Below are 141,254 nucleotides of genomic sequence, written 5' to 3'. Positions count from 1 at the left end.
TGTGTGGACAGCAACACAGGGAAATTTCTGCAGCTGCTACATCATTGCCCAAGGAAGCAATGACTCTGTCCTCCATGGACGACTTTGGGTGCTGTGCTGTCACTGACCGAGGTCTTACCAGGAACAGAAATTGATTTAGACAGCGATCAGGCTAAGAGCCTCTGTTCCAGAAATAACAACTTGGACTCTACAGGGAAAGAATACTCAAGCTTTTTTTTTTTTTTAATCAAAGCAAGGCTAAGGCAGCTTAAAAACAAAGTCATTCAGTATTATGCCCAAGCAGTTAAAAGGAGGGGGAGGGGGCCAGTCAGCCTTTTTCCAAACAAACAGCCGCTAGCACACACTCTTGTCAAAACATCCTTCTGACCACCTCGGTCCGCCTGTCAGCCTCTGACCCTTCCCCAGAGCAGCTACACACTTGGCCTCACGCTCCCGAGAATTATGTAATGAACTCGTGGGTGCCCTTTGGCTTCCCACTGCGGAGCTGTAAACTATCACCTCTCTTGTAGAGATGGGTGACCGGCGTAAGTGCCCACTGCCCAGAATCATGCCATCTGCTCTGAAACCCACAAGAGTAACTCTGTTCTTAACATGTTATACCAGACCCACATTTCTGAGCAGTGAACAATCAATCTGATAATTTCTTCTAACGAGAAATGTCTTTTCCCAAGGATCTTATGAAAACAGCAGTAATCTAACAGGCCAGAACTTTGAGAAAACAGTAGAATTGTCATTATATAGATAATTCACTGGGGGAAAAAATGCCTTTACCAATGAACATATATGCTATGAACTGGTGGATCCCACTCACACTAATACTTTTTAAAAAGTTCCTAGTAATCACTTAATTTAGCAGTGTCCAGTAGAAATACATGAAACCAAGTGTAATTTAGTTTCTAGTAACCACATTAAAATGGCAAAGAGACTGAGGCAGGACGATTGCCACTAGTTTGAGGCCAGCCTGGGCTACATAGTGAGTTCAAGGCCAGTTGCAATTATAGAGCAAGACCCTGACTCCAAAAAAAATTTATCTTTTCAACATATAATTGATGCAAAGGTTGCTAACAAGATATTTTACATTCCTTTTTGTGTCCCAAGTCTTCATGCACTTAACATTCATCTCAATCCAAACTAGCCATACTTCAACTGTTCAGTAACCACATGTGACTACTTATTGGATAGCACAGACTTAGCCTTTACTTATGTAGCTTTGTCAGTCACATAAAAAAAGAAGTTTTTTTTGGGCCCGGGGATTTAGCTCAGTGGTTCCGCTGCCTGCCTCGCAAACACAAGGTCCCAAGTTCGATCCCCAGTACCAAAAAAAACCAAAAAGGAGTTTTTCTTATCATCGGTTGGTTTTCTAGTCGGTGATAATAGAGATCATCTGGGTAAAAATATTCTTTTGTAAATTAAAAATTATCTGGCCAATGAGAACAGAATTTAAATAATATTCAACACAAAATGTAGAAGTTATAAAATGGCAATATGGGGCCCCAGAGATTTAGCTCAGTGGCACCATGCCTGCCTCGCAAGTGCAAGGTCCTGAGTTCGATCCCTAGTACAAAAAAAAAAAAAAGGATAAATAAATAAATAAATAAAATAGAATAGTTTTTGTGATTGCTAACAACAAGATTCAATACTTTTCCCAACTAAATGAAAACAATAATTGTCAGTCCAATAAAAGAAAGGCACCTAATCTTTATCTTACAGGCAGAGCCAAGTTCAGGATTCCCAAGTGGGCAAAAAGTAATCTTGGATTCGGGGTGTAGTTCAACAGTTTTGAGTACTAAGTCTAGCTCTATTTGGGAGATCTGAATCCTGGCTCCCTCATCTTGGCTGTGTGAACCTAGACAAGATACTTAACTTCTCTGAGCTACAGCCTCATCATCTGTAAAATAGAAACGATAAGTATTGATTTAGGGGGTAAGCTCTTAAAAGGATTAAATGCCAAATAATGCCTGTCATGAAGAATTGATTTTTTAAAAAGCATGGCCTTTTAAATGATAACTATCAGTCATCAAAATCTGGTCTAAAATGATGCTTTCCTAGCATGCACACTGGAGGGGGAGAGACCTGAGCAACGTCGGAGATGGGTTCCTGTGTCTGTGCCCACCTAGACCACAGCACCAAACTCAGGGTTTGCAAGAGACTTTGGAAAGCTGGGTGCTCTGGAGCTGCAAGCCAGGGAGATCAGAGTCACTGAATGACATGCAAGGTTTCAAAGTATCGCAACTAAATGATTTGCTGTATCCTACCATAAAAACTGTCACATGAAAAGAGGAGCTATATAATTTTGAACAAAAACTCATAACTTTCACAATGGTAGAAAGCAATTTTATAACCTGGAGGAAAGAAAAATAACTGCCTTTTGCTCAGATCTTCCATTACCTTTTGTGCCATTTAAAGCTTTTTTTTTATGATGTGCATGTTGTAAATTTTTTTGTTTTTGTGTTTTGACACAGGGTCTCGCTATTTAGTTCAGGCTGGGCTTGAGCTTGCTACTTAGGCCGGACTGGGCCCAAACTCTTGGCAATCCTCCTACCTCTGCCTCCCGAGTGCTAGGATTATAGGTATGCACCACCTCACCTGGCCATGTTCTTAATTTTAAAACATCCTTAATGCCATGCAACATTAGAAACACAAAGAAGATTTTTTTAAAAAGTCAATGGAATTTATATTTTTAGTTTTTGAGGAATCTCCATACTGATTTCCATATTGTTTATACTAGTTTATATTCCCACCAACAATGTAGAAGGGTTCTTTTTTACCCACAGCCTCACCACCATTTTTTGTTATTTGATTTCTTGATGGTAGTCATTCTTTCTGGAGTAAAGTAGAATCTCGGTGTTGTTTTAATTTGCATTTCTCTAATGGCCAGAGATGTTAAACAATTTTTCATAAATTTATCGATCATTTGTACTTCTTCTGAGAACTATCTATTCATTCCAGTTCCCCTTTTTTTGACTGGGTCTTTTATTTTTGGGGATCTAATTTTTTTGAGTTCTTATATAGTCTAGATATTAGTTCTTTGTCCGAAGAGTAGCTGGAAAACTTTCTTTCCCACTCTCTAGATTGTCTTTTCACTCTATTAGTTGTTTCCTTTGCTGTACAGAAGCTTTTAAATTTGATATAATCCCATTTGTTGATTCTTGATGTTATTTCTTGTGCAATTGGGGTTCTGTTCAGAAATTCTTTTCCTGTGTCTGTCTTCAAGAGTCTTACCTATTTTATCTTCCAGCAGATTATGTGTTTTTGTTTCAATATTTAGGGCTTTGATTCATTTTGATTTTATTTTAGTACATGGTGAGAGATATGGGTCTGGATTCAATCTTCTGCATGCGGATAGGTGGTTTTCTTAGCATCATTTGTTAAAAAGCCTGGCTATTGGACCAGGGATTTAACTCAGTGGTTCCACCGCCTGTTCCACAGGCACAAGGAAGGACCTGAGTTCAATCCCCAGTACCAAAAAAAAAAAACAAAACGCCTGGCTATTTTTCCTCCAGTGTATGTTTTTGGCCCCTTTGTCAAAGATCAGATGGCTGAATGTGCCTGGATTGTTTCTGAACTCTGTTCTGTTCCATTGATCCACATGTCTGTGTTTGTGCTAGTACCATCTTGTTTTTATCACAGTGGCTTTGTAATACAACTTGAAATTCTGGATTGTGGTGCCTCCCTCTTTACCCTTGCTGCTCAGGTTTGCCTTTTGCTATTCTATGTCTCTTCTGGTTCAATATAAATTTTAGGATTGTTTTCTCTAGTTCTGTGAGGAATGCTACTGGAATTTTGATTGGAATTGTGATAAATTTATATATTAGTTTTGGAAGTATGACCATTTTGACAATGTTTGTTCTATCTACCCAAGAATAAGGCATATCTTTCCATTTTCTGATGTCCTCTTCCATCTCCTTTTTCAGAGTACTATAGTTCTCATTACTTCCTTTTTGGGTTAATTCCTACGAATTTTTCTTTATGCTATTGTGAATGGTATTGTTTTCCTAGTCTCTTTATTGGAGGGTTAATTATTGGTGTACATGAACACTATTGACTTTTGTGTGTTGATTTTGTATCCTGCTACATTGCTGAATTCATTTATTAGTTCTAGGAGTTTTTTGGTGGAATTTTTTTGGTTTTCTATATAAAGGATCATGTAATCTCAAATAATGAAATTTGACTTCTTCCTTCTCTATATATGTCCCTTTTATTTCTTCTTCTTGCCTGATTGCTCTGGCTAATGATTCTCAAATCACTACTGTAGTGAACAAGAGTGTCTTGTTCCCGATTCCAGAGGAAAAGCTTCCAGTTTTTTCTCCATTTAATGTGATGTTGGCATAAATGGCTTTTATCAGATTGAGATAAATTCCTTGCATACCTATTTTCTTCAGGTTTTTTTTTTTTTAAATCATAAACAGATGTTGGATTTTGCCAAAGGCTTTTTCTGAATCTATTGAAATGATCATATGATTTTTTCTTTGCTTCTATTTATGTTATGGATTATATTTATTTATTTGCATATGTTGAATCACCTTTGCATTCCTGGGATAAAACCTACTTGGTCATGACTTACTATCTAAAAGATTTGTTGCATTCTGTTTGCCAGTACTGTATCTTGTTGAAGATCTTTGGATCTATGTTCATTAGTGAAATTGGCTTGTAGTTTTCTGTTTTCAGTTGAGCCCTTCTCTGGATATGGAATCAAAGTAATGCTAGATTCTAGAAATGAGTTTTGAGTACTCTTTCCCTTTTAATTTCATTAAAAAGGTTGAGAAGTATTGGTGTTAGATCTTCCCTGAAGCTCTTGTAGAATTTGGCAGTGAATCCATCAGGACCTGGGTTTTTCTTATTTGAAAATTTAAAAAAATTAATGTCTTAATTTCATTGCCTGTTATTGGATTTTTAAGCATTTTTCTGTCTTCTTTGTTCAGCTTTGATAATTCATATGTATCTAGGAATCTATTCTTCTGGATCCTCAAATTTATTAGAGTATAGGTTTTGGAAGTAGTTACTAATAATCTGGATTTCAGTGGTGTCCACCATAATTCATCTTTTTCATTTCTAGTTGCTTGTTTTCTGGCTCCCATTCCATGAAATATTTTCTTCCATCCTTTGGTTTTCAGTCTATGAATTTCTTTTTTGATTAAATGTATTCTTTGTATACAGCATACCTTGGGTTTTGGGTTTTGATCCAGTGTGCCAATCTGCATCTTTTGACTGGGGAGATGAGACCATTCACACTGATAGTTCTTACTGAAATGTATTGACTTCTTCCTGTCATTGCATTATTATCCTATATTGCTCATTCCTTTCTTCCCCATCTGCTTAACTGCTTACCCTACCTACTGTATTCATTCCATTAGATGTTTTGACATTGTTGGCTTCATTGTCTTTTTTCTAGGATATCTTTGAGGATTTTTTTGAGAACTAGTTTAGTGGTCATGAATTTCTTTCTTTCTTTTTTTTTTTTTTTTTTTTGGTACCAGAGATCGAACTCGGGTCCTTGCGCTTGAGCAGCAGGCGGCAAAACCACTGAGCTAAATCCCCAGACCGTGGTCATGAATTTCTAAAGGTTCTCTTTTTTATGGAAAAAATTTCATCACTGATTTTTTTGTTTTTGTTTTTGTGTTTTTTGGTACCAGGGATTGAATTCTGGACCTTGCGCTTGAGAGGCAGATGGTGGAACCGCTGAGCTAAATCCCTGGGCCCTCATCATTGATTTTTTCTTTCATCATTGATTTTTAAAGATAGTTTTGCAGGATATATTAGTGGGTGTTGAAAGTTGTTCTCACTTGGGGCCTAACATGTTCCTGCTGGCTTGAACCACCAGTGATACGTGCACTGTTGTCCCATCTGGTGGCTTGTACCACTGGTGGCACAAACGGATCTAATCACTTTTATTGTTTTTTTTTTTAATAATAAAATTAAATCAGAGCTGCCCAGCAGTGAGACATATGAATTATGGCCCCATCACGAACATGTTAAAACAAATCAAACTCCCTTGGCCTTTAAGGTTTGTGTTTTGAAATTTGCTATAATTCTAATAGGTTTACCTTCATAAATGATGTTTTCCTCTAACAGCTTTTAAGATTCTGTCCTCGTGTTGGACTTCTGGAATTCTGACTATGATGTCATGGAGAAGTTATTTTCTAATCATGGCTATTTGGGGTTCTCTGTGCCTCACTTTATCTGTATGTCAAATTCTCTTCCCATACTTGGAAATTTTTCTGCTATTACTACTGTAAACAGGTTTTTTTATGCCTTTCATGCTGTCTTCTGATTTTTCATTAGTTCCAGTTAGTCTTACATTAGTCTTCCTTGAATCATCTAGCAGTTATTGGATCTATATTCCATGTTCAATTGTTTTTCAGGTATCTCTGAGTATACAGTCACTTGCATCAGCCCTGTCTTTTAGTTCTGACACTCTGTCCTCACATTGGCCACATCTACTGCCCAAATTTTCAATATAACTTTTTATCTCCTGGATTTCTTTTTGGTATTTTTTCATGGATCATAATTCTTTGCTAACCTGGTCATTCATATTTATATCATTTTGTTTAGCTTAGCTAGCTTTTTATTTGTGTCTTCTGTGAGCTCACTATCTTAGTTACTTTTCTTATTGCTGGAACAAAGTACCTCGTAAGTTAAAAGAGGAAAGGTTTATTTCAGCTCACAGTTTATAGAGGTTTCAGTCCATAGTCAGCTGGCTCCAAGGCAGGGTGGCATAGCAGAAGGGCATCACAGAGGAGAAACAGTTCATGGCATGGCAGGCAAAAGGCAGCAAGCAGTAAGCAGCCAGCCTGCCTTTCCCTTTTATCCCATCCAGGATATCAGCCTTTTGGGTGGTCCCACCCAGAACTATGCTAAACCAATCAATGGGCTAATTTAGAAGCACATATCCTTAATCCCAGTATCACATGTCCTAGATCCAACCAGCTCCAGAAAGCCCTACCTATGAGCACATGAGATTTTGGGGGTCATCTTGATACCAGCCATAACACTCACTGATCATTTAGTTTATTAATTTCATTATCTATTTAGTAATATCATTTTTGAGCTCACCAAGTTCCTTATTGATCTATTTTTTGTCTTATCTTTTATCATTTTGTATAATTCAGCTACTTGGATTTTAATTTTCTCCCCATTGATGCCCCTTGAATCAGCTTTGGGAGAGTAGGGAGTTTTTGAGGTATATTGTTGCTTTGTTTTCTCATATTTTGTGTGTGTGTGTATATGTGTGTGTGTGTGTGTGTGTGAATGCACACTGAGGGTTGCAGTTTGATTATAGTGGAAATATTTTATTGCTAGTATGGAGATCTGTTTAATTAGTGTCTGGCTTCTTGTGATACACTCTGGATGTGGCTAACTATAGACCTTTGTCTCTGTCCCAAGATCTGACTTCTTAGTTTGGGGACAGGAGGAGGAAGTATAAATAAGCCAACACCCAATTCTTCAAAAATAAACTACAACTATTATTAATGACACAAAAACAAGCCAGATACTGGCATACATTTCCATTGTATTCATAATGTTCTGTTATACATAACATTAAAATGTTCATTAAAATAAAAAAACAAAAAAACCCTAATTAATAGCAACAACTATGCCAATAGCAAGAAAATCAGCAACAATAAGTCGAAGATACACTGAATATTGACATATCATAAGAACCAATAAAAGCTACCACTCTACCACTCTAAAGAATGAAAAAGAGATCTTGTAATTATAATAGAGACACAAAGAGAAACCAAATATTGACATACAGTATTTACTAAATGCAATAACTAGATATCTAAGGATTAATAAAGCTTACTAGTAATACTAATAGAGATGGAGGTGGTGTAGAGGGGAAAAATGAAAGTAAAACTTGAAAAATAAAGAAAATGGAGATGAGAAGACGAGAAAAGTGAGATAAAAGATCTTATTAAGGTGTAAAAGAAAATGAATAGAATTAGATAAAAGTAATAGAAAAGAATGAGAAAATAAAAAATAGAGCAAAATAAAGAAAAAAGGGGAAAAACAGTGAAGAAAAAGAGAAATGAGTTTTTAAAAATTCCTCCTTTTTTTTGGTACTGGGGATTGAACTCGGGACCTTGTGCTTACAAGGCAGGTGGCAGCACTACTGAGCTAAATCCTTGGCCCTCCTCCATGTTTTTGAATGAATGGTATCTTTCTGTGGTCTGCAGTACTGAAATCCTCCAGATACGGGGGAGAGATAGTAAGTCACTACTAAGACCTATTTGGTTTCCACACTCACATTTTTTCCTGTGGGCATGGTTGGTCAATGGTTTCTGCCCTAGGGCAGCTACTTCAATTCAGCTACTTCCAGTTTCTGTGTTTCTGTATGTGCTCCAAGTACTGTAACAGCTTTCTCCACCTAGCTTTATGACCAGTGGCTTTGTGAGGTCCGTCCTGCACCAGGCTCCAGAAGTCTCCCTGTCAATACACCCCTGAGTACTGCAACCATTCAAGCTGAGGTGTATCCCTGATCACATTGGTAGATGGGGGGAAAAAACCAGACCACTGAACTCTGTGCTGGATGTAGGCAATGGGGTGTGTGTGTGAGTGTGTGTAGTAGTAGTAGTAATAGTAGTAGTAGTAGTTCACTGGACTTAATGCCAGCATTTTCAGACCCAGCCTCCCCAAAAGCCATTCACAATGGCTTGGCTTCTCAACTGAGAGGGTGAGACCCCTGTGTCCAACCCAGCCTGAGCTTAAATTTCTCAGGGGGTCTATGTCTAGCCCATACCCTCTCTACAACTCTCTTGTGGCTCTCTCCCACTCAGTCACGATGGTAGGGTGATCCCAGAAACCTTGAAATGATGTTGTTCTGTAGCTTAATCTAAAGCAATTAACCCTTTCCCCAAATGGCTTCTCATTAAACACTCTCAAGTATGGTGGGTGCGGCACTGGATTTCTTCTAGCCTGCCATGTGGATTCACTTTCAGAGCAAAACTGCTGTTTTGACCTGTGAAGTTTACAACAACTGGTGGCTTTTCTTGGGGTGAGTGCTGCCAGTCTTGTCTGTTGTTTCCCCCTGGAGCTGCCAACTCTCTCCGGGCTTTGTGTCAGCAGTGTCAGGTTCTCCTCCCCAGGAGCCAGAGTCAGCTTTCCATGCCACTTTGGTTTTTTTCTCTGCAGTGTGCTCTGTTTCTCCAGCTTCTGTAGTTTCCAGTTTTCCCGTAAGTTCCCTCCCAATTCCCAGAGATCTACTTCTTCTCGTCTTCACCTTGTTTTCCAGGTGTCTTGATCCCAGACCCTGGAGAGGCCATATTTTGCTGAGTCTTATTCTGCCGCTTTTTCTTTCTTTCTCTTTCTTTCTTTCTTTCTTTCTTTCTTTCTTTCTTTCTTTCTTTCTTTCTTTCTTTCTTTCTTTCTTTCTTTCTTTCTTTCTTCCTTCCTTCCTTCCTTCCTTCCTTCTTCCTTTCCTTCTTTCCTTCTTTCTTTCTTTCTTTCTTTCTTTCTTTCTTTCTTTCTTTCTTTCTTTCTTTCTTTCTTTCTTTCTTTCTTTTCTTTCTTTTCTTTCTACCAGGGATTGAACTCAGGTCCTTGCGCTTGCGCAGCAGGCGGTGAAAACACTGAGCTAAATCCCCAGCCCAATTCTGCTGCATTTTGCTTTTTGAGTTGGCTTCACTACATTGCCCAGGCTGGTCCAAAACTCCTAGGCTCAAACGATTCTCCCAGATAGCTGGGACTAGTTCTTTACCCTCCCAGCAACAGCTGGACACATTTTAGATTTTAATAACTTGAATTAGCCATAAATACCTGTTGGTTAAGAATTGTTAAATGAGTTAGGCATGATGGTGTAAACCTATAAATCCAGCATGGGGGAGGCTGGGACAGGAGGACCCCCGGGATTTTGAAGCCAGCTTGTGTTACATAAATGAGTTCAAGACCAGCCTAAAGTACATAGCAATCAAACAAACAAAAAAATTTATTAGATGTTAAATAGAGATGAGGTGGTGGTAGATGGAGTTTAAACTATTGTTTCAACGCAGTCAGAGAATTTTCTCACAAAAATTAGTTCTCGGATAATTTATTTTTTCTATTGAAATATTAAATAGACCCATTGGCAGTCCTGCTGGATTTTCTTTAACACAGTTGTAGAGACAATTGCGGTTGTCTGAGTGAAGTGAGAAAGAATGACACGCAGGTATTTTCAGGGAACTAAATATAAAAGTCCTGCAGGGGATCAAAAAGAAGTTTATCACAACAAGATATTCCCCACCTTGACCTGGTGAATGAACCCTGAGCTTTCACACTGAGCTACATCTCCAGGTCCTTTAAAATTTTTTTTTCTTTTGAGATAGGGTCTCACTAAGTTATTAAGTTGCCCAGGTTGGGCTCCAACTTGCAATCCTCCTGCCTCAGCCTTCCAGAATTCTGGGATTACAGGTGTGCTCCACCACATCTAGATCAGATGCCTTTTTATTGGGGGCGGGTACCGGAGATCGAAGTCAGGACCTTGTGGTTGCCAGGCAGGCATGGCACCACTAAGCTACATCCCCAACCCCTCAGATGCCATTTTGACTATTTTTCTTTTGTTGAGATAGGGTTCTTGCTATGTTGCCTGGGCTGGCCTTGAATTCAACACCCTCCTACTTCAGCTTCCCAAGTAGCTGAGATTACTGAAGTACACATGAGCCTGGCTTTGATTCTGTTTTCCCAAGAACTTTCTCTTATGGAAAATTTCAAACATACACAGAAGTATAGAGAACAGTAGAACTTCACGTACTCAACACCCAGCTCCAGCGATTGTCAGCGTTTTGCCAATCTGCTTCGGTTTTCACCAACACCTCCCTCCACCCTTTATTTTGCCACAGTATTTTAAGGAAAATCCCAAGTCAATACACCTGTAAGTACTTCCATATTATTTAAATATTTTTGTATACATTATATAAGCATCATTTATATTTTATATAATAGAATATAAAAGAATAGTTATAAATAGAATAAAATAAAAAAATTTAAAATTAATAAACCATACAGGAATGTCTAATAAATTTATTTTTAAATGTAGTAACATCAAAACTCTCTCACTTGAAGTCTTGCCAGAATACTGCCCTGTTCACTAGAGCAGCTTGAGTACAGGGAGCTGGGTGCGGGGAGGCAGATTTGCTGCAGCCAAACACGGTTGGTGGTGAAGCAGCCTAGGGTTTGATTCTAGCAGGAAGCTGCTCCTCCCAAGGTTGGAAAGACATGGAGAAGAATGTTCTCAGAGCCCATGGGCTGTGACCAGCAGTGGATTATGGAACCATGTGTACCCCAAAAGTCATGTTCAGTTTTGATCCCTGCTACCAGTGAAGGTAACCGTACTTGGAAATAGAGACTCTGTAGAGGAAATCAAGTGAAAATAAAGTCACACTGGATTAGGGTTGAGTTCTCTGCTAGATAAAATGGCCCCGGCAGCCCTGCATCCTAAAATGGCTTCTGTCTGCAGGAAATGAGTCACTGGAGGGGAGGGGGAATGAAACCTAAATTCCCCACCACTAAAACCCTCCCGCCAATAGCCTTCTCTGCTAAGAGGTTCAAACCCACCCATGAGTTTAAACCTTGGCTCCAGCTACAGCCAATCATCTACCGCCACGACGCTCTCCCAGCCCTTGTAAACCTCACCTAGCCAGCCCCTAGCTGTTTCTCTCATTATTGTTTGAGACAGCCCAGTAGGCCTTGCCTTGGCTGTTTGCGTTTTGGCTCATTTTTTCCTCTCAAGGGTTGGCCCTAATTCCAAGGAATGATGTCTTTATAAAAAAAAGGAGAGATTTGAGCTGGGTGTGGTGGTGCATGCCTGTGCTCCCTGCACTCTGGGAGGCTGAAGCAGGAGGATTGCAAGTGGGAGATCAGCCTGGGCAATGTAAAGACTTCCTGTCTCTAAATAAATAAATAAGCAAATTTTAAAAAATAAATAAAATTGGGGATGTAGCTCAATATGAAGGCATGAATGCCCAGGGTTCAGTACCCAGTATTGAGAGAGAGAGAGAGAGAGAGAGAGATCGGAGTGATCCTTCAACAAGTCAAAGAACTTCAAAGGCTGCCAGCAGGGAGCAAGGCAGGAACAGTCTCCCTTGGGTGCCCCAGAAAGAACCAACTCTGCCAACACCTTGATTTCCAACTGTGAACTGCTGGTGTTGAACAGTGGCAGAATAATTTTTGGTTGTTTTAGGCCACCCACTCTATGGTAATTCATTGCAGTGGCCCCAGGAAAACAACCCAGGGGATTCCTGATGGGACCTGTGACAACAGGAGAGGCTGGGGAGTGGGAGTGGAAACTTTGGAGGAGAGGGCCCTTCTGCAGAAACACCACATGTCTGCTTGTCCAAGTCATTGGCTGGATGTGGCCAGGAGTCAGACAGCAAGGGAGGCTGGGAAATGAGGCGTCGACAGATCCGAGATACGCAGTCAAAGAAAGTATCTGGGAACAAGCAGAGTGACTGCTACCACAACTTCCATGCCTTATCCCCAGACCACCCTTTTCATGATTTGGTTTCTCTCTTAAGCACAGTGGGAGACCTCTGGAGTGGTCAGCCATGGAGCATGGTCACATCTGTGACTCAAAGGGAGCCTGCAGACTGCCGTGCGGTGGGCAGGGTGGGTGCCCGGGAGGAGGCTGCTGCAGGAGCCAGGTGAGAAGAGAGGTGGCAGCAGAGATGAGAGAAAGCAGGATCCTCAGGCTGTTCAGAAGGAAAAATGGGCAGGAGTTGGTGATGTGGAGAGTAAGGGGTAGGGATAAAGGAAGGGGATAAAGGGAGACTTCAGGGTTGTAGCTTGTAGGAACTGGTAGGCAGTTATGTCATTCACCACAATGGGGGTGTTCCCTCCAGGACAGGTGGAGTTGGGGGCCTGTGAGAGATGCTGTGGAGAGGTTTCGGGGCAGCTGGATGTGAGAGTCTGGAGCTCGGAGGAGAGGTGTGGGGGAGATGCACATCTGCACGTGACAGTGATGTAATAACTGACACAGGGATGGAAGGGGCCACCTGAGGAGACTACAGAGTGAGATGCAAGAGGGACAAGAACCAAGCTGGGGATCTTCAGCACTCAGCAGTCAGGAAGAGGGAGCAGAAGATGAGCCCAGGAGACTGAAAAGGAGTCGCCAGAGTGGTTGGGCAAGGCTAGAGGCAACCGACTCATTGGAAGTCACTCAGAGGCCATGAAGACCTAGAAGGTTAGAGAAATGACACTAATCAGGTGAGATGGAGACCAGGGGCTCCTGGAGAGGAGCGCTCAGTGGCACACTGGGGTACAAACCTGACTGGAGCCGATGGAGGAGCAAGTAGAGGCTGTGAGGGCAGTGGCTGGAAAGGGGAGGGGTACATAGTGAGGAGGGACATCGGGGAGAGGAGAAAAATATCTGGGAATGTCTTATTCATCCAGTGAGGAGGCCAAGGTTAAAATACAAGAGAAAAAAACATACAAGGTTCCCAAGAAGACAGCAGGAGGGAGGTTCAAGGCACAGGTGAAGGACTGGCCTTGGGCTGGAGGGCAGCCCTGCAGTCAGAACGAGAGAAGGAGGGTGGTCTGGCTGCAAGAAGGCTTGGTGTTTGGAAGCTTAAGTTAAGGTAGTAATCATGACACGGTGTGAGCCATCGTGAGGTTAAAGGCAGGCACCAAATCCGATGAGAGCACGGAAGGGCGAGCAATGAACTTTCAGGTTTTCAGGAAATGTCAGTTTAAAATTAACCTGAAACATCATCCAACCATCACAGACGGAGTTAAGTATCATGCTTGTAAGCATAGTGTGGACCACATCTAAGCTCTTACTGTACATGATTTAAAAAAGAGACCAGAAAAAAGGTAAGTGCAAGACTTGGACTAAGAACTTGGGGTCCCATGTAGGGACTAGGGATTTGGGATCCTACTTTCCAATCCAGGGCTCTATTCATTCTGCACTCTCCATACTGTACAGCAGCTTACAGGTAAAAATATCCATCCTGAGACACAAAGAAGAAAGCAGGGATTGTATTTACAATGATTCTTGTGAAGTTTCTCATTAAAATGGTAGATTTTAAGTTTTAAATCCCATACAGTATCACAGTATAAAAGTAATTATTGAGTTCAGCTCTCTTCCAGTTAATGCTGAAACAATTACTGTGCATCTGAAGGAAAAATCTTTTCATTAACAGGAAGCCAGACCACTTTATGAGTCATGCCAAGAATAAATGGTGAGAAATTTAGCTTTTTGAGGTTAATTATTGTAGAAGGAGTTGCACATGCTTTAATGGAGGTAAAACAATCCCTGCTTTAAGTTTCTCGTTTCTGGGCCGGGGATTTAGCTCAGTGGTGGTGTCGCCTGCCTTGTAAGCTCAAGGTCCAGAGTTCGATCCCCGGTACCAAAAAAAAAAAGTTTCTTGTTTCTATCATACATTACGTTCATAAGTGTTGAAATTTGGGATCTATAATCTGGCATAATATAAACATCTTCCTCTCCAACAAGACACTGTTTAATGATGACTCCATACCCATAACAGAGGATATTCTTCTTAAATAAGGAGGCACAATAGGTGAGAGAGGAAAGTAATTGGTACATTTGAACAAATAGAAGATACTTCCTGGTAGTGATTCAAGTTGGAAATGAGTTATGGCAGATATGCAAAAGAAAATGAACTGTATGTACACACAGAATGAGATTTTATAATTCTATTAAATCTCTGGTCTCTGGAAAGTAAGAGATTTTATTAGAGGAGACCAAATAATACCATATTAGCGAATAAAAAGCAGAATTAATTCCATACAACTTATATTCGATTTGGGGGGCAGAGATGGGAATCACTTGGAAAAATGTCTTGTGGTTATAATGAAGAATGAAATAAGGGGATAGAGTCCAAGTTAATTTTAGTAGGACATAAAACACTTTATATTCTGGAATGGAGAAGTATTATGTATTTGTTACAAATTTCAGTAAGTTTGCTTCCAAAATTTTTTCTAATTGTTTCACGTTCAGTGGAGAATAGAAATAATAGAGAATTGAGAGAATGAAGGAATTATAAGAAAACATTAACAAATAAAGCATGTAGGTCCCAGGTAAATGTTCACCAGAGGGATAGGAGGAGGACTTAGTAAGAAAATATTTTATCTTTTTTTTTTTTTTTTGGTACCAGGGATTGAACTCAGGTCCTTGTGCTTGCACAGCAGGCGGAGAAACCACTGAACTAAATCCCCAGCCCTAAGAAAATATTTTAACCCCCAATTTAATAAACAATAATAACATTGGATATAGCAAATGTGATGGAAACAGGGGTCATAATGGAACGGTGGAGTTTTGCCATGTGCTAAACTAAAGAAAATGCAATGCCCCATCAGTTAGTGACACCTAAACACCTCATGCCTGATATGACATTACAAGTAATGACTTTGACATGCAAGAGGAAATTAGTAAAGCAGAATTAAGTACTATGTCATACCCACTAAAGCCCACATGTGACTCTTTGGCGTGCTCAACTTTTAAAAAGATCCGTTGTCCTTAATCCCCCTCAGAAGGCTGCCCTCACTTTGACCACACCGACCACACCATTCTTGCATTTTCTGCAGTAGTTCTGGGAGTCACCTTGAGTGTCTCTAGTTGCGCTGTCATGGCTGCCTTGATGTCCTGAATGGATGAAAAATGTTTACCTTCAATGGTCATTTTGACTTTGGGGAAGATTCAGAAGTTGTAATGGTGCCAAATCTGGTGAATAAGGTGGATTAGGACACACAATTATGTTTTTACAAACCTGCCTTTCCATTGGATGGCAGTAGGCAGCAATATTCACCATATTTTTGATCACATCTTGTAAAGGCATTCAGGAAAGAGGACTTCCAGAACTGCTTCAGAAAGTGGCAAGAGCTGGGCGTGATGATGCCTGTCTATAATCCCAGCATTTGGGAGGCCGAGGCCGGAGGACTGCTGTGAGTTTGAGACCAGCCTGGGCTACATAGTGAATTCAAGGCCCGGGTGAACTACACAGCGAAACCCTGTCTCAGGAAAAAAAAAATGATAGAATGATATCATGTAAGATATGTAAGAATGATAAGTGTGTTTGAAGCAAGGGTGAATATTTTGAGGAGGATTAATGGCAGTGGACTTTTACTGTAGTCAATTTTTTAATTTAAACATTCACCATATAGTTTGATCACACCTCATAAATGCCACTTAGAGCCCTAGAACTGAGTGTGGTCACTGCAGTTAAGGGCAAAGAAGTCAAGGGCTGAGCCCCAGAGTTCAAGGAGGTAAAGGTGATGGGGGGTTGAGAAAGCCAGTGGAGGGTGGATCTCCAAGCCAATAAAGGGAGAATGTGAAGGAAAAGAGAAAAATGGTGGCAAGAGCTGCTGACGGGTCAAGTCAGAACCAAAAACCCACCAAGGGATTTAACAACTTAGAGTCACTATGGAGCCAAGAAAGAGCAGTTTCAATGGAGTGGTGGACGAGAACCTTATTGGAGTCAGTGCAATAGAGAATGCAAGGAGATAAATTGGAGGCAGCTAGTGTCAGCTGCTCTTTGAAGAGCTGTATGCAAGGCTAGGACCTCTGGAGTGAGTGGCAGCCACAGGAGGGGTAAGGAGCACAGGATCGCTGGAGGCCGAGAGGTCAGGGACCTGAGAGGCCTGGAATTAGAAGCACCGAGCATGGGGGTTCACAGCAGTGGTGGAGCCAGCCCCTTCAAGGAAGGGGAGTGGCCTAGGGCCACAAGGAGACTTAGTGAGTGGTGGGGTCTAACAGCATGAGATTCAGAGCTGAGTGTATATAAGGAGGGAGAGAGAATAACAACAAAAGAAGAAGGCATCTCACACGTGGCCAAGACTGGGGGCACGAGGGGAGCAGGAACCAGAAGCCCGAGGGGAGAAAACCAGGTTTCAGTGAGGAGAAAGTGAGGGAAATTTTCAGAGAAGGATGAGGATGGTGGGCAGGTATGGAGGAAGAGTTTTAGAAGCCAGAGAGGAGATAGAGAGATGGAGGAATAAAAGGGAATGTCAGCAAGTACTTGGAATTAGATTGCAAGAATATGGGGTGACCTGGAGAACCAGGTTTTCTGGTGTTAGCTGGTCTGGCCAGGGATGAAGGGGAGGATAAGATTTCTGGACTCAGAGCAGAGGTGGCAGCCAGCCAGACCCTGAGTGTTGGGGGCCTCGCCATGCACACGCAGATCCTAGAGCTGATGGAGGGAGGACTTACGAAGGGGATGTGGGGCCCTTTCTGCCCTGGCCCATGAGGGTGGAGCTGCGGGGGCCACTTCGCCGTGAACTGGAGGATGTGGGGCAGGTGTTGAGTAGTTGGTGAGTTTGAGACTGGAGGGTAGAGACTGTAGAGAGGACTACTTGTTTTATTTTGAGTTTTTTTTTTTTTGGTACTGGGGATCAAACTCGGGTCCTTGTGCTTTCGAGGCAGGCGGTGGAACCACTGAGCTAAATCCCTGGTCCCTATTTTGAGTTTTTGAGACAAAGGCTTGCTAGGTAGTCCAGGGGAGTAAATCTCCCTTTACTTTGCATCTTCCTTATGGACCTAAAGCTGGCTGTGGGGAGGTGGGAGGAGCCAGCACTCTTCAGCTCTGGCAGGGTGTACGCACTCACTAGACCTCTGGACTGTCCATTCCATGGAAACCCAGCACCGGCGTAGGGCTGTTAAAGTCTATTTTAAGTACAAGGTATGGGAAGGACCAAGTCAGTATTTTTTTATTCTTGATAAGATCTAAGCATGTTGTTAGGTGAGAGTTTAGAGTTCAGTGAAGAATTTCAAGGCTACATTAAAATTTTGGGGTATAATTGGGGTAGCTAGCTCCAAGATTTTGTACACTTCAAACCCTGAAAAATGTTCTAGACGATATATGGCATGAATAAAAAATCTTTTCCCTAAAAAAAAAATCACTTCTTCCATTTATGTCTTCTGCATTTTGATAAACTTCTTGAGAGTGTAGTGCTTCTAAAGAACTCCAAGGAGCTTTCTCAGATTACCTCCACAGCGGATCAGAACAAGATGAGAAACACAATTATTTTGATTTGAGTGCATTCTTGAAGAGTTGAACAATAAGGTAAATGAAACACCATTCATGCATTTTCTTGTATTTTCCATTTAGTAGCAAATGTAAAAGGGTGTTAGTTACGGTCCCAATAAGAGCCATTTTTCCTTTTAGAAACAGTTCAGGTTTATTTCATATAGAGTAAAAAACAGAGCTCTTAAATGCAGTTCGATGAGTTTTGACATATATATGCACTCATGTAATCATCACTCAAATCAAAACATAAAAAATTTCCATCAAAATCTGAAAGTTTTCTTGAGCTTTTTTCACTCAATGGGGCAATCATTCTAATTTTTATCATTATAGATTTGCTTAGTCTGTTCTTGAGCTTCATATGAACAGACTCATACAATTAAGCATGATTTTAGGGCCAGGCATTGTGGTGCACCCCTGTAATCCCAGCACTTGGGAGGCTGAGGCAGGAGGATCACTGTGAGTTTGAGGCCAGCCTGGGCTACATAGCAAGACTCTGTCTCAAAAACTCAAAACAAAATGCTTTTGTGCCTGGACTATTTTGTTCCTTTCTTTTTTTTTAGCCAATGAGTAAATGTTCCATTACATGAATATGCCACTCTTTGTCTGTTGATGGACAACTGGGTTGTTTCCAGTTTGGAGCTATTATAAATATGAACTTGAAAAATAGCTTTGACTATCCTTTAATAAGTCTTTTTCATTGTTCTTGGGAAAATACCTAAGAATGGAATTGCTGATCCCAGAGTAAGTGTATATTAACTTTAAAAAATACTAGTTTACAGCCAGGCTTGGTGGCATACACCTGTAATCCCAGAACTCTGACAGGTTGAGGCAGGAGGATTGCAACTTCTAGCAGGGGCAGGCAACTTAGCTATTTGGAGAGACCCAGTCTCAAAATTAAAAAAATATTTTAAAGGTCTGGGGATGTAGTTCAGTGGAAAAACCTTGGGTTTAATTCCCAGGGCCACCAAAACAAACAAACAAACAAACAAACACCAAGAGGACACAACAAGAAAAACCTACCTATCTTCCAAAGTGGCTACTCCATGTTTCATTCCCACCTGCAGTAAATTAGAGCACCAGTTCTCTTACATCTTCTTCAAGATGTGTTACCACTCTTTTAATTTGAGCTTTTCAAGGGAGCTGTATACTGGTATTTCATCATGATTTTAATTTTTTTACATTGCTGGGGATCAAATCCAGGGCCCTGCACACACTAAGTAAGGAGAACACTGAGCTAAAACTCCATCCCTAATTTGAGTAATCTCTCTCTCTCTCTCTCTCTCTCTCTCTCTCTCTCTCTCTCTCTCCCTTTTGTATGTACTTCAGTTGGCCTTGAACTGACCACAAGGCTCAGGCCAGCCTCGAACTTCCAACAATCTTATTGCCTCAGCCTCTGAAGTGCTGCAATTACAGGGCTGTCCCACCATGCCTGGCTCTAATTTGATTTTCTGATGAGGAAGATTAGGCACCTGTCTGGTGTTAACTATCTATTTGCATGTCTTCTGTGAAGTATCTCTTCATCTCCCCCAGTATTCAGCTCTTTAAAATTACCAAGGACATGGACCCATCAGGCAGTACTCTTGTTTAATAGAGGAGCTAAATGTTGTACATACATTGTGGCAGTAATGGTAGAAGATAGCTGGGCAAGAAAAATAAATTTGGATTTTTCCAAACAGTTACTCAGGACAATTACAGAAGCAATTGTTTTATTTGTAAAAGGCTCTATATGCTATTTTAAAGTTTCAAAATACAGAGAACAGTTATTCTAGAACCTTTGCATATAATTAGAATTTGGGGAAATATGATTAATAGCCTATGTGACATCAAACTTTTTCTATATGGAATTGTATTTTGAGACATAACTTATTCAAATCAAATACTATCCAAATTTGTATCAAAATGGAGAGGTGTGCAATTTTAAAAGTCCTTTAAAAATAAAAATAAATAAAAAGTTCTTTATAAGGCAGCATATTTTCCTTTGCATCTAGAAATGGCCATGTGACATAATTCTGGCCACGTGAAGTAGACTAAAGATGCTGAGGAGACAGCTGTTCCAAGTCAAAGTCAAAGTATTGGTTAAAAAAATCCTCTTATCTTTCTCTTTACCCAAGAATGTGAATGTGATGCTTGCCTGAAAACTTTGGGACTATGAGGGGGACAGTACAAGGAAAAGCCCTCGTGCTGATGATGTCAGGAGCAAGCAGCAGAGAGCCCGGTTCCAGATGGTACCACTGACCAGATGGCCCAGCCCTGGGCTCTTCCTATCCCCGGTGTGAGACAACAAAGCCCCTATCTGTGCAAGTCAGTGTAGTCAAGTTTTCTGAGATGGGCTACTGAGTGTACTGTCAGTGTAACCACTAGTGCTTTAAAAGAAGATGCCACACTGAACGTGAAATGAACCATTTATACTGTGCACCATTATCTCTTTATTGAGCCTGGTTTAATCAAGGACATACTAGTCTCCCAAGGAACTAAGCATTGAGACACAATTATAATCCATAAGGAGAAGGGGTTAACATTTCCATCATATTATCTATTTTAGGAACCATATTTTAAAACATCTATAGGGGTTAAGGGGAGCAGCTCAGTGGTTGAGCACTTGCATAGCAAGGCTCTAGCACTGGGGGGTAGAATGGAAGGCACTGGTAAATGCTAGGGTTATCCTGCTCCAATATTGTTTTAGCATTTATGAAAAATGTACTAAAGATTTTAATATGTCAATGATATCTTCAAATTCTTATTATTTTAAAATAAATATAAACATCCTTTTCAACGAATGAGTATTCGCCTTTAGATGGATAGGACAGCTGTATCCGAGAAGACAATAAGATGGTGCTATAATAATTTGAATGTTGAATGTCATCCATAGGTCCATGTGTTAAAGGCTTTTCCCCAGGGTGATGATACTGGCAGGTGATGTGGTTTTAGGAGACGGGGCCTGTGCTCACTTCGGCAGCACGTATACTAAAATTCGGAGACAGGGCCTTCTGGGAGGTCTTGACATCCATGGGCTGACCTCTGGAAGAGGAGTGTGGGGTCCTAGCCTGTCCAGTCTCCCTTGCATCTTGTTTGCTCTGCCATGTGCTTCCCGCCCTTGTCATCTGTTGCATTCACCAGAAGCTCAAAGTTATGGCACTGCCCAATCTTGGATTGGAGCCTCCAGAACTGGAAGCTAAATAAGATTTTCTGTGTATAAGTTAATTATCTCATGTATTTTTTATAAAAATGAAAATCTAATACAAATTGCATAGACCATAATGAAATGCTTTAGCCAGTAGTTGAAAACAGAATATGTATAGCTCTAAAACACATATATAAATTAAGTTTGTATGCAGCTTTTCAGAACTAAAAATTAAAATATGTGAACAAACTTCAGAAAAGTAATTTTGGAGCAAAATATGTTCAGAGAAGGTATTCTACTAAGGTAGTATAAGCCAGGGGTAAAGAGCATGAATTCTAGAGCCAGACTGCTAGAGTTCACATCCTGCTTTCCATTTGCTAGTTTCATAACCCCAGGCAGGGATTAGTCAGCTTTCACTGCCATAAGAAATTACCATAGGGCTGGGAATTTAGCTCAGTGGTTTCGCTGCCTGCTGCACAAACGCAAGGACCGGAGTTCAATCCCCGGTACCAAAAAAAAAAAAAAAAAAAAAAAGATCCTAAAGTTTATGGGGCCGGGGATTTATCTCAGTGGTTCTGCTGCCTGCCTCGCAAGTGCAAGGACCCAAGTTCGATCCCCGGTACTAAAAAAAAAAAAAAAGAAGAAAAAGAAATTACCATAGCCTGGATGGCTTAAACAACAGAAATTTACTTTTGCAGTCTGGAGCCTGGCAAGTCTAAGATCAAAGTACTTTCAGGGTCAGCGTCAGTGAGGACTTGGTCCCTGAGTTGCAAATGGGTACCTTTTCATTGTGTCCTCTAGTGGCTTTCTCAGGAGGGAGCATGAAGAGATAGCCTCTCTCTCTGTCTCCATCCCTCTTTCATACTGGGGATGAAACCCAGGGCCTCACAAATGCTAGGCAAGTGCTCTACCACTAAGGTACATTTCCAGCCCTTCTTCCTTTTAAGGCCACCAACTATTTCCAAATATAATCACACTGAGACTAGATCTCCAGCATATGAATGGGGGACATAATTTAGCGTATAGCAGCAGGTTATCTTACTACAGTATCTACATTTCTTTAGTTACAGAGTTAATGAAAACAGGAGTGGAGTTTTGTAAAGATTAAATGAATTAATATATGTAAAGCTCTTATAAGAGAATGTGACAGTTAATACAAGTTTGATTTTGTTATTGACCATGTTTTAGCAAGTTTCTTTTCCTTTTTGCAGTACTAAAAATTAAACCCAGGGCCTCATGCCCAGTGAATTATATTCCCAGTCCTTTTTTGCTAAGTTGTCCAGGCTGGCCTTGAATTTGTAATCCTTCTACCTCATCTCGCAAGTACTTTAGCAAATTACTAGTGGGGAATTCTTGTTTCACAAAAATATTATCAAAATGTACATGAATCAACATTAATCAGAGTTTCTCAAATGCTGTTTACTTTTTGGGGTGGGACTGTCCTGACACACAGGACATTTCAAAGCATCCTGGCCTCTACCCACTCACAACCCAGATGTCTCCAGGTGTTGCCAGATGTTCCCTGTTAGCAAAATCATCCCTGGTTAAGAACCACTGCTATAAATTTATCAAAGATACAGAAGCAGCTACATTAATGTATAGTTATTTGGAATTAAAAGTATTTGGTCATTTTACAGGTATAATCAACTGGCCAACTAAAGGTTTAATAATAATAACAATAATAATATAGAATATTAATAATAATTAAAATTAATTAATACTATATAGTCTCTTTGCTAAGGATAAGATTTAATCACTAAAGGCTCATGTTCAGCATTGTAGTTTCTACAGTTTCTTTAGTTTTTTTGGCACTCAGGATTGAACCCATGGCCTTTGGACCGAGCTAAAGCCCCAGCCCTTTTTATTTTGAGACAAGATCTCACTAAGTCATTATATTGTCCAGGCTGGGTTTGAACTCGTGATCCTCCTGCTTTAGCCTCCCAGAGTGCTGGGATCACAGGCGTGCATAACCATACCCAGCTAGGGATAATCTTTTGAAGGGAAGGTTGAAGATCATTTAAAACAGACTTTCAGGTTTCCACGATTCTTAAATTGACACAATAGAACCCTTACAAAAAAAAGAATCTTGTAAATTGCACTACCCAGCAGAATTTAACTTCAACAATGGAATTGTTCTTTCAGGCTGCAAGTACAACAATCGGTGGCAGGGAGGCCGTTGCAGCTTGAGACATGTGTTGTGAGTCCAGACCAGAAGCACCTCTGAATTAAGATCCCAGATGCATCTCAAGCACTAGGACTTGAGGATGAGCGAGCTTGACCAGTTAGGGCAGGAGGCTGAGCAGCTCAAGAACCAGGTCAGAGATGCTAGGAAAGCATGTGTGGATGCAACTCTCTCACAGATCACAGACAGCAATGACCAGGTCGGGAAAATCCATATGCACACCTGGAGGATGCTGAGGGGCACCTGGCCAAGATCTAAGCCATCCACTGGGGCACAGACTCCAGGCTCCTGTCAGTGCCTCATGGGATGGGAACTCATCATCTGGGACAGCTACACCACAAACAAGGTCCACTCCATCCCCGTGTGCATCTCCTGGCTCATGATCAGTGCTTATGCCCCCTCTGGGAACTATGCAACCTGTGGTGGCCTGGACAACATTTGCTCCATCTACAATCTGAAGACTCATGAAGGAAATGTGTGTGAGAGCCGTGAGCTGGTGGGACACAGGCTACCTGTCCTGCTGCTGATTCCTGGATGACAATCAGATCATCACCAGCTCTGGAGATACCACATGTGCACTGTGAGACATTGAGCCTGGCGAGCTGTCGACCACATTCACTGGACACACGAGGGACATCAGGAGCCTGTCTTTGGCTCCCGACAGCAGACTATTTGTCTCCGGTGCTTATGAGGCCTTGGCCAAGCTCTGGGACAACTGACAAGGCACGTGCTGGCAGACCTTCACTGGCCAAGAGTCCGATATCAAGGCCATCTGCTTCTTCCCAAATGGCCATGCATTTGCCCCAGCTCAGATGATGCTACCTTCAGGCTCTTTGACCTCCGGGGAGACCAGGAGTTCGTGATCTACTCCCATGACAACATCATATACGGGATCACCTTTGTCTCCTTCTCCAGGAGCCGGTTGCCTCCTTCTGCTGGGTACGCCGACTTCAACTGCGACGTGTGGGACGCCCTCAAAGCTGACAGGGCTGGTACCTCTGCTGGATGTGACAACTGCGTCCCTGCCTGGGGGTGACTGACGATGGCATGGCTGCAGCAACAGGGTCCTGGAACAGCTTCCTCAAGATCTGGAACTAACGTTAGTAGATAACGGTTGCATACAAACACGGCATATTGGAAGAGAAAGGGTGAGAGGCAGAGTAACGAAGCACATGCTGCAACACTGAGAAAGTGGTTGGAGTCCTTTCCCTGTGCAAAGCAATGAACTCGGGCCTGGTCTCAGCCCCGCCTCACCCGCAGTTCTGTTTCTTCTCTCACCTTGGGCTCCTGTGAAGTTGGAGGGAGTCTAATCGCCCAACATTACCCACCCTGCCCACGCTGTCAGGAGCCTGTCTGAGAGATGCCTGTCCTGTGCTTGGATAGTCAGTTGGTTATTTGTGTATGAAACAATGTACAAATCAATATTTTGAAAATAATGATCTCAGACTTTCTAAGTTAAATTTTAAAAATTTGATTGTTTGCCATATTGGGTGGGCTTACTCTTAGAACCACATGCTGTAGAAATGCTCAAAGGTGCATACAGGACTCTGTCCTTAGATGTTCTTTTTCATTTGAGAAATAACCTCTTAAAGTTGTAACCGTGGCGGCTCTGTACACTTGTTGCTACTCCGTGTTGCACATGTATGAGAAACAGTGAGTGCTCTACACTCTTGAGTAGCGGGATGAGCTACTGTTTTCTTTACTTCTTTAAAAAAAACAAAAAATGAACAAACAAACAGTCCTGTTTCGAAGGATTCTGTTTCTGTTGGATTCTGAGGGAGAGGCGGGGGAGGAGGGAAGAAGCGCTCGACCTGCTGCCCAGACCTTTCTGGCCCGCCTGACCCACCAGGACAGCCTTCTGTGCCCAGGGCAGACCCGTGACCCTGCCCACAGGCCCGAAGGATCTCCCTGGTTCAGCAGCAGCATTTGGACCCCAGTGTCTCATGGGCCCTCCCTCCTCCCTGTGCCCCGCGTTCCTCAGCAGTAGTGGCTTTGCCATCCTGTTTCCTGCAACATCCTGTACAAACTGCTGTAACCGTGCAGCAGGCCTGGATCTGGCAACGAGAATACAACGAAGTCCCTTCCCTTCCCATCAGAGGACTCTGTAGAGCTTTCTGCATCTTCACCCTTTTCACCTTTTGCATTTAATTTTAACGTCAGTGTACAAGGAGCCTGGATGCATGATCGACCCTATATTAAACTGTACTGTTATTTAGGATGTAATAAAGCAGTTTGACATAAAAAAACCAAAACAATGGAATTGTTTTGTTCTACATATCGAACATGGAAGCCACTATCCACATGTAACTATTGACCACTTGAACTGCCGCTTGAATAACCAAGGGACTGAATTTTTAATTTTAATTAACTCAAATTTAATAGCCACAGGTGGCTAATGGCTACATTACTAAACAGCAGAGATCTATACCCTTTAAGATAGAAATGATTTCCCCCACCGACATCCTACATAAAGGGCTACAGCCAGATGAAAATGCAGAGTAGAGATGGAACTGAAGGAGGCAGGCGAGGGAGTGGAAGCAATGTGAACAAGTTGTTTCAACAAGTCCCCCTACCCTCCTAGAAATGCTATGGAGCACACACCACACATTGTTAAATAAAACAGAAACAGGTGTTCATAATCCACACAAAAAATAGTTCTTGTCACAACTGTGCATACTGCAAGCGAATATGGCCTCTCCTCTCTGCTTTCCAGAGCTCACCACCTCCCTGAGGTGTAGCACCTTACACTTCTCACTTCTGTGGCCATGTTAACATCTCTAACCAACCCTGCAGCCTCTGAAGATGGAAGACTTATTTTTGTTAAAATTCTTTTTATTGCTATGGCAAAGCCTGTATATGAGCATGCAATACGTAATACATTTTTATCATATACACTGAAAATGTCTTTTTTTTTTTTTTTTTGTGGTACCGGGATTGAACTCAGGACCTTGTGCTTGTGAGGCAGGCGTGGTGCCACTGAGCTAAATCTCTAGCCTGTCATTTCTGTAAGAGTAGAAAAGCAAAGCCAGAGTTAGTACAACAGATGTTAGATACAATGAAGATTTAAGAATCACTACTAGGCTGGGTGTGACGGCCCATGCCTGTAATGCCAGCATTCAGGAGGCTGAGGCAGGAAGATTTCTATGAGTTCATGGCTAGCCTGGACTACACAGTCAGCTGAAGGCCAGCCTAAACTGCACAGTGGGACTGTCTCAAAAAAAACCCCAAAACCCAAAAACAACAACAACAAAAATAGAATCACCACGAAAGAGTTTAAGTTCCAATAAATTTATGTAGCTAGTAGGCATCTCCTTAGAGGATAGGATAAGATGGCAAAGAATTTCATTTGTGTTGAAATAGTTTCAAGAGTTTTAACTGAGATCTTTACCTAGGCAGCTTTCTTCCCCTTTGGGAATCATTGTGATAGAGTCCACTGGTGCTGACAGGAATGTGTTGGGTGGTTATTTTTAAGTCTGTACTACTAATCTGTACCAATAAAGAATGATCAAACCTATGCTCCTAAAAGCTCAAAAGTTAGCAATTTTTTTATAGGTTGCAGCTGCAAAGAAATATCACTACAAGAAATATCACTGCAAAGAATATACATTTCTCTTTTTTTCAACATTCTACCTTTTTAAAGGCTATTCTATAGTTAAGGCAAGAAGTAGTGGCAGTAATGATCTTTAATAATGGCTAATATTTATTGAGTGTTTATATGTTATAGGCATTGTTCTAGCAGTTAAAATGTATTAATTTGGAGGCTGAGGCAGGAGGATCATAAGATTAAACCCAGCCTGGGCAACTTAGACCCTGTCTCAACATAAAAAAGGATGGCTGAGTATAGTGGCACATACCTGTAATCCCAGTACTCGAGAGACTGAGGCAGGAGGATCACTGTGAGTTTAAGGCCAGCCAGGGCTCCATAGTGAGTTCAAGGCTCAAGGCCAGGGTGAACTACACGGTAAGACCCTGTCTCCATAAAGAAAGAAAGAAAGAAAGAAAGAAAGAAAGAAAGAAAGAAAGAAAGAAAGGATGATGTAGCCTAGTGCAAAGGCATTGGGTTCAATCCTCAGTACAGAAAAAAAAAAATAGTGCTGGATGTAGCTCAGGGGTACAGTGCTTGCCCAGCATCTGCAAGATCCTAGGGTTGATCCTCAGTGTTACACACATAAACAAAAGTATTCATTTGATCTTCATCACAGCTCTGTGAGGTGCATGACATTGTCAATTCCTAATTCAGTGAAGGAAATGGGCACAGAGGTTAAGGATTTTCTGCAAGGTCACACAGTCAATGACAGAACAAGATTCCGAGTGGGGTTACAGTCCTACTGCTCTGCAGCTGGACCCACCCAGGGTAGTGGTTGCTTGCAGCCAATCGACTACAGTAGGTTCTGTTCTAACTGTGATCTCAGGTTTATCAAGCATAGAGCCAAAAGAAAGCAAACAGCAGACTGGTTGTAAAGCTTACTTTTTCTCTGAAGGGCTATGAAAAGGAAAGTGGGGGCCAAATATGGTAATGCACATGTGTAATTCCAACACTTGGGAGGCTGAGGCAGGAGGATCACCTTGAGTTTGAGACCAGCCTGGGTTACATAGTAAATTCAAGGCCAGTCTGAACTACATAGCGAGATCCTGCATCAAAAAACCAAAGAAACAAAACAAAATGAAATTCGAGAGTTGTCAATTTTTGTTTGTTTGTTTCTTTTTTGGTACTGGAGATTGAACTCAGGACCTTGTGCTTTTGAGGCAGGCGGCGACACCACTGAGCTAAATTCCTGGACCTTGTCAATTTAATTGAGCGAAAGCTCCAATTTCTAAACAGATATTCCAAAATCAAGTGATCAAAAAAAATGTACCCTTACATTTGTATCTATAAAATACCAGTGAAATATTTCTACAAAGATAGAAAACATAAAATTAAAATAAGAGTCCAACATCTAGAAAACCTTTTCTAATGTAAAATCTGGAAATCATGCTGATTAGAAAAACAGAATAGGTGAGATGTTAAGGCCTCCAGTAACTGACATAAATTAGCAACAATTAAGGTTGCCTTGAATTCCCAAACCTTCTGCCTTAGCCTCTGGAGTGCTGGGGTTACCAGTATGTTTCACCAGGCTTGTCTTTTTTATAAGTCTTTCATTGACAATGGTTAGGAATGCTTTCACTGTAACTTAAAACATTTTGTTCTGAAAGTATTGTACACAGCTAAGATTGTTAGAGAATATAGAGAATAGAGAACAAGGCCTGGCCCTTAGCACAGAAAACAGTTGAGACACATTTATTAAAAGGTCAAGATTTTAAAAGGAAGAACTGGGCCAGGGAATTTAGCTCAGTGGTTCTGGCCCCTGTCTCAAAAGCGCAAGGTCCCGAGTTTGATCCCCGGTACCAAAAATAAATAAATAAATAAATAAAAATAAAAAGGAAGAACTACTACACCCACATACTTCCCCTAGGGATGAATAGCAGTGATTGATATTCTATATAGACATCTATCACCTTAACTGGGGACCAAAACCTCCCTAGCCCATTCCTTCCAGGAAAATCCTTGTTTGGTCCATGTACACTGCTTGCTATGGTCCATGTATGCTTGCTATGTGACTAGCTTCCCCATTTAATCAATATTTCCTAAGTGAGCACCGGGGAGTTAGCTCAGTGGTTTCGCCGCCTGCTGCTCAAGCACAAGGACCCGAGTTCGATCCCCGGTACCAAAACCAAAACAAAACAAAACAAAAATATTTCCTAAGTGACTATACTTGTAATCATACTGATTGATCATAGTTTTGTCCTACCTCATGATTTCCCATTGGATCAATATTACCTAAGTGACGATACTTGTAATATTATTAGTTGATTATACTTTTGTCCCACCTCGTACCCACCTTACCTCATGGCTTTGCTCAATAAAACACTTTTTTTTTTTGGTACCGCGGATCGAACTTGGGACCTTGTGCTTGCGAGGCAGGCACCGGAACCACTGAGCTAAATCCCCAGCCCAATAAAACACTTTTGAGAAGTGGGGTGGGTGGGCAACCCACTTTCTGGACTCCCTTGTCTTTTTTAGACGGAAGCTACTTTTCCCTCAATAAATTCTTCCTAGTCTTACCCTCTGTTCCTAGAATTCATTCTTCGATTTTAGAGAACACAAACTTGGTGTTTTGGATATCTAGCAGGTTGGGAGTTATATTTCCCTTATTTGGATTATTTCCCTTGTTTGGATTACTTGGTGCCCTACATCATTTGGAGGTCCCACTGAGATAATTGGACAGAAGTAAGAAGAGTGCTTTTGTTTCACAGAGTCAAACTTTTTGTTTCATATATTGTTTTTTTGCCTCATAGATTCTAAATTTTTGTTTCATGGATTCCAGTTCTTGTTCTATAGATTCTTTCTGTTTCATAGATTCTGGACTTGTGTTTCATAGATTTTGTTTTTTGTTTCATAAATTCTGTCCTTTGTTTCATAGATTCTGGCTTTTGTTTCAAAATTATCTTAAATTGTATGTTGTATGTCTCAAATTTTTGTGAATTGCTTGTTTGTCTTATGATACATTGTCCTTTGTTAAAATTACATTTTATTCCTGTTTTGTATATGCTGCATTTGGATTTGGTTGCTAAAGTTGCATTCCTTGTTTTGTTAGACAACAGCACTACGGGAAAAGGTAGTGTTAGTGTGCCACCTAGCAGACTTTAACAGTAATTACAAGTAAATTTAGAAAATGCTATAAAATGGGTCTTTTTATGAAATCTAGTTTACATTTCAGAAATATATGTGACTATTAATAAAACACAGTACCCCTCCTGCCAGTTAATAAAGACAATAGGCCAGCAGCCATTCTTAAGACATGGGGGACAGATTTCACTGAGACATTCTGGCCCAATCCTTCTCTGTACTCTACAGAAAATGTTGAGCCTTTTCTGCCTGTTTCCTTTCTGGTCTGATCTTCCACTGGAGAGGGGGCAATCTTAGCTTTTGAGATTCCTCATTCTTGCCTTTCCACACTGAGAATCATAACTTATGAGCAAATTGTCTCAGTAACTCACCATGAAGATGAGAAGAAAAGATTTCCTTTTTATGGTCTTATTTCTGATCTTTCCCTGACTTGACACTTTCCTTATGGAGGCCTGTAAAATTAGAAAGAGAAAGGATCTCTAAAACTACCCTAACCTTCTCTCTCCCCTATTAGGTGCAGTCTTCATCATTTATGTGTGTAAGGGAGGAAAGTACTTTCATTAATAAGTTGTGGGCTTTGAACCTTTTAATGAATGTAAACTTGTAAAATGCTTTGTGATGATTATCTTTGGGTTTTTAGGTGGCTCAGGTTTTTAGTTAGACGTTTTCTCTCTTCTAGTAAGTTAGAAACTCCCCATTGGGAGTTAACTTTAGAATGAGAATAACCTTGTAGTTAGACGTCCTCTCCCTCCAAGAAGTCAGGATGAGGTAGCTTGCAACAACTGCTTGACTGGGCCAGGGATTTAGCTCAGTGGTTCCAGTGCCTGCCTTGCAAGCACAAGGTCCCAAGTTTGCTTCCCCGGTACCAAAAAACGCCCCCCAAAAACAACAAAAAAACCCAACTGTTTGACTTTCATGTGCCAGTGATTTACACTTGTGTTTTTTTACATGTTAAGTAGAATAAAAAGGGATTTCAGCCTTTCTCTTGCTTCATATGCACATAGGAAACTGATAAATGTGCCTTCACTAACATGTGAATTGTAGTTGCTAGGTGATAAGTATATGTTTAACCTGTGAAGCTTCAGAGACAAATTTTAGATTAAACTTTGAATGAAGCACAGCCTTATTTTGCTGTTAAGGAAGGTTGCCTAGTAGATAACACAGGTGCTTTGGAGGCTTCTTCAAGGGTGAAAATTCCTCCAAGCCATTTATTTGCTTCCAGAGGTGACCTCCTTTGCAGGAGGAAAAGTGCTGGCCTTTGATCTATCTGCCTCAATCTCTCTCTCTCTGGAAGAAATAGCAGTGGTTTAGAGCTCTCAGTTATTGGATTTGCTAGCAATGTTTCCTTCTTTAAAACATGATTAGTTACATCTAAATCAATTGTAACTTGTGTTTTAGGAGTTCCCACAGTGGGGCTGGGGATTTAGCTCAGTGGTTCTGGTGCCTGGCTCAAAAGCTCAAGGTCCTAAATTCAATCCCTGGTACCAAAAAAAAAAAAAAAAAAAAAAAAAAAATGAGTTCCCACAGGGGTAGGAACATGAGTTTCCTGGGAAGATAAGATCACATGTTGGTAAAAGGGTGGATAGTCCAGTCTGGATTTTACCTTCTGTCTTTCTCCAGAGGGCAGCTACCGGCCCTGGAGTGGAATCAATTTGGGGGATGCCTCAAGGGCATAGGAATCAAGTAGAAATTAAGGGAAGCCATTTTTCTCTTGGATTTCTTCTGGGAAAACTCAATATCAAAGTCACATGGTCTACTACCTACGCCCTAGAGCCAAAATGGAATACAGAGGGAAATATTAATTATGATGCTATTTCACAACTAGAATCATACTGTGAGAAAGAGAGAAAATGGTCAAAATTGCTTAGGTTCAGACTTTCTTTGCATTAAGCAGTAATCTTGCTTGTGTTCAAAATGTAAATGTAAGCTAAGGGAAAACTAGACACCTAGCTCTTAAAACATTCACTGCCATGAGCCTGGAGCTACTTCTAACCCTTTGGAACCTGAGGATGAGGTTTCCAAAGCAACTTTAGTCAAAGCCTTGCCCACTACTATTGAGTCTGGGGCTTCCCCTACCCGCCCTTTGGGTGCTGAGGGTGGGGCTTCTAGGCCAGCCATAATTAAAGCTTCTACAGGGCTATATGCATCCTTAGCTAATTTGTTCAGGCTCCTCAAAGACAATATCCCTTATAGGAAGTAAATGGCAAATATGGGACTATTCATGTTTAAATGTCCTCTCCTCTCAGTGACCTAACACAGATCAAATGAGACCTAGGAATGTTTTCAGACAACCCTAGTGAGTACATTGAGGTCTTTAGAGGACCTACTCAGACCTATGAATTAGATTAAAAAGATGTAATGTTACTCTTAAATCAAACATTGACTTCTAGTGAGAGACAAGTAGCATCACAAGCCATTACTACATTTGGAGATAAATATTACCTTAATTTTAGAAGCTCAAACGACAGGTGGGCTGGGGATTTAGTTTAGTGGCACCATGCCTGCCTCACAAGCACAAGGTCATGAGTTTGATCCCCAGTACCAAAAAAAAAAAAAAAGACAGGTAGCCAGGGGAACAGCTGATTCCTACTGTAGCACAAGCAGTCTCTATACAAGACCCTCACTGGCTTGCCAACCAGACATAAAATTAATATAAGTGACACTTTTCAGGCATGTATTCTTAAAGGTCTAAGAAAGATGAGAACTACGCCCTTCAGTTATTTTAAATTGTCAACTATTTATCAGGAGGAAGATGAGGACATCCCTAGCTCCTGATTTGTGATTTGATCAAAGAAAATACTATAGTTTTTCTCAAGTCATAGTCTTGCAATATGTAGATGGTATACTGTCATGTGCCTTCTCAGAAGAGCTCTCTAGCCAAGGCCGCTGCGCTCTGCTAAATTTTCCAGCAGACAGTGGTTATAAGGTTCTATATCTAAGGAACACCTTTGCAGCCTTGAGGTAAAATATTTGGGCCTTATCATATCTAACGGAACCCAAGGACTGGGGGAAGAAAGAAATCGATTCTTTCAAGACTCTAAAACAGCTAAGGGGATTCCTAGGAATTATAGCTTTTGTGTCTTTGGAGAGCAGGATATAGTGAGATTGCATGACCCCTCTATCAGCTTATAAAAGAACCCAAAAGATGGATACCCATATATTAACCTGAGAACTTGATTAACACTGTCATTTTCTCTCTCATTCTCTTTCAAGTGGCTAAAAACTAGCCATTCAGGTTCTTTGATTACTGGTTTAATTTTCTGCTTGGCAACACAGTTAAGAGCCAACCATAGGTCTTGTCTTTAGAAACATGTTTTGCTAAAGACTAGAGAGTCACTCTGGAAAAAGCTGTTGATCTTAATTGTCTTTCTGCACCTGAGATGGTTAGGATTTAGTTCTTGTCTCATATGTAGTCACTCTTCTGTCCCTTCTTCACTGCCCTGCCCCTGAGGAATAATGCAGTTTTCAATAGTGTCTGGTCCAAGGCAATTCTCTCCTCAGTGGCTACTAGATTTTGAGACCAAGCTTCCTGAATGGTGAGTTTCCTCTACCTGGGACCCTTCCAGAGTAAAGCTGAACTTCACTTATTTCTGGGCATATTAAAAAAAAAACAACACTGGTCTAGATTTAATCCTGAAACTCTCAAAGAATAAATATAATATAAAGTTTTAGTTCAAGTTTATCTGCCTTTTAGTCCTCAAGCAGATCTAGAGATTAACTTCTCTTACTTCCTTCTCCCCTCAAGAAGGATGCTGACTGATTTTTATAACACAGATAAGTTCACTGTAGAACAAAACATTCCTAGGGAACTTTATGAGTTTAACAACAGTTTTAAACAAAAACAGGTATTAAAGAATAGGCATAGCCCCAGTCACCAGAGGACTGCCTCTCATCACAATTTCTCTCCAGAACATCTTGCCAGGCCAGCTACTATTACCAGAGATATGCTAACTGAGGCTCTGAAAAAGAAAGGCCTATAGCTTAGTATAGTCCAAGGGTCACAGACAAAATGGGAAAAGCTGTCTTTGCTTTCACAGGTATAATAGATTTTTATTCCTTCCGATTCTTATTACAAGAAATCTCTGTTAATTGACCTACAAAAAGTTCTGACTAATCTGATTTATAAACTAAAAGCTATAAAAGGGTTATTATAATTCAACTTGGCCAAATACATCTGAGCGCACTCTGGTTATATAAACAAGTTGTCTTATGTGTCTTTGTCCTTCTGTCTTCCAATCTGTCCTACAGCTGTTTTATTTGAGCTCAACAATTTTTTCCTTTTTGAATTTTTTAAATTTGCCTATAACTTAAGTTGGCTTATAGATAAATGTCATTAGTGTTAAAGACATGCTTCCCTCCAGGTTGCCAGCTGATTAAAATGATATCAAGACTGGTTTTACAAATGCAATGCAAATGCATTTGTCTATGTATAATAACTTAGAAATCTTTCATTGGTCAAGAATAACATGTTACAACCTGGTTCTCATAGGTCATCTAAAAATTTATTAAGATAATTAAATGGGGACCCATAGGCTTAGGAAAACTGCTGGACAGGACTCTCCTTAGTGAATAAAGGAGTGGCTGCCTGGAAATATTTCTCCAGCCTTTGTTCACAAAGGAGAGCCCAATAATTTCCATAGCCTTATGGGAAATATACCCCAATAAGCATTGCTGAGCATATTACTGTGGTGTTTATATTGGTCATCACAAAAAGGTTAAGTTTTCTGTGGGAAAACCAGTAAAGTTTTATACCCCAATAAGCACTGCTAAGCATATTATTATAATATTTATATTGCTCATCACGAAAAGGTTAAGTTTTCTGTGGGAACAACAGTAAAGTTTTATTAGAAGATGCTCTTGAGGGCTGGGGATTTAGCTCAGTGGTTCCAGTGCCTGCCTCACAAGCGCAAGGTCCTGAGTTCAATCCCTGGTACAAAAAAAAAATTTTAAAAAAAGATGCTCTTGGTACAAAACTAAATTAAGGGATAAAGGGTTTCATATAACCATAATACTCATTATTGCTAATTTCACAATGTACTAAACGTATTCATGCCTTCCAGGTGTATAGGCCTTCTAAGATATTGTTTATGGTAATAACCTTTTTTGGACTTAGATATTTGTCTTTCTCTTGCATTCCAGCTACTTGTGATAAGAGGTACATGTCAACATGAGATAACCAGTCAAATAATAGTTTTTCTTAAGAATTTATGTGATGTGTATGTTATATGTGTCACCACACTTAGGGATGCTGAGGCACCAAACAGTCTAAATGACATCACACACTAAAATTAGAGGCTAGACATTATCAACTTCAAAGGTACATTTATAGGCTGGTATATTCTCTTTAAATGGCATCCTATTAAAGGATAACAAATTAGGTGGGAGTTTTCTTTGTGTCATTTAATGTCTTGTGATCAGATGGAGGTGCTTGACTAAAAGATTATTCTATACTAAGATGGACATTTAAGTGTTACAAATATATCATCATGATTGCCATGCTAAAATACTATGCATAGCTCTTGATCTCAAGTTTTCTCTGTAAAACTATGTAATTGTTGTCTGTTAACATTCTGCAGGGATTCAACTACTAGAACCACTATATTTGATAAAAATAAGTTCTCTAACTATACTTTATATTTCAAAGTGCTTGATATTAAGGTAAAATTATAGTAGTTGAGCTCACTGCTCCTACTGTACTACTACTAATGTCACTGATTTTCTCTTCTGGGTGTTCAACAACTAAAGTTTAGATACCAGAACTAGAAAGATAACTGGGCTAAGAGAAGAGCCAATATTTTGACCCTGACCCTCCAAGATCAATGAAGACCCAGGAGATGAGGAAACCTTTTCTACAGGATTCTAAACTTTGGAGAGTCACCCAACCTCCCCAGCAGGGAGACTCGATAGACCCCAGAGGACAAAAATCAACAAACATAGTGTGCCAAAGGAAGGTCACCAAGAAGGAAAAGTTTCCCATGCTTTTACTGGAAACAACATGGTCAAGCAAGGCCGTGACCCATCCTGATGGCTGACACTGACAGAAGAATTGAGAGGATCTATACATGGTTCCAAAGTAAGTAATGCCTGAGGAGACTTAACTGACTTTGATAATAGCAAAAGATTAATTTTGATTGACACAGGTCTCATTTTAACTTGGCCTTAAACACCCAGTAGAAAAGTATAACTAAAGATATTAAGTCAAGACCATAGTAATAAAGCTAGATATAAAAAGGGGCTCCAATTGCTGATCCTTTCTGGCAGTTTCCAGCTACACTGGTAGCTGACCACTGTCATGGGTCATTAAAAAAAACTATGGCAAAATGTGTAAGAGTTCAGCAAGAGTTTTTCAATTTCTTAGCTAAAATTTTCCTTCAAAACCCCAAAAAACTAGAGGGACTTATGACAAGATATCACTTATAGATAACCTCCATCAATAAAGGGGTCTAAGAGCCAGCAAGTTACAATCACTATTTCAGTCCCTTAAGAAGTTTCTAAACATGGCTCTTTCCCCAACTTGCTTTTCCATTCTAGTACTCATGCTTTGATTATACATGCTCTAATTTCTTTAAAAATTTGTTTATTCTTGCCCAGAGGCTGCCAAACTTCAAGCAATCACGCAGATGGAACCAATGACAAATGAGCTTGATTCCTATAACCGAGGTCCACCAGAGTGACCTTGCAAAGAAAGTTCATAACTGCTAAACTACTGACTTCTGAGGCCCATCAGATCAGCTCTCTGAAGAGGGCCCCTGACTGCAGTATCCCTTACATGGACCATTCTCAGCTTGAAGCAGTTAGACATAAACTAAGCCCCTTCTCCCCTAACTGCAGTTAGGGATACTTCTTCAGAGAGGGGGATATTGTATACAGCTAAGCTAGTTGGAGGATATTATAAGGCAGTTAGGCAAGGCCTGGCTCTCAGCACAGAAAACAATCGAGACACATTTACTAAAAGGCCAGGATTTAAAAAGGAAGAACTGCTACTTCCCCTAGAGATGAATAGCAGTGATTGATATTCTATATAGACATCTATCACCTTAACTGGGGACCAAAACCTCCCTAGCCATTTCTTCCAAGGAAATCCTTGTTCAGTCCATGTACACTGCTTGCTATGGTCCATGTACGCTTGCTATGTGACTAGCTTCCCCATTTAATCAGTATTTCCTAAGTGAGGGCCGGGGAGTTAGCTCAGTGGTTTCACCGCCTGCTGCGCAAGTGCAAGGACCCGAGTTCGATCCCGGGTACCAAAAACAAAACAAAACAAAAATATTTCCTAAGTGACTACACTTGTAATCATACTGATTGATCATAGTTTTGTCCTACCTCATGATTTCCCATTGGATCAATAAGTGACGATACTTGTAATATTATTAGTTGATTATACTTTTGCCCCACCTCATACCCACCTTACCTCATGGCTTTGCTCAATAAAACACTTTTGGGAAGTGGGGTGGGTGGGCAACCCACTTTCTGGACCCCTTTGTCTTTTTTAGACAGAAGCTACTTTTTGCTCAATAAATTCTTCCTAGTCTTATCCTCTCTTGTTCCTAGAATTCATTCTTCGATTTTAGAGAACACAAACTTGGTGTTTCAGATATCTAGCAGGTTGGGAGTTATAGTTCCTTTATTTGGATTATTTCCTTTTTTGGATTACTTGGTGCCCTACATCAAAAGGACCTTCCAGGGCTGGGGAATTAGCTCAGTGGTTCCACCGCTTGCCTCACAAGCACAAGGTCCTGAGTTCAATCCCCAGTACCAAAAAAAAAAAAGTAAAAGGACCTTCCAGGAGTGACTAAAATAAAAAAATAACACTAGCACTTACCATGTGCTAAATATAATTCTGAGTTTATTCATTTATTCCTCAATCCTCAAAATAATCCAGTGAGGTACGAATTATTTACACCATACACAAGGAGGCTGAGTTATGGAGCAGGGAAGTAACTCACCCAAATTCACACTGGGCTACTGAGTCTCAGCTCTTAATTACTAAGCAGCAAAGCACAAAGAACCCCGGTACCAAAAAAAAAAACATGCAAAGAAAATACTTTCCCTGTCAGTTATATTTTGTTGAGCAAAAGCTAACCATGGCACAAAGGGAATACGAACATGGTAAAAGAGGAACTTCCATGCAGACATTTTCATGTATTTTGCTTTCATTTAAATGTTTATAAAATAGCTTAAAATTTAAAATGTTACACTATAATTCATTTTCCTTATATCCAAACCTCTAGTGTTTTCTCTAATATAAAATATTTACTAAACTTTGAAAGAACACATTTTTCTGAGTGTAAAGCTTTTTACACTAGCTTCAATTAAACAAAAAATTTTGAATTTACTTGTTAGGCCTAGGAGGCTTTGGCAAGTGAATCTTACAACTTCATTTGTGTAATACATTGTACCTCTAATTTAAGAGTTGTTCACCCTCTAGAGTACATACAGATCAGCAAGGTTTGGGTCTATAGACTTTTTTACAAGAACAGTCATTCAAAATTGCAATCCTGGGCTAGAGGTATGGCTCCAGTAGAACTCACGCTTAACATGCATGAGGGCCTGGGTTTAATCCCCTGGACGAAAAAAACAAACAAAAAATAATAACTGATGCTCTGATACCTTATAAAAGGGTAATTTCATGCTTGGTCTAGTGGTAGTTACCAGTTATCTGAGCTTCTCAGGAGACTGAGGCAGAAGGACTCAAGTTCAAAGCTAGCCTGGGCATCTTAGTCCCTGTCTCAAAATAAAAAAGCACTGGGGATGTAGCTGAGGGCTGCCTAGTTCAATCCCCACAAAAGTTATTTCATGCCTGTGCCATTTTGGGGTGCTTCTGGGAGACTGACAAGTTTGTAATATATATGTTTGAGCACTTAAGACTACCCCACCCTCCACCCTACAAAGCCAAGAGTGCCCTGCAGATGTTTTGGAAATGTGAGGGGTTTTTGAGATGGTACAAATACAAATGGTACTACTCTTAGTGGCTGGAGGCCAGGGAAGTGTGGTGTCTCATGATCACAGTACCACATAACGAAACACTGATCAACATCCTCTTTAGAACCTAACTCTTTCATTCATATATACATATATTTTAAAATTGAAATTTACAAATACACAATAACCTTCAACCTCATTTAATCAAATAGAAAAAAAAAAACCTGTTCAATGCTTAATGTTTGTTAGAACCCACAAATAAATGTCACAGCATATCTTTTCAGATGGAACAGTATGTACCAGACTTTCAGATGGCTTTGCAGATGACTTGGGATCATCACGGGATGGGGTCAGTGATGCTCAGTCCCGTCCCTCCTCCTCTTCCACCCTCAGTTGCTGATGCAGAATATAAACAGGGCTTTGTTAGGTAGTGGGACTGGTTTTGCCCTGTGGAAAATCAACTTACTGCAACCATCCCCCAGATTTCATTTAAATACTGTCATACTGACCTGAGTAACCCGACACTCAGACTACTTCCCGCCTCACTGCAAAACCAAATATTTGTCTCATTTTATGGATGCAATCTTTCAAAAAGGTCAAACAGAAAGCTAGTAAGAGTTCATTGCACAATAATAAACACATACAAAGAACCAGACATAATTGTGCATTTTAACTTTTTTAGTAGCTAGAAAATTTTGAAAAAATTTCTTTCAGATACTGAATGGAGCCCATATAAAAAAACGCAGAATCTAATTTTTATTCAAATTATTAAAAATATCTTTACACATCTACAACCCTTAGATTTAAAAAGATTCAGAAAGCCAAGCTCTGAATCTGCAGATATGAAGATTTTAAGGTTTCTGTCTTTTAAATGTCTATCAGTAACCTCTATTACAATAGAATTCAAAATGATCCCATGGTCTGTAAATTGTAAGAAAATGACCTCTCTTGAATATGAATGAATTTGATAGAATTAAGTATTTTCTTTCACTTAATATACTGCCAGGCAATAAATGTTTTAAGTTTTACTGCCAAATGAAAGAGTGTATGAATTTACTTGATAAATTATTTATTAAGTTTAAAGTTGTACATACAATTATAACTGAAACAGAGTAAATCATTTATTATAGCACTGCATGATAAAACTTTTTGATCCAATATTACACATGAACATTTCCTTCATTAATATTTTACCAAAAATATACACTACAACATAATTTTTCCAGAACTAGAAAATACCTATCCTTTAATACTCAACGATTTAACAGTGAGATGAATACAGATCTACATTTTCTTGATGAGACAAAGATAGAGAATAATTTAAAAAACAATCAAAATCCTATATGCCTGAAAGTTAAATTCTATTTACACCTGTTCACTGGTCCAAAATTAAAATTCTCAATATATCAAATAAAAATGTCAAGGAATCTCTGCTCTTCCCACCAAAAATAAATATTAGGAACAAACTGAGGATTAAGAGTTGGGTTTGAAATTGCACTTTATTTGTTACTATAACACTCTTTTTATCTGATCAACTGTAAGCATGCAAAAAGTTCTCCTATGAACAGAACTTATTCTACAGCCCCTTGTATAGTGATAGGTAAATTATAAAGGTCATTTGATTTGGACTTTTCTCCTTTTTTACAGCACTTTTAAGCAGTGTATGTGACACACACCATAGAGGTAGGAAAAGATCATCTTTAATAAATTATCTTCTTAATTGTAGAGAATCCTGAAAATTAAGTTGACAAAATGCTATACCACGCCTCTGATGAGTCCCAGAAGACAACAGATCCATTGCCTTGTATGTGAAAAAGTAGTCCCCTTGAGTGTTTGAGCCTTTGTTGGGCATTTGACAGCAAGATCTACCAGGGTCGTGAACAACTGCACTAAGAAAGCCTCCACTACTCTCATTTGCCGATTCTTTGGACCACCCAGTCCTGCTGACAGAGAGGGCAGCGATTGTTCTGTTTCACCCACAGAGACATGCAGCAGTTGTGGAAGGAATGATTGCATTCTCCCCAAACCACTAAAAGAAAGAAAAAGAAAAGTTACATGACATTTCAATTGAAATTACCAAGCTCAAAATTAAACTTATTTTATATTATGAATAAAAGTTGAATAATGTTGAACAAAGATGAACCTTTTGTCAAAATATTTTTTCTACCTACAAAAAATACATAAACTTACATGTGAAAGTTATACTTAAAAAAATTAGTCACTGTTTGGAGTTACTTTCCATCTCTGTTTGATAATCTGTGGGTGATCCAATGACCCCTCGTTCCTAAATAGCTCCACATGCTGTCTTCTTGAAGTCAGATTAAAGGACTTGCATCTTCCTTAGATTCCAGACCTTCTCAGTCATGTACACTGACCTTAACCATCTTTTTTTTGAGCTTTACTTTATTGAAAAATGTCCTCCTGGTTTTTATTTACCAAGATATAATGAGTTCTAAATGTTTTCAATTCATACTTAGTTATTCTAAAGAGACGACATGCTTCTAGTTAGCCATTTCCTAGAAGTGATGAATTCTGTTAAGTTATCCACAAGCAGTACAATTTCTCATGTGACAAATGAAATTTTTGGCTGAGGAGAGGTGTGTCTCTCTGTGATCAAAGAAAGTGATCCCCTCTTCACAATTCCCAATTAATATTTTTAAAGCAAGCAACATGAAAAACTTTAAACCAAGAAAATCATCCACAATATGAAATAATGCAATTTCAAACTGGACTTCGTTTGTCCCTTGCTTCACCCACTGAGTGACATGAGAAGAGAATAAGACTAAATGAAAAAAACATGGAAAAAAAAAAGAACATACTACTTACAAAAAATCTACAGGCACTGTAAAAAGCAATCTAAAAATGATCATGCTGAGAACTAAGACAGGAAAAACTTTGAAATGCTTAAAATAACTATCCTAAGACAACTTTCATAGTCCAAGCTTATAAAGAGAGTTTAATAGATTTTAACACACAAACTACATTCTTAAAAAAATGCCTGAGACTTAGAACTTTTCTTCTTTATATACTGTATCATATGAGTATTGAAAAAATGCTTTATTATTAAAGCTGAGTGTGGTGGCACACACCTGTAATCCTAGCACTTGGGAGGCTGAGTCATGAGGATCATCATGAATTTGAGGCCAGCCTTGGCCACATAGAGAATCTGAGGCTAGCCTGGACTACATAGTGAGACTCTGTCTCAAAAAAAAGCAACGTTTTGACAAATTGTTTATTTTATAATTTTTTTAATAGGAGATAATTATTCCTTTTTGATCACTAAATCTTTAATATGGCCATATTAATCTTTACTATGCGACAGTTATCCAACTCTTAATTATAGCAATAAAAGGACTTGCAGATTCATTCCACTGAGGCCTTTTGAGAACACATTTTATATTAATAATGGATCACTGCTTTACAGTTTATTTTTGTGTATTGATAAAGTCAATCTTAATTGCAAATTCAAACATTCCCACTGAGAGAAAAACCTTCAGTTGAAAAAGCCAGAGAAAGAAATTATAACATACCAACACAATCCTCTTGTTTGTTTTCAGCTTGACATCTAAGACAGGCATCTGAAAGTAAAGAAATAGCAATTCTCATTCTGGTGCTCAGAATGCAATTAAAAAACCCAAACACTTCAAAGTCAAATAAAAACTCTAAGGGTTAGAGATAAATATAAAAGACTCATAGTATTTGTTATGGCTTGTATTTAGATGTCCTTCCCCAAAACCTCATGGGTCATAAGTGGGTTTTTTTCAGAGGTGACTGGATCTAGAGTGTGTGATGCTGGAATCGATTCATGGTGCAATGCTAGGCTCAAGGATTAATAGGATTAAGGGTGCAAGTGCTACCCACCCTAAGTAGCCTGGATAAGATATAAGGGATAGAAAGAGCTGCTTGCTTTGCTACCTTCTGCCTGCCATGAACTATTTCTCCTTTGCAAAGCCACCCTGCCTGGGAGGCAGCCATTATGGACTGAAACTTCTATAAACTGTGAGCTAACTAACCTAAAATCGAAATGGATCAAAGGTCTAAATATTAAAACAGAAACACTAAATCTGTTGGAATACAGAATAGGGAGAATGCTTGAGGACATAGAAGTAGGCAGAGACTTCATGAACAAAACCCAGACCACACTGGAAATACTATAAAGAATCAACAACTGGGACCTCATCTTATTAAAAAGCTTTTGCATAGCAAGAGAAACCACTAACAGAATGAAGAGACAACCCACACAGAGTGGGAAAATTTTTTTACCAGCTATTCAGATAAAGGACTATTATCTAGAATATATAAATAACCGAAAAAAATCAGACCCTCCAAATTTAAAGACCCAATGCAAAAAATAGGCATCTGAAATGAAAAGACACTTCTCAGATAAAGAATTAGAAATGGCAAATAAATATATGAAAAAATTTTCAATATCACTGGTCATTAGTGAAATGCAAATTAAAACAATGCTGAGATTCCATCTTACTCCAGAAAGAATGGCCGCTATTAAGAAATCAATAACAAATGTTGGCGGGGTTGTGGGGAAAACAAACCCTTTTCCACTGTTGGTGGGAGTGCAGACTGGTGCAACCACTGTGGAAATCAGTGTGCAGATTCCTCAAAAAACTAAAACTAGAGATTCCATTTGACCCAACTATTTTTCTTCTTGGTATCTTCTTGAAAGAATTAAAAACACAATACCACAGTGATAGATGCACACTCATGTTTATAGTGGCATAATTTGTAATAGCCAAATCCTGGAAACGGCCCAAATGCCCATCAACTGAGTGGATAAAGATGTGATTTTTTTATACAATGGAGTACTACTCTGCCACAAAGGCTGAGCTTCAGACATTTATAGCTAAATGGATAGATCTTGAGACCATACTCTAAGTGAAATAGCTCGGACACACATGTTTAAATACCGCATTGTTTCTCTGGTGTGAGAAACCTGAAGTGAAACAAGGACTGAATGTGTAGTGGATGTTGGGAAAGGGGAAAAAGTGTTCAGATGGGAAGGGGAAGAAGGGAGGAGGGAGAGAAAGGAAGGGACAAGAAAAAAAGTGAAAACAGAAGAAAAAAATAAAAACAAAGCTTTTGTACACAGGGAGGGGAAAGGGCTTGAGGGGGGGAAGAGGGATAAAATAAAATAAAATTTAATTTAAAAAAACCTCATTAGGGCCGGGGATTTAGGTCAGTGGTTCCACTGCCTGCCTCACAAGCGCAAGGTCCTGAGTTTGATCCCCCTTACCAAAAAAACAAAAACAAAAACAAAAACAAAAAAACCAAAAACCCATGAGGTAAATAAACCTTTCCTCCTTTAACTTTTTGTGTCAGGTGGGGCCGGGGATTTAGCTCAGTGGTGCCAGCACCTGCCTGGCAAGCACAAGGTCCTGAGTTCAATCCCTGGTACCAAAAAAAATTGTGACAAACTTTTGGTGTCAGGTAATTTTGTCCCAGCAATGAGAAAAGTTAACTAAGTCACTATTAATTTTTCATCTGAAAATAACTATTTAAAGAAGAATAAAGTACAAGGCATTTTTATTAATTTACTTATGACCAGCAGCAATTTCACAAGGATTAATGACTATTTTTAAAAGCTCTGATGAAAAGATGCCTTGACAGCACCGCTAGGAAAAAAACTGGTAGAGAAATATGCCATGTTCTACTATCTCACCAGTTACTATAAGCTCACCAGGTTTGCTTACTCATATGGATCAATTTTAGAGGTAGTTTATTTTCAAGACACCATTATAAATAAGCCATGCCTCTGTATCGGTATTTGCTTATATATAAAGAATATATGCAAGGAATCTCAAGAAACCAATAAAAAGTTTACTGGTAGGGGACAGAATGGAAAGGAGTTTTCACCATATAGCTTCTTAAAATTTTAACTATGTGACTGTAATCTACATAAAAAATTAAAAATTATTTCTTTCATAAACAAATTTTGACTCATGACTATTTATTGGCAAAGAAATTTCCTTTGAGAAATTCATAAAAAGTAATTTCTTACTTTCTTCCCTAAGATACTTGTGAGTTCCTTTAAAATAAACTATTTTGCACGTTTCCAACAGGTCACTGCTGAGGTCATACAAATAAGACTGGTGAGACTCAGAGGGAAAGCGAGGGCCAGGAAGCCAGGCAGATCTACTGTAAAATACCACCTCACCAGCTGCTCTGGACCAATTAGGGAGCTTTATGAGCCTCCATTCCCTCACCTGTAGAAAAGGCATCATTCTATGTGCTATCTGCATATAAAGTAAGAGTGATAACTACCTGTAAGAGCTTTACAGATAAAATAAGTAAATACTTGGTATACCTAAATACTAGGTTCTTTTTTTTTAATTAAAGAAAATACTCCACTTACAGGTAAGTCTGAGCACAAAGCATCCACCCAACAATGGAGAAGTAATTTAATAAACTACTTGGGAATAAATACTAGGGATGAGAACCTGTATGTTGAATCAGGAAGTTTTCAAAATTCATTCTGTAGTACTATTTGCTTGATGAGGGAGGTAATACAGAATATTTAGGAACCAATGAAATGGACTCATTAGGTTGGAAGAGGAGTCAAAAGTTATTTAAAAGAAGTTCAAATCAACAGAAAAAAGTTTTTAGCATAAGTGGAAAAAAATAACTCTGTAAAAATAGAAACAGCAGAGTTGGATCCTGCTTCTCTTCTTACACTGGGTTATGCTCAGGCATTTGCTCCTCTCCACATGCTCTTACCCTTGAAAAAACACCACCACCCTGGCCTCCTCAGTGTGGATGAAAAACAACCATGCCTCCTGAGGCTTTCTTCAATTCCGTAATTACTGAGCATCTATTCTCTGCAAGGATTTATGCTCTGGCAACACCAAAGTGAACAAGGCTGCATTTCAAGGAGCTCACTAGCAAAGGGGGAGCTAGACAAGCAAACAATGCAGTATCACGAAGATCCTGATTTATCAGGGAAGACAGTACCTGTACGTGGCTCTAGTTCTGCGCAGTCACCCAATTTTAAGAACATTAGGACTGGTGATCCTAATTACTTCTTTTACACATTAGAAAAGGCTCCAAAAGGTTATTTGAAATGTCCACGTTAACATGCAATCATGAAAGATTACTCGGACTTTTATAACCTGGCTGCACTACCAAACCTTCTCCCCTTTCTCATACTTTTTGCTCACTGTGCCATCTGCTCCTTTCCCAGTAAAGGGAGGACAGTGGGATCCAGGGGAGTGTCACCCACATCAGAATGAGGTCACAGGAGATTCTTGGGGTGATAGGTATGATAAACCATTTTGGTGTGTGAGATACATTGCAAAAATTATGCAAATGGGACAGAGTTGATTCTTGTTGTAGTAGCCAGAAAGCTGAATTATGCTCATCAAAAATTAACCCAGACCTATACAAATTCCTTGTTTCAGAGAAAAAAAATTTTAGTGAAGTTCCTAGTATCTAAAAGAGCACATTTCTAAGGAATACAATGGTAGCACTTTTTAGAACGATGCTAGGATAAGGACTAGGAAGTTTGAAAAACAATTTCCTTTGGCTGTCACCTAACCACTAAGTGACCACTAACACCCCATAAACAAAATATAAAGGTCTACTCCATAATATTTCTCTGAAACCAAAGCTTGGGTGCTGTAAATACACAAGATTAATCTTGCAGTAGCAGAATACTGGCTATAATTAGCAAGTTAATGATGAATGTGAGTCATTTATAGCCCATACTTTGACTTACTTTAAATATCACAGTGAAGTTTGTTGCTAAATTTCAATCACTATTTTAGGTTCTACAATGCTACCTACTACTGAAAAGTTTTTTCCTTTGGAGAAAATAGCTTTTTATTTTTTTATTTTATTTAAAAATTTTTTTTGGTACCGGGGATCAAACTTGGGTCCTTGTGCTTTAAAAATAGCTTTTTAAAGAGAAATCTTTTTTAAATGCCCTTTTGGGGACATTTTTATTATTATTAGTTGTAAATAGTACATATTTATAGCACATAAGGAATACAATAATCCTGGGGGTTTGTACATTTACACAGAACTTTTTTTTTTGAGATAGGTTCTCACTAGGTAGTTCAGGTTGACCTTGAACTCATGATACAGGCTAGGCAGACCTTGAATTCACAGCAATTCTACTGCCTCAGCCTCCAAATGTTGGGATTACATGTGCTGCCATGCCTAAATTTATATACAACATCTTGATCTTTATTACTTTCTCTTCTTCTCCTCTCCCTCCTTTTTTAAACTAGAAAAGTTTAGCTTGGTGTGGTAGTGCACACCTGTTATCTCAGTATTCTGAGAGGATAAGACAGGAGGACCCCAAATTCCAGCTCAGCCTGGGCAACTCAGCAAAATCTTGTCTCAAAAAAAAAAGAAAAAAAAAAAAAGCTGCAGATGTAGTTCAGTGCTAAGGTCCTGGGTTGAATCTCCAGTTTAAAAAGGGGTGGGGGGGGGGTGGAGCAGACAAAATTTTTGCAAAGCTTGTCCCATAAAAGAATAAGATCAAGATGATTGGATCAGTTAAAAATATCTCTCAAACTGGAAATTACGACTTGTTCTTAAGGGGTAGGGTGGGATGGGTGAAATACAAGCAGATACTTTAAAAAACCTTATATGCAAAAAACCGGGCCATCTTCCCAAAGTCTTTAAAAATATTTGAATCCTACTGCTGCAAACCTTTGAAACAATCCCTTATGAATGTAAGAAAAAAGAGTAAGCCGAGGAATCTCTTGATTCTGGTAGTGTTAAGGTCTCATTCTCTAAGAAATGTGCACGATTCTCTTTATTTTCTACAATTCTCTCATTTTTCAGGGCAAGTCACAGTTTTCTTCAATACCCTCAAGAAACACCACTGAAGATGCTTTCACAATGTCCTAATTTAAATATATAGCTTGTATTTAAATAGCACCAGTCTTCAAGGTAGTCTGAGATCATAGAACAGAATAAAACTCAACGAGATTGAACTATTCTGAAACGTTTCGCTTGACCCAATATTTTTAAAAGCAGTCTCTCTCCACAAAGGCCCCACATCAGGGCAGTCTGGAAGAAATGGCATCCTATGGTGGGGAACAGGCAAGATGGCGATGAAGTTTTGTCTAGGGACAACGGGCTAATATTCTCCAATTCCCGTGAAACTTGAACATTCTTGAACCACATTTCAAGTCTAGCGAATTCTACCCGACCCGACCTAAATCAATTCAGACCTTTAATCCATACTTTTAAAAAGCCAGCTCAATGGCAGTAGCAATAGTCAATCAGGGAATACAATAGCTGCACACACTTCACTTCCACGCGTGCCTCTCTGAGGATATTTTTTCGTGGAAGATGAGCCCTGGATAATACGTCGGGGCGTGGCTGAATCACAGGATTTACCCTGACCCCTCTGTCCTCTGCTTTAAAAACGGGGGCTGGCCCCACAAACTAAGTGGCTCCTCCCAGCTCCCATCAAGTCACCTATTTTTCCTGGTAACGCCCATCGCTACTTGAAATTACCTCGTTCAGCGCCTCCGCTCAGGGCGCGTTTCTCTCTTTAGAACACCAGCCTCCCAGGGCTCTGCCTCAGACCCGGGCGGGATGCGCGCCGCAATGCGACCCCAGCCACTTCGCTGTCCCCCACCGCCGGAGGAGGCCGCGCAGCCGCCAGGCCAGGGTGCAGCGCTTACCCATCACCTGGACCCTGCAGATGGCGCACGTATCGCACTCCACGTCCCAGCTCCACATGGCCACCGCGTTCCACTTCTTCAGCGAGAACATTTTGTCTCCTCCCGACTTGGAGCCTGCGCTCCCCGAGTGAGAGGACAAGGCGCAGGGCTCTTCGCCGTCTTCTACGTCGGCCATGACGGCGGCGCGGAGCTGGCGGCGAAGACGTTGGGTCGGGAAAGGCGAGCGGCTACGGCGACTCCCCGGGGCCGCCCAACGGGCCACAGCGCCGCCCGCAGGCCGCAGACCACGGCGGAGCTCGAACCGACAGCTCGCGATTGGCTGGTGAGGCGCAGTGACGTCACTGGCGCCGGCGCCGGGGCGGGAACTGAGGCTCCGCCCTCCCCTCTGGGACAGCCAGCTGCTGGGGACTTCCGGCGACTTGGGCCGAAGTCTGGCTGCCCCATTCTTGGGTGTTTAGTCTGAGCAAGCGCGCAGAGTGCAGGGACGTTGGCCTGCTCCAGGCCTGTATCAAAGTTGCAGCTCCCAGGAAACCACCTTGTTAATTTATTCGTTTGTCCCTTCCTCCCAAATGTAAATTATCAGAGAAGAGACTGAGACCACTGGACCACCTTTCCTTTGGTATCTTAATCTTGCCTGGGCCACAGGAGGCGCAATTTTTGTTGAACAAATGACTTTAGCGATCTAAATGTGGTTCAGTGTTCCAGGCTCTTTGGTCTCAGGACTCCTTTACACTTCAAAATTTTTAGGTCTTTAATGAGCTTTTGTTTATGTAGAAGATACTTGGATAGACAAATAAATGATTGCTTTTTATAAAATCAAAACAAAATTTAAAATATTAATTCTTATAAAAATAATTAAAACCCATTACAGGTTATCATTGGAGCAGTGACATTACATGTAGCTTCTGGAAAATTCCACCATACTCTGAAGAGAATGAGAGTGGAAAACGGCAAAAAGCTCTGAACGTTGTTATGGAAAGAGGAGTTGATGTCATTTGTCCCCTAACAGGATCCCGAAAACCCTGGAGACTACACTTAGGGCTGGTTTAACCACCTCCTTCTATGTAGAAGTCATGAAGCCCAGAGAAGCAAGTAACTGGACAAGCACATGGCTGTGATGTGGAGGTGACAGTTTGAAACCAGTTGTACTGGTAGCCCAGGGCCATCTTTTGTTTGCCCCAGTCAAGCAGACAGCATCTCCACTTGGAAGATAAGACAGCTGAGGCTGTGAGAACGTGGGATACCTGATTCCTGTCACCACCTAGTGGGGTCAGGATTGGGATTCAGGGCTTCCCAGCTCTTGCTGGGCGTCTCACCATCTGCTGATCTTGGGAATAGGGGTTGACAGTAATGTGTAAATATGTAGAAACAAGTGACAACACAGCCACCTGTGGCTAGATGTGGATGTGTGCTGTCTGTTAAGTGTTGTAATGGGACCGGGACATCTGTGAGGACTGCTGCAGTGAAGGAAAGCCTCACTAAAGTACAGTTGGAAGGGCGGCGGGGGGGGGGGGGGGGCGTGGGAGCTCCCAGCAGGAGAGGAGTGAAGAGATCCAGCTGGCCTCTTCCAGCTGTTGGCAGAGTAGAGCAATAGTGAAGGTTGATGTAGATCTGACTACACTAACTTTATGAGCCATACAAAAATGTCTATAAACAAACTCAGATGAGCCATGGAAAACACATTCTGTTCACTGCAATGACCACACATCTGACTGTGGATGGCTGTAAATGTTAAGACAGCTTATAAAGAAGGAAGGCTGGAACCAGATGAGGATAAAATGCACTCAGTTGGAGAGACAGCAGCATTCTGATGAGGAAAGGGAAGCTCAGATGGACAGCTGTGAGGCTGAAGAGTGCCCAAGCGTGAGGAATGGCCTGTGTTGTGTTCAGGTGGGGAATCTGGAAAGCCTCCTCCCTGCAGTGCATCGTGAGAACTGGTGGGAGGAGAGGGCTGGGGGCTGGGAGAAAAGAAGCAATGACTTGGCATTTGGAGTGACAGGAAGGCTTTTGCAGAGTGATAGAGAGGAATGAAGCAACATGCAAGAGGCCAGTGGAACAAGCAAACAGAGCAGGGACAGACATGGGACGTCCAGGTTTGGTGGGGTTCAAGCACGGCCTGCGATATAGGGAGGAGACTCCTGTGATTTGCCTCTCTGTTTCCTGAAGTTTGTCTTAGGTCATAAACATACAAAGGACAGGAACTTAGTGGCTTTGGAGAAGAGTGAAGCAAAACAAGTACATGTTTACCTTGTGTCCTGCTCAGGTCCTCATCCAGTTCAAACCTTACACTTAACTCTCACCAGTTAGAAGGGTGTGGGAATGAAGCTGAGACTCAGGCTCTAGATCTCAGGACCTGTTTCCTCAACTCTGTAATCTGTATTCCTTATGCCCAGTACACTGAAGACAGGGTTCCTTTTGTTTTGATATTTTTCCTTAAAGCAAAATATTTAAGTCCTTTAGAAAAACCTTTTTTTCAGAGTGTTGTAAGGGTAGGGGTCTGTAGGCAGGGAAAGAATAGAATAAGGGCGTGATTAGGTTTTCAGGCCAATCCTGACTAGAAAGAGTTAAAACTTTACTGGCAAGAGCAATTAACAAGAGCAGAGGGAGAGCTGCTAAGCAAAGCAGGAGGGAACTAGGTGCACTAACCAAAACTCCCACCCCTCCCCATCTCCAGTAAAATGCAAAGGAGGCAAAAAGGGGAGGGGGCTACCTATTTTAAAGGAAAGCACTTATTTAGTATATAAAAATATATATGGATTTCCACTCTAGAGGTCGCTGTATTGCTGTACCAGACAACACACGTCCCCTTACTTAATCACTGACTCCAAGCTGCCTCGTCTTTACTCCTCCTAACCAAGCTGTAGCTCCCAGAGATAAGGCCCTGACAAAGACATGGGGGTGGGAAGAAACCGGGCAAAGCCCACCAAAAGGAATGTACACATAGGTAATGGTGCCTCGATTAGGGTCTTGTGGCCTGGTATCTAAAACAGCCCAGGGAACCAATCAGATTGTGACAAGTTCCAGGGGGTAAGGGTCCCTCAAAATATAACAAAAGAAGCTGGGGACAAAGCCCCAGGGGGAATCCATATTTCTGGGACCCCCTGCCTCCTCTCTGGGGCAGCTTTCAGTCTGCTTTTTCCTCACAAATAAAGTGTGTTCCTTTCTTAAACTCTGTCCCATTAATTCTTTATTGGTGCTGAGTTTACCTGGTTAGCTGCTCAGCCCATCACTGCACCCCAGACACAACAGTGTAAGTGAATATTTTTGTTTACTTTTTGGTACTGGGGATTGAACCTAGGGCTTTTACACTGAGCTAAATACCCAGACCCTTTCTGATTTTGAGACAGAAAGTCTAAGTAGCAAAGTTACTTAGGGTGGGCTCTAATTTGGGATCCTCCTGCCTCAGCCTCCTAGTGCTGGGATTACAGGTGTGCATTACCACACCTGGCTTCATTGTTTATTTCTTTGATCCTTACTCAGGTTTTCATTTCCTCCTTCATGCTAGTCATCTTTAGTAAAATAATTTTTTTCCTTGTTAGAGAGGAAAAACTTACTCTACCCTGTTTAGTGTTTGCATCTTGTGAATTAAGCTAACAAAAATAGATTAGTAAGAAAAAAGTCAGGTTTTTATTCACAGAAGTAGTGAAAGTTCTCAGAAAAATAGACTCAAATAGGCAGTTAGGATTTGGAGTTTATATACCATCCCAATAAAGGCAAGATGTGGGGAAAGAGATGCTTATGGGAACCAACTTTTAGGAAAGATAAACTGACCCCTACAGATATGATAGTTTTGTGACAGTGCCTAGTAGGTGATTTAGTATCTAGGTACTGATGTTTCCTGGTTTTTAAATACCTGGGGAAAGGACTTATGGCAGCTGAATTCTTTTGAGAGGTACTGCAGATAAGCGTTCAGAAACAAATCTTCTGGTCTCTGTTGATTCTCAGATGCCTTTAGCTCAAAATAATCCTTATCCTGTGATGGCATATTTTGGATCTCTTCACTGTATTAAAAAAATGTAATGATACTTATTGAGCAAGAGGATTACTATAAATTCAAGGCCAGCTTGGGCTACACAGTGAGTTCAAGGACAGCCCAAAATATACAGCAAGATCCTTTCTCAAAAAAAGCCTCGAAAGGGCTGGGGATTTAGCTCAGTGGTTCCGCCTGCCTTGCAAGAACAAGGACCCAAGTTTGATCCCCGGTACCAAAACAAAACAAAACAGCCTCAAAGAAACCCCAACAAAGTAAGAGAACTGTTCCTAGAGGTGAGAGATAAAAGTCAGCCCCAAATTTATATGGGCCCTCCTCCTTGAAATGCCCACCTAAGCAAGTCTACTATCCAGAACATTGTCACACAAGACCTGTGGCTCATTTCACTTCTTTCTTGGAAATAATTATGTCCACTCCCATAGGTCTCTGGGTATCTACCTGTCTTCTTTGGTTTGATAAAGTTCATTTGCCTTTCTTTGCCTTAGTATATGTGCTGCCGAAGTGAGCACTCCTTTCTTTGCCTTAGATGAAGGCATTGTGGCCAGAAATCCCTCAACTGGCCCTCAACTTGCACACACACACACACACACACACACACACACACACACACACACACTTGAAAGCATACAAGCCAATCGGCCTTTTTGGAGAATTCCTTAAGTCCTCCAAACCATATTTCATTCAGTGTAAGATATCAATCAACTGTGTGATGGAGATCAATTTCAGATGTGAATAAGAAGATGTATAAAATAGGTGAAAAGTGATATAGAAAAACCCCTGTCTACATCTCCCTGATACCTTCTTCAGAAACCTGGTGACTTTCCTAAGAAAGTTGAGTTTTGGATTGGATTTGATGAGTTTTTCTAAAATTGTACCACACTGAATCTTTGTGAGCTCTAGGTGTGGATGAATGGTGCTCTGTGTGTGCTTTTACCTCTTTACTTAATTCTGTGGAGTTTTTGTATAAGGGGGTCATGTCAGTGGCTTATTATTGCTTCAAACTTGACAAAAGGAGTTCATTTCCTTTCTTGCAAACCATAGTTTCCCTTCAAGAGTTGCTTTTTTTGGGGGGTGCTGGGGATTTAGCTCAGTGGTTTCGATGCCTGCTATGCAGGCGCAAAGACCCAAGTTCGATCCCTGGTACCAAAACAAACAAACAAACAAAAAAACTCCAATCTAAAGGGGCCGGGGATTTAGCTCAGTGGTTACGCACCACCTACCTTGAAAGCCCAAGGACCAGAGTTCGATCCCTGGTACCAAAAAAAAAAAAAAAGAGTTGCTTTTTTTTGAGACATTGTCCCATTATGTAGTTCAGGCTGGCCTTGAACTCACTATATAGCCCAGGCTGGCCTTGAACTTGCAGCAATCCTCCTACCTCAGTGTCCCGAGTGCTGGGACTACAGACATGCGCCACCATACCAGGCAAGAGTTCCCTTTTTCTGCCATAGGTATGATTCTCTCTTGAGTGTAATTGTCCTGGCCTGAAACCATAGGCATCTTTGACTTGTCTCCCTTCTTCACCCTTTAGATGTAGCCATCTGTTCATTCTTCAACTCAGTTGGAACTCACTCTGAAGTGCCTGATTAATCTTCTGACAATCCCCTTACCACCTGGCACACTCCCACTCAAATGTTCCATGGCTCCACATTATCATCAGAACAAAATCTAAATATCCCATTTGGTTATGTTCTGCCACACTACTGGCCCAACCTACTTTCAAATGTCATCTGTAGCATTCCTGTCCAGTTCTGGTAGATCTGTTAAATTGCTTTCCTTATCCTATCTAATGACATATTATTTCAACTCTTCTACTCTAGTATTATTTTAATGGGTGAGGATCTTGTCTTCTTAGCTATGTCCTAAGATCCATAAGAGTGGAGATAATTTACTTTACCTCATGCCCACCTCCACAGTAGTTTCCATGAACTTGCAAGTACTTGTTAACCTTGGTTCCTACTGCTGGGTCATAGATGCCCATACCATACTTTCCTAATGACAATATGTACTTTAGCATAACAGAAGCTGGCTGTTCATCTCAGTAGCTGCACTAGAGGGATACAGGAAGCAATCTTTGTGTTCACCCACTTGATATGATGAACAGCAAGGTGTATATACATGTGTTAAAGTGTAAATGGGTGAGTTTTACTCACATTATGTGCCAGGTTACATTTTTGTGTATTTATAACTTTCTTATTGAACGTTTTCTTTTGATTTTTCTTGTAGAATTAGCCCAATTCAGTATAGTGTCATATGAAAACTCACATTTATAATTTTGGGAGGAGGTTGAAAGTGAGTGATTAAGTGAGTTGGCTATCGATGATGACTTGGATCATGTAAGTCAAAGAGGTTAGCAATATATGACAGATATGACAGATATAACAGATAGAGAAGTACAGAATGAAGACCTTGATTCATATGAGGAAGGAAACAGTAATATAAATAAATATTTGACTAGTCAAAATGCTGCAGAATAGTCACATATATTTGAATGATCCAGTGTTAGAACTAGGTCAGAAAAATGTTATTAGGTTCTTGCCAGGGGTGAAACTTATTGGACAGAATGCCAACACTGTGTTTCAATGTTGGAAATTGTAACAGATGATATGCTACAAGATGTTTGGAAAACACTTGTAATGGAATACAAGAAAACATTCTATATGCATCAATAGTAATACTCAAAAATGTATTTATCCTGACACCTCACTATCTGAACTAAAAGCCTTCATAGCAGGACTTTATCATTCTAATCTTCAGAATCTAAAGGATTTATGGAGAAGTGACAGATGTGGTGTTGAGATTTTTAGAACAGAAATGACACTCAAGAGATTTAGTTTCCTTCAAAATTGCTTACATTTTGACAACAAAAAGACCCGCCAAGAAAGGAAAAACAAAACAAAACAAAAAACCCCCTGACAATTTGGCTGCTATTCACTCATTTTTTGAAAGCTTTATTTCAAAGTGTCAAGCAATTTATACACCATCTGAATGCACAACAACTGACAAACAACTTGGATCATTTTGTGGTTGTTGAAGCTTTTGGCAATACGTGCCAAGTGCATCTTCCAAATATGGTATAAAAATATATGCCCTGGTAGATACAAAGACATTTTACACTTTGAATTTAGAAATGTATCCTGGAACTCAGCCACCAGATCTTTACATTGGCCTTCTATATGTCCAAGAAAAATAAAGTAATATTGATACTGTCAATGTTATACCATTATGATAAGAGTGATAGTGAGGCCTGGGATGGTAGTACATGCCTGTAATCCCAGCACTCAGGAGGCTGAGGCAGGATAGTGAGTTCAAGGCTAGCCTGGACTACATAGGCAGACCCTATCTCAAAACACACACACAAACAAAAGATTGATAGTGAATCCTTAACACAAATGAACCAACAATAGTCACATTTTACAATAAAATGAAAGGCAGAGCAGCAAGTGTAATGTCACTCAAAACACAAAACATTGATCAATGGTTGTGTTTTACTCAATTCTAAACATGTGAGCCATTAATAGTTTCATAGTTTACAAAGAAAATAACAAGCACAAAATATCATGGAGAAATTTTCTTAGAGGATTGGCACTGAAATTGATAAATGATCAATTACAACAGAGGAAGAACAATATGTATCTGACCAAAGAACTTCTCAAAAGTATTCTGGAGGGGCCGGGGATTTAGTTCAGTGGTTCTACCGCCTGCCTCACAAGTGCAAGATCCTGAGTTTGATCCCCAGTACCAAAAAAAAAAAAAAGTATTCTGAAGCAGACCAATAAACAGGTGAAACATCACAAGAATCTCCTAAGAAGACAGGAAGACCAGCAAGATGTCAACTTTGTCCTACCAAAAAAGACAGGAGAACAAAACACATGTGCTATCTGTGTGATACTTGAGTATGGAACATGCTATGCTCATGTGTAAAGACTGCCTTAGGTATAATAATTGAAGCAAAGATTATTTCTGTGGTAGAGTTTTCTTTGTATTTTTTTTGTAGTTCATATAGGAATTTATTTCTGCTGTTATTTATTTTATTTTTTTTTTGTGGTACCGGGAATTGAATCCAGGTCCTTGCGCTTGTGAGGCAGGCGGTGGAATCACTGAACTAAATCCCTGGCCCTCTGCTGTTATTTTTTAGATCTTGTAAGCAGCTAAAGAGTTGATTTTGAAAATGTTGATGTTTATTCTAAACACTCATTACATATTAAAAATTTAATATTTTATTGATATTTTATTCTCCTGTTAAGTATACATTGTTTAATATAAAAATACTCATAAAATTAAAATTAATAATTCATCAATAGAAATACTTCTAAAAAATAAACATGGTGTTATGCACCCACTGTAATGTGCCTTTCAAAAAATTTGCCATGATGCCTCCTGGGGCTACATTTGTATACAGAAGAATGAAGTTGGTTTTTTTTGAGTCAAAATAAGGAGATTTAAAGCGTTCCTTTTTTCTTTTATATTTTTCTTACATCATAAGTGAGATAGTGACAGTCCTAACACTAACAATGACAGTATACCAGCCCCTAATACTTACTTTTATGAAGAATACATTGTCCTGAAATACTTGACATGTGGCAGCTCACTCAAAGCTCATCAAATGAGCTAGGTGCTATTTTTATTTTTCTCTTACACAAGGGAAAACTAAGTTGCACAGTAGGTTTAGCAGATTTGCCCCAGGTCACACATCTGGAAAAAGCAGGTTCTCCACAGAGAATTCTGGCATAGCTAATTCCCAGTGTGTGCTCCCAAAGTCTGCACCATGTTTTCATGGCACATACAACTAAACTAACCCAATGTCTCATCCACACATCTATCAACCACACCTCTTCTATTTCCCATGGGGCTTATTCATGGTGCAATTGAGGGATCAGAAGTTTCCTCATTTGGGGAAGAGACCAATTTTTAGGGATGTTGTCTTTTAGGAAATGGTTATTATTTCCAAAAATCCCTATTTTTCCACAACTATAGGCATATTTATGAAGGAAGAGTCTTAGGTAAAGAATATGATTCTTTCAAATCATGTATTTCACATGCACGACTTATGAAAACTGACTTTTATACATTTGACATTGACGAGTGCCATCGGATTAATGCTACCTTGAACTTTCATAAAATAGTCTTATCTAATTTTAAAGCTTAGAAAGGGTTTATTTATAATGAAAAATATTATTTCAGAACAATCAGTCTTTCTAGACATGTCTGGTTCGCCATGGAAATAGATGACTTCCACAGGGAAATACAGCCTCTGTATTCAGTTTTTAGCCTGTGAAATAAGGAACAGGAAATTATAAATTAAAAAAAGGAAAAAAGGTCAACTTTACATAGTAGAGCATGAACACACATAAATCATTGCCTTCCACGAGGTTGCACAAGCTTCACAACGAGTTTAAGTAAACCTTTTCAGATCCACAACAAGCTAGTAAGAACTAGGATTTGGGTGGGAGAGAGGATTTAAAGAGGAGGCTGGGTGTGTACTAGACTTTGAGGGAACCCTGTTGTTCTCTTGCTTCTTATCTCTTGATAGAATCAGCATGCATACGAATGCAACAATGATTAGGGGAGTGTGATCTAGAACCTAAATTTTTATATTAAGTGTGAAATCTGCAGCTAATGGAGCCATCTACCCTAGTCAAATGACCAGGCTCCATACAGCGTCCCCTGGTGGACACTACTCACCAACACAAACACCCAAGAACGTACCTTATTCTTCTTTTTATAGGTAGTATTAGATTTCTTGCTATTTTTCCAAATAGATCTAAAGGTATCGGAAGAGATCTGGGGAGTGACTGTAATTTTTAAGACTGGTAGTTTACCTAAGTGGAGGAAGGACATAATCAAATAGTTAAGACATTTCACAATTCCATTGGATGTGCTGGATCTTAACACTTCTGATCCCATTTTGTGTTTTCCATCATTGAAGGTGGGACATTAAGAACTTCTTGGTGCTGGGGTGTTGGCGTAGGCCTGTAATCCCAGCACTCAGGAAGCTGAGGCAGGAGGACTGCCTGGGAGGACTGACTGGGCTACACAGTGAGTTCAAGGCCAGCCTGAACTACGTAGTGACCCCATCTCAAAAAAAAGGCCAAACAAAATAACAAGCAAAAAACCTCTTTGGTAGGCAAAGAAGTGACCTCAGGTTGTTAATTTGGATTTCATGAAAGTAGAAGAATTCCAAATTAGCTTGTTAACTTGCAAATGATAAGGACACAGAAATACTCAATAAACATTAGTTCTAAAATCAGTGATATTACTAATTACATTTAATGTTTAACATGATGCTATTAAGGCTAAGTGGCAAGTGACTGTCCCTGTGGAATCCAACCAGTTAACTTTGATTTGAGGAGTCTCCCTTGGTGTCCAAACTAACAACATGGGTGACATTCCCCATCAGAAACATCCCATAATTATTTCAGTTCAAGAGATACATGCATTATCTCTTGCATTTATACTACTAAGTTTAGAAAAAAGTTTATTGAATGGTTAATTATTTTTTATGTTTTTAAATGACTATTTGTATTTTCAGGTGGATATTTCAAAATTATTTTCTGATTCATGCAGGTTGAACCATTTACAAAGCAAGCGGGATGATTTCCAGTTCTAAATACATACTCAGTGGTAATCACTTTACACCCATCATTAGCACTCACTGAAATAATAGTCTGAAGATTGTCTGGAGTTTTATAATGTCTTCTACTGTAGTGTGTAATGAAAAAGCTACTATGGTGCCAGGGGAAACAAAATGAAATCATTAACCTGCCTGCTGTTTATTGAGCTTAAATTAGAGTTAAATTTGAATTAAATTTAACAGAGTAATTGTGTTTAATTTCAATTCAACTCTAATGGAATAAGAAATAGATGTTCTGTTTTTTTAAAATAGGAGGATAATTGCAAAATCTTAGAATCATTTCATTGGCCATTAAAAAATGTAATAGTTTCAGTTTAAAAAGTGGCAATATAAGCTCTCCATTATAGCACACACTTGTAATCCCAGCTACCTGGGAACCTAGGGCAGGAGGAGGTCAAGTTCAAGGCCAGCTTCAGCATCTTAGTGAGATCTTGTCTCAAAATAAAATAAAAAAGCCTAGGCATGTGACTCAGTGGTAGCCTAGCATGCATGAGAACCTGAGTTCAATCCCTAGCACTGAGGAAAAAAAAAAAAAGAGTGGCAGTACAGCAGACAATAATATCATTATAAGTCTTCTAAAACACTGTTGGCATAAAAGAAAAATGCGATCTATAATTATGCCAGCCTCTAAGACCATGACCAGACACTTATGCTATGTAATTCTCACCACCTGACTTGCCAAGGAATACACCAACTTTCCCTCACTTTTCTTAACACTAAATTTCATTTTCAGATCTGTTTATGATGTTTACCGAGCTGCATTTAAATGACGTTTCTTTACCTCCCCTCTTTCAAAGGTAAGATCAACCACCATTAACTCTGGCCATGCATGCTCGTGAAAGAGAGGACAGGGGTGGCCAACCTTAATCAACCCTTTTCCATTTGTGATTCTCTCATTTTTAAAGGATTGCATGATCATAATATTCCCTTAATGCTGCCCCTATGCCAATCACAATATAATCGTTCTTTGATGATACAGAAAGTACACTGTAATCTTATGAGGGCTCTTACTTCAGTTTTCTAATTCATAGCTGGAAAAATTGGTGAAAGTTATGATGGGAGAAGAATGGAGAAGTAAGAAGAATTTCTTGGAGAATAAAGATGAGAGAAGACAGAAAAGGAAAAGGAGTAGAGAAAAATTCACTTTAAAAATATTAATTACTACTAATTACTAGATTAATGCTACTCAGTAGCATCTGTCCATAGTCCCAGCTACTGGGAAAGATAAGGCAGGTACATGACAACATAGTGAGTCTCTATCTCTTAAACAAATCATTGCTGAGTTCAGATGCCACAAATGGCATTATCAAAGTTCGTGAACTCTGTGCAGATCTCTGGGTGTACTGACACAATGATGGCCAGCCTGGGACAGTGTTCCTGGTCATCACATAGTTCAGGATTGTTATTTACATTTTTAAAAATAAAGTGGAGCACATTGTGCATAGTGCAGGGCTCAGGAATGAGGAGATATTACAGGTGGAGGGAAACACATGAACGGAAGACACTCTACCTGTCTTTCTGGCTCTCAGGGCTCCAAGGATATGAGCAGCAGCCATTTCTCCCAGGATGTTGTTCCCAAGGTCAATTTCCCTTACATGGGCAGAGTATTTGATCAGGCTGTCCAAAGAAAATGGCAAAACAAAACGGCACTATTCCAAGCATAGTTATTCAGAGAAACTCAATCCAGTCATTTTGGAGAACAATTTTTCTTTTTAGGCCCGCTCTGTTCTCCCTTCCCTTCCTCATGGGGCATTGATCCAACGTGAAATTAGAGATATCCTCAACCCAGTTTTCCCCAGTTTATTCTTCTTCCTTTAGGTAAGTTGGTAAACTACAGATTTTATTTGCCTTAAACCCTCCATTTATTTATTTATTTATTCAAAAGACATGGCATTATATTGGGCAGGAGTTTTCAGTCATTTTCATTTTACACACAGCAAAATGTCAAAAAATTTGGAGGGACTGACAAGAACTGACTTTTAGTATGTCAAATAAATAACATCTCTCACCTAGCAATACTATAAGCAAATATTTTCACATAAAGTTAAGATGGGCATAGTCTCAAAAGACACTTTTTAAATCAATTATGCTTAGCTTTAGGAAAAAGCACACTGTTTTTGTTTTACTAATGTCTTTGAGGACTATTAAAAATGCCTTCATGGCCTAGCACTGCTCTGCTGGCTGATTTTTGGGACTCTTTATTTTATTTTATTTTTTTGGTATCAGGGATGAAACTAAGGACCTTGGGCTTCTGAGGGAGGTGCAGTGCCACTGAGCTAAATCCCCGGCCCATTTTTGGGACTCTATGGCATCATGAGAACAAAATCCTAAAGTATTGAAGAGAATGAAAAGGAATTAAAATCACCACACTACCACTCAGCAACATAAACTTACAGTGTTTGGCAGCGAACACAAAGCAGGAAGACAACTCATAACCAGAAGAAAAAAATAATCAAAACTCCCAGAATGACAATGACAACAGAATTAGTAATCAAAGACATTAACATGTGCATTGTAAAGATGGTCTATATATATCTTTGAGAAGGCAGAGGAAAGTATGAACATGAAGAAGACAGAAAAGGAAGCAATAAAAGAGACTCAGTTTGACTTCTAGGAATAAAAAGTACAGTGTCTTGAGTTTAAAAATACATTGAATGGATTGAACAGCATGGTAGGCATTGCAGAAAAAAAGATTAGTGAGCATGAAGATATGGCAATAGAAACAATCAGTGAAATTGAAAAACAGAGGAGAAAGACTGGAAAAAATGGAATACTATAGTATTCAGCTCTTGGGGAAGATCAAGCAGCCTACATATAATTAGAGTTTCAGAAGAGACAGAAGGATAGGAAAAAATACTTGTAAAATAATAGTCAAAGTTTTCTAAATTTGATGAAAATTATAAATGCATAGATTCAAGAGGCTCAATTGACCACAATCAGAATAAAAAGAAAGAAAACCACAGTAAGGCATATCATAATAAAATTGATGAAAATCAGCAAAACAAAAATTTCAAAAGCCAGAGAAAAAGACAAATGGTGTACAAAAGAACAGAGATAAAAATAATGTCTCTTCAGGAAGCAGAAGATAGTGGAGCAATGTCTTGGAATTTTTAACTGTCAACCATGATTCTATACCTAACTCAAAACAAAACAATACTTTAAATATGGAGGCAAAGTACACTTGTTAGATATACAGAAGCTTAGAGCCAGGCGGTGGTGCATATCTGTAATGCCTGAACTATGGGGAGGCTGAGGCAGGAGGATCACTGTGAATTCGAGGCCAACCTGGGCTACATAATGAGTTCAAGGCCAGCCTGGACTACATAGTGAGACCTTGTCTCAAAAACCAAACACCAAAAACCAACCAAACAACAACATATACATATCTATATCTATATCTATATCTATATCTATATATCTGAGTTTAGCAAATTTGTCTCCAGCAGATCAGGACTGCAGTAAGGACTGAAGTAAATCCTTCATACAGAATGAAATGATACAAGATATAAGTTTGAATATACTCAAAGGAATGAAGAATGCCAAAAGTGATACATATATGAATATATGTAAAAGATGTCCCTCTATTAAAAATAATTAACTTCTTTTTAAGCACAATAAAACTTTTTTTTCTGGGATTTAGAACATTTGTAAAAGTAAAATATATGACATGTACAAAGGATAGGAGAAGAGTAGACAGATGGTTTTGTAAGATTCTTATACTATAAGTGAAGTAGTATAACATTATTTAAAAGTAGACTATGGCAAGGTAAAGATGAAGACTGTAAATATCACTAAAAATAAAAGACAATTGTCTTAAGTTTTAAAAAGACAAATTGGCTGAGTCAATAAAAGAGACAAAAAATTAAATTATAAACATTACTCAATCGAAAAGCAGGCACAAAACTAGCTTAAAATAAAAAAAGAACGGATGAGACAAATAGAAAACAAATGGCAAGATGGTAGATTGAAAACCCAATTTATTTATAATCACATTAAATGTAATATCTAAATAATAACATACAGAGATTGTCAAATGGATCTAAAAGAAGGTCTTAACTATAAGCCGTCTACAAGAAACCCAATTAAATATAAATATACAGATAGAGTAAAATTCAAAGAGTGAAGACAGATATATCTTGTTAATATTGATTTTAAGAAAGCTGTAGTGGCTATATTAATATTAATCAAAGTAGAAAACATCAGTCAAAGTAGATTTTGTAGCAGGAAATATTACCAGAGATAATGGTGATCATTTCATAATGATGAGGAAGGTCAGTTCAACAGACTAGCAAGCTAAATGTTTATGTAACTAATAATTAGCTTCAAAATATGTGAAGCAAAAGCTGATTAAATTGCAGAGATTTAATTACAATTTTCCCTTCCTCAATAATTGATAGAGCAAATAAATAGAAAACCTGTAAAGACATAGAAGACTTGGACAACACTGCCAACTAACTTGATCTAATTGACATTTATGGAAGATTCCATCCAATAACATTAAAATACATATTCTTAGCTGTAATTCCTGCACTTGGGAGGCTGAGGAAGGAGGACTGCTACAAGTTTGAGGCCAACCTGAGATACATACAGAATTCAAGGCCAGCCTGAACTATATAGCAGGACCCTGTCTCTAAAAATCTAAAAAATTTAATGAAACATATTCTTTCCCAGTGCAATTTACCAAGATAGATTAGATCTAGGTCATAAAATGAATAAAACAAGTATGTTCTCCAAGCATACCAAAATTTAATTAGAAATAAATGAGAGAAAATATCTCAAAAATTAAAAGTGGGCATGGTAGTGTATGCCTTATAGTCTTAGCACTCAGGAGGCTTAGGCAGGAAGATTTCAAGTTCCAGATCAGTCTGGGCTACGTAGGGAGTTCCAGGCCAGAGAGACTACAGAGATAGATCTTGTCTAAAAAAAATTAAAACAAGTATATGGAAACTAAATAGCATTCATCTAAATAACCCACAGGTCAAAAAACAATGAAAAGGTGCTGGGGATTTAGCTCAGTGGTGTCGCGCTTGCCTCAAAAGCACGAGGTCCTGAGTTTGATCCCCAGTACCGGAAAAAAATAAAACCAACATTGAAAAAGGAAATTAGAAAATAGTTTGAGGGCCAGGGATTTAGCTTAGTGGTTTCACCGCCTGCTGCTCAAGCACAAGGACCCAAGTTCGATCCCTGGTACAAAAAAAAAAAAGAAAAAAAAGAAAAAAAAATAGTTTGAACTAAATGAGAATGAAAATATAACATATCAAAATTTATAAGTTTAATGAAAGCAGTACCTAGTATTAATGTAATCATTTATATGAGAAAAATAGGATTAAAATCAATAACTTAAGCCTTTACCTTAATAACATAGAAATAAAAGCTCCATGCAACCCAAGGTAAGCAGAACAAAGGAAATAATAAAGAGATGAAATAAATGAAATTGAAAACATACAGTAGAGAAAACCAAGAGCTAGTTACTTAAGAAGATCAATAAAACGGATAAATTTCAAGCAGGGTGTGTGGTAGCATATGCCTGTAATCCTAGTACTCTGGGAGGCTGAGGCAGAGAGATTGCAAGTTGGAACCTGACTTGGGCAACTTGGTGCCTTAGTGAGACTCTGTTTCCAAATAAGAAATAAAAAGGGTTGGGGATATAGCTGAGTGTGAAAGCCCTGGGTTTAACTCCCAGTACTGTAGGGTGGTGGTGGTGTTGGATAAATTTTTAATCAGGTAGATCAGAAGAAAGAGAAAATACAAATTACCAATGTCAATAAAAGAGGAGCTGGGCATGGTTGAGCATTCCTATAATCCTAACATTTGGGAGCCTGAGGCAGGAGGATTGCCATGAGTTTGAGGCCAGTTTGGGCTGCATAATGAGTTCAAGGCCAGCCTGAACTATATAGTGAGACCCTGTTACAGGTTTTACAAAAACCAAAAGTAAGTAAAATAAAACAATAAAAGAGGAGACATCACTATAGATCCCATACATTAAAATTATCATAAGGAAATATTATGAATAACTATGCCAATGGATTTGGGAATTTAGGTGACATGAACAAATTCCTCAATAGACACAAACTACCAAAGCTTCATACAGGAAGAAAAAATAACCAGAATAATCCTATACCTATTTGAAAAATGGATTTGTTTTGCTTTTGTTTTTTGAGATAGGGTCTCACTATGTAGCTCAGACTGGCCTTGAACTCACAGTGATTCTCCTGCCTGAGCCTCCTGAGTACTGGGATTACAGGGGTGCACCACCACACCTGGCTCTGAAAAATGAATTTGTAGTTAAAAATCTCATAAGAAAGCTCTAGATCCAGATGTCTTCACTGATGAATCTACCAAATGATTTCATAAAATAAAATAGAAGGGAACATTTTCTAACCCATTCTATCAGGTCAGATCACGCTGATCCTAACCAAAGATGTTACGAGAAAAGTACAGACCAATATACTTCAGGAACATTGATGTAAAACCTGTAACAAAAATTTAGCAGTCTCAAAAGGATAATACATAGGTCATGTATTAAATCCAGTAGTATAGTCAAAAGGTAATTAAATGAAGTTTTCTAATGTAGTTAGTATAGAAAGAGCAGCACAGCTTTCTAGGTAGATAATCTTCCCATCCTTCCTGAATAAGGAAGTAAAATATATTAGGTAAGGAATCTTTTTTTAAAAAACCATAACAAGCCCTCAAACCTTACACTGTGGCTGGGTGCTTCTGCCTGTGGTCGCCCCAAGGCGCTTCAAGTGCCAAGCAAGTTTTTCTAATGTGGCTGCAAACTCTAACTCGTGGCTTGGCCCAGTGAGGATATGGGCTCTGTAGAGCTGGATAGGAAGGTACCTAAGGTTGTCAGGATAAACAGGGATAGGAAACATTCTGTTTTCTAGAAGCTTCTGAGAATAGCTCCATCCTTCTGCCTGAGGAGGCTGGGACAAATTTATTTAATCACTCCCGAGTAGGCCACCCTTCTTCCCCAGGTCACACGACTAACATTTTAATTAAATCTGGACTTTAAGGGAGAAAACCCTGGAGGTCATCGCTGCTGTCTTGACGCAGCTGCCAACTTCACCTAGTGAGATCGCTGAGACCCCACTATGGGGTCACACACAACAGTTTGCTGTTTTGGGTGCCAAGACCAAGGGGGCTTAATGCTTTCCTCTCAGAGCTGAAGAACCTAACTAGAAACCCCTAAAAGGCTGGATCATTGCTCCCATGATTCAATTTAAGCACTTAATTTTGGAAAATTAACAAATAAAACCACTTAATTTGCTACTTACCATGTCAGCATTTGAGTAAATTCCAACAAGCTTTCTCCTTCTCCTTTGCCATCTATTCCATTATCTGCCAAATGTAACTTCACTAACCAAGGACCAGCTTCAGTCAAGCGCTTTTTATTCTTGATTTCTTCAAGAAAATCAGAATATTTTGTTACTTTTAGACAACAGTTTTTCTGTTTATTACCGGGTAGGTAACCAATTTTTTTTTTGCTTACATTCTTTTATTGGTACATTTTAGGTATACAATACGTTTACATTTATCACTGGGTGCTTGTACCTGTGCATGATGTATCTTGGTTCTTATTTTTTCCCCATTCGCTTTGCTCCCTTCCCCCTCTCCACCCTTCCCTATTTACATAGACTTTGTTTCCATTTTTTCATTTTCTTATAATTTTTCCTTTCCCTTCTTTCCTTTCCCCTTCCCCTCCCACTTCCCCTATGCCTTTGGACCTTTACTTCCTATTTCAAATTATCAATTATTTGTTTTAATCATTTTAATCCTTCTTTACACTTTCAGTTTCTCACACTAGAGAAACTATTCAGTATTTACATGTGTGTGTCCTATTTATTTCACTTAAGAGTATGTCCTCAATGTGCATTCATTTAGCTATAAATGTCTCTAGTTTCTCTTTCTTTATGGCTGAGTAGTACTCCATTTTATAAAACAACCACATCTTCTTTATAAGGACTATCATGTCCCCATCTCCCAATTGCCCATCAACTGGAGACTCTTCCAGTCTCCAGTTGGTGGGCAATTGGGCTGCTTCCAAGTTTTAGCTATTACAAATTGTGCTGCTATGAACATGGGTGCACATATATCACTGTGATATGATTCTTTTAATTCTTTTGGGAAGATACCCAGCAGGGGAATAGCTGGGTTGAATGGGACCTCTAGTCCTAGTTCTTTGAGGTACCTCCATACTGATTTCCACAGTGGTTGCACCAGTCTGCACTCCCACCAACAATGGAGAAGTGTTCCTTTCTCCCCACAGCCCCGCCAGCATTTGTTATTGGTTGATTTCTTGATAGTAGCCATTCTTTCTGGGGTGAGGTAGAATCTCAGTGTTGTTTTTATCTGCATCTATTGAATTTAGGTACCCAATTTTAAAAAAATTTATATTTATTGGACTTACGTCAGAAATGTTATTTTGTAATATAGCCAAGGAAATAATATATACATGATCTTTAAAGTCCTGGTTTGATACTCAGATCCTTCTTCATTCTGTACAATAGGAAGTCTCAAACTGCTGTACATGAAAGGAAATTCCACCTTTAATTTAATTAAAGAAGAAAACTGCTGTCCCTAGAAACTCCTTGGTAAAAGATGAATGAGTTGTCCATTGATCTGGGGACATGATAGCCCTTATAAAGGAATTTGGCTCTTATAAAGAGATTTAGCCCTTTAAAAGTCTGCCAATTTGTCCAGTTTTTTGAACTCTAGAAGAAAAGGTTTGAAAGAGAAAGGATCACTCTGCTTTCATGATTCATGAGGTCAGAAGTCCTGGGTCTGCTTCACTTCATCAGTCTATGTAGCTTTTTAAAAGTTCATTGTCAGCACGGAGGTGAGCCACTCCTAGCGCACAAGAGGAGGCTTCCAGGCCACCGTACCACCCCTGCCAGCCCAGAGAAGGTGAGCCACTCGGGTGCCAGGAGCAACCCCACCCCCTGTTGAAATGAAAAGACACATAAACAAGTTTCAAAACCAGACTTCCAGATCACCTAAAACAACCCCAAAGGGAAACGAGATGGAACACTTTGATACTCAACCACCTGGACTCTATGAACTGGCAACAAAAGAGGATCTGGAAAAAATGAAATCAGAAATAATTTCTCACATAACAGCAGAGATTGTGCCCATACTGCAAGACATGATTAATAAATCTAGAGAGGTTACAGATAAAAAAAACAGAGGAGCTGAGGATCATGATGGAATCCCAGCATAAGAAACAAATGGAATCCATAAAACAGATACAAACAGATTTCCAGGAGATTAAAAACTCCACTGAAAGTCTACGCAGCAGAATGAGTCAATGTGAGGACAGAATTTCAGATATAGAAGATAAGATTGCAATTAGTGACAAGGAAAAGAAAAATCGCTTTAAAATTGTAAGGAACCATGAGAAATCAATCCAGGAGCTGCTAGATGATGCAAAGAAGAATAAAGTAAGACTGATCAGAGTCAATGAAGAAACAGGAGAGAGTACAGATGACATAAAAAAACTTTTCACAGAAGTGATGGCAAAAAACTTCTCAACCAGGAGGGAAGTACTTGACATATAGATAAGTGAGGCATATAGGACTCCAAGTAGCCTTGATCAAAAAAAATCTACACATAGGCATATAATTGTTAAGATTCCAGAAACACAACAGAAGAACAAAATTCTATAAGCAGTTAAGAGAAAAGAAACAAATCACATACAAGGGAAAGCCCATCAGAATCACAGAAGACTTCTCAATGCAAACCCTCAAGTCAAGAATAGCTTGGAGTGATGTATTTCAAGCCCTAAAGGAAAACAGCCTCCAACCTAGATTGATGTACCCTCCAAAACTATCTTTCAAAATGGATGGAGAAATAAGATACTTTCATGACAAAGAGCACCCTAGGAACTTCATGAATACCAAACCAGCACTCCAAAAAATTTTAGGCAATATCCTAGGAAAAGACAATGAGGATCACAACCCCAGGAAACACAGCAGAATGAATCCATCTGGCATGACAAGAAATTAAATGCAAAGGGGGAGAATCCAACAAAAAGAAAAAATCATGACAATGATAAGTCAATACATATCGTTATAACCATCAATATGAATGGTCTCAATTCACCAATCAAAAGAAATATACTGGCAGAATGGGTCAAGAAGCAAGATCCAACAATATGTTGTATATAAGAAACACATTTAATTCAAAAAGAAACTCATAGACTGAAAGTTAAAGGGTGGAAAACAATACCACATGCGACAGGAACCCAAAAAAAAGTAGTAGCTATCCTCTTTGCAAGATCAAGTGGATTTCAAATGAAAATCTGAAACATTCTGGTCCCAAGAATTTCAGATAAGGGATAGTCAACTTGTATGTACAAATCTATTGTGAACATGTGTTTTCATTCCTCTTAAGTAAAAACTTAAGAATAGAAATTTCTATATTGTTTTCCAAAATGGTTTTATCATTTTACATTCACATTAGCAGTATTAGAAAGTTCTAACTGGTTCACACCTAAGCTGACATTTGTTCTTTTGAAGCTTTTAACTTCATCTCCCTAATGAGTGTATAATTCAATCTTGTTATTGTACTGGTTAGTATTTTTCTTTTTTTGGTACTGGGGATTGAACTTGGGTCCTTGCGCTTTGATTGGTATTTTTCTGATTCTAGTGTTGCACACCTTTCCTTGTGCTGTACTGGCTATTTATCATCATCTTGTGTCTACTTTTTAACTGGGTTGTCTATTAATGAGCTGTAAGAGTTCTTTATATATTCTGGTCATAGGTTATATGCATTATAAATATGGTCTATTTAAGGACTACTTTTCATTTTCTTAACGCTGTCATTTAAAGTTCTAAATTTTGATGGAATCTCATTTATCATCTTTTTCCATTTGCTGAAAATACTATCTTTTCCTCTGCTCTTGAATTGAGTTTATGTTCTATAAAATGTTAATGTTAAATAATCTTTCAAAACTTGGGCTGGGGATTTAGCTCAGTGGTTTTGCCACCTGCTGCGCAAGCACAAGGACCTGAGTTCAATCCCCGGTACCAAAAAAAAAAATAATAATAATGATCTTTCAAAACTCAGTGGACCATATATGTGTAGTTCTATTTCTCTGTTTTATTCCAATGATCTATATGTCTTTCCTTACACCAACACTGCCTTGATTACTGTAGCTTTAGAGGAAGTCTTAAAATTAGGTACTAAATGTCTTCCAACACTGTTTTTTTTTTCTTTTTACTTTTCTAGGTCCTTTGTACTCCTACATAACTTTTAAATTTCAATATCCAATTCTTCATTTATAGCAAATATCCATAGACCTGAATTTTTATATATACCTTGTGTTGGGCCGGGGATTTAGCTCAGTGGTTTCGCTGCCTGCTGTGCAAGGGCAAGGACACGAGTTTGATCATCAGTACCAAAAAAAAAAAAAGCAGATAATATATACCTTGTGTTTTCTAATCCTGCTAAATTCAAATACAAGTTCTAGGGGCTCCTAGAGATTTCTTAGTATTTTCTCTGTAGATGATCATTTCATCTACATATAAAGATGTTACTTCTACCTTGCCAATCCTATCCTAGTTGTGTCATTTTATTGCCAGACTATTTTGGTTTGGGCCTATGTTTCAAAGTTCAATGGACAGATGAAGAGTAGGCATATCTGCCCTGTTCCCCACCTTAGGGAGAAAGCATTGTATCTTCTCCATTCATATGAGGCATTTTTGGTGAAAGTATGGAGTACATGGCTTATCTGTTGAGAAGGTTCTGTTCTACTTCTAGTCTCCTGATAGCTTTTACCATGAATAGCTGTAGAATTTAGTCCAATCCTTTTTCTCCAACTAGTGACAGGATCATATGGCATTTTCCTTTCCTCTGTTAAAATGATGACTTTTGGGGGTGGATCTTCCAATGCTGAACCAACACTGCCATCCCTATAATAAAACCACTTTCTACATACTGCCAGATCTGACTTCTCATAGTTTGTTTTGTTAAACAAATTTTTATCTATGTTCATATTTTTTTCTTCTATTATCTTTATCCAGCTTTAGGATTAGCACAATGTTGATTTCCTAAAAAGAGAGAACTGTTCCTTTTTTCTGCTTTCAATGTTTGATATAATTTATCAGTTAACACATATATGAACCTGTTGTTGTCATATAGAGAGGTTTTCAAGCTAGAAATATACTTTTTTTAATAGGTGCTATTCAAATTTTATATTTCCTCCAGAGTTAGTTTCATTAATTTGTCTTCCAAGGTACTTTTTAGAAGTTGTCAAATTTATTTCAAAAAATATTTTTACAATATGCTTTCTATATCCTTTTAAATTCTGTAAAATCTGTGGTAATCTCTTCTAGATCTTGATATTGTAATTTTAAAAATGTATAATTGATATTGTTTAATAGGAAGAAAAGGTCTAAATGAGTAGGGGAAGTGGGAGGGGTAGGGGTAAGGAAAGAAGGGGAAAAATATGAGAAAAGGAAAAAAAACGGAAACAAAGTCTTTGCAAATAGGGAAGGGTGGAGGGGGTGAAGAGAGGGCAGGGGAAGGGGAAAAAAATAAGAACCAAGATACATCGTATGCAGGTACAAGATCCCAATGATGAATGTAACTGTATTTTATACCTAAAATGTACTAATAAACTTTATGGAAAAAAAAAAACTTCATTGTCAGTGCTATGGACTGGCATCATGTACACATTTAATTTATACTGTTTCAAGCTTAGGAATTTGGTAAAGGAAAAAACAGAAAAGGGATAAGAAAGAGAAACAGCTCTGAACACTAACATGGGCTCACCCACTGAGTCAGTGTGGGATAGGAAATCTGAACCACCAGCAGGCTCAAAGCCAACTGGCTTCCTGGGGCCTTCAGGTGTTCACAGTTTATATGCACCCCTTTATCACTAGAAAGCTACTGCATCTTGGGTTCAGCCAAAGAGTGGGGGATCTGCTAAAAGCCAGGGAAGAGACAGTGGTAGATAACATATCTGTGGATTGTACAAAGAATGATCCAAAAATATAGTCGTTTAATTAAAAAAAATTTATTATAGTAAAAGACACCACATTCCCCTTAATCCCCCTCACAATAACCCCTCCTGCTCTGAACACACTTATTCCATCATTCTTGCCACTTTCTGAAGCAGTTTTGAAGTCCTCTTTTAAGAGTGTCTTTAGTTGTGTTGTTGTGGCTGCCTTCATCCTTTGAATTGTTTCAAAATGTTTACCTTTAAGGTCATTTTGACTTTGGGGAAGAGCCAGAACTCATAAAGGGTCATATCTGGTGAATAAAGTGCACAAAGACACACCATAATGTTTTTATGAGGCTGCCTTTTCATTACAGGGCACTTGGCGATAACAAGCACATTATTTATTTATTTTTTTCTGTAACTAGTTGTTAATCTGTATTTTTTAGATAACAATGACAACAGGAAAGAGTCCATACATGCTCAGTACACATGCAATCTGTTTTTGAATATTTTTGATACTAGGTGGCCAGAATGCAAGGATTAGAGGGCCAACTATACCCCACTGTATTTGCACACCACAGTTTACTCATCTGGGCATCTGCTGACACTTGGGTTGTTTCCACCTTTTGGCTTCTGTGAAGAATGCTGATAGGCACAACAGTGTACAGTATCTGAGCTCTGCTGTTGGATTCTCCAGGGTGTACACTAAGAAATGGAATTGCTGACTCACAGAGTAATTCAATGTTTAACTTTTTGAGGGAGAGAATATCATGCCACACAACTGCTCACAGCAAGCCGCACACTTTCACATTCTCAGCCTTAAAGACCAAGGTTTCAACTTCTCCAAATCCTCACCAGCACTTGTACTTTTCAGTTTAGCCATCCTCATGAGTCAGTACCTCAAGATGAGCTCCATCTTCATTTCCCTGATAAATAATGATGTTGAGTTCTTTTCATGTGCTGATTGGCCATTTGTATATCTTCTTTAGAGAAACGTCTATTCTTTGTCCATTTTTGAATTGGCTTGTTTTGTTGTTGTTGTTGTTACTTAGTTGTAAGACTTTCTCTGTATCACTCTTAGTTAATCAAGAAAACCTCTGGTCCATTTGAGAGATGCAGATGAAAACAATGCTGAGATTCCACCTCACCTCAGAAAGAATGGCTGCTATCATGAAATCAATGAATAACAAGTGCTGGCGAGGTTGTAGGGAGAAAGGAATCCTTCTTCATTGTTGGTGGCAGTGCAGACTGGTGCAAACACTGCAGTGTTTTCCATGGTGCTGGCTCTGCTTTCCTCTCCTGGGACTCTCCATCAGGACTGCTGTATTCTTCAGCAAGGGCTTCCTCAGCTAGTGGAGCACTTCCTTCATCTTCAAAGCCAGCAATGCAGAGTTGAGTTTTCCTCCACCGTGTCCCTCCAACATCGACCCGCATGCACATTTTTTATCACACTTCATAAAGGCTTCCAGAAATGCTTCAGTGAGAAGAACAATGGGATAAATGTGTGGAGGGGAAGTGTTTGGAGGGAGATTAATGGCAGCATATCTTTTACTGTAATAAATTTTTAAAAATTAAACATTCTGTTTATATTTTGATCATCCCTGGAATTGTGCAGGCATTTAATGGATTTAAAAGGGTCATTTAACTCTACCCTACTGTGACCACCATGCTGACTTGAGAGCTTATCCCCAGTGCCTGAATTCACTCAGCATTCCACAAATACTTTTGAATGCCAAGCACTGGTCTAGGTGCTGGGGCTCTAAGTGGGAACAAGAGGAACAAATAGGCATGTCTTTTCTGAGCTGACATTAAGTGAATGCTAACCAGTGTGTGGGAGGACTTGATGATAGTCAAATAAGTGTTCAGTCCTTGGAGGAAAACTGATGCTTTATGGAAAGGTGGTATATGTTTGTTGAAGCTGGGCACACCTATAATACCAGCACTCTGGGAAGCTGAAGCAGGAGGCTGACAAGTTCAAGCCCAGCCAGCAGAAAGGCCCTGGGTTCAATCTGGGTATCACTCCCCCTGCCAAAAAAAGTTTGTTGATTGAATGAATGACTAATAGACTAGAGGATACAATCATATTGTGAAAATTTTTACTGTTCATCGTTTTTTCAAGTACAATGTGATAAATAATGTCTTGATTCCACTCATAAACATGAACGGAATATGATTTTTAAATTTCTAAGAACTTTTCACAGACATGCATGCCTTCAAAAGCTTCAGTCTATGGCCCTGAATGATTAACAATGTAGCCATTGATCACATATGGACCTCTTTTCTTTTCACCCCTCCTGGAAGCAGTGGGTGAAACATGAGCCATTGGGCCCCAGGTGAAGGATGAAGGCTAAATTCCTATACAGCTGCTCAACTTTTCTTTCTTTCTTTTCTTTTCTTTTTTCTTTTTTTTTGGTACCAGGGATCAAACTCTGGTCCTTGCACTTACAAGGCAGGCGGCAGCACCACTGAGCTAAATCCCCAGCCCTAAAAGAGTTCTTTTTTTGGAGGATACCGGGGATCGAACTCGGGACCTTGTGCTTGCGAGGCAGGGGGCAGCATCAACTTTTCAATGAGAGAAACTCCCTCAGCCGGTCTGCACCCCCAGTGGAGCCAGTGTGGGACAAATGTGCATCCTCAGGGAGGAAGGGAGCCCCAAGTCTGTGATAGAACGGGTAAAACATGCATCATGTGGGGAAAAACAGTACATTTCCCCCATCAGACTGGTGTTCAGACAGGCAGTGATGTCATCTTTGCCTATGAAGAACAACCAGTTTGGAACCAACCAGTCTGCTCTTATGAGTTCCAGTGCCCCTTGGAGAAGGTGGGACAGTAGAACAGTTTAGGCAGGGGTTTCTTGCTCCAGGGCTTTAATCAAAGGGCAAGATTCTTCTCTCTTGGCTTAAGGATGAATACATAATACTAGATCTACCCCAACTATTCACCCTAACCCATTTTTACCTCATCTTACATTTCTCTACCTTAAAACAAAAACAAGCTCTATTTTAATTTGCTCCTTCTGTCCAAGAAAAACTCAGCAATTCTGAGTTCCCAGAAAACTCAGCAGTGGCGCAATCACACCTAATTATTTTAGAGGCTGAGTGGTGTGATGTAATGTACAGAGTGCCCAGGTTTAACACCTCTCTCTCAAAAGTACCATGTGATTCCCAGAAGGTCACTTAATTACTCTGAACTTAAATTTCCTCATTGATAAACAGAGATAATAATACCCATCTTCTCAAAGCATGGAGGACTGACTAGAAAGCACTGTGAAATAACAATGGTCAAGGCTCACAGTACACAGTAAATATTAATGCTTTGGCTCTTGGTGTCATTTCTAGATTTTATGAGTCCCTGAAACAGCAGAATGAGAGCAACCTGGTGGAGAAACTCCATAGGCAAGGTGTCCTCCCTGCCACCCTGCTCCCTGAGACGCCTTCCCTGGAGCCATGCACAGATCCACTGCGGGCTTCTGACCTTGTGCTTCCATCTCTTCTCCTTAGTTAATTACCAAGCAAGCTGCCCCAACTGTCCTTGAATCCAGGATCTTTCTCAGCACCCTCATTAAACTGTACGTATGTAACTCTATCTTTCATCATTATACTCTGTTCTCCACTTTATCTTCTCCTGCCCGAAATGGAGTAAGAGCCTCCTAATCTCCATCCTCCAGATATTCTGCTTGCAAGTTCTTCAAAGCTGTCTCTGCACACAGGAGAAAGCCTAACTCCTCAACACTGCTCATGGCTTTCAGCCATGTGGGCCCACTGGCCACACCTCTAGTCACTCCCGCAATGACCACTGTGCTGTGAATGTCATGCTTCTGGGACGTCTGACATTCCCCGCCGGGTACCTACACCTCCAAGCCTTTTCTCCTGTGGTCCTCTCTGATTAGAATCCTGTCTTATCAGCCAAGAAACTTCTCACTCTTTCCAGCAGAGCTCTATGTGGGCCAGTATCCAATGGTCAGGTGTTAATTTTCATGGGAGCAGCATTACTCCAGGGAGATTCCTCACTCCTAGTCTCTCCTGGGGCCACCAGAGCAGGTGGGCACCACACATTCTGGGGGGCACTGTACTGTTCTGCTACACCATGACCTCCTGCTCATCTGTGGGTGCCAAGTCCTCATAGGACCTTCTCCTTGTGGTAGAATTTTTTTTAACTTGTTAAAAATAACTTCTTTCCATTGACAAGGAACATGTGTAATTTCCTGTGTAATTCTCACTTTCATAAACCAGAACATAAACTCCGTTTGCTTGATTACAGGACTCAGGAAACACAATGTAATTAGCGTTGGACGATTCACATCTTGGATCTTGGAACCTGTGTGTAGAGGTTGGCATTGTTCAACCATCACCCAAGGATGAGGCCCCAAATAAAATAATTTCAGGATTCTAACCAGCAACTCCCTGTTTTGGAAATAATAAAGCTATTTTGAAGATTACATCTTGACTTTTGAACTTGGCCCTTGCATTCCTTAATGCTGCTGGCATTTCTGTGGATTGTAGCTATGATATAAGCAAAAATACCTTATTTGGAGAGGCAAATTTACCACTTGGTACTGTAGTAAAGGCTTCAAACTTATGGAAGGAGCATTTAATGGTTGGATGTTTTACCCTCTACATGTCTAAGCTGCTTACTGGCTCTCTGGGTCTTGAGTCCTCCAGAATTAAAACGGCCTGGGAGACCATAGTGTGGGGTTGGGCTGGGCCTGGAACAGGCCCGGCTGACTCCTTGGTTCTCAATGGTTCTTTCAGGAATGGGGCAGGGCGGGGGGGCATTGATGTGACACAAAGGCCTTGCTGGAATGGGGCTCAGAAAAACCACTCTGCAATGGCTATGTGACTGTTAGCCATCTGCCATCTTCTATCTCTTTATAGACCCCACAGGTTTGTCATCAGACATGAACCAAGCTGGACACCACCTGTTTGAGGGTAGATCAACCTCAGGCCCAGGATTCCCCTGATCCTGTGTCCCTGTGGTACCAACAGCCATGACTCCAGGAGTGAGCCCACCTGAGTATGGATAAGACAAGGACATGAGGACAGAAATGAGCCTAGGCCTGTTTCTTCTGGGGTTTCCAGGGCAGGAAAGGAATCTGACTCTGCCCTCTGATTTTCTTCACTGAGCAAAATAAATCAAGAACAGGCAATCTAATTTTTGTGAAGTCTAAAACAGTGGTTCTCAAAGAGTGGTCCCTGGAACAGCAGTATCAGCATCCCCAGGGGAGTTGATAGAAACACAGATCTCTGGCCCTTCCTCAGATCCACTGGCTCAGGACCCTGGGCAGGGGTGCCCGGTGCTCCGGGTTTTAACAGGCTCCCCAGGTTCCTCTGAAGCTGCTCAGGTTAAAAAGCACTGGGCTAATGATTCTTCATGTTCACTGAACCTCTGAGGCAGGACAAACGTCTAAATGGAATATTGTGCTTCTTCTATCAACTTGTAAATACCTGCTCCATGTAAAATTGTCAAGTTTGTGTAATTATTACTCCAAATGTTCTTATGACTCCAAATGAGAAGAGTAATGGGGGTGGGGCTCAGGGTTGTGAATGGGGTTTTGATTCATGCAGTATTGTGAGGAGAACTTTCCAAGCAGCAGGCCAAAAGCCTCCAGTCCACAAAAGGGAGTACATAAGAATAGCTTGGCTGTTTCCAATTAGGACCAAATGGAAACCATCTGGACTCCTCACCCTGGAGGTTGATATAAATCAGCTCAATCTGACCCTTTATTTTGGGACAAGTAGAACTCCTCTACCAAAGACCAAACTCTTCCCCAAACACCTTATGACTGTAGAAGTAGTTGTCCAACGTGGAAAGGCATTTTAAAGCTTGTCTTGTGAACTCTGGAAATATAAGATAAATATATATTGGATATGAAGTTGTTTCTTTTGAGTCCCCAGGAAAAGAAAGACTTTAATGGCTTCTGTTGTCTACTGGGTTAAGTCCAAACTCTTGGCCTGACATGCAAGGTTCCCCTTAATGTGGCCCTTCCTCCCACATCCTCTTGTTCTAGCTAAACTTGCCCACTCCTGGCTTGCATCATCAAGGGTTTCCTTCCTCAGTTAAGCCCTTTCTTTCTGCACCATGTCAGCTTGTTCACAAAGCCTGTCCAGTTCTACCCCTGAGATAGAATCCCCTTCTCTGAATTTCCAAAACCTACCAGCACTGTCCAGTGGGAAGACTCTATTTACATCAGGCAGCAGAGACAGGGTCAGATACACTTTTGCACTTTATATCTTCCTTTGGCTCTTTAGACCAAAGAATTTGTAATTTTCTAATTCAGTGATATTTCACAGAGGAGATACAAAGATATTTCAAGGCCAGGAAAAAAAAAAAAAGGTTGCACATGACCAGATTAGAATTGAAGAGAAAGCCAAGTGACAAGTTTCAGTGGATGACCGCTCTCCTCCCAAACAGAGCAACGTAAATTTATTTTAGCTTCCTGGAGGAGTTTCCCAAAGGCCATGTTCTTGACACGCCCAGTGATGATCTCATGCTGTGGCTTTAGACTTTCAATATGGCAATACTGGAGCAATGAACCCGTGAGCATGAAGCCCTCATTTTGCAGTGCAGGATGCTGAGATCCAGGCCCTGGTGGAAATGTCAGGAGTAGGACTGTGGTCCCAAATATTTAGCTGGGACCATTTAACACTGGGTAGCTTCTCATTTGGTGTAACCTTGCTCAGAGACTACGGAGTTGTGATTTCTTAAATTTCCTTCAAAATCCCTCAGTTTCTGATTGTAAGTAACAATCATAGGAGAGGCTTGAAGTTGAATTTATGAGGTCCTGTTAGTTGTTCATTGCAGAGCTGTTCACAAACCATGTCCGGCCTCATAATTCCTTTTTGGAATGTTGACTGTGTCCAAGATTAATTCCCCTAGTGGATATGATGAAGCCATTCTTGTTTAGTTTGTAGGAGATCACAAGACACTGAGTCTTCTTTTTTTCCTCTGCCTGAGTTTTTCTCTTGGGTAATTATCCAGGAGTAGGAACACATATCTCATGAAAGGGGAAGTGAGTTAAAAGATGAAGAGAATGGAAGGAATGGTTGGAATGGACAACAACAAACAATATCTTTTTTTCTCTTTTTCTTCCCTAAAGTAGTTGTCACTGTGACAGCTTGAGATGATTTTGCAATCTGGCTCAAAGTAGAACTTCCCTTCTGGCTGGCTGGTTGGAAAAAAAATTGGAAAAATAATAGTAGCCTGTTCCCAGTGAGAGAGTGGGCTTGGGATGCTGTTGTTGCTAGTTATCGCTCTCACTTTGTGCACTCTGGACAGAGGTGTTTCGCACAAGAGAGAACTGGCTGACCTGATGTCCCAATCACTGCAGGTCAGGCGGGCATTGTTGCATTTCTCTCCTCAGTCTTGGGGTAGATATGGAACTAAGTGGGGCCCCAATCAGCATCCTGCTAGGCCTCATGTTAATGCTCCCTTACATGCCATGGCAGTCCTTGATAAAAGGGGCTCTATATTCCTGGGGTAAGAAAATAGCAAGGAAACATACTTTGGGGCCTCTTTTAAAAAATATTAAAACCTTCTTCCTCTGGAGTCATTCTGGACTCTTCCTTTCTCTTGTACCCCACATCCAGTGTGCAGGAAATGGCAAAGCGCAGAATCTGACCCTTTCCACCACTTCCCTGCTACTGACACAGGTCTCCCTTTCATAGACCACAGGCCAGAAGCCCCTGGCAGGTCTCTCTGCTCCCCAGCCTGTGTGCTGCATAGATGGAAGGTTCCTTCTTAAGCGTAGCCCCGGAGCTGCTCCTCTGCTCCTTCTTGGTCACAGTGCTCTTCCCCTGCAGGGGCAGCTCTGGCACAGGCCACTCCCTCTGCCTGGATGCTCTTCCCCATGTATGAGAGGGCTCCTTCCTCACCTGCTATGGCTGTTCTCAGAGGTCACCTCTGCCAGGAGCCCATGCTTAACTGCCCATCTAAAATCCTGTCGGACTCTCACACTCCATGCCTCTCTCTACCTTTTTGTTTTCCTCATCAGTATCACCTTCTAACAAACTGTGGCACGTATATATTTATTATACCTTTTTTAAATGGCCTAGACTGTACACACACACCACCCAGGCACACATTTGCACAGGCACATGTGTTCCCAGCCTCTCCCTAAGACAGAGATATTGTTTTATGCACTAATGTATCCCTAGCACTTAGAAGAGGATTTTGTGTCTATCAGACACACATGCACGTACAGCACACAGAGAAGAAAGGCACATCATTACTCAGTTTGCTTTTGCAGATTATAACACATAGTTAAGAAAACAAACTTGTTGCTGAGTGGTGGCACACACCTGTAATCCCAGCTACTCAGGAGGCTGAGGCAGGAGGATCACAAATTCCAGGCCAGCTTGAGCAAATTAGTGAGAGTCTGTCTCAAATAAAACATAATTTAAAAGGGCTGAGGACATAGCTCAGTGGTAGAGTGCTTACCCATGAGGCCTTTGGTTTGATCTCTAGTATTACGGAACAACAAAACACCAACAAAAGACTTGTGATTGGGTTGTTAGTCATTTGGGCCCCCTAGGTTGTCAGCAGGACAAAGCCATCATGCCTGACTCTGGGCTGAAGACAAGATTACTGAGAGGTCTGGGAGTAGCTCACAGGACAGGAGGGGGATCCAAACATTTGGGCTTTATAAAGCAGTGGTCCCAAAACATTTTTGTAGGTTGTAGATGTAGCTCAGTGGTAGAGCGCTTGCCCTGGAGTCCATGCTTAGTACTAAAAAGAAAAAAAAAATTATTTGCTCTTATAATATCCTCAAGGAATGTTGAAAATCTTATTGTATTGTCTGATACACTTTTAGGTTTATTTTATTTTACTCTTTGTGGTACTGGGGATTGAACCCAGGCCTTTGGACTGAGCTACATTCCTAGCCCTTTTTAAATTTTAAAACAGGATCTTGCTAAGTCTTTAACTTGCCCAGGGTGGGCTTGATAACTGGCTCATGCCACCACACCCAGCTGATAATAACATTTTTCATTATAAGCTTTTAAATTTCAAAGAATAAAATTTCTACCATATGGCAAATGTTGACATTTAAAAATAAAATCTTTTATATCATTTTCTTAACTGGATTAAGTGGAACCCTAACTCCAAGTGACGTGAAATAATATAAAACACAAGCAAACTCTTCTTTTGCAACTGAAAAATTTACATTATTCTCTTTTCTTCTTGTGCTTTTATTTGTATTTCCATTCTGTCCACTCTGTATATTTTATATTTAAAAGTCTTAGCCAGCATGGTGATACATACCTGTGATCTCTGTAGTAACCTGGGAGCCTGAGGCATTATTTATCTATTTATTTATCTATCTAGTATACGCAGCATATAGACTGTATTATTTATTCATGATTTTCCCCCCATTACTTCTCTTTTCTAGCCATGGTTTAGTGTGGAAAAAAAAAACTACTTCCATAGTGGCTTTTGCTTTGGCCAAGAAAATTTTTTTCTTGACAGGAAATTTCAAGACAGTAATTTCCAGAGAGATTGTATGATTCCATTCATCACTTTTGCTTTCCTGTCTTCTATTAAGAGAAATACTATATAAGATATTTTCCTCTTCCTGATTTTTCCAACTTGCATCCAACAATCAAGTCCAGCTAAGCACAGAAGAGATAAGCCCACAAGAGCTCAAAAGACCCACAGCAAAACCCTCTTGCAATTTTTCTTCTTTCATGATAACTTCACATCCCAGACATGAAGTGCTTCTCAGTCTCTTTAATGTAAGTATGCAGGTTTGCTGACTGACTCCCGTCACAGAAAAGGATTTTCAGGATGCACCAGTAATAGAAGCATGAGGAGAGTTTATTAGGGGTGGATAGAGGATGCATTCAAGAACAATGAGGGGCCGGGAATTTAGCTCAGTGGTTCCTGCACCTTTCACGCAAGGGCAAGGTCCCGAGTTCGATCCCTGATACCAAAAAAAAAAAAAAAAAAAAAAGAACAGAGTGTGGGTGCTCAGAGAAATGAGGCACAAGGAAAAGAAAAGTTAAAGACTGGGGATGTAGCTCAGTGTGAAGGGCCCCAGTTCAATCCCTAATAGTAGTACAAAGAAAGAAAGAAAGAAAGAAAGAAAGAAAGAAAGAAAGAAAGAAAGAAAGAAAGAAAAGAAAGGGAGAAGAAAAGAAAGAAAAGGAGACTCTTATGGATTATTCAGTATGATTTCTGTGGAATAAAAATGCTAAATCCCCAGCCTACAAAAATAAAATTTTATTTCTTGGATCTTTCAGTGAGATGGATGTTGGCCTTTTATCTGTTTTTACAGTGACTTCACATATTCACCAGGGAATAGGACTGTTGGAATGAGGCAGAGTTGAGCACCATTCTCTATTTTTGGTGGTCACTCTTTGCAAGTGGTGAGAAATCTCATGCACACAGGATGGAAATGGGATAGGGCCTCTCCTCCATCCCTCACCCCACTCCTTCCCAGCAGGACACCCAGTTCAACTTGAATGTCAGATAAACAAAGAATAATTATTTTAGCATGGGGACAGTCTAAACATTGCATGTGACATACTTAAATAACTTCTTTTTCAACGGAGTAAGCCTAGGAGTTCTATCCTAGCAGTACTATTCAATTCTTTGGATTTTTGAATTATATGCTAAAAATCACACAGTAGTCTATCACACACATAAAAATGGATTTTAAATAACCTGTCAGCTGATAATTTGACTAGGTCCTCCTTCATTTTTTTCCCTTTTTTGGGGGGGTGGGGTACCGGGATCAAACTCAGAACCTTGCACTTGCCAGGCAGGTGTGGCTCCACTGAGCTACATCCCCGGCCCCCTTCCTTCAATTTTGTTTAAATCAAAAATTGGAAAACAACTGATGTGTAATAATGGTCCATCATTGAGTTATAGAGTCATTCACTTTTGTAACATTTGAGGTAACATTTTGAATTGTCTCACTGCTTTTGTACCCCTCAGCCAGATACCCTGCTAAGATGCTGACTGGGAAGAGATGGGCATTTTTTTGAAAAATAGAATGAGATGATTATGACCAAGGATAACTTAATCCCAGGAACACTGTCCTTATGAAAGTGGAGATTTCTTTAAATCCATCCACACCCCTCCCAACACACTCCCAGGAAAGCGTTCACATACCCTCATTCCAGGAACAGGGTTAGGCAAGAACAGTGCCCAGGAGAGCTCCAAGGATCTGGAAAATGCCACATTTAAGGTGGCAAAAGTCCACGTTAGTTCCCCCTACTTAGCCACAGCCAGGGAAGGGCCAGCACCTCGACTGAGCCCCTATTGCTGCTGTAAAAACAACCACAAACCAAGTGGCTTACAATAATTCAAACTTATTATCGCACAGTTCTGGGGGTTGGAAGTCTGAGGTGGGTCTTACAGGCAAAAGTCAAGGTTTCAACAGAACTACCTCCTTTTGGAGGCTCTGGGGAAAATTAGTTTCCTTCCCTTTTCTAGCTTCTAGAGGGCACCTACTTTCCCCACCTCCTTCCTCACACCACTCCAACCTCGGCTCCCACAGTCACATCTCCTCTCTGACTCTGACCTTCTGGCCCCCCTTTTACAGAGATTTTTGTGCTGGGGATGGTGGCACATGACTGTATTCCCAACACTCTGGAAGGATGAGCAGGAGGATTCCAAGTTCAAGCCCAGCCTGGGCAACTGAGCAAGACCTTGTTTCATAATTTAAAACCAAAACAAGACTCTGATGATGAGGTTCAGACTGACTGCTCATAAAAGAACAAGTCATTTTGTCCAGTGATGATGATGATGACAATGACAGGAGTAACAGAAGAGATAGCCTATCTCCTCAGCCTGCCGACTCAGCATGTTCTTCTCCAGCACCATCCACCAGAAAAGTAGAAGCAGCACTGAATGAAAATCACTGCAGAGCCGAGCGTCAGCCGAAAAGCATTCCAGCAGAATCAGAGCTAAACACCATCACATTGCCAAGGAAAGCAAGAATAAAGGACCAGTTTGGCAATCCTATTATCACCACACCTCTAAAACGTCAGAAAGTCAGTTCTCAAGAAACTTTAATTGATCCTGTACCTTTAAGCTGCCAAAGTCCCTTTGAAAGTGTCATTTTAAGCTGTCGAAGTATACGAGTAGGAACACTGTTTCAACTATTAATAGAGCCTATAATTTTTTTTCTGTAGATTTTATCAAGATACATCTGGATGAACCAGAAAGTGATCCTGTAGAGATCATTTTAAATACCTCTGATCTAACTAAAACCAAACCAAAACAAAAATCCCCCCCAAAACAAAGAAAGAGGGCCAGGGATTTAGCTCAGTGGCATTGCACCTGTCTCGTAAGCACAAGGTCTTGAGTTCAATTCCTGGTACCAAAAAAAAAAAAACAAAGAAAGAAAGAAAAGGGCTGGGATGCAACTCAGGGGAAGGCCCTATGTTCAATCCCCAGTACGATAGATAGATAGATAGATAGATGGGTAGATAGATAGATAGATAGATAGATAGATAGATAGAGATTCTTGTGATTACATTCACTGGGCTAATCCAAGATCATCTCTCCATTTAAAAATCCTAAATTTAATCTCACCTGCAAAATCCCTTTTGCCATATGACATATTCACAGGTTCTGAAGATTAGAACAAAGACAACTTTGGAGGCCATTATTCTGTCTTCCACACATACTCAGGAAGAAGAATCTCCATTGACCACTAAGGAAGCTCATTTTGCGGGGGGGGGGGGGTGTTTCCCTGGGGATGGAACTAAGGGCCACTCTACTGCTGAGCTACATTCCATTCCTTTTTGTTTTTTAATTCTCACTAAGACAGGGTCTCACTAAGTTGCCCAGGTGAGACTCGAACTCACATTCTGCTGGGATTTCAGGATGCACCACTGCACTGACTAGAGGGGATCACTTTTAATCACAAAACAGTTTCCTCTTCCAGATGGCTCCAAAGAGGAACCAAGGGCCAAGTTGCCCTGCACCTACTGTGGAGCTGCTGAGTGGGATTTCTCGTGTCAGGAGAGGCTGTGGCTGGCGGTTCTTTCCCCTGCATCTCTGCATACTCCGCTAAGGGCCTGAGCAGAGCCAGAGATCCAGAGCACTGCAAATAGTTGCCATCGAGGTGCAGCTTGCTGGAGAAGAGGGCGAGATACATTGTTTATGGGATATTAGTTCCACATCCTCAAACTTGGATTTGAGGTCTTCATCTGATAAAATAATATGCTCATCTATGAAATAATCAATCAATAATCATAATAAATAAAAATAGGCCACATCATAAAAAATAGACCTGATGACTTCATTAGTTGGTCAAACACATGAACTCAGTGTGACACCCTTGATTCTCAAGCTTTAACAGATTTTTCTCTTATAGCTAAGAAAAGGCAAACAAAAATAATGATCAAATGGATCATGCAACTTAAGACAACAGTGGGGGGATCTCACCAGATGGCACTCTGGCTAATGATGGACCCCAGCCTCTGCCCACTCCATGGTCCCAGCCCACAGTAACGCAGACTGAGGCCTTGAAGCCTCTTATTGTTCTCCAGGCCTGAGAAGATACGCTCTATTTCTTCATTTCCAAGTCTAAAGAGAAATGACAAGAACAAATTAGGGACATGTAAAGTTCATGTCACTGAGTGCATTACTAATTTTAAAGCCCTCCTTAAAATGCACTTAGAGGCTGCTGACTCCCAGCATGGGTTTCCAGAGCCACAGTGGCTGTGGGGAGAGCTGGGTCGGCCCTGTGGGGAGCCTGGGTGTAGACGGAAGGAGGCCCAAAGTCTGCCTCCTGGGCAGAGGGAGCAGAGGACAATTTGAAGGACCCTCTCAAGGGAGAAGCTGGAGAAAGAGCCCTAAACCCTGAGGTAGCACCAGACAGGAGTGAGAGGCCCCAGCCGCAGCAGGACTCTGGGAGAGGGAGGGATTAAAGCCATCCAGATGGGTTCAGGAAAAGTTTCACTCTTTATCCCTCCTCTCATGGTTCTGGGCTGCCTGACCAGTAGGCACAGGTTTTAGTTTGCAGGGAGTAGGATTGGTTATCAATTTTATCGGCCAGGAAACTGAGATTGAGGGACGTAAGGTGACATCTTCAGGGAATCTGGAATGATAAAGTTAAAAGGCTTGACTTTTAAGATGAAGTGAGTCATGTTCAGTAACTTTCAAAATTTATTAGCTCATTAAAAGTAATCACTGAGGGCTGGCAAGGCCAGCTCCCCAGGTGAGTGTGGGGATGCAGCTGTGGTGGAGAAAGAAGGGCGCCTTGCTTGAGGTCAGCTGAGGAGGGTGGACAGGAGGACGGTTGGGGGCATCTCCACCCTCAGCCACTCAACCCTGACAACCCCAGGTTTCTAAGCAATGGCAGCATCATTTCAAGAGACAAAGCAAGCTGATTCCTGAAGATAGGAATTTCTTCTTTCTTCCTTCTCCCTTCCCATGAGCACAGGTCTCTGGGTGTCCCTCCCAGGACATGGGGTTTAAAGGGATCTCTTAGCAGTGAGTCTGGTTCTGCTCAGTAGAGTGATGGGGTACGGGGATCCCAAGCAGATACTTCAGAGTGTCCTGCAGAGCCTGGCCTTCTGCCACCTTCTGTTGGGAAACCCTACCTAATGATCCTGCCAGTAGTACAGAATCCTGGAGAGCCTCCCCAGAGAACTCCTGCCCCTGGTTTCTGCTGAGGGACTCACTCATCAGTTGCCACCACAGACCCTAGTTTCTTAAATGGCCTTGTGTGTCTGCAGTGCTACTTCTCAGGCACAAATAATCTCTTTCACCTCATAGACCTCTGGCTTTGGGGGTACAAGGTCCCATCTGACAGCATGGACTTCTGAGAGGGAGATCAGAAAGGTTTATGATTTACTTCAGTTCTTTTTTAAAAAAAATTTATTTTATTGGTACATTTTAGGTATACAATATAATGACATTCATCATTGGAAATTTGCACCTTTACATAATCTCTCTTGGTTCTAATTTTTCCCTCTTCCCCTGCCCTCACTATTTACAAAGACTTTCTTTTCATTTTTTCATATTAATTACATTCCCTTCTTTCCTTTCCCATACCCCTCCCACTTCTGTTTCCCCTTAGCACCTTTTCTTCCTATTTCACATTATCTATTATACCTTTTAGTCCTTATTTACATTTTCAGTTTCTCACACTAGAGAAAATATTTGGTATTTACACATGCATGTCCTATTTATTTCACTTAGAGTATCACCTCAATGTGCGTCCATTTAGCTATAAATGTCTCTAATTTCTCATTTTTTATGGCTGAGTAATACTCCATTTTTTTAAAAAAAACCACATTTTCTTTATCTAGTCTCCAGTTGATGGGCAATTGGGCTGCTTCCAAGTTTTAGCTATTACAAATTGTGCTGCTATGAACATGAGTGCACATATATCACTGTGGTATGATTCTTTTAATTCTTTGGGGAAGATATCTAGCAGGGGAATAGCTGGGTCAAATGGGACTTCCAGTCCTAGTTTTTTGAGGTATCTCCGTACTGATTTCCACAGTGGCTGCACCAGTCTACACTCCCATCAGCAGTGGAGCAGTGTTCCTCTTTCCCCACAGTCCCACCAGCATTTGTTATTGGTTGATTTCATGATAGCAGCCATTCTTTCTGGAGTGAGGTGGAATCTCAGCGATGTTTTCATTTGCATTTCTCTAATGACCAGTGATGCCGAACATTTTTCATATATTTATTTGCTATTTCTACTTCTTTGTCTGAGAAATATCTGATCATTTCAGATGCCCATTTTTGGATTGGGTCTTTAAATTTGTGAGGTCTAATTTTGGTTTTTTTTTTGGTACCAGGGATCGAACTCAGGACCCTGAGCTTGCGAGGCAGGTGGCAGAACCACTGAGCCAAACCCCCAGCCTGGGAGGTCTAATTTTTTAAAGTTCTTTATAGATTTGAGATAGTAGACCTTTGTTTGAGGAACAGCAGGTGAAAATTTTTTCCCACATTGTGGGTTGTCTCTTCACACTGCTGGTGGTTTCTCTTGCTGTGCAAAAGCTTTGTAATAAGAAGAGATCCCACTTGTTGATTGTTTGTGCTAGTTCATGGGCAACTGAGGTTTTGTTCATAAATCTTTTCCTACCCAATGTCTTCAAGAGTTCTACCTAATCTCTGTTCCAGCCGGTTCAGAGTTTTTGTTTTAATATTTAGATCTTTAATCCATTTTGATTTTAGTTTAGTGGCAAGGTGAAACCCAATTTTTCCAGCACCATTTATTAAAGAGGCTATCTTCCCTCCAGTGAGGGTGTTTGGCTCCTTTGTCAAAAATGAAGTGGATGAGTGTGTCTGGAGTTGTTTCTGCATCTTCTAATCTGTTGCACTGGTCCTCAGGTCTGTTTCTTTGCCATTACCATGCTCCTTTTACCACAGTAGCTTTGTAGTATAGTTTCAAGTTGGGGGTTGTGATACCCCCTGCCATGTTCTGTTGCCTAGAATTGCTTTTGCTATTCTATGTCTCTTCTTGTTCCAAATGAATTTTTGGATTGTTTTCTCAAGTTCCATGAAGTATGCTGCTGGAATTTCAATTGGGATTGCACTGAATCTATATAGCAGTTTTGGAAGTATGGCCATTTTGACTATGTTGATCCTTCCTACCCAGGAGCAGGGGATGTCTGTCCATTTTCTGATATCATCTTCAATCTCTTTTTTCAGAGTGCTATAGTTTTCAGAAAAGAGGTCTCTGATTTCTTTTGTTAGATTGATTCCTAGGTATTTCAGTTTTTTGGATACTATTATAAAAGGAATTGTTTGCCCTATTTCTGTCTCAGTGAGTCTGTTGTTCGTGTAGAGGAAAGCTATTGATTTTTGTGTGTTGACCTTGTATCCGGCTACTCTACTGAATTTGGTTATTAAGTCCAGAAGACTTTTGGTGGAGTTCTTAGGCTCTTCTATATAGAGTATCATGTCATCTGCAAATAATGACAATTTGACTTCTTTATTTCCTATCTTTATTCCTTTTATTTCTTTCTCTTGTCTAATTGTAGTGGCTAATGTTTCCAAAACTATATTGAACAGGAGTAGTGACAGTGGACATCCCTGTCTTGTTCCTGATTTTAGTGTGAAGGATTTCAGGTTTTGACTATTTAGTAAGACATTGGCTGTTGGTTTTTCATAGATGGGTTTTATCAGATTCAGGTAGAGACCATCTATTCCAGTTTTTTGTAGGGTTTTTTTCATAAATGCATGTTGGATTTGGTCAAATGCTTTTTCTGCATCTATTGAGATGATCATATGGTTTTTGTCCTTGGCTCTACTGATATAGTGTATTACATTTATTAATTTGCCTATGTTGAACCATCCCTGTATCCCTGGGATGAATTCCACTTGGTCAGGGTCTATGATCTTCTTGATGATCTTCTGCATCCTACTTGCCATTATCTTATTAAGGATTTTTGCATCTATGTTCATTAGTGAGATTGGCCTACAGTTCTTTTCTTCGGTTGGGTCTTTCTCTGATTTGGGGATCAAGATGATGCTTGCTTCCAGGAATGCATGTGGGAGTATTGCTTCCCTTTCAATTTCATTGAAGAGTTTAAACAGTAGTGGCAGCAGTTCCTCTCTAAATGTCTTGTAGAATTCAGCAGTGAAGCCATCAGGACCTAGGCTTTTCTTAGTTGGTAAGTTTTTAATTACATTTTCAATTTCATTGATTGATATTGGGTTGTTTAGAATTTTTAGGTCTTCTTCATTCAACTTTGGTAATCCATACGAATCTAGGAATCTATCCATTTCTTCTGTGTTTTCCAACTTATTGGCTTATAGGTTCTCCAAGAAGGAATTGATGATCCTCTGGATTTCTGTTGGGTCTGTTGTCATTTCACCCTTTTCATTCCTAATTGCATAGATTTGGGCCTTTTCTTTCCTTTTTCTGACAAGGTTGGCTAAGGGTTTGTCAATTTTGTTGATTCTTTTGAAGAACCAACTCTTGGCTTCATTCATTTTTTTGTATCATTCTCTTAGTCTCCATTGCATTGATTTCTCCTCTGATCTTTATAATTTCCTCCCTTGTATGAGGTTTGGGTTTGTCCTGCTCTTCTTTTTCTAGAAGCTTGAGGTTGAGCATCAAGTTGTTTAATTGGGCTCCTTCTGTTTTCCTAATATGTGTATTCACTGCTAAGAATTTCCCTTGTAAGACTGCTTTCATTGTGTCCCATAGATTCTGATATGTTGTATTGGGATTGCCATTTAATTGTAGAAATTGTTTGATCTCTTTTTTAATTTCCTCTGTGACTCATCGGTTATTCAGAAGTGTGTTGTTCAATTTCCATGTGTTTATGAAATTTTGTGGTTTGTTTTGCTATTGATCTCCAATTTCATCACACTGTGGTCTGATAATATACAGGGGATAACTTCAATTCCTTTGCACTTACTTAAACATGTTCTATGTGTGAGTATGTGGTCTATTTTGGAGAATGACCCATGTGCAGCTGAAAAGAATGTGTATTCTGATTTTGTGGGGTGGAAGACTCTGTAAACATCTGTGAAGTTCATTTGTTCAAGAGTTTGATTGAGTTCTAGTATTTTGTTGCTTGTTTTTTCTCTAGTTGATCTATCTATTTGTGACAGTGGGGTATTGAGGTCCCCCACTACTATTGTATTAGTGCTTATTTGATTTTCATTCTGTTAGTATTTGTCTTATACAGTTGGGTGCACTAGTGTTTGGTGCATAGATATTTATGACTGTCATCTCTTCCTCTTGGATTGTTCCCTTTACAAGGATGTAGTGTCCTTCTTTGTCTCTCTTAATCAGTGTTGGTTTGAAATTCACTTGATCTGCAAAGAGGATAGCTACTCCTGCTTCTTTTCAGGTTCCTGTCACATGGAGTATTGTTTTCCACCCTTTAACTTTCAGTCTATGAGTTTCTTTTTGAATTAAGTGTGTTTCTTGTATGCAGCATATTGTTGGATCTTGCGTCTTGACCCTTTTTGCCAGTCTATTTCTTTTCTTTCTTTCTTTCTTTTTTTTTTTTTTGGTACCAGGGATCGAACTCAGGTCCTTGGGCTTGTGCAGCAGGCAGCAAAACCACTGTGCTAAATCCCCGGCCCTGCCAGTCTATTTCTTTTGATTGGTGAATTGAGACCATTAACATTGATGGTTATAACTGATACATATTGACTTATCATTGTCATGACTTTTTCTTTTTGTTGGATTCTCCCCCTTTCCATTTAATTTCTTGTCACATCTGATGGATTCATTCTGCTGTGTTTCCTGAGGTTGTGATCCTCATTGTCTTTTCCTAGGATATTGTCTAAAATTTTTTCAAGTGCCGGTTGGGTGTTCATGAAGTTCTTAAGGTGCTCTTTGTCATAAAAGTATCTTATTTCTCCATCAATTTTGAAAGATAGTTTGCAGGGTACATCAATCTGGGTTGGAGGATATTTTCCTTTAGGACTTGGAATACATCACTACAAGCTCTTCTTGCCTTGAGGGTTCGCATTGAGAAGTCTGCTGTGATTCTGATGGGCTTTCCTTTGTATGTGATTTGTTTCTTTTCTCTCACTGCTTGTAGAATTTTGTTCTTCTGTTGGGTTTCTGGAATCCTATTATATGCCTATGTGTAGATTTTTTTTGATCAAGGCTAGTTGGAATCCTATATGCCTCACTTATCTTTATGTCAAGTTCTTTTTCCCTGCTTGGGAAGTTTTCTGCCATCAGTTCTGTGAACAGTTTTTTTTATGTCATCTGCCCTCTCTCCTATTTCTTCATTAACTGCAATCAGGCTTATGTTATTCTTCTTTGCATCGTCTAGCCACTGTTGGATTGTTTTCTCATGGTCCCTTACAATTTTAAAGCAATTTTTCTTTTCCTGGTCACTAATTGCAATCTTTTCTTCTATATCTGAAATTCTGTCCTCACATTGGCTCATTCTGCTGTGTCGACTTTCAGTGGAGTTTTTAATCTCCTGGAAATCTGTTTGCATCTGTTTTATGGATTCCATTTGTATCCTATGTTGGGATTCCATCATGTTCCTCAGCTCCTCTCTAGATTTATTAATCATGTCTTGAACTAGGAGCACAATCTCTGCTGTAATCTGAGAAATTATTTCTGATCCAGATCCTCTTTTGTTGCCAATTCAGAGAGTCCAGGTGGTTGATTATTAGTGTTCTATCTCTTTTTCCTTTGGAGTTGCTGGAGGCAATCTGGAAGTCTGGTTTTCAGATTTGTTTACATGTCTTCTCATTTCAACAGGATGGGGGGTGTGTGTGTGTGTGTGTGTGTGTGCGTGTGTGTGTGTGTGCTGCTGGTGCCCACCTGGCTCACCTCCTCCGTGGTGGGAGCAGTGCTACAGTGGCCTGGAAACCTCCTCTGTGCTGGGAGTGGTGGTAAGGTGGCCCAAAAGCCCCCTCTGTGCTGGGAGCGGTAGTACAGTGGCCCGGAAGTCTCCTCTGCACTGGGAGCAGTGGTACAGTGGCCCAGAAGCTGCCTCTAGGCTGGGAGTGGTTGATTTACTTCAGTTCTTAAAACCAGTTTGAAATTATTTGTGAGTGGTAAATTAGAGCCCCCAGGAAATCTAGTGTCATGAATCAGAGTCAAGCTGTGACTCAGGCAATCTGGATTCACATCAAGGCTCCATCACTAGGATCTGAGTGGCCTTGAACAAGTTTTCCCTCATCAGGTGTCTAGGGATAGAAATGGCAGATATATTTCACGAGGTTGTCAGGAGAATAAATTAGCTCATCCAAGCAGAATGCTTAGCACACAGCAAACTTAACCATTTATTGGTATTATTAATTATTATCATTATTCTCACCCCCAGTTCCTCCCCTAATATGCTTAGTGCCCCAGCTCCTTGAAGGACTCACTCTGCTCCTCCCTAGTGCCCACCCTTCTCCCCACTCCACTCCTGGTGAAGACCAGCCCACCACCTAGGGAGCCATAGTTTCATCTAAAGCACCACAGAACATGTATATGGACATCTTTTGTGATATTCAGACTACGTTGCATTATGTCTAATTAAGAGATTGTCTCTTTTCCTCTACTGCTCTAAAGACTCCCTTGGGCAGCCATATTGCCATTAGCAACAAACAGTGTCTTGTTTAAATTAGCTTTCAACAAATATGTATTGAAAGAATCAATGAGTCTTTCTGAAAAGCCTAATATTAACTAAGAGATGCCAACTCTAAAGAGGGCTTAGAGGGTCCTTGTTCAGCCCTGACAGTCACAAAGAACCTGAACATTGGCCTCCCCCATCATGATCTCCCCCAGCCAACAAAGAGCCCTGGCTGCCAGAACTCTGAATTCCAGCCTTACCTGCAATAATCGAGGATAAGAAAAAGCAATCTGCTGAACTGCAAAGCCTTCCCAAGTCGCCCTAGGGACCATGGGTCCATCTTGCAGGCAATGATTTCCAGCGTAGTAAATGGGCAGGTAGTGCACCCCGTCAATTCCAGAAGGCAAGACTAGAAGGACAAAGTTAAAATCCACTTACCTAGTGCTGACAAATATACTCTGGGCTTTCATGTCTTGCTCACAAAGTCAATCATGTTAATTATATCAACACTTTTGTCTCCAAGATAGTTTTCTAATTACCCAAGGAAGAGGTGAAAATAAAATCCTTTAAAAACAAAGTTTTTGATGCCCTACCGAGGTCCTGAGTTGCACAGAACATGCCGAATCACCCCACTGCAGACAGACAGGTCTGCCCACACCCTACTGAGGTCCCCAGTCCCACGGAATATGACGAATCAGCCCGCTGCACACAGGAAGGTCTGTGCATGCCCTACCGAGGTCCGGGGTTGCACGGAGGACGTCGAATCACCCCGCTGCAGACAGGCAGCCACCTGATTCCACACTACAAAGACACAGAGGACACCAGACCACCAGACCAAGGTACTGAGTCCTGCTGCTCCCCACCCAGAGGTAGGGGCTTCTGAGCCATTGTCCCACTGCTCCTGGTCCAGAGGAAGGGGCTTCCTGGCCACCATCCCTCCCGCTGCCCCCAGCCCAGAGGAAAGGGCTTTTGGGCCACCTTCTGTCCCGCTGCTCCTGGCCCAGAGGAAGGGGCTTCCAGGACACCATCCCTCCCACTGCTCCCGGCCCAGAGAGAGGGGCTTCTGAGCCGCCATCCCACTGCTCCTGGTCCAGAGGAAGGGGCTTCCAGGCCACCATCCCTCCCGCTGCTCCCAGCCCACAGGAAAGGGCTTTTGGGTCACCATCCCTACCACTGCTCCTGGCCCCTGTCCCACCTCACCCAGCTCAGAGGAGGTAATCCGTGCAGGCGCTAACAACCCCCGCCCGAGTCAAAATGAGAAAACATGTAAATAAGTCTCAAAACCAGACTTCCAGATCACCTACTGCAATCCCAAAGGGAAATGAGATGGAACACTCTGATACTCAACCACCTGGACCCACTGAACTGGCAACAAAAGGGGATCTGGAAAAAATGAAATCAGAAATAATTTCTCAGATAACAGGAGAAATTGTGCCCCTAGTGCAAGACATGATTAATAAATCTAGAGAGGAGCTCAGGAACATGATGGAATCCCAACATAAGAAACAAAGGGAATCCATAAAACAGATGCAAACAGATTTCCAGGATATGAAAAACTCCATTGAAAGTCTACACAGCAGAATGAGCCAACGTGAGGACAGAATTTCAGATATAGAAGATAAGATTGCAATTAGTGACCAGGAAAAGAAAAACTGCTTCAAAATTATAAGGGAACATGAGAAATCAAACCAGCAGCTTCTAGATGATGCCAAAAAGAATAACATAAGACTGATTGAGCTCAATGAAGAAACAGGAGAGAGTGCAGATGACATAAAAAAATCTCGTCACAGAAATAATGGCAGAAAACTTCCCAAGCAGGGGAAAAGAGCTTGACATACAGATAAGTGAGGCATATAGGACTCCAAATAGTCATGATCAAAAAAAATCTACACCTAGGCATATAATTGTTAAGATTCCAGAAAGCCAACAGAAGAACAAAGTTCTACAAGCAGTCAGAGAAAAGAAACAAATCACATACAAAGGAAAGCCCATCAGAATCACAGTAGACTTCTCAACACAAACCATCAAGGCAAGAAGAGCTTGGAGTGACATATTTCAAGCCCTAAAAGAAAACAGTCTCCAACTCAGATTGATGTACCCTGCAAAACTATCTTTCAAAATGGATGGAGAAATAAGATACTTTCATGACAAAGAGCACCTTAGGAACTTCGTGAATACCAAACCAGCAATCCAAAGAATTTTACACAATATCCGAGGAACAGACATTGAGGATCACAACCCCAGGAAGCAAAGCAGAATGAACCCATCTGGCATGACAAGAAATTAATTGTAAAGGGGGAAAACCCAACAAAAAGAAAAAGTCATGGCAATGACAAGTCAATACATTTCAGTTATAACCATTAATGCTAATGGTCTCAATTCACCAATCAAAAGAAATAGACTGGCAGAATGGGTCAAGAAACAAAATCCAACAATATGCTGCATACAAGAAACACACTTAATTCAAAAGGAAACTCATAGACTGAAAGTGAAAGGGTGGAAAACAATACTCCATGCGACAGGAACCCGAAAAAAAGCAGGAGTAGCTATCCTCTTGGCAGATCAAGTAGATTTCAAACCAACACTGATTAAGAGAGATGAAGAAGGACACTACATCCTTGTAAAGGGAAGAATCCAAGAGGAAGAGATGACAATCATAAATATCTATGCACCAAACACTAGTGCACCCAACTATATAAAACAAATACTAATGGACATGAAAAGTCATATATGCACTAATACAATTGTAGTGGGGGACCTCAATACCCCACTGTCACAAATAGATAGATCAACTAGACTAAAAATAAGTAATGAAATACTAGAACTCAATCAAACTCTTGAACAAATGAACTTAACAGATGTTTACAGAGTGTTCCACCCCACAAAATCAGAATACACATTCTTCTCAGCTGCACATGGGTCATTCTCAAAAATAGACCACATACTCACACATAGAACATGTTTAAGTAAGTGCAAAGGAATTGAAGTTATCTCCTGTATATTATCAGACCATAGTGTGATGAAACTGGAGATCCATAGCAAAAGAAACTCAAAATATTTCATAAACATGTGGAAATTGAACAACACACTTCTGAATAACCAATGGGTCACAGAGGAAATTAAAAAAGAAATCAGACAGTTTCTTCAATTAAATGACAACGACAATACAACATATCGGAATCTATGGAAAACAATGAAAGCAGTCTTATGAGGGAAATTCATAGCAGTGAATATGCATATTAGGAAAACAGAACAAGCCCAATTAAACAACCTGATGCTGCACCTAAAGCTTCTAGAAAAAGAAGAGCAGGACAAACCCAAACCTCATACAAGGGAGGAAATTATAAAGATCAGAGGAGAAATCAATGCAATGGAGATGAAGAGAATGATACAAAAAATGAATGAAGCCAAGAGTTTGTTCTTCGAAATAATCAACAAAATTGACAAACCTTTAGCCAACCTTATCAGAAAAAGGAAAGAAAAGGCCCAAATCCATGCAATTAGGAATGGAAAGGGTGAAATTACAACAGACCCAGCAGAAATCCAGAGGATCATCAATACCTACTCCCAGAACCTATATGCCAATAAGATGGACAACACAGAAGAAATGGACAGATTCCTAGATACATATGAATGACCAAAGTTGAATGAAGAAGACCTAAAAATTCTGAACAACCCAATATCAATCAATGAAATTGAAAATGTAATTAAAAACTTATCAACTAAGAAAAGCCTGGGCCCTGATGGCTTCAGTGCTGAATTCTACAAGACATTTAGAGAGGAACTGCTGCCACTACTGTTTAAACTCTTCAATGAAATGGAAAGGGAAGCAATACTCCCAAATTCATTCCTGGAAGCAAGCATCACCTTGATCCCCAAAGCAGAGAAAGACCCAACTTAAAAAGAGAACTATAGGCCAATCTCACTAATGAACATAGATGCAAAAATCCTTAATAAGATACTGGCAAACAGAATGCAGAAGATCGTCAAGAAGATCATACACCCTGACCAAGTGGGATTCATCCCAGGGATGCAGGGATGGTTCAATATATGAAAATCAATCAATGTAATACACTATATCAATAGAGCCAAGGACAAAAACCATATGATCATCTCCATAGACGCAGAAAAAGCATTTGACAAAATCCAACAAGCATTTATGATAAAAACCCTACAAAAAATTGGAATAGATGGTCTCTACCTCAACCTGATAGAAGCCATCTATGAAAAACCAACAGCCAATATCATACTAAATGATCAAAAACTGAAATCCTTCACACTCAAATCAGGAACAAGACAAGGATGTCCACTATCACCACTCTTGTTCAATATAGTTCTGGAAACATTAGCCACAGCAAGCAGACAAGAGAAAGAAATAAAAGGAATAAAGATAGGAAATGAAGAAGTCAAATTGTCATTATTTGCAGATGACATGATACTCTATATAGAAGACCCCAAGAACTCCACCAAAAGTCTTCTAGACTTAATAACCAAATTCAGTAAAGTAGCTGGTTACAAGGACAACACACAAAAATCAGTAGCTTTTCTGTACATGAACAACAGACTCACTGAGAGAGAAATAGGGCAAATAATTCCTTTCACAACAGCATCCAAGAAGCTGAAATACCTAGGAATCATCCTAACGAAAGACATCAAAGACCTCTTCTCTGAAAACTAAAGCACTCTGAAAAAAGAGATTGAAGATGATATCAGAAAATGGACAGACATCCCCTGCTCCTGGGTAGGAAGGATTAATATAGTGAAAATGGCCATACTTTCAAAACTGCTATATAGATTTAATGCAATTCCAATTGAGATCCCAGCAGCATACTTCATAGACCTCAAGAAAACAATCCAAAAATTCATTTGGAACAAGAAGAGACCCAGAATAGCAAAAGCAATTCTAGGCAACAGAGACATGGCAGAGGGTATCACAATCCCCCACTTGCAACACTACTACAAAGCTACTGTGATAGAAACAGCATGGTACTGGCAAAGAAACAGATCTGAGGACCAGTGGAACAGATTAGAAGATGCAGAAACAACGCCAGACACACTCAGCCATCTCATCTTCGATAAAGGAGCCAAACATCCTCACTGGAGGAAAGACAGCCTCTTTAATAAGTGGTGCTGGAAAAATTGGGCTTCAACTTGCCAAAGATTAAAACTAGACCTATATCTCTCCCCATGCACTAAACTAAAATCAAAACGGATTAAAGATATGAATATTAAAATAGAAACTCTGAACCAGTTGGGACAGAGGTTAGGTAGAACCCTTGAAGACAATGGTGTAGGAAAAGATTTTTATGAACAAAACCTCAGTTGCCCGTGAACTAGCACAAACAATCAACAAATGCGATCTTTTCTTATTAAAAGGCTTCTGCACAGCAAGAGAAACCACCAGCCATGTGAAGAGACAACCCAGAATGTGGGAAAAAAATCTTCACCTGCTCTTCCTCAGACAAAGGTCTACTATCTCGAATCTATAAAGAACTTAAAAAGATCAGACCTCCCAAATTTAAAGACCCAATCCGAAAATGGGCATCTAAAACAAACAGACATTTCTCAGACAAAGAAGTAGAAATAGCAAATAAATACATGAAAAAATGTTCAACATCACTGGTCATTCGAGAGATGCAAATGAAAACAACACTGAGATTCCACCTCACTCCAGAAAGAATGGCTGCTATCATGAAATCAATAACAAATGCTGGCAGGGCTGTGGGGAAAGAGGAACCCTACTCCACTGCTGGTGGGAATGTAGACTGGTGCAAGCACTGTGGAAATCAGTATGGAGATACCTCAAAGAACTAGGACTGGAAGTTCCATTTGATCCTGCTATTCCACTGCTGGGGATCTTCCCCAAAGAATTAAAAGAATCATACCACAGTGATATATGTGTGCCCGTGTTCATAGCAGTGCAGTTTGTAATAGCTAGAACTTGGAAACAGCCCAAATGCCCATCAACTGGAGACTGCATAAAGAAAATGTGTTTTTTTAAATAAAATGGAGTACTACTCAGCCATAAAAAATGAGAAATTAGAGACATTTATAGCTAAGTGGATGCACATTGAGGCCATACTCTTAAGTGAAATAAATAGGACACACATGTGTAAATACTGAATAGTTTCTCTGGCGTGAGAAACTGAAAGTGTAAATAAAGACTAAATGTATAATAGGTAATGTGAAATAGGAAGAAAAGGGGCAAAGGGGAAGGAAGTGAGAGGGCTAGGGGAAAGGATAGAAGGGAATGGGATTAATATGAGAAAATGGAAAACTAGGAACAAAATCTTTGTAAATAGGGAGGACTGGAGGGATTGAAGAGAGGGGTGGGCAAGGGTGAAAAATAAGAACCAAGAGAGACTATGTAAAGGTGCAAATTTCCAATGATGAATGTCATTATATTGTATACCTAAAATGTATCAATGATTAGAATGAATAATTGATAATGTAAAATAGGATGAAAAGGTCCAAAGGGGTGGGGGTAGTGGGAGGGGCAGGGGAAAGGGAAGAAGGGAAAGGAAAAATGATGAGAAGTGGAAAAAATGGAAATAAAGTCTTTGTAAATAGGGAAGGGTGGAGGGCATGAAGGGAGGGCTAGGAATGGGGAAAACATAAGAACCAAGATGCATTATGTAAAGGTACAATTCCCAATGAGAAATGTAATTGTGTTGTATACCTACAATGTACCAATAAAAGAATTTAATACAAACAAAACAAAACAAAACAAAGATTTGTTGGTTGTGATGGTACAGGACTCTAATTCCAGCTCACAGGGAGTCTGAGGCAGGAGGATTGTAAGCTTGAGGACAGCCTGGTGAATTTAGGGGGATCCTATCTCAAAATAAAATTAGAAAAGGGCTTGGTGACTCTTTTTGTAAGCGTTAAGTTTACTTAAGTGTAGCTCAGTGGTGGAGAACTTGCCTAGGATGTGCAAGGTCCTGGGTTTGATTGTCAGCACTGCAACAACAAGCAAATTTAAAAAAAAAAAAAGCTCACAGATTCTTTGAAGAATGATTTGGGCAACATCGATCTTTATGATGAGATAGGATATATTTCAGGATATCATTTTAGATGCTGTTAGGAGCTGAATCTCCCTCATCCATATGTCACTATATTCAGAGATGGGGAATTTAAAGAGACAATTAAGTTAAAATGAGATCATGGGGGTGGGAGGGGATGGAAGTCCTAAGCCAGTGTGACTGGCATCCTTATAAGAGGAGGAAATATGGACACAGATGTCCAGAGCAAAGACTATGTGAAAACTCAGGAGAAAAACTAGGTTACAGCAAGCCAGAAAGAGAGGCTTTCAATGAAGCCAGCCCTGGCTGTACCTTGATTCCAGCTCAGCCTTCACAGTGTGAGAAAATAACTCTACTGTTCATGCCATCCAGCCCATGATACCGTGTTGTGACAACCCCTGGTAGACTAAGACAGATGTATCCTTCTATGGTGTGTTCTTCTTAGAATAGAGGTATGGCTAAGGCCAGTCTTACAATAAAAATGAACAGCTATTTATCATCTCTAGCCATAAATACCATCCAGGCTGGGAGGCCTGTGCAGAACGGAGCTGTGCTGTTTCAGGATCTGCTGTGTCTGCTACGCAACCAGCTGTGCTGGGAGCAGTTCGTGAGCACTGGGGTCCTTGCATGTTCTCCGTCTCCAGAGCTAAGGGCTCTATGGAGAGGTCATTTCTGCTGTAACTAGGGACAGCAGTTAATTAAATTGCTACCTAACTGAAGGAAGAGGGGATTTTAAAACTGCAAATCATGACCCTGTAAGAAGACCACCTTTTAGCTTTTAGAACCACCACTACCTGAAGATTCCTTCAGCTCAGAATTGAAGCCTAGAGGAGGCTTTGGTGGGATTCAGAAAATGTAGGGTGATAGGTCTCCCACCATCTCAGCAGCTATTATGTATAGTAGCTGTCCTCTTCCTATTGTTCCTTGCCCCCTCCCATGTGTGACATCATGCCAAGATGGTTGCTCCCACCAAAGAATAAACCCTTCTTCCCAGTATGCCCCTGTTCCTGCCTAGAAAGTAACCTAATACTCGCTCACCTCCTACCACCTAGTGACATCACCGGTTCTTCCATTCCCTAATCACTACCTCACTCAACCCCACCTCAGCCCCTACAAACCCCACCCCAGTCTCTATAAAAGACTCTCCCTGCCCCGGCCATATTGCTTTTGTCTCTCCTTTGTTCAGAGACAGCCCGGCAGATCTATTCCCCTAATAAAGGCTTGTTGTGGCCTGGTCTGGTCTTGGTCTTCGCCCTTTTACCTGACATAGGGGTTTTCTGGGTAATGGCATGTTGGTCAGATGGAGTATTCCAAATAATATGTTCACTGAGAATAAAAAGGGGCTTGCCACCAACTGTAGCTACTGGGCCAGCACCGAGTCCTGGGTGAGGAGAGATGCCCAGTTTGCCGCTGGATTGGATTTCTCCAGCTATATGCCTGCTGAAGAAGCCCAGGCTACATTCAGTGCTTGTGGTAAGCAGGCCTGGAGCAGGTCCCAGAGCCCCAACCAGAGGTCTCTGGAGTCGCTCTCTGGGCACCAGCACCATGGGGCAAGGACAACAGCCCTCAAGACAGATCCCTCCGTAGCCTTGATTCACAGGAGGGCTATGTGTTAGGAAACTGGGAAAGACCACTTTAAACACGCATGGGCATCATTCTGTTTCTGACTTTGAGGGCCTGGGCACCTTGACTGACTCTCTGAATAAAAGCAACTAAAGATGCTAGTTGCATATTTGAATATTTTTTAAATTTATTTTTTAACTGTAGCAAAATATACATACCTAAGTAACATTGACTGTGATAGCCATTTTTTTTTTTTTGTATCAGGGATTGAACTCAGGACCTTGGATTTTCAAGGCAGCTGGAGGAACCACTGAGCTAAATCCCCAGCCCAGTCATGGACATTTTTAAGGGGATGGTTTGGTAGTACATTCACATCATTGTGCAACCATCACCACCACCCATCTCTAGAACTATTTTCCTCTGGCAAAATGGAAACTCTGTAGGGATTGAACAATAACTTACCCCTCCCCTTTATACCACTCCCTACACCTTGGTGACCACCTTTCTACTTTCTATGAAGTTGACCACCTCACAGAAATGCAATCACACAGTAGTATTTGGGCTTTTGTGACTGCCTTATTTCACATAGCACCACGTCATTAGGACCATTCCACATGTCAGAACGTCTTTCCTCATATGTTTCATTCATCATTCACCTATCAGTGAGGACTAGAGGGCTTCTACCCCCGAGTGAATTATGTGCTATGAACATGGGTGTACAAATATCTCTGAGACCAACCCTGCTTACAATTCTTTTGGGCATATACTCGGAAGTGGAATTGCTGAATCACATGTTAGTTCTATTTTAAAATTTTTTAAAAAACATTTTTAAGAAAAATAAATATGAGGAACCTCCCTGCCACTATCGGAGGCTCCTAGGGCAGAGAAGGTGAGCCAGTCCCAGCACCTGCAAGGAAGCTCCCTGACCACCATCCCAGCCTCCTAGGGCAGAGAAGGTGAGGTGGTCCCAGCACCTGGAAGGAAGCTCCCCTGCCACCATCCCAGGCTTCTAGGGCAGAGAAGGTGAGCTGGTCCCAGCACCCAGAAGGAAGCTCCTCACTGCCATCCCAGGCTTCTAGGGCAGAGAAGGTGAGCTGGTCCCAGCACCCAGAAGGAAGCCCCTTGCTGCCATCCCAGGCTCCTAGGGCAGAGAAGCTGAGCTGGTCTCAGCACCTCGAAGGGAGCTCCCCTGCCACCATCCCAGGCTCCTAGGGCAGAGAAGGTGAGCCAGTCCCAGCACCCAGAAGGAAGCTCCCCACTGCCATCCCAAGCTCCTAGGGCAGAGAAGGTGAGCCGCATGGGCACCAGAAGCACACCCCCTCCCCCGTGGAAATGAGAAGACACATGAACTAGCCTCAAAAACAGACTTCCAGATCACCTACAGCAACCCCAAAGGGAAATGAGATGGAACACTCTGATACTCAACCACCTGGACTCTCTGAACTGGCAACAAAAGAGGATCTGGGAAAAATGAAATCAGAAATAATTACTCAGATAACAGAAAAGATTTTGCTCATGGTGCAAGACATGATTAATAAATTTAGAGAGGACACAGATAAAAAAAATAGAGGATCTGAGGAACATGATGGAATCCCAACATAGGAAACAAATGGAATCCATAAAACAAATGCAAACAGATTTCCAAGAGATTAAAAATTCCATTGAAAGTTTGTGCAGCAGAATGAATCAATGTGAGGATAGAATTTCACATATAGAAGAAAAGATTGCAATTAGTGACCAGGAAAAGAAAAATTGCTTTAAAATTGTAAGGGAACATGAGAAATCAATCCAGCAGCTGCTAGACAATACAAAGAAGAATAACATAAGACTTATTGGAGTTAATGAAGAAAGAGGAGAGAGTGCAGATGACATAAAAAAACTGTTCACAGAAGTGATGGCAGAAAACTTCCCAAGGAGTGGAAAAGAACTTGACATACAGATAAGTGAGGCATATAGGACTCCAACTAGCCTTGATCAAAAAAGATCTACACATAGGCATATAATAGTTAGGATTCCAGAAATCCAACAGAAGAACAAAATTCTACAAGCAGTGAGAGAAAAGAAACAAATCACATACAAAGGAAAGCCCATCAGAATCACAGCAGACTTCTCAATGCAAACCCTCAAGGCAAGAAGAGCTTGGAGTGATGTATTTCAAGCCCTAAAGGAAAACAGCCTCCAACCCAGATTGATGTGCCCTGCAAAACTATCTTTCAAAATTGATGGAGAAATAAGACACTTTCATGATAAAGAGCACCTCAGGAACTTCATGAATACCAAACCGGCACTCCAAAAATTTTAGACAATACCCTAGAAAAAGACAATGAGGATCACAACCCCAGGAAACCCAGCAGAATGAATCCATTGGGCATGACAAATTAAACACAAAGGGGGAGAATCCAACAAAAAGAAAAAGTCATGACAAGGCTTTTAAAACTTTTAACTTCATCTCCCTAATGAGTGTATAATTCAATCTTATTATTGTACTGATTAGTATTTTTCTGATTCTAGAGTTGCACACCTTTCTTTGTGCTATACTGGCTATTTATCATCTTCTTATGTCTACATTTTAATTGGGTTGTCTATTAATGAGCTCTAAGAATTCTTTATATATTCTGCTCATAGGTTATATGCATTGTAAATATGGTCTGTTTAAGGACTACTTTTCATTTTAATGATGTCATTTAAAGTTCTAAATTTTGATGGAATCTCACTTATCAATTTTTTTCTTTTATACATCATGTCTTTTGTATACTAGGTAGTTCTTGCCTACCCTGAATTCATAAACATTTTCCCTTATAATTTCTTCTTAAAGTTTTATACTTTTAGGCTTTCTTATTTAGGTTCATAGATCCCTTCAAGTTATTTTCATGTATGGAAAAAAAGGGTTGAGGTTAATTTTTTATGTATGGATACCAGGTGTTCTAGTGCCATTTGCTGAAAACATTCTCTCTTCCTCAGCTCTTGAATTTAGTTTATATTCTATAAAATGCTAATGTTAAATAATCTTTCAAAACTCAGTGGACCATATATGTGTGGTTCTATTTCTAGTTTCTCTGTTTTATTCCAATGATCTATATGTCTTTCCTTACACCAACACTGCCTTGATTACTATAGCTTTAGAAGAAGTCTTAAAATTAGGTACTAAACATCTTCCAACACTGTTTTTGTTTTTGTTTTAACTTTTCTAGGTCCTTTGTACTCCTACATAACTTTTAAATTTCAATATCCAATTCTTCATTTATAGCAAGTATACACAGACCTGAATTTTTATATATACCTTGTGTTTTCTAATCCTGCTATATTCAAGTACAAGTTCTAGGGGCTCCTAGAGATTTCTTAGTATTTTCTCTGTAGATGATCATTTCATCTACACATAAAGATTTTGCTTCTACCTCGCCAATCCTATCCTAATTGTGTCATTTTATTGCCAGACTATTTTGGTGGGGCCTAGGTTTCAAAGTTTAATGGACAGATAAAGAGTAAGCATATCTGCCCTTGTTCCCCACCTTAAGGAGAAAGCATTGTATCTTCTCCATTCATATAAGCCGTTTTTGCTGGAAGTATGGAGTACATGTCTTTAATCTGTTGAGAAGGTTCTGTTCTACTTCTAGTCTCCTGATAGCTTTTACCATGAACAGCTGTAGAATTTGGTCCAATCCTTTTTCTCCAACTAGTGACAGGATCATATGCCTTTTTCCTTTCCTCTGTTAAAATGATGACTTTTGGGGGTGGATCTTCCAATGCTGAACCAACACTACCATCCCTATAACAAAACCACTTTCTACATCCTGCCAGATCTGACTTCTAATAGCTTGTTTTGTTAAACAAATTTCTATCTATGTTCATACTTTTTTCTTCTATTATCTTTATCCAGTTTTAGGATTAGCACAATGTTGATTTCCTAAAATGAGGGGAGAAGTGTTCCTTCTTTTTTCTGCTTTAAATGTTTGATATAATTTATCAGTTAAAATGTATATGAGCCTGTTGTTGTCATATAGGTAGGTTTTCAAGCTAGGAATATACTTTTTTTAATAGGTGCTATTCAAATTTCATATTTCCTCCAGAGTTAGTTTCTTCAATTTGTCTTCCAAGGTACTTCTTAGAAGTTGTCAAATTTATTTCAAAAAAGATTTTGTAATATGCTTTCTATAGCCTTTTAAATTCTGTAAAATCTGTGGTAATGTCTCCTAGATCTTAATATTGTAATTTAAAAAATGTATAACTGATATTGTGTAACAGGAAGAAAAGGTCTAAAGGAGTAGGGGAAGTGGGAGGGATAGGGGAAAGGGAAAAGAAAAAATATGAGAAAAGGCAAAAAATGGAAACAAAGTCTTTGCAAATAGGGAAGGGTGGAGGGGGTGAAGGGAGGGCAAGGGAAGGGGGAAAAAAAAAAGAACCAAGAGACTCATGTAATGGTACAAGATCCCAATGATGAATGTAACTGTATTTTATACCTAAAATGTACCAATAAAGTTAATGGGGGAAAAAAATTTTTTTTTTTTGTACTGAGGATCGAACTTGGGTCCTTGCACTTGCGCGGCAGATGGCAGAACCACTGAGCTAAATCCCCGGCCCTACTTTTAATTTTTTGAGGAATCTCTATGGTGTTTTCCATAGCAACTGTAGTATTTTATATTGGCCCCAACAGTATACAAGACCTCCAATTTTTCCACATCCTCACCAACACTTGTTATTTTCTGCTTTCTTGTTACTAGTCCTACTAGTGGGTGTAAGGTGGAATGCCATTGTGAGTTGGTTTTTTGGTTTTTTTTTGTATCGGGGATCGAACTTGGTACCTTGTGCTTGTGAGGCAGGCAGCGGAACCACTGAGCTAAATCTCCGGCCATTGTGAGTTTTTGGTTTGTTTGTTTTTGCAGTATTGAGGTTCAAACCTAGGGGTGCCCTGCTACTGAGCTGCACCCCCAGTCCTTTTTATTTTTCATTTTGAGACAAGCTTTTGCTAAGCTACCCAGGGTGGCCTTGAACTTGCACATGCACCACTGTGTTGGCTTCATTATACTTATTCTATCCATTTCCTTAGTGATTAGTATTGTTGAACATCTTTTCATGTTCTGTTGACTATGGATATCTTCTTTGAAGAATATCTGTTCAAGTTTTTTTTTTTTTTTTTTGGTACTGGGGATTGAACTCAGGACCTTGTGCAGGTGGCGGCACCTCTGAGCTAAATCTCCAGCCCTGTTTTTTGAGACAGTGTCTTTCTATGTAGTTCAGGATGGGCTTGATTGAACTCACTATAGCCTATGCTGGCCTTGAACTCACAGCAATCCTCCTGCTTCAGCCTCCTGAGTGCTGGGTTGTGTACCAATAAACTTGTGTACCAATAAACCAACAAACTTCCAGTGTTGTTTCCATTGTTGCTGAGATGCCAAAACTCTTTATATATTCTGGATATTAACCCCTTATCGCAAGATTTTTAGTTATTTTCTACAATTCCGTGGGTTGCCTTTTCACTCTGCTAGTTGTGTCCTCTGATGTACAGAAGTTTTACATTTAGAGTTCCCCGATTTATTTATTTATTTTTTGTTGCCTGTGCTTTTGGTATCATATCCAAAAACTCATTACCAAGTCTTATGTCATGAAGCTTTTCCTCTGTTTTTTCTAAGAATTTAAAAAATAATACTTTAAAAAATGTGTTAGCGCCGGGGATTTAACTCAGTGGTTCCGCCACCTGCCTCAAAAGCGCAAGGTCCTGCGTTTGATCCTGGGTACCAAAAAAAAAAAAAAGTGTTAGTGGCTGGCAGCTTAGTGAGAAGCTCCTAAAGGTCAGTGAGTGAGAGAAGGTGGGAAGCCAGCACCTTACATGAACGCTGAAGCTGGTTTTAGTGAGAGAGCTTTACTAAAGCAGGGATGTGAAACATTGATTTTCCTGGACCATGAAGTCCAGGGAATAGGAAATAAAGCCCACAACCACTAACTGTGAGGAGTATGGTAGAAAACATCGCATGAAGGTGTTTGCACCAAATGCAAAGTGAGCCATGGGACAATATCCCAAGAGCAAGGATGAAGTAGAAATAAATTTAACTTGCCTCTCCCCCCAAAGGATTCTGGGAAAATACCAATGTCAAATTGGTAAATATGGGGGTGATACATTGCCTGAGCACTCACAGACAGCTTTGCACCTGCATTTATACCACCTGGATTGTTCAGAGAAATTACAGATAAAGAATTTAATTTAGTGTAACCTGGGATGGTAGCACCCAAGTGTGCAGGGCTGAAAAAACAGCAAATCCTCTCTCTGGAGAAAGCTACCTGCAAATCAGAGCTTAGGGAACTGCAATTATTTTTCCAGGAATGAGTTTTTAGAATAAAAAAGAAATCCCCCGAACACAAAAATATCACCCTAAGTAAGAGCCAATTGAAGCAAGCGATAGTATTAGACCCCAAAATAATTCAGATTATTAAAATTATTAGACACAATATAAAATAACTTTAACACATTCAAAGAAATGAGATTTTTCCTAGGTTCTTCCACTGAGCTATACTCTCAACTTGAGATTTTCTTTTTTAGAAAGGAAGAAACTAGAAAAAAATGGCCACTAATGTTCTTGCCTGGTTCCTATTCTCTCCCTCCTTCCTAAAAGTAATCTTATGATAACCAAATATTACACATTTACATAACTTTTGTACTATATAAATGCAAGCATGCAGTGTGCATTCTTTGTGTCTCTTTTCATTTGTATGTTATTTTGTGACAGCCATTTTTTATTTTGGTATAGTTGGTATAGTTGTCATTAGTTGATTTTCATTGCTATGTAATGTTCTACATGAACATACCATAATTAATTTATCCATTCTCCTGTTGATGGAAATTTGGGTTGGTTCCAGTTCTTGGCTTCCATGAACATTTTTGTACATGTTTCCTGGTGCCCATGTACATACATTTACATTGCAGAGTGGAATTGCTGGAATTGATAGCTTTTAGAATCAGTAGACATTGGAATATAGTCTTTCAAAGTGATTATACCATTTACACTCCCACGAGTGTGTGAAAATTTCAGTTGCTCCAAATTGTCACTAACACCTGATAATGTGCTTTGATTTTTATTATTACTATTCCCATAGTTGCATAGTGGCATCTCTTCATGTTTTTTTATTTGCATTTCCCTCAATTCTAACATAATCATTAGCTCTGTGATTACTTCTTTTTCCTTTTCCTTTTTCTCTTTTTTCTTCTTGGCACTTGGAATTGAACCTGAGGCCTTCACACTTAGCTACATCCCCAGCTCTTTTTTGGGGGGGGACAGTGTCTTGGTAAGTTACTGAGTTGCCCAGACTGGACTTAAATTTGCATTCCTCCTGCCTCATCCTCCCAGAGTGCTGGGATTATAGGTGTATATCTCCATGCCTCGCTAAGTATCTTCTTTTGTAAAGTTCCCATTCAAGTTTCTTGACCATGCTTTTATTAGGTTATTTGTCAATTTCTTTTTCTTTTTTTTCTTTCTTTCTTTTTTTTTTTTGGTACCAGGGATCGAACTCAGGACCTTGCGCTTGCAAGGCAGGCACTGAAACCACTGAGCTAAATCCCCAGCCCATCTTTTTCTTTTTTTATTAGTACATATTTGCCACACATAATGGTCACATTCATCATTGGGAATTTGTACCTGTATGTAATATATCTTAATTATTCTTTTCTTCCCATTCCCCTCCCCTCCCTTCAATCCTTCTTCCCCTCCTCATTTACAAAAACTTTGTTTCCATTTTTCCTCCCATTCTCTTTTTTTTCTTTTCACTTTCTCCACTCCCCTCTCTTGATTTCCTTCCTACATGAACATGTTCTTCTTACTTCCCAATATCTAACCTCCATTTTGTTCCTTAGTTACCCTTTGAGTTATTTTATTTTATTTTATTTTATTTTTTGAGAGTCTTGCTATGTGGTCCAAGCTGGTCAGGAACTCACTATGTAGCCCATGATGATCTCAAACTCACAGCCATCCTCCTGCCTCAGGCTCCTGAGTGCTGGGATTGCAGGCATGTGCCACCACACCTGGCAGCCCTTTGAGTTTCTCACACAGGAGAAACAATGTGATAGTTGAACTTTTGTGTCTAATTTATTTCTCATAAAATTATGGTCTCAAGGTGCATCCTTTTACCTAAAGATGTCTCAAGTTTATCCTTATTTATGGCAGAATAGAACTTGATTGTATATAAGAACCACATTTTCTTTATCCATTCATCTGTTGATGGGCATCTGGGCTGTTTCCAAGATTTAGATATTATAAATTGTGGTGTTATAAACATGGGTATGGATATATCACTGTGTCATGATGCTTTTAAGTCTTTCAGGAAGATACCTAGAAGGGAAATAGCTGGGTCAAATGGAACTTTTGATTTGGGGGAGTAATGTGTGCAAAGATTCGTATTTTTTTTTTTTTTGGTACTGGGGATCGAACTCGGGTCCTTGTGCTTGTGCAGCAGGTGGCGAAACCACTGAGCTAAATCCCCAGACCCTGATTTGTTTCTTTTCTTTAATAGCTTTTAATATTCTGTTTGTCTGTGGGATTTCTGGAATCTTGAGTATTATATGCCTGGTGTAGATTTTTCTGATTGTGGCTATTTGGAGTTCTATATGCCTCACTTATCTATATGTTAAATTCTTTTTCCATGGTTGGAAAGTTTTCTGCTATTACTTCTGTGAACAAGATTTTCATGTCCTTTGTGCTATTTTCTGATTTTTCATTATTCCAATTAATCTTAAACTATTCTTCTTTGCATTGTCTAGCAGCTGTCAGATTGATTTTTTGAGGTCCTTTGCTATTTTTAAGAAGTCTTTTATTTGATGATCACCAACTGCAACCCTGTGTTCTAGATTTAATATTCTATCTTCACATGGATTCTGCTGCATATACTTTCAATAGAATTTTTAATCTCCTGGGTATCTGTTTTGTGGAATCTGATTCTATGTTGGGTATTCATGGTTTCTATGCCTTTCCTAAGCTCCTCTATTTTTTTTTTTGAAATCTGTATCTATTCTAGATTCACTAACCATTTCCTTCATTACAGTCATCATCTCTTTAATTATCTTTGTAATTATTTGTATTTTGGTTTCATCAAGAGACTCACTCATCCATTTTGCTACCTCTGTTACTACCTATGCTTCAAGAAATTCAGCTGGGTGGCTTTTGATTTCTTCCACCTCACTGCCCCTTGGATTTGCATTGTGTAAGTTGAGGGTGTTGCATTAAATCTTTCTTCTGTGTTTTCTCATTTTCTTTTTTTTTCCATGTTGAGGCTTATAAATTGTTTATGGTAGATAGCTTTAGTACTAGTATCCATACCTCTTAAAGAAATGACTACTTTTCAGAGATATCTTTTAGGCATAGCTGGCTTTTGGCCTTTGAGTCCATCCCAGGGTCCTGCCTCTTCTGCTTACTAGGGATGAAAAGTTGCAGTCTGTTTGGCCTAGTACCCAGTTTTTTGGTACTGGGCTGTAGTGTTATAACCCCCAGACAATCTAGGTGTTGGGATAAAAGAAAGATCAATTGAGCACAACAACTATGTTACCTTGATTAAAGTGATAAATCAGTAATAAAAATAGCATCAAACACAGACTGGAAAATGACAAACTATGATAACTAATAATTTGCTACCTTTAACCCTAGCTATAAGATTTATAGTTATATAACAGAATATAAGACAAATCAGAAAATTATATACAGTAAGCATCCACCTATAGAGTGATTTTACCCTAAGGGGAGAAATTTTAAAAGGGAGAGGAGGAAAAAATAGAGAAATGAAAGAAGAAAAAGAGATTAGAAGTAAGGCTGAAGGACAAAAGATTGCTCAAAGCTCAGGAAACTAGTAAGGAAGACAAGAGGGAAAGAAAGAAGGAGAAAACAGAAACAAAAACAAGAACAAAACAAAACCAAAAAAACTACAATGTTCACATTTAAAAAGAAGACAAAAACAAAAACAAGGAATAAAAAAATGAACAACAACAACAATAAACCAAAAGCAAAGAATGAACAAAAAGAAAAATTTGGGCTGGAGATTTAGCTCAGTGGCACCTCGCCTGCCTCACAAGCACGAGGTCCTGAGTTTGATCCCTGGCACCAAAAAAAAAAAAGTATCTGTGCTTTCAAGCCTGTGATTATCTTTTATGGTTTACTGTTCTGTGGCAGTGTCCAATTTGAGGCATGACTCTGCTCTTGTTGGTAGGCAGTCAGAGCCCAGATCCATGCTGGATAATCCCACCAAGGCAGCAGTAGGATTAGGGTGGCACCACGTCTGGGACTTTAAAATACATGCGGGGGTGGGGCCTGAGTCATTTAGTTCATAATGCTCTGAGAGTCTCTTGCCAGCCTGACCACTGCTCCCTGACCATGGATGTCTCCTGTGGTTGTCCCTCACCCACTCACTGTGGGAGTTTAACACTGGGAGCCCTGAGATGAAGCCAACCTGAGTCCCAGGTTCAGTTGGCCCCTCCCTAAAATGGTGTCTGACTAGGCACTCTCTCCAGGGGATATGACAGGAGCTTAGGCTGGAATCACTCACCAGCTCTTGTAACATACAGCATCCACTGCTTCATTCCACTGGTGCATTTCTCCCTGAAGGCCTCTGGAGTTGCCTGTTTTCACTGTGTCTCTGTAAATTTGATCTTCTTTTCTCAAGTCTTGAGCCAGGAGCCAGGGAGAAAGTGCAGATTGCTCCTTCCTTTTCCTGCATTAAGGTCTGACTCTTCAATCTCTATGTAGGCTCCATTTTCCCCTTCAGCTCCTTCCTGGGTCCCATGGATCCCCTTTCCTCCTTCTTTTCTTTCCCAAGTTGTTATTTTCCAGTATCCAGGTTCCAAATCTTGGAGAGGCTGGTGTCTGGATTCCAAATCTTGTAGAGGCTGATTTGTAGCTGCTTACTGCTCCACTGCCTTCCCATAAATCCTATTTAACCCTATTTCTTAATGATGTATGGGGGTTACAAGTATGTGTATATCTTTCATATAAACCCTTTTTTTTGGTACCAGGGATCAAACTCAGGTTGCAGGCAGTGAAAAACCCTTTTGACTATATATGCCACATGAGTCTTTTCCATTCTGTGGCTTGTCTTTTCTCTGAATAGTTATTCTTGATGAACAGAAGCTGTTAATTATTGGAATCCAACATATCAATCTTTTGTTTTATGATGAGTGCTTTCTGCACTCTGTTTAAGAAGACTTTTTATTTTATTTTATTTTTAAAAAATTAATTTTATTGGTACATTTTAGGTATACAATATAATGACATTCATCATTGGAAATTTGCACCTTTACATAATCTCTCTTGGTTCTTATTTTTCCCCCTTCCCCTGCCCTCCCTTCAACACCTCCATCCCTCCCTATTTACAAAGACTTTCTTTCCATTTTTTCATTTTCTCATTTTAATTCCACTCTCTTCTTTCCTTTCCCATACCCCTCCCACTTCTCCTTCCCCTTTGCCCCTTTTCTTCCTATTTCACATTATCTATTATATCTTTTAGTCCTTATTTACACTTTCAATTTCTCACACTAGAGAAACAATTCTGTATTTACACATGTGTGTCCTATTTATTTCACTTAAGAGTATTGCCTCAATGTGCATCCATTTAGCTATAAATGTCTCTAATTTTGAATTTTCATGGCTGAGTAGTACTCCATTTTATAAACAAACCACATTTTCTTTATAAAGTCTCCAGTTGATAGGCAATTGGGCTGCTTCCAAGCTTTAGCTATTACAAACTGTGCCGCTAGGAACATGGGTACACATATATCACTGTGGTTTGATTCTTTTAATTCTTTGGGGAAGGTACCGAGCAGGGGAATAGCTGGGTCAAATGGGATTTATAATCCTAGTTCTTTGAGGTATCTCATACTGATTTCCACAGTGGTTGCACCAGTGTACACGCCCACCAGCAGTGGAGCAGGGTTCCTCTTTCTCCACAGTGCGTTCTGCGTGACTCATGACCTCGGTAGGGCATCCACAGACCTGCCTGTCTGCAGTGGGTGGATTCGGCGTGTTCCGTGTGACTCCTGACCTCGGTAGAGTGTCCGTAGACCTGCCTGTCTCCAGCAGGCCGATTCGGCATGTTCTGCATGACTTGTGAACTCAGTAGGGCGTCCGCAGACCTGCCTGTCTGCAGCAGGCTGATTAGGTATGTTCTGCAGGACTCGTGACCTTGGTAGGGCATCTGCAGACCTGCCTGTCTGGAGTAGGCAGACCGGGTGTGTTCCATGGGACTTGCAACCTCGGTAGGGTGTCCGCACACCTGGTTGTCTGCAGCCGGCCAACCCGACATGTTCTGCGTGACCTTGGTAGTGAGTCCGCAGACCTGCCTGTCTGCAGCGGGCCGATTTGGAACATTCTGCATGACTCACGACCATGGTAGGGTGACTGCAGACCTGCCTGCCTGCAGCAGGCTGATTCGGCATGTTCTGCATGACTTGTGAACTTGGCAGGGCGTCTATAGACCTGCCTGTCTGCAGCAGGCTGATTCGGCATGTTCTGCAGGACTCACAACCTCGGTAGGGCGTCGGCAGACCTGGCTGTCTGCAGTGGGCCGACCCGACGTGTTCCATGTAAATCGCGACCTCGCTAGTTTGTCCGAAGATGTGCCTGTCTGCAGCAGGCCGACCTGGCATGTTCTGCACAATCTGCAACCTTGGTAGGGTGTCTGCAGACCTGCTTGTCTGCAGCGGGCCAACCCGGCATGTTCCGCGGGACTCGCAACCTCGGTAGGGCATCTGCAGACCTGCTTGTCTGCAGTGGGCCAATTCGGCATGTTCCGTGAGACTCGCAACCTCAGTAGGGCATCTGCAGATGTGCCTGTCTGCAGTGGGCCAACCCAGTGTGTTCTGCGTGACCTCGGTATGGCGTCCACAGACCTGCCTGTCTGCACTGGGCCAAACTGGCTTGTTCTGCATGACTCGTGACCTTGGTAGGGTGTCTGCAGACCTGCCTGTTTGCAGTGGGCCGACCCGGCATGTTCCACGTGACTCGTGACCTCCATAGGGCATCCGCAGACCTGCTTGTCTGCAGTGGGCCCACCAAGTGCATTCCGCATGACTTGTGACCTCGGTAGTGCTTCCACAGACCTGCCTGTCTGCAGCGGGCAGAGCCGGTGTGTTCTGTGCGACCTCGGTAGGGCTTCTGCAGACATGCCTGTCTGCAGGAGGCTGATTTGGTGTGTTCAGCATGACTCGCGACCTCAGTAGGGCATCCACAGACCTGCCTGTCTGGAATGGGCCAACCTGGCATGTTCCACAGGACTCCCAACCTTGGTAGGGTGTCTGCAGACCTGCCTGTTTGCAGCGGGCTGACCTGGCATATTCCACGTGACTCGCACCCTTGGTAGGTCATCTGCAGACCTGCCTGTCTGCAGCGGGCCGACCCAGCATATTCCACGTGACCTCAGTAGGGCTTCCGCAGACCTGCCTGTCTGCAGTAGGCTGACACAGCATGTTCAGTGGGACTTGCGACCTTGGTAGGGTGTCTGCAGACCTGCCTGTCTTCAGCGGGCCAATTCAGCATGTTCCATGTGACTTCCGACCTTGGTAGAGCATCCGGAGACCTGCCTGTCTGCAGCGGGCAGACCAAGCATGTTCCACATGACTCGCACCCTCGGTAGGTCATCTGCAGACCTGCTTGTCTGCAGCGGGCTGACCTAGTGCTTTCTGCATGACTCACAACCTCGGTAGGGCTTCTGCAGACCTGCCTGTCTGCAGCAGGCCAACCCAGCATATTCCACATAACCTCAGTAGGGCTTCTGGGGACCTATCTGTCTGCAGCGGGCTAACCCAGCATGTTCAGTGGGACTTGCGATCTCGGTAGGGTGTCCGCAGACCTGCCTGTCTGCAGTGGGCCAACCTGGCTTGCTCTGCATGACTGGCGACCTTGGTAGGGCGTCTGCAGACCTGCCTGTCTGCAGCGGGCTGACCCAGAATGTTCTGTGTGACTCGCAACTTCGATAGAGTGGCCGCAGACCTGCCTCTTTGCAGCAGGCCACCTGGCATGTTCTGAGTGACTCATGACCTCAGTAGGGTGTCCACAGTCCTGCCTGTCAGCAGTGGGTCGACTTGGCATATTCTGCGTGACTTGTGACCTCAGTAGGGTGTCCGCAGACCTACCTGTCTGCAGCGGGCCACCCAGCATGTTCTGTGTGACTCATGACCTCAGTAGGGTGTCTGCAGTCCTGCCTGTCTACAGCCGGATGACCCGGCATGTTCCGCGTGACTCGTGACCTCGGTAGGGTGTCCACAGTTCTGCCTTTCTGCAGCAGGCAGATTCGGCGTGTTCCACGTGACTCGCGACATCAGTAGGGCATCCACAGACCTGCCTGTCTGAAGCGGGCAGACCTGGAGTGTTCCACGGGACTCACGACCACGGTAGGGTGTCTGCAGACCTGCCTGTCTGTAGCGAGCCGACCAGGTCTACTCCACATGACTTGTGACCACAGTAGGGTGTCCGCAGACCTGCCTGTTTGCAGCAGGCCCACCTGGCATGTTCCATGAGACTCGTGACCTCGGTAGGGCATCCACAGACCTGCGTGTCTGCAGCGGGCTGACCCAGCACTTTCTGCGTGACTCACAACCTCAGTAGGGCACCCACAGGCCTGCCTGTCTGCAGTGGGCCAACCTGGCGTGTTCTGCGTGACCTCGGTAGGGTGTCCGCAGACCTGCCTGTCTGCAGCAGGCAGACCCAGCATGTTCCGCGCAACCCCCGTAGGGCATCTGGAGACCTGCCTGTCTGCAGTGGGCCAACCTGGCTTGTTCTGCATGACTGGTGACCTTGGTGGGGCGTCTGCAGACCTGCCTGTCTGCAGCGGGCCACCCAGCATGCTCTGTGTGACTTGTGACCTCAGTAGGGTGTCTTCAGTCCTGCCTGTCTACAGCGGGACGACCCAGCATGTTCTGCATGACTCATGACCTCAGTAGGGTGTCCTCAGTCCTGCCTGTCTGCAGCAGGCAGATTTGGCATGTTCCACACGACTCGTGACATCAGTAGGGCATCCACAGACCTGCCTGTCTGGAGCAGGCAGACCCAGCGTGTTCCACGGGACTCGCAATCTTGGTAGGGTGTCTGCAGACCTGCCTGTCTGCAGTGGACTGACCCAGTGCATTCCACGCGACCTCAGTAGAGTGTCTGCAGACCTGCCTGTCTGTAGCAAGCCGACCAGGTCTACTCCACATGACTTGTGACCACAGTAGGGTGTCCTCAGACCTGCCTGTTTGCAGCAGGCCCACCTGGCATGTTCCATGTGACTCACGACCTCAGTAGGGTCTCCACAGACCTGCCTGTCTGCAGTGGGCCAACCCAGCATGTTCTGCAGGACTTGCGACTTCAGTAGGGCATCCGCAGACCTGCCTGTCTGCAGCGGGCCGATTCAATGTGTTCTGCATGACTTGTGACCTTGGTAGGGCATCCACAGACCTGCCTGTCTGCATCAGGCTGACCCAGCGTGTTCTGCGTGACCTCAGTAGGGCATCCACAGAACTGCCTGTCTGCAGCGGGCTGATTTGGCATGTTCCCCATGACTTGCAACCTTGGTAGGGTGTCCGCAGACCTGCCTGTCTGCAGCAGGCCAATCCGGTGTGTTCCACATGACCTCGGTAGTGTGTCCAAGACCTGCCTATTTGCAGCCCACTGATTCGGCATATTCTGCACAACTCGTGACCTCAGTAGGCAGTCCACAGAACTGCCTTTCTGCAGCGGGCCGATTCAGCATGTTCTGCAGGACTCGTGACCTCGGAAGGGCCTCTGCAGACCTGCGTCTCTGCAGTGGGCCAATTCGGTGTGTTCCATGCAACTCACAACCTTGGTAGGGCATCCGCAGACCTGCCTATCTGCAGTGGGCTGACTTGGCATGTTCCGCATGACTCTCGACCTCAGTAGGGTGAGTGCCGACCTGCCTGTCTGTAGTGGATCAACGCAGCGTGTTCCACGTGACTTGCGACCTTGGTACAGTGTCCGCAGACCTGCCTGTCTGCAGCGGGCTAACCTGGCATGTTCTGTGTGACCTTGGTAGGGCGTCTGCAGACCTGCCTGTCTGCAGGGGGCCAAACTGGCTTGCTCTGTGCGACTTGCGACCTCGGTAGGGCTTCCGCAGACCTGCCTGTCTTCAGGGGGCCAAACTGGCTTGTTCTGCATGACTTGTGACCTCAGTAGGGTGTCTGCAGACCTGCCTGTTTGCAGTGGGCCAAAACGGCATGTGCCACGTGACTCACGAACTCCGTAGGGCATCCGCAGACCTGCTTGTCTGCAGCGGGCCCACCAAGCGCATTCTGTGTGACTCATGACTTTGGTAGTGCTTCCACAGACCTGCCTGTCTGCAGCAGGCTGACCTGGTGTGTTCTGCGCGACCTCAGTAGGGCTTCCACAGACATGCCTGTCTGCAGTGGGCCAATTCAGTGTGTTTGGCGTGACTCGTGACCTCAGTAGGGGATCTGAAGACCTGCCTGTCTGGAACGGGCCAACCCGGCATGTTCTGTGGGACTCCTGACCTCAATAGGGCATCTGCAGACCTGCCTCTCTGAAGCGGGCCAATTCAGCATGTTCTGTGCTACTCACAACCTCAGTAGGGCATCAGCAGACCTGCCTTCTGCAGCGGGCTGACCCGGCATGTTCCACATGACTCATGACCTCAGTAGGTTGTCTGCAAACCTGCCTGTCTGCAGCTGATGAACACAGCATATTCAGCATGACTCACGACCTCGGTAGGGCATCTATAGACCTTCCTGTCTGCAGTGGGCTGATTCGGCATATTCTGTTCGACTCGTGACCTCAGTCGTGTGTCCGCAGACCTGCCTGTCTTCAGCGGACCAACTCAGCATGTTTTGCAGGACCCACAAACTCGGTAGGGCGTCTGCAGACCTGCCTGTCTGCAGCGGGTCGATTCAGCATATTTCATGTGACTCGCAACCTTGGTAGGTCATCCGCAGACCTGCTTGTCTGCAGTGGGCCAACCCAGTGCATTCTGTGTGACTCAGGACCTCGATAGGGCTTCTGCAGATCGGCATATTCCACGTGACTCACAACTGTGGTAGGATGTCCGCAGACCTGCCTGTTTGTAGTGGGCTGACCCAGAATGTTCCACGTGAGTCACGACCTTGGTAGGGAATCTGCAGACCTGTTTATCTGCAGCGGGCTGACCCAGTGTATTCTGTGTGACTCGCGACCTTGGTAGAGGCTTCCGCAGACCTGCCTGTCTGCCGTGGGCCGACCCGGTGTGTTCTGCGCAAACTCGGTAGGGCTTCTGCAGACCTGCCTGTCTGCAGTGGGCCAACCTGGCATGGTCCACGGCACTCGCGACCTCAGTAGAGTGTCTGCAGACCTGCTGTCTGCAGTGGGCCGACTCAGCCTGTTCCGTGCAACTTGCAACCTCGGTAGGGCGTCTACAGACCTGCCTGTCTGGAGCGTTCCAATTCGGCGTGTTCCAGGTGACTCGCGACCTTGGTAGTGTATCCGCAGACCTGCCTGTTTGCAGTGGGCTGATTTGGCATGTTCCACGTGACTCGTGAACTCAGTAGGGAGTCCACAGACCTGCCAGTCTGCAGCAGGAGGATTCAGCATGTTCTACATGACTCGCGACCTTGGTAGGGCGTGTGCAGGCCTGCCTGTCTGCAGAGGACCGACCCAGCGTGTTCCATGCAACCTTGGGAGAGTGTCTGCAGACCTGCCTGTCTGCAGCGAGACAACCAGGTCTACTCCGCATGACTTGTGACCACAGTAGGGTGTCCGCAGACCTGCCTGTTTGCAGCAGGCCCACCTGGCATGTTCCACAAGACTCGTGACCTCAGCAGGACACCCACAGGCCTGCCTATCTGCAGAGGGCAGCCCTGGCATGTTCTGGATGACTTGCGAACTTAGTAGGGCATCCACAGACCTGCCTGTCTGCAGCGGGCTGACCCAGCATGTTCTGTGTGACTCCCAACCTTGGTAGGGCGTCCGGAGACCTGCCTGTCTGCAGCAGGCCAACCCGGTGTGTTCCGTGCAACCTCGGTAGGGCATCTGCAGACCTGCTTGTCTGCAGTGGGCCAACCTGGCTTGTTCCACATGATTTGCAACCTTGGTAGGGTGTCCGCAGACCTGCCTGTCTGCAGTGGGCAGATTCAGAATGTTCCACGTGACTCACAACCTCGGTAGGGCATACACAGACCTGCCTGTCTGCAGCGGGTGGATTCGGTGTGGTCCGTGTGACTCACGACCTCAGTAGAGCATCCACAGACCTGCCTGTCTGCAGTGGGCTGAACCGGCATGATCCACGCGACCTCAGTAGGGCATCTGCAGACGTGCCTGTCTGCAGCTGGCCAACCCGGCGTGTTCCGCAGGACTCGCGACCTCAGTAGGGCGTCCGCAGACCTGCCTGTCTGCAGCAGGCCAACCTGGCCTGTTCCCCATGACCTGCGACCCCGGTAGGGTGTCCGCAGACCTGCCAGTCTGCAGCGGGCCAATTCAGCACATTCTGCGTGACTCGTGAACACAGTAGGGCATCCACAGACCTGCCTGTCTGTAGTGGGCGGATTTGGCATGGTCTGTGTGACTTGTGAACACAGTAGGGCATCCACAGACCTGCCTGTCTGCAGCGGGCTGAACCAGTACGTGCCGTGCGACCTTGGTAGGGTGTCTGCAGACCTGCCCATCTGCAGTGGGCCAATTTGGCGTGTTCCAGGTGACTCATGACCTCAGTAGGGTGCCCGCAGACCTGCCTGTCTGCAGTGGGCCAATTCGGCACATTCTGCATGACTTGTGACCTCAGTAGGGCAGCCACAGACCTGCCTGTCTGTAGCGGGTGGATTAGGTGTGTTCTGTGTGACTCGCGACCTTGGTAGGGTGTCCGCACACCTGCCTGTCCCCAGCGGGCCAACCCGGCATGCTCTGCGTGACCTTGGTAGGGTGTCTGCAGACATGCCTGTCTGCAGCGGGCTGATTGGGTGTGTTCCACATGACTCGTGACCTCGGTAGGCTGTCCACAGACCTGCCTGTCTGCAGTGGGCCAATTCAATGTGTTCTGCATGACTTGCGACCTCGGTAGGGTGTCCGCAGACCTGCCTGTCTGCAGTGGGCTGATTTGGCATGTTCCCCATGACTTGTGACCTTGGTAGGGCGTCTGCGACCTGCTTGTCTGCAGTGGGCTGACCCAGTGTGTTCTGTGTGACTCGTGACCTTGGTAGGGCATCCGCAGACCTGTCTGTCTGCAGTGGGCTGACCCGGTGGGTTCCGCGTGACCTTGGTAGGGCGTCTGCAGTTCTGCTTGCCTGCAGTGGGCCAACTCAGCACGTTCCGCATGACTCACAACCTTGGTACGGCATCCGCAGACCTGCCTGTTTGCAGTGGGCCGAGCAGGTGTGTTCTGTGCCTAGATTAGGTCTTTAAATTTGTGAGGTCTGATTTTCTTTTTTTTTGGTACCAGGGATTGAACACAGGACTCTGTGCTTGCGAGGCAGGCAGCAGAACCACTGAACCAAACCCACGGTCTGGGAGGTCTGATTTTTTAAAGTTCTTTATAGATTCTAGATAGTAGAGCTTTGTCTGAGGAACAGCAGGCGAAAATTTTTTCCCACATTGTGGGTTGTCTCTTCACACTGCTGGTGGTTTCTCTTGCTGTGCAGAAGCTTTTTAATAAGAAGAGATCCCAGGGCCGGGGATTAAGCTCAGTGGTTTTGCCACCTGCTGCCCAAGCACAAAGACCCGAATTTAATCCCCGGTACCAAAAAAAAAAGAGATCCCACTTGTTGATTGTTTGTGCTAGTTCACAGGCAACTGAGGTTTTGCTCATGAAATCTTTTCCTACACCAGTGTCTTCAAGAGTTCTGCCTAACCTCTCTTCCAGCCAGTTCAGCATTTCTGTTTTAATATTTAGATCTTTAATCCATTTTGATTTTAGTTTAGTGGCAAGGTGAAACTCAATTTTTCCAGCACCATTTATTAAAGAGGCTATCTTCCCTCCAGTGAGGGTGTTTGGCTCTTTTGTCGAAGATGAGGTGGTTAAGTGTGTCTGGAGTAGTTTCTGCATCTTCTAATCTCTCAGGTCTGTTTCTTTGCCAGTGCCATGCTATTTTATCACGGTTAGTTTGTAGCATAGTTTCAAGTTGGGGGTTATGATACCCCCTGCCATGTCTCTATTACCTAGAATTGCTTTTACTTTTCTAGGTCTCTTCTTGTTCCAAATGAATTTTTGGATTGTTTTCTCAAGGCCCATGAAGTATGCTGCTGGAATTTCAATTGGGATTGCACTGAATCTATATAGCAGTTTTGGAAGAATGGCCATTTTCACTATGTTGATTCTTCCTACCCAGGAGCAAAGGATGTCTTTCCATATTCTCATATCATCTTCAATTTCTCTTTTCAGAGTGCTATAGTTTTCAGAGAAGAGATTTTTGAATTCTTTCGTTAGGTTGATTCCTAGGTATTTCAGTTTTTTGGATGCTATTATGAAAGGAATTGTTTGCCCTATTTCTCTCTCAATGAATCTGTCGTTCCTGTAGAGGAAAGCTATTGATTTTTGGGTGTTGATTTTGTATCAGCTACTCTACTAAATTTGCTTATTAAGTCCAGAAGACGTTTGGTGGAGTTCTTGGGGTCTTCTATATAAAGTACCATGTCATCTGCAAATAATGACAATTTGACTTCTTCATTACCTATCTTTATTCCTTTTATTTCTTTCTCTTGTCTAACTGGCATGGCTAATGTTTCCAAAACTATATTGAACAGGAGTGGTTGCAGTGGACATCCTTGTCTTGTTCCTGATTTTAGTGTGAAGGATTTCAGGTTTTGACTATTTAGTACGATATTGGCTGTTGGTTTTTCATAGATGGGTTTTATCAGATTCAGGTAGAGACCATCTATTCCAATTTTTTGTAGGGTTTTTGTCATAAATGTCTGTTGGATTTTGTCAAATGCTTTTTCTGCATCAATTGAGAAGATTATATGGTTTTTGTCCTTGGCTCTATTGATATAGTGCATTACATTTATTAATTTGCCTATATTGAACCATCCCTGTATCCCTGGGATGAATTCCACTTGGTCAGGATGTATGATCTTCTTGATGATCTTCTGCATTCTATTTGCCAGCATCTTAATAAGGATTTTTGCATCTATGTTCATTAGTGAGATTGGTTGGGTATAGTTCTATAGTATAGATATAGTTCTCTTTTTCGGTTGGGTCTTTCTCTGATTTGGGGATCAAGATGATGCTTGCTTCCAGGAATGAATTTGGGAGTATTGCTTCCCTTTCCATTTCATTGAAGAGTTTAAACAGTAGTGGCAGTAGTTTCTCTCTAAATGTCTTGTAGAATTCTGCAGTGAAGCCATCAGGATCTGGGCTTTTCTTAGTTGGTAAGTTTTTAATTACATTTTCAATTTCATTGATCAATACTGGGTTGTTTAGAATTTTTAGGTCTTCTTCATTCAACTTTGGTAATTCATACAAATCTAGGAATCTGTCCATTTCTTCTGTGTTGTCCAACTTATTGGCTTATAGGTTCTCCAAGAAGGTATTGATGATCCTCTGGATTTCTGCTGGGTCCGTTGTAATTTCACCCTTTTCATTCCTAATTGCATGGCTTTGGGCCTTTTCTTTCCTTTTCCTGATAAGGTTGGCTAAGGGTTTGTCAATTGTGTTGATTCTTTCGAAGAACCAACTCTTGGCTTCATTGATTTTTTGTACTGTTCTCTTAGTCTCCATTGCATTGATTTCTGCTCTGATCTTTACAATTTCCTCCCTTGTATGAGCTTTGGGTTTGTCCTGTTCTTTTTCTAGAAGCTTGAGGTTAAGCATCGGGTTATTTAATTGGGCTCCTTCTGTTTTCCTAATATGTGTATTCACTGCTATTAATTTCCCTCATAAGACTGCTTTCATTGTGCCCCATAGATTCCAATATGTTGTATTGGGATTGTCATTTAATTGTAGAAATTGTTTGATTTCTTTTTAAATTTCCTCTGTGACTCATTCATTATTCAGAAGTGTGTTCAATTTCCATGTGTTTATGAAATTTTGTGGTTTGTTTTGCTATGGATCTCCAATTTCATCACACTATGGTCTGATAATATACAGGGGATAACTTCAATTCCTTTGCACTTACTTAAACATGTTCTATGTGTGAGTATGGGGTCTATTTTGGAGAATGTCCCGTGTGCAGCTGAAAAGAATGTGTATTCTGATTTGGTGGGGTGGAACACTCTGTAAACATCTGTGAAGTTCATTTGTGCAAGAGTTTGATTGAGTTCTAGTATTTTGTTGCTTGTTTTTTGTCTAGTTGATCTATTTGTGACATTGGGGTATTGAGTTTCTCTACCACTATTGTATTAGTGCTTATTTGATTTTTCATTCTGTTAGTATTTGTTTTATATAGTTGGGTGTACTAGTGTTTGGTGCATAGATATTTATGACTGTCATCTCTTCCTCTTGGATTGTTCCCTTTACAAGGATGTAGTGCCCTTCTTTGTCTCTCTTAATCAGTGTTGGTTTGAAATTCACTTGATCTTCGAAGAGGATAGCTACTCCTGCTTTTTTTCAGGTTCCTGTCACATGGAGTATTGTTTTCCACCCTTTAACTTTCAGTCTATGAGTTTCTTTTTGAATTAAGTTTGTTTCTTGTATGCAGCATATTGTTGGATCTTGCTTCTTGACCCATTCTGCCAGTATATTTCTTTTGATTGGTGAATTGAGACCATTCACATTGATGGTTATAACTGATACGTATTGACTTATCATTGTCATGACTTTTTCTTTTTGTTGGATTCTCCCCCTTTGCATTTAATTTCTTGTTGTGCCAGATGGATTCATTCTGCTGGGCTTCCTGTGGTTGTAATCTTCATTGTCTTTTCCTAGGATACTGTCTAAAATTTTCTGGAATGCTGGTCTGGTATTCATGAAGTTCCTAAGGTGCTCTTTGTCATGAAAGTATCTTATTTCTCCATCAATTTTGAAAGATAGTTTTGTAGGGTACATCAATCTGGGTTGGAGGCTGTTTCCTTTAGGGCTTGAAATACGTCACTCCAAGCTCTTCTTGCCTGGAGGGTTTGCATTGAGAAGTCTTCTGTGATTCTGATGGGCTTTCCTTTGTATGTGATTTGTTTCTTTTCTCTCACTGCTTGTAGAATTTTGTTCTTCTGTTGGGTTTCTGGAATCTTAACTATTATATGCCTATGTGTAGATTTTTTTTGATCAAGGCTAGTTGGAGTCCTATATGCCTCACTTATCTCTATGTCAAGTACTTTCCCCCTGGTTGAGAAGGGTTTTTTTGCCATCATTTCTTTGAATAGTTTTTTAATGTCATTTGCACTCTGTCCTGTTTCTTCATTGACTCTGAACAGTCTTACTTTGTTCTTCTTTGCATTGTCTAGCAGCTGCTGGATTGATTTCTTGTGGTCCCTTACTATGTTAAAGCAATTTTTCTTTTCCTGGTCACTAATTGCAATCTTACCTTGTATATCTGAAATTCTGTCCTCACATTGGCTCATTCTGCTGTGTAAACTTTCAATGGAGTGTTTAATCTCCTGAAAATGTTTGCATCTGTTTTATGGATTCCATTTGTTTCCTATGTTGGTATTTTTATCATGTTCCTCAGCGCCTCTATTTTTTATCTGTGTCCTCTCTAGATTTATTAATCATGTCTTGCAGTATGGGCACAATCTCTGCTGTTATGTGAGAAATTATATCTTATTTCATTTTTTCCAGATCCTCTTTTGTTGCCAGTTCATGGAGTCCAGGTGGTTGAGTATCAGATTTTTACATCTCATTTCACTTTGGGGTTGCTGTAGGTGATCTGGAAGTCTGTTTTTGAGAGTTGTTTACATGTCTTCTCATTTCGATGGATGTGCATGTGTTGCTGGCACCCATGAGGCTCACCTCCTTGGTGCTGGGTGGGGCTCTGCTCCTTGGCACTGAGGGTGGTGGTATAGTGGCCAGAAAGGCTCCTTCTCAGTGATGAGGGTGGCTCTGCTCCTCAGTGCTGGGGGCCTAAGAAGGGTTTTTTGTCAGGCATAGTGGAGCATGCCTGTAATTGCAGCACTTGGGATTGCCACAAATTCAAGGCTATCCTTTGCAAGTGCAAGGTCCCAAGTTCAATCCCCGGGAACAAAAGAAAAAAAAATTCAAGGCTAGCCTGGACTACATAGAAAGATCCTGTCTCAAAAACAAAACAATTAAATATCCATATGGTATGGTCTGTTTGTAGGCTTTCTATTCTTTTACACTGGTTTATAGATCTGCACTTGCAGCAATATTATACTATTTTAATTTCTGTAGCTTTAATATAAGCTTTGATATCTGTTACAGCAGATCACCCCACTATATTCTTCCTATTCAAAGTTGTCTTGCTTGTTCTTGGCCACTTACATCTCCACATACAATGTAGATTGTTATATAAGAAAATTTTATTTGTGGCTCCTTGATCTTTCCTGCTTTTGGTGGATCATTTTTCTGCCTGAACAACATGTATTTCCTTCAGGGAAGACATGTTGGTGGCAAATTTTCTCAGTTTCTGTTGGTCTGACAATTTCTTTATGCCACTTTCATCTTTAAAAAAATTTTTGGAGGTATAGAGCTGTTAGTTGGCACTTTGAAAATATTTTACTGTGGCTGCCTTTCATGTTTCTATTGAAAAGTTAGCCACACTAGTCTTATTACTGCTTCTTTGAAGGTAGAGATGTTCCTTGACTTTGGGTGGGGTTAGACCCCGATGAACCTCTTCATTGTAAGTCAAAATACATTTAGTATGCTTCACCCACTGAACACCAGTTTAGCTCAGAATACTTCCACTAGCCTATAGCTGGACAAAAGCATCTAACACACAGCCTATTTGTAATAAAGTGTTGAATAGTTTTACCATCATGAAGTCAAAAAGTTGTAAGTTGAACCATCATAAGTCAGGGATTTTATCTACTGTTTTTTTTTTATTAACCAATTAAAATTTTTTCTCTATATCTTTGGTAGTAGTTTTGCTATGATGATTTTAAGTTTTCTTTGTATTTCACTTAAGATTAATAGCTCTACTCAAATCTGTGGTTTATGTCTTCTCCTAGTTTGAAAGCTCTTAGCAATTTTATCACACTCTCAGTCTCCTTCTCCTCTGGGACTCCAATTACACAAGTGTTGATTATCTCACTTTCCTATGTCTCTTACCTTCTCTTTTGAATCCCCCCTCCCCTTTCCTGAAGATCAAATTCAAAGAGTACTGAGTTACATCTCCATCCCTTTTAAAAAATTTTATTTTGAAGGGCTAGGGATTTAGCTCAGTGGCACTGCACCTGCTTCACAAGTGCAAGGTCCTGAGTTTGATCCCTGGTATGGGGGGGATTTATTTTGAGACAAGGTCTTGCTAAGTTGCCTACACTGGCCTTGAATTTGAGATTCTTTGCCTCAGCCTTCCAATAGCTGGGGATTACAGGTGTGAGCTGCCATCCCCAGCTGAAGTTTTTATTTTATTTCATGCTTCACTCCAGACACTGTCTTCTGACTTCATTTTACTAATGATCTCACTAAATCTGGCTAAAATGCTGTTACATCCCTTTTACTTAGATTTTACATTCAATTACTATACTGAATTTTTCAGTTCTTGAATGCCCATTTAGTTCTTGTTTTAGTTTCTAGGGCTTTTTTTTTGCTTAAAATTTGATTTTAGGCTTATATTTCTTTGAATACTGTATGTAAGCAAAGATCTTTAAAAGCACATGTGTGATAACTCAAACATCTGACTCCTCCTCATGGCTGTTTATTTAGTGCACTGTTTCTACAGTCTGTATAGTTTGTGTTCAAGCTATCTTGCCTTCTCACATAGAATAGATATATTGGATTTTTAGCTTTACAAAATGTTTATAGGCATAATTTGAGGCCTAAGATATTGTAATTGTCTTCCAGGGAGTATTGTCATTTGCTTCTGGACCCATGAGGGCACCAGAAATCTAATCTAATTTCAGGACTTGAGGTGACTGAAAGTAATCTATAGTCCCTCGACCACCTGTCTGCATGTGGGTGAGCTTCATTTCTGTGGTCCTTCAGGGTCTCCAATCACAGCAAAGGAAGTTTCATTAGGGCTTCTTCAAAAAGTTTTCCCTAGCATTGGGAGGATTGGCCAAAGCACTACAAAACCTCTCAAGTTTTTCCACTGCCTTCTTTTAAATCAAATGCTCCCTGGGCATAATAGTCTCTGTAATATTTTCTTCCCTGGGTCTACATCCTCCTTGAGATCATTTGCTTTGTGTGTGTGTGTGTGTGTGTGTGTGTGTGTGTGTGTGGTTTGTATTATTGTCATTAGTGAGAGAGTTGGGCTGAATTATCTGATTTGCCCTTCTAAAAGTGAATGAAGTTCTTGTCATTAGCAACAACAGAAGTTAAATAAATGGCAATCCATAATTGCATATGTGATATGGGATGTGATAAGTCAGATTTAATGAACATGGGGAAATCTTGACAGTCTAATGTGAATAAAAATGTAAGTCACAAAACACAGTACAATTCCATTTATGCAAATACATCTGTAATATGTACATACATATGTAATAAATACATACATATGTAATAAAAATATAAAATATATGTAAGTTTGATACACATCAACTTAATTTTTTTCATGCATCAGCAGTAATGTTTTTATTAGTACATATTTGCAATACATAATGATTACATTCATTCTGGGGAGTTGGTACATGTATATAAGAGACCTTAACTCTTTTCATTTTCCCTTTCCCTCTCCTCTCTTCCCCCTTCCTCTATCTCTAGATCCCATTCCCATTTACAAAAAACCTATCTCCCTATGTTTAATCATCTACCTTTTATTTTACTTTTTAATTTATATTAGAGTTTTCATAAGAGAAGCTATGTGACACTTAAGCTTGTGTGTCTGATTTACTTATTTAATATTATGGTCTCATGGTGCATCCATTTTCCTACAAATGACTTAAATTTGCCATTCCTTATGGCAGAGTAGTACTCCAATGTACATAAATACAACATTTTCTTTATCCACTCATCTTTTGATGGACGTATGGGCCATTTCCAAGATTTAGCTATTATGAGTTGTGCTGCTGTAAACATGGGTATGCATAATACACATCAACTTTAGGCCAGTGGTACCACCAGGAAGTTGATAGGGGGAAAAGAAGTGAAATGAAGTTTAAGCTATTATCCATGTAAATGTCTGAAAATTTTATTCCTTAAAAATCCATAATACAGGGCCGGTGATTTAGCTCAGTGGTTCTGCCACCTGCCTCACAAGCACAAGGACCTGAGTTCAATCCCTGGTACCAAAAAAAAAAACCATATTACATCTGTTTGGTAAGCGCATGGATATCAGTTCTACTATTTTTTTGCATTTTTATGTTTCAAATATTTCATTAAAAATACAGTTATTTATTAGAAAAGAAAGCCTTGCAGTGTTATCAGTCAGCAACCTAATCGACTACAACTGGACTACACATTGCATTCAATTTTAAAGTTTGAAGAAATATTTTAAAGTGTGACTCACGAGTCTGGCAATCTCCGGGTTGCTCAGCTGAAGGCCCCAGATGCAGATCTCCTTCCCCAGGGTGTACTGCTCATCTCGGATTGTTGTGAGGAGAGGTTCCAAGGACACTGGTGGGAGGCCTGGCGGGGAGTCGTCAGGTCTTATGAGTGTAAACTGGAATGTAGAAAACAACAGGTAGGCATCATCAACAATGCTGCTGAGTATGTGGGAAAGGAACATTATCAGCAGGCAGTATTGGAAGGACATTTAAAATAGTTATTGACTGTGGGTCAGAGGTGCACTGGAGTGGGACTCCAACACCAACTTCTGAAGTTCCTGCCACATGCAAAACTTATGGGACTTTAGGCCAGAGACTTTTTCAAAAAGTTACTACTAGCTATTGGGTCAAAAAAACAATTTTGTGTGGGTGCAACCAACCTTTTCTTTTTTCTTCTTTAGTGAAACAGAAAAGAGGAGAAATTATCTAAGTACATCTTGTAGAACAAGGATAATAATGTTTTTCTCATGAGACTTTTATTCTAATGATATTCAAATAGTGGAGACCTTCCCCAGGCAACCCACCCAACATGAACAGGTCAAAAGGGTGTACTGAGGCACACTGGTCCTTACACAGGGGGCTGTGATGTTCATTGCATTTCTGATGGTGACTGTAGTAAAAAAAGTTTGGAAAATATTGCTGAAGAGACTAATTTGAACAATATTGAATTAATCTTGATTAATTAATCTTTGAGATTAATTAGTGGAGACTAATTTTAGAATTGTGACAGAACAATTAATTGGTGGTTATTTTAACACAAAAAGAATGACTGGCTAGCTGCTCCATTGGGATGAGTGAGGGGAAGTGTGTGCAGGGATCCTTGGGAAGGAAGTGCAAAGAGGGGCCAGAAAGACCTGGGATGGCACATGAGCTGGGTGAAATTTGGCAGGTGGGGCAAGAGGAGCTCAAAGAGAAGGAGAGAGGCTGTGGCTATGGGGTTGGAGTTCAGGGGAAAGAGGGAAGGATAAGGAGATTATCTCCTCACTCTGAAAGCACATGCAGGAAGAATATGGTGGGATGGGTTTGACTCAAAACTCACCTCAGAACAATGCTTTTTTTTCTTTTTTGAAGCAAAACATTTATTGGTTCATTTTATATATACGTAATGATAACATTCATCATAGGGAATTAGTACCTGTACATGGTATATCTTGCTGCTTCTATTTTTTTTCCCATTCCTCTCTCCTCCTTCTTATTTACAAAAGGTTTCCATTTCTTCTTTCTATTATCTTTTTTCCTTGTCCCTTCTTTCCTTTTCAGCTCTTACTCCCTTGTTCCCCTTCTCATTTGAACATTTTCTTCCCATTCCCCAATAGCTATCATATATTTTAGTCCTTATTTACACTTTTGGTTTCTCTCACCAGAGAGAAATACAAGTTTAAATACAAGTGTGTCTGATTTATCTCACTTAAGAGTATGGTCTAAACCCACATCCTCTTTATCCATTCATTGATTGATGGGCTTTTGAGTTGTTTCCAATATTTGGCTGTTACAAATTGTGTCGCTATAAACACGGGTGTGCATATATCCCTGTGGTATGATGGTTTTCTTTTGGAAAGATACCAAAAAAGGGGAATAGCTAGGTTGAATGGAACTTCTAGTTTTAGTTTTTTGATGAATCTCCACACTGATTTCCACAGTGGTTGCACGAGTCTACACTCCCACCAACAGTGGAGAAGGGTTCCTTTTTCCCCATAACCCCTGCAGCATTTGTTATTGGTTGATTTCTTAATAAAAGCCATTCTTTCTGGAGTTAGATGGAATCTCAGTGTTATTTTAATTTTGCATTGCACAAATAACCAGTGCTGTTGAACTTTTTTTTCATATATTTACTTGCTATTTCTACTTCTTTATCTGAGAGTATCTATTTATTTCAGATGCTCATTTTTGGACTGGGTCTTTAAATTTGGGAAGGGTCTGACTTTTTTTTGAGTTCTTTATATTTCTAGATATTAGTTCTTTGTCTGAGGAAGAGCTGGCAAAAATTTTTCCCACTCAGTGGGTTGTCTCTTCACTCTGTTGGTGGTTTCTTTTGCTGCGTAAAAGCTTCTTTTTTGGGGGTAGTGGGGATTGAACTCAGGACCTTGCGCTTGCGAGGCAGATGCAGTGCCACTGAGTTAAATCCCCTGCCTATAAAAGCTTTTTAATAAGATGAGATCCCAGTTGTTAATTCTTTGTAACAATTCCTGTGAGACCAAGGATTTTTCATAAAGTCTTTGCCTATATCAGTACCTTTAAGAGTTCTACCTATTCTATTCAATCTTCCAGCAGATTTAGTGTTTATGTTTTAATATTTAGATTTTTGATACATTTTGATTTTAGTGCATAGTGAAAGATATGGATCTATGTTTAACCTTTGGTATGTAGAAAGCCAGTTTTTCTAGTACCTTTTTTTTTTTGGTACCGGGGATCAAACTCAGGATCTTCCACTTGCAAGGCAGGCAGCGGAACCACTGAGCTAAATCCCTGGCCCTCTAGTACCATTTTTTAAAGAGTTTATCTTTTGGGCTGGGGATTTAGCCCATTGGTGCCATCACCTGTCTCTCAAGCGCAAGCTCCCGAGTTCGATCCCCAGTATCAAAAGAAAAAAAAAGGTGGCTGGGTGTGTTTTGAGTTGTTTCTGCATATTCTAATCTGCTCCATTGATTCTCTGGTCTGTTCTTTTGCCAGTACCATGCTATTTTTATCACAGTAGCTTTGTAGAATAATTTCAAATCAGGGTTTGTGATGTCCCCTGCCTTGTCCTTGGGGCCCAGAATTGCTTTTGCTATTCTAGGTCTCCTCCATCTCCAAATGAATTTTAAGATTGTTTTCTCTAATTCTGTGAAATATGCTATTGGTATTTCGATCGGGATTGTGTTCAATCTGTATAACAATTTTGGAAGTATGGCCATTTTTACTATACTGGTTCTTCCCCCTCAAGAAGAAGGGATATCTTTCCATTTTCTGATATCCTCTTTGATCTCCTTTTTCAGAGTACTGTAGTTTTCCATGTAAAGCTATTTCACTTCCTTTGTTAGATTGATTCCTAGGTACTTCATGTTTTTTATGCTATTGTGAAAGGTGTTATTTCCCTAATTTCTCTCTCAAAATGAGTTTGTTTTTGTGTACAGAAATGCTATTGATTTTTGAGTGTTGACTTTATATCCAGCTATGTTATTGAATTTGGTTATTAAATCTAGAAGTCTTTTGGTGGAGTTTTTGGGGTCTTCTATGTAGAGTAACATGTCATCAGCAAATAATGATAATTTAACTTCTTCCTTTCCTAACCATGTTCCTTTTATTTCTTTCTATTGTCTAATTGCTCTTGCTAATGTTTCCAGAACTATATCGAGTAAGAGTAGTGATAGAGGGCATTCTTGTCTTGTTCCTAATTTTACAGTGAAAGCTTTCAGTTTTTAACCATTTAGTATGATGTTGGCTGTTGGTTTGTCATAGATAGCTTTTATGAGATTGAGATAAAGACTTTCTATTCCAATTTTCTTTAGGGTTTTTATCATGAATTGGTGTTGGACTTTGTCAAACACATTTTCTGCATCTATTGAGATGGTCATATGGTTTTTGTCCTTGGCTCTGTTAAGATGGTGTATTACAATTACTGATTTGCATACATTGAACCATCCCTACATTCCTGGGGTGAATCCTACTTGGTCATGGGGAATAACCTTCTTCATGATTTGCTGCATTGTTTGCCAGTATCTTATTGAGGATTTTTGCATTTATGTTCATTAGGGAGATTGACTTGTATTTCTCTTTTTCGGTTGGATCCTTCTCTGGTTTTGGTATCAGGGTAATGCTTGCTTCCAGGAATGAATGTGGGAGTATCACGCCTCTTTCAGTTTCATTAAAGAGTTTGAGAAGTAGCAGCATTAGGTCTTCTCTAAATTTCTTGTAGAATTCAGCAGTGAATCCCCCAGTGCTTGGCCTTTTCTTTGTTGATAGGTTTTTTAATTACATTTTCAATTTCATTGACTGATGTTGGTTTATTTAGAATTTTTATATCTTCTTGATTCATCTTTGGTAATTCATATGTATCTAGGAATCTCTCCATTTCTTTTGTGTTTTCCATCTTATTAGAATATAAGTTCTTGGAGTTGGTATTGATTATCTTCTGGATTTCTACAGGATCTGTTGTGATTTCACCCTTTCCATTCCTAACTGGATGGCCTTTTCTTTTCTTTCTTTCTTTTTTTTTTTTTTTGATGAGGTTTGCCAAGGGTTTATCAATTTTATTTAATCTTTCAAAGAACCAATTCTTTGATTCATTGATTCTTTGTATTGTTCTCTTAGTCTCTATTCCCTTGTAGGACTGCTTTCATTGCATCCCATAAGTTCTGGTATTTGTATTGGTATTATCGTTCAATTGTAGTAACTGTCTAATTTGTTCTTTAATTTAATCTGTGACCCATTGGTTGTTCAGGAGGTTATTTAATTTCCACATGTTTATGAAGTTCTTATGGTTTCTTTTGCTATTTATTTCTAATTTCATTGCACTATGGTCTGATAATATGCATGGGATAATTTCAATTCCTTTGTATTTACTTACACATGCTTTATGAGAGAATGTACCATTTGCAGCTATTTTGGAGAATGTACCATTTGCAGCTGAGAAGAATGTATATTCTGATGTTGGGTAGAACACTCTGCAGACTGCTTGTCTTTTTTAAAGCACCTATCTCTAATAATTTTATTCAATTTAGTGTTAGCACTCATTATTCTAGGAAATCAGCTGGTATATGATTATGGAAATGTAGATTGCCTTCCTGGGCTGGATAAAGATAAAGAGGTTGATCTGATTGTCTTGGAGTTCTAGCCCCCCCCTTCTGCTCTTTCATGTTCCCCCTTCCCAAAAGTTATTCATTTTGTTTCACAGCTGGTTTTCCCTTCACACTCAAACCCTAGATTTAATCTCAGAAAAGAGATGACAAAGGCATTTTTTCTGAAAACCAGGGCTTTTGGAGTCAACATTCAGTGTTTGTTGACCTCATACCATATAGCGTGGGCCTCATGATGTGAGTGGGGACACACTGGGGGTCAAGGGCAGAAGACATTCACTTGGAGGTTCAGAGCCCAGGTGGTTGGATACAGTGATGACAGAACTGGCCACCCCAGAGCTGGGCCTTCCAGATGTGGGGTGTCAGAGGGCTGGCCACTCTGGATGACTGGTGTGGGAAAAGACAGGCCCACAGAGGCATGAGCAGGAGGGTAGGAGAGGTGCTTAGCAGGCCCTTGGCACTAGTGAGTGGGGCTTTGAACTTTGAACTTCACTGGGTCAGGATGCAAAGGCAGTGACACAGCCAGCACTGGGTGTGGGGTCTGAGAACCCGTGCTCCTGGGAAGTGAGATGGGTCAGCCCGTTCTGAGAAGAGTAAGGACAGATACCCATCCACTCACCCTCCTGAGGCTCTGCTCACTGTCAATGCTGCTTTTCAGGTCCCTTCTGATGGCTGGACACACTGATGTCTGGGAGCGTGCACAGTGCTTTCCATAGGTTTTCAGGAACCGTTGAAGAATCGGAACGATGGGTGGGGGAGCCCCTTTAGCTTTCCCTTTCCCTTTCTTTACTCTTGGCATTGTTTTAGGGTGTCAGAGTCTGAAACAGCAACTAGACCTGAAACCAAACATATAGACATCTTTTTAAGGCACAGAACTTGCCTCTCCGTTCTTTGAAAATCTTAACATGTTTTGTTTATGTTAAATGGGACAAGAGTCAAGATGGAGACAGGTAACCTGGGTACAGTGCCTGTACTCCCAGCACCATGTGGAGGCAAGAAACCCACATGTTCTGGCCCAGTCTGGGCAACTTAGTAACTTAGGAAGACCCTGTCTCTTCTATGTCTCAGAGTAAAAAGGAAAAAATTTAAAAATGGGTAGCTCAGTGAGAAAGCCCTGGGTTCAAACCTCAGTTATTAAAAAAAAAAAAAAAGGTAAAAGGTAAAAACACAATTTCCATGAACCCATGGGCTCATGTTGTTTCCTTTAAAGACTTTAAAATGGGATAGTACCTATGGACGTGTTTATAAAAGAATCCAATTAACATTAAAACCAGGCACCAAACACTATCTGGGACATGCTGATTTTAAAATGGCACAATTCTCTTCACTGATACAATTCTTGCCAGGCAGCACATATATCACAGTGTAGACATTATGGGCAACAGATCTGGATTTTAGTCTTGTCTCTACCATTACTGGGTGGTTTTAGCTAAGTTGTGAAGCCATAACTTTGCATAAAACACTCTGCACAATACTTGGCATATAATGGAAATGCCCAATAAACTTTATATTGATGTTAATATTATTCTGCTAGCCATGGAAAGCCACCCACCAAAGTAGTGCTGATTTTATCTTTTAAAATAGCCAGCCCTAAAATGGGCCTATGGTAATGGTGGGCCCTCAGAACTGGCTTTACAGAGACCAAGGTTTACAGGAATTTTGGTTTTTCCATATAGAAAATTTCTAGCTAGAGACTGTCCAGTGTTTATCGTCTTCCATCAAAAAGTACTCTTCTTTTTGAGTTCAGGCCAAATTCAGCACTAGAAGGAGACAGGGCTGTTGAGGAAAACAAACATCAAAAGGAGACTGGCTAGGTGGGTGTAGTGGCGCACACACACCTGTAGTTCCAGCACTCAGGAGGCTGAGGCAGCAGGATTGCTGTGAGTAGAAGCCAGCCTGGACTCCATAACAAGATCCTGTCTTGATGGATGGATAGATAGATGGATTAATAGTAGGATAGGAAAGGCATATAAATAGATAGGAACCTGGTTTTGTAAACTCACTTTTCCACCTGCATGGCTACAGCATGCTCTCTCCTCTTGTCTTTCCACCCAGCAGACAGAGTAGTGTTTTTGAAATATAAATCAGCTCATGTGACTCTTCTGGTTAAATTTCTCCAATGGCTTCCTGTTACATTTATCTTTATTGAATTTTATATGAATTCTACCAGTTATTAAGAGATATATATGAATGTGAACCTATCTACCTTTGTCCTCATTCTGCCATTTTTGCTATGTATATTTTGAAGCCATGTCATTAGGTGCCTATAATTCACAACTGAAACTTTTCCTGGGAGGTATACCCTTCTGTTATTATTTAATATCCTTTTTTAACTCTAGCAATGGTTTGTGACTTAGAGCCACAGTTCCCAAACTGTTCAATGGAGTGCATTCAGGCACTGCCACAAGTTCACAGGGAACTGTGAAATATTTTAAATTTTCAAGAGAAAGCCAGCAACATCTGTTAGATGCCATGTGAACAAGAGCTGAAGCAGTTCACAATTTCAAAGTAGACCACACAGGTATTATTTTGGTTTTTTGGTACCAGGGATTGAACTTGGGACCTTGCGCTTGCAAGGCAGGCGGCAGAAGCACTGAGCTAAATCCCTGCCCCATCACAGAGGTATTAGCATCATAATGCTGCACAACAAATTATCTCATCATGAGTGAAAAACATCCTGAAGGGGGAGTGGATCTTGCAGGATGTAAAGACACTCAGGAACCAGGGTTAAGGAAAAATCACAATATTACAGCTCTAGTTGGGACCAAAGAGTATTGGGCAAACCAGGAGGGGTCACTCTGCCACTCCTGCACTCATGGCCATCACCTAAGTATAGCCTCAGGCTTCTACTCAAGGGTATGCTCCAGGCAGCTGGTGCAGAGCAACGAGACTAGGTAGCTTCTTGAAACCTACTTGCCATCTTGGGCCTGGTAAACCTTTTAAAAAATACATTTATTTATTTATGTTTTTTGAGACAGAGTCTCACCACGTAGTTCAAGCTGGCCTTGAATTCACTATATAGCCCAGGCTGGCCTCAAACTCATGGCAATTCTCCTGCCTGAGCTTACAGGTGCATGTCATCATGCCCAGCTTTAATTTTTATTTTTATTAATACATGTTTTTAGTATGTAATGATTGCATTCATTGTGGGGATCTGGTATATGTACATGACACATCTTAATTCTTTTTTCATTCCCTTCCCTTCCCTTCCCCTCCCTCCCTCTTGGTTCTCTTCCTTTTTGCAAAATATCTGCCTCTGTTTCCTATTATGTATCGTTGGGGGGGTACCGGGGATTGAACTCAGTTCCTTGCGCTTGCACAGCAGGCGGCGAAACCACTGAGCTAAATCCCTGGCCCCTATTATGTATCTTTTATTTTACTCTTTAATGTATTTACACTTTGGGTTTCTCATGTAAGAGAAACTCATGTGATAAGCTTGTGTGTCTGATTTAGTGAGGCCCAGAAACAGAAAGGACTAGAGCCCAGCTGAGAACAGAACTAGGTCTCCTGACTCCTAAGGCTTTTTGTTTTTTCCAGTGTTGGGGATGGAACCCAGGTTTCACACATGGCTCTACCACTGAGCTACACCCCCAGCCCACAGGCCACTTTGGGTGAACATCCAAGGTGATTCTTATTATTTGGCAATTGGCAACACTGCCATAGCATCATGGGTGGCTGTGCATGGTGGAGAGATAGTAATCTGGGCTTTGGGTCAGAAGGAAGTGCTTTGAATCCTGGTTGTGTTGATTGCTAGTAGGATGACTGGACAGTCAACCCCACTTCTCCAATCCCACTTCCTTTATCTGTAAAAATAGGAATAATGCTTCTCCGTTCACCGCCCCCCCCCCCCCCAGCTGTGAAGCCTAGCTTGGAGGCACCTCAGACTTCAGGCCTCTAGAACTGTGAAAAAACCAAAAACAACCCCCCAAAACCTGTTTTTACACTAACCAGTCTATGATACTTTGTTACGCCAGCCCAACAAAATTTGACCATGTATGTATTAGCATCCTATAGCAATTATTGGAGAATTTTTGGGAATTACTGGAGTTTTCCCACTCAGGAAAGTTTCCAGTCAGAGACTACCCAAAATGTTTATTACCTTACATCAAAATGGGTTCTTTTGGGGGATCTATGCCTGGTAGAGAATCCCAAAGAAATCAGGAAGAGACAGGGTAGTTGAGAAAAAGCATACATCAAAAGGAACCTGGCTTTGACAAGTAGAAATATACTTATTACTGCTCACATGAAGGACCATTGTCCACCAACTTTCTCTAAGTATTTACAAATGCACAAAGTACACACATAAATTCAGTAAATGCTCTATTAAGACAATGTAATATATCATCACAAGATTTTTATGTTGTTTCTACATATAGTAAATGTTATATCCAGAGTTAGCAAACACAGGTGGTTTAAGCCAGCACTGCTGGGTTGATCATAAGTGAATGTTACTGAAGGTAAAAGTGTAGTACCTCACCTGGGCCAGGGTCTGCTCATCTCATCCAAAGGTGGCTCCCGTCCTTCCCGTGTCCTAGAGACAGGAAGGTAAGAGTGGAGGCTGAGAGGGTGAGCAGAGGTGGGCAGGCCCTGTCCACTGTCCCAAGGAGAGATGCCTGGCTCTGAATCCCCTACTTGCCCAGCTTGGACAGCTGCTGGTGTGTCATGCCCCACTCCCCACCCCCACCCCCACCCACCCCCGCCAAGACGGCCAGAAAAGGCGGCAGGGAAGGGCCATTCTCTGCTATCTTCGAGGTTTCCGGGGCATGCAGTGACTTTAATACACTTCCTAGAACATCCAGCTACCCACCTGGAGACCGGGGAACGCCAGCTGCGGTGTACTGTCCCGGCCCCTGTCCGTCCCCTGGCCTCTGTCCCCTGGAAGGGAGGGAGAGAGTGGGACGCTCGGTCGCACACACCCAGCCCGGGCCTAGCTTTTAACCCAGACGCACAGTCCCTGGCCCGGACGCTTCCCGAGTCGTCGGGCGCCATGGAGACGGCAGTGAGGGGCGGTCCGGGAGGGACAAAGGGCCGGGGGTGGTGGAAACGTGTGCCCAGGCTGCGGGAAGCCCTGGTGTCCTCCTGCGGGGCAGGCGCTGAGAGGGGCACGGTCTGGCGAGAGACCGAAGTCGGGGAAGGAGTACCCGGGTCCTGGTCGTCAGTGGGGTCACGGAAGCCTCAGCCGTTTCCTGCGCGGCGGAGCGGCCTGGAGGACCCAGTGCGAGCGCGCACGGGAACCGAGTTACACAGGGTGCTTCCTCCCGGGGACCTCCGGGCCTTTGGAGGGCCCCCTAGAGGGGTTGCACTGTTCCGCTGCTCGTTTCCCTGCCGGGCGCCAGGAGGAACCGCGCGCCAGCCTAAAGGAGGCGGCTCAGCGGCGGGGCGTGTGAAGGGGTGTTTCGGGGGAGCACTGAGGAGAAAGGTGCCAAACAGCAGAAGCTTTGGGAAAGGAATGGGACAGTTAAAAAGGGATTTTAAACAGGGTGTGGTGGCGCGCGCCTGTAATCCCAGCACTCTCGGAAACTGAGGCAGGAAGATCGCAAATTCAAACCCAGCCTGGGCAATTTAGTGAGATTCAGTCTCAAAATTTAAAATAAAATGGGCCGGGGATGCAGCTCAGTGAGAAGGCCCTGGTTTAAGCTCCAGTACTAGGGGGAGAGAGGGAAAGGATTTTAAGAAATTTTGCTCTGGCCAGTGGCTTTGGGGCATTTAAATGAAATATTGGTGGATGTAGTAGATAGAATAAAGGTATTCATGGCCTAATCCCAAGAACCTGTGAATTCGTTGCCTTACAAGGCAAAAGCCACTTTGTAATTGATTAAAGTTCCACTCTCTTGAGATGGGCATGAGCCTGAGGACCTGGAGTTGAGATTCTGTCAGCGGTGGTCAGGGGGCCATGAGAGACCCACAGAGAAGGACCCTTCCCACTTGCTGCTTAAAGGAGGAGGAATGGTGCTCGAGCCATGGACTGTGGGCAGCCTCTGGAAGCTGGGGAATACCTGGAATGGCACCTTGATTTTAGTGACTCCATGAGGGATTTCTGGCCTCCATAATACATTATCTCTATCTTAGGAAATAGAAGAAGCTCTTAATAAATACTTGTTTAGTGAAAAAAAAATTAAAATTAGATTAAACTCATTGTAGACTGCAAATGAAAAATAGCCCCTTGAATTCTGCAGGGTTGGCTTTAGTTTTCTAAGTGTATGTTGTAAGCACAGTGGCTTTCCTGGGAAAGGTTTTTGGCCACAGTAAAGTGAGGAGGGTTGAGGAAGACAAGGACAGATGCTGAGAATGTGCCCTGTGTGTCAGTGCCCTTGGTTAATTCGTCATCTTCCCTTGTTCCGCTGGACCCTGTAGCTCTTTTTCAAAGGGTTCAAGCATTGAACATCACTAGTTGGGCCAAGACAAGTGCTGTGAGGGAGAACTCAGAAAAGGGTGGCAGGAGATGGGGTGTCAGCACACACTTGTAAATCTCAGCGCTCTGGAAGGCTGAAGCAGGAGGATCACAAGTTCAAGTGCAGCCTAGTCAACTTAGTGACTTAGCAAGAACTTTTCTCAAAATAAAAAGAGATGGGGATGTAGTTTAGTGTGAAGGCTCTGGGTTCAATCTGTGGTTGGCAAAACAAACAACAAAAGAAACAAAAAAATCCCTGGGACTCAGAGCAGATGTTTAGGGGGCAAAGAGAAATAAATGGTCAAGAAGTCCAGAGTCCAAGGGGGCAGAGACAGAATGAGGGTCTTATTCAACTAATTAACCCCATTAATTAGAATATTCAAATTCATGTTATTATTTATTTGTGGTGATGGGAATCAAACCCAGAACCTCATACATGCCAGGCAAGCATTCCACCCCTGAGCTACACCTCTAGCCTCAAACTCAAATTATTAATTCAGATTCATTTATTTCTTTTTGCTTCTCCAGCACCCTTCTTTTTGCTGTTCCAGGCCTTTCAATGCCTTTGTAAAAACAAATTCCCTAAATTAAATTCTGTTTGAAATACCTGGAGTATTCTCTGGTAGGGTTTCTGAAAGCACAAGTGTTATTTCTGAGTTTCAATATAAGGAAACTTAATTCTTACATTTAATTTTGTCTCTGTTTAAATTTGAGATGGGCGTTGTGGTGTGCACCTGTAATCTCAGCACTCTGGTAGGCTGAGGCTGCCAGAGCACAGGTTCGAGCCCAGCTAGGGTAATTGAAAGACTTGGTGAGAGCCTGTCTTAACATTTTAAAGGGGCTGGGTTGCAGCTCAGTGTGGAAGCCCTAGTACCAAAAACAAACAAATAAACAAATAAATTTGACAAGATGGTTCCCAGTAGCAGATCGTTTTGACTTCAGCCTTTTTTCTGTGTTTTCGGTTTTATTTTTTTAAAAAAACTCTCAGGGGTTAAGTCATACCTTTAGC

The 141,254-nt window shown here is 41.0% G+C and overlaps 2 protein-coding genes and 1 pseudogene across 9 annotated transcripts; 1 reads left to right on the top strand and 2 right to left on the bottom strand.

Moving 5' to 3' along the window:
* Positions 1–23,279: 23,279 nt before the first annotated feature.
* LOC101697511 (guanine nucleotide-binding protein G(I)/G(S)/G(T) subunit beta-1 pseudogene) lies at positions 23,280–24,856 on the top strand (annotated as a pseudogene).
* Positions 24,857–40,319: 15,463 nt separating this feature from the next.
* On the bottom strand, positions 40,320–48,823 carry Rnf7 (ring finger protein 7). Of its 3 annotated transcripts, none has more exons than XR_002392010.2 (3): positions 48,330–48,788; positions 42,377–42,424; positions 40,320–40,875 (listed from the first exon to the last, which is right to left on the bottom strand). XR_002392010.2 is itself a non-coding variant. In XM_004834362.4 (3 exons), the coding sequence occupies exons 1-3, from the start codon at positions 48,672–48,674 to the stop codon at positions 40,757–40,759; spliced, it is 342 nt and encodes a 113-aa protein (XP_004834419.1). In that variant the 5' UTR covers positions 48,675–48,823; the 3' UTR covers positions 40,320–40,756. The 3 variants fall into 3 exon arrangements, 2 of the variants coding, with proteins under 2 accessions (XP_004834419.1, XP_004834421.1); XM_004834362.4 differs by having other exon boundaries at positions 48,500–48,823; XM_004834364.4 differs by having other exon boundaries at positions 48,507–48,771.
* An 8,680-nt stretch (positions 48,824–57,503) lies between these two features.
* Positions 57,504–139,193, bottom strand: LOC101726050 (LINE-1 retrotransposable element ORF2 protein). 6 transcript variants are annotated; one of them, XM_087186249.1, is made up of 13 exons: positions 138,996–139,193; positions 138,662–138,729; positions 138,332–138,385; positions 135,693–135,770; positions 134,474–134,690; positions 129,043–129,195; positions 93,285–93,433; positions 85,460–85,600; positions 85,001–85,146; positions 66,399–66,525; positions 60,632–60,738; positions 58,197–58,309; positions 57,504–57,759 (listed from the first exon to the last, which is right to left on the bottom strand). In XM_087186249.1, exons 5-13 carry the CDS (start codon positions 134,651–134,653, stop codon positions 57,748–57,750), a joined length of 1,128 nt encoding a protein of 375 aa, XP_087042375.1. In that variant the 5' UTR covers positions 134,654–134,690; positions 135,693–135,770; positions 138,332–138,385; positions 138,662–138,729; positions 138,996–139,193; the 3' UTR covers positions 57,504–57,747. The 6 variants fall into 6 exon arrangements, with proteins under 6 accessions (XP_087042375.1, XP_004834416.1, XP_087042374.1 ...); XM_004834359.4 differs by lacking the exon at positions 135,693–135,770 and having other exon boundaries at positions 138,996–139,192; XM_087186248.1 differs by lacking the exon at positions 138,996–139,193 and having other exon boundaries at positions 135,693–135,774; positions 138,662–138,988.
* Between the last annotated feature and the right edge of the window lie 2,061 nt (positions 139,194–141,254).

Source organism: Heterocephalus glaber, unplaced genomic scaffold, assembly GCF_053883595.1.
Source record: "Heterocephalus glaber isolate CG9 unplaced genomic scaffold, H.glaber_assembly_v1.0 deba00001504, whole genome shotgun sequence".
Classification (NCBI taxonomy): domain Eukaryota; kingdom Metazoa; phylum Chordata; class Mammalia; order Rodentia; family Bathyergidae; genus Heterocephalus; species Heterocephalus glaber.
This window is presented reverse-complemented; position numbering and strand designations above follow the sequence as displayed.

Coding starts and splice junctions, on each gene's coding strand:
- Rnf7 (XM_004834362.4), bottom strand. CDS start 48,674: ATGGCCGACGTAGAAGACGGCGAAGAGCCCTGCGCCTTGTCCTCTCAC. Junction 42,425..48,499: donor CTGCAGGGTCCAGGTGATGG/GTAAGCGCTGCA, acceptor CTTTACTTTCAG/ATGCCTGTCTTAGATGTCAA. Junction 40,876..42,376: donor CAAACAAGAGGATTGTGTTG/GTATGTTATAAT, acceptor TCTTTCTTTTAG/TGGTTTGGGGAGAATGCAAT.
- LOC101726050 (XM_087186245.1), bottom strand. CDS start 89,761: ATGGATAGATTCCTAGATTCGTATGGATTACCAAAGTTGAATGAAGAA.